We start from the raw sequence: 144,179 nt of genomic DNA, 5'->3' as shown, positions 1-144,179 counted from the left end.
AGGTCACCATCTTATCACATGGCTGTACAAAGCCATACGGGAATTGGCGGCCGCACTGCTCAACACACACCGCCAAAAATGTCGGAGTTCACGAGGGTGCGTCATGATGAAGAATGGGAAAATAGACTTGGAATTCCCAAAGAAGGTCTCCTGAAACTCATATTTCAAAAACATTCAGTTCTCCCTCCTACATCGGGCATATCTAACGTCAGCGCAGCTCCACCGCCACTTCCCAGAGTCACACTGTGCTTGCCCATGATGCCACACACATAATGTGTCACTTGTACACATGTTATAGTCCTGCTTGGCTCTTCAACATTACTGGGGTGCCATCCATGCTGCGCTGCAGGGAGTCACAGGTCGTCCAGACATTTTCACTTGGGAAGCCTGCTTGCTAGGCATTATTATTTTTTTTTTTTATAACTCTTTTTATTAAAGTTATGCGAGACATACAATTTGCGTACAGTTCCATCCAAACACATTACAGAGAGCACGAAAGGACAAATCATACAGTATAAGAAGGAGAGGAGGAGGAAGTTATGGTGAGGGGGGAATATCACTTCCGAGCTCCTCTGGCGGGGCACATATGTAACCACGGTATGAATTCCAGGGCGACCAGACCTTGGTCAACTTTCGGGGACATCCCCTAGCGGCATAGACCGTCTTCTCTCTGAGCATACACCAGTCAAGGTCGGCCTTCCAGTCTGCAACCCTTGGAGTTTGCATAGCTCCCCAGTGTTGAGCAATGTTCCTTTTGGCCACCATGCAACCCAATGTGACCCATTGTATCGCATGCGGGCCCAGATCTGTGGGTTCCCAGATGTTGAGGAGGCATCTAGGCGCTTCTGGGTGTATGTTAAGTTTGAGTACCTGGCTCATGATGTTGTGGATGTCTCGCCAGTAGGTCTGTATGTGATCGCAATGCCAGACAATATGGGTGAAAGTGCCCTGTTGCATGCATCCCCTTTTACAGTAACCATCGACTGAACTACCCATATGTTGCAGTTGGGGCCCCCGTGATATAAGCTCGGTGCAGAATTTTTAGCTGTACAAGTCGCAGACGCGCAGATATGGCGACAGTTTTAGGCGAGGAAACCGCAGCCTGCCAAGTCTCATCATCTAACTCTATGCCATCTTTTTCCCATTTCTCCAGCAGAAGCGTCAACGGGTCATCCATATTATTAATGAGTTTTCTATATGTTAGGAGATGGCTCTATCAGGCAGATATCCGTCTAGCAGTCTATCCTCCAGTGGTGCGTATTCAGGTGGAGGGGTGTCGCGGGGCAGTGCCGCCAAGAGTGCGTGGCGTATTTGCAAGTATCGGAAACGCTCTGTGTCCGCCATATCATATTGATGTTGAAGAGAGGCAAAAGGTTTGACCCCCCCTGCGTCCCACAGATCTCCGACACGCGATATGCCAATCAGGTCCCATTTATCAAATCCACGAGTGTTGCCCAAATATCCAAGTTTCTGTGAATCCCACAGGGGTGTGAAAAGGGTCAATTTGCTAGACCAGCCCATGGAGGCGGTCGCAGTGTGCCAAATGTGAACGGAGTGCTTGGTGGGGCCGGTGAGCGGGTACTTATTTGGCTTGGAGTAGATGGCCCTAGTAAAGGCGCCATTAGGAAGAAGGTGCCTATCCATATTAAACGCGGGGTCGTCGGGCCGCCCGTATGTGGAGTGGTTTATCAGTGTTAAATGTGAGGCCCAATAGTATTTCTTGATGTCAGGCAATCCTATCCCCTCATCGTACCAGTGAAGGGTGAGTTTCTTGAGAGCAATACGAGGCCTCCCGTTCCATAAAAGATCTCGCTGTAAACCCTCGATTTGCTGGAAGTAGGAATTGGGTAGTGGATCTGCGGCTTTCTGGAGGGCATAGAGAAAGCGTGGCAATGACATCATTTTAAAAAGGGCCGCTTTGCCTAATAGGGAGAGGGGCAGTGACTTCCAGTTCGCAATATCGCGTTTCAGCCGCTGTATCGGAGGAATGAGATTTCGGGTAAATCGGAGGGTTTTGTCTAGCAAGACAAAAAAAGCCAGATATTTGAATCCATCTGGGGCCACTGAAATGTGACAACCCCGGGGTATTGGAGGGGCCCCACCACTCAAGACGTAGGTAAGTGACTTCTGCCAGTTGACGGTGAAGCCAGAATATTTGCCAAAAATAGAGAGGATATCAAAGACAGCAATAAGTGATCTTTTGGGGGAGGCGAGGTACAGCAGTATGTCGTCCGCGTACAAGGAAATTCGGTCTTCCCAGTCCGTTGAACACCGCAGCCCGCGGATCATTACATCTCTACGAATCCAAGCCGCAAGGGGCTCAAGGGCTAAGGCAAATAGCAAAGGGGAGAGGGGGCACTCCTGACGTGTCCCTCGACTAAGCGTGAATAGATCCGACTTCCTGTTATTTACGACTACCTGTGCCATTGGTGAGGCGTATAGCAACCTTGTCCAGCCAATGAAACCCGGCCCGAACCCCAGCTTGCCCAGCACCGCAAATAGATAGGGAGACCACCACGGCGTCCTCGCGCAGGGTCGACGCCCTGCCCAGCACCCCGTGCAGCCTGCGGAGATTTAGCGCAGTGTTTCGCCGGGGCATAAATCCCGATTGGTCGGGGTGCACCAGGCTACTTATGACTTTGATTAGTCTATTGGCGAGTATCTTACCGAGAATCTTTGGCTCTGCGTTTAGCAACGAGATGGGCCTGTAGGAGGCACAGTCAGTCGTAGGTTTCCCCTCCTTATGGATCGCGACGATTGTCACAATTCTCTGATCCAAGGGGAGGGATCCCCGCTCGAGGCTGTCTTCGAACACTGCTTTCAGGTGGGTTGCCAATTTGTCTGGACGGAGCTTGTACAGCTCAATGGGGAGGCCATTAGGGCCGAGGGCCTTGCCCGGCTTGAGTGCTCTAATCGCGATTGCGATCTCTTCCGCTACAATAGAACTATCCATAAAGTCTCGGTCAGCATCTGATAGTACTGGCAGAGAAATGTCTCGCAATAATTCAGATGAGTCTGATTCGCAGTGCGGTACCCTGGAGCGGTATACTTCACGGTAGTGAGCTGCAAAGCAGTCGACTATTTCTTGAGAGTCTGTTATGACTGATCCCTCAGAGTCCCGTAGCTCAGGGACCAGCCTGCTTGTGCGCTCCTTTTTGTCCAGCCAGGCGATTAATTTCCCGGCCTTGTCGCCCCAGTCATAGATCCGCCCCAGTCTGGATTGCGCCAGTATCTTGGCACGATCAGTGACTAGGGCGCGGTACTCCTCCTGTCAGAGGCGAAGGGCATGTAGGACCTCCGGTGAAGGGTCAGACTCATGATTACTCTCGAGCCGGTATATGTCTTGTTTAATGTCAGCGATCTCCGCAGTTCTGTCGTTTTTGAACCCAGATATTAGGGAGAGGGCTTCACCCCTGATCACTGTTTTGAAGGCCTCCCACTACGTCTGCGGGGAGTCTACCGACGTCTCGTTATCGAGGAAATAGTTGTCAATGGCTTTGATAAGACCGGCTCGAGTCCCAGCGCACCTGAGGTGCCAGGAGTTGATTGGAGCGATACGTCCCACCGGGGTGTCGTCCAAGACCATGTGGACCCAGAGGGGAGAGTGGTCAGAGACGCCCCTAGCCAGGTGTCGTACTTCGTGTATGTTCATTATCTGCGGGGCATGGACAAGGATGTAGTCCAGCCGCTAGAGGGTGTTGTGAACGCCAGAGTGAAAAGTGTGCTGGATCTTGTCAGGGTGGTAAGCCCTCCAACAATCCTCGAGGCCCATTGCCTCTAGAAAACTAGAAAAGGAGCGAGCGGCGGGTGGCAGTGCGCGGGGGGGGGGTGCCTATCTAGCGTCCCTGAGACTACTGAATTGAAATCTCCATTGCTAGGCATTATTAAGCCCCGGAAGGTGCAAACGCGCTTTGCAGCCACAGCCCTACTGTTAGCCAAGCAGGCAATCACACTACACTGGCGAACACCAGCAGGCCCCCCAGTGAACGCATGGACTGGAGCAGCATGCAAATGGGGTGCTGCAGAGGAGGAAGCCCTTCGGTACGAGGAGGTGCGTCAGATGCGTTGATGCCTCATCTCCCCACATTCGGCTATGTTGCTCACGCACTTCCGCAAGCAACTGACAAAGATTCTGAGCCCTGCAGTTCTAGCACCCGCTGGAGGTACCAAGGTGGGCACCTTTCCCAGCAGAATTGACTAACCCCAGCCCTCCATGAGTGCTGCCCTGCCCAGGCCCCATTATTCTCACTAGTGTCCAACATCCAGAGATCCCATTGCCTAGCTACCTGTGCCTCGACCCGCGCTCCCTACTACCATCACACCACTAGAACCCCACCCATCCCCCCCTTACCATCCCTCCCAGAATTTGCTTCAAGTTAACAGTGTATTTTCATTCGTGGGTGGGATAACACAATGCAGCACTAACAACGGTGAACTTAAAGCTCATAGACTTGCTTCTTGTCACTGCCTGTTGTTTAATGTGAAGACCTGAATAACACGTTATGCCTGTAGCCTAAAACATCATGTTCCATGTAATGGCACTTTGCTGCATATGCTATCATTTGTATTGCTATTGTACCATTGAAAAACTCAATAAAAACATTTAACAAACAGCAGCTTAGCAGACTTTTGATATTGCCTATCGCTAGATTTACTCTCACAGTTTTCTCATAAGATCCATTTCCCTGCTCCATCCAGCAACGGCAGTAACTTTGTCTTTAGTAATTTTTTATCCATTCGAGCCATGGCACATCGATGGTCCTGGACAAGCCCTTCTGTAGTAGCACGTACATTCTTACTTTGGGTAGCTTAACTGGTTTATACCTAATATGGCGCTCCCATCTTCTTAGGCTCCGGCATGTAAGGGAGGTTCCCTTGGGATCTCCTCCTCCGTGTCGGATGCAATCTTCCACTATAGCCATGTCCTCTGATTTCAAGGATCCCTCCTCTGGCCATGGTCTATCGTACAGGTCTTTTCCCTCAGTCCAGTGGTCTAGCAGGTAGGAGAATGGCCACGCAAAGATCTCCCCTTACACAATCTCCCTTGGGTTTAGTTTATCTATCCCTTGCGTTCGGGTGGAGCAGTGTACGTCTTTGCAGCTGCTCTCCCTCGTACATGTGCAAAGGTGTCATCTCCTATGTCTTGGTTGGTTCAGCACCAGGCTACCTTGGTCTCCTATTTCCCAGTCAGACTATCTCCTACGATGAATATTTTGTAAGTCTCGGATACCAGCCACAAGCCTCTATTTTAATTCTACCTCTGGTTATTCCTCGATGAGTATCCTCTTCCTAAGGATGCTCTCTTCATGTGGTGGGCACACTGCTCTGTTTTATCACTGTGCTTCCTGGATGCAAGCTTTTTCTCTCTCTTCCTTGATGCACAAATGTGAATCCCTCCAGGCGGGGTCCCCTTACTTTGTCTGTAGCTAGGTTCAAGGTACCAATTAGCTCCTATCTGGCTCACCAAAATGTTTGAACATGAAACACTTTGGAAAAACAAGAGACAAGAGGTATTTGGCAAGCCAGACAGATACAGCCAGGAGAACTGTTACAGTCACAGGGTCTGAGGACTGTCTCAACTTATAGTCGATCTGACATGGGTTATAATACAATACATTGAGTGCGATAAAATAGTTCCAGCGATCCTTATTTGGTAAGGAATGTGAATCTCTGCCTTAGGAGCCATAAATTAATGTATTTGATGAGGAATCCAGGTGGAAACATGTGCTGATGTCCGGCATGAGTAGCGCGTGATCACTGCCTGTACTGTGTCCTGATTGGCTATGTATTTCAAACTTCATTAGGCATCTGACTTTATGGTGATTTGGGAACGTGCATACCCCTCCGGCCATGTGTGATTTATTGGGACCAATCTCCCTGGGCCATTGTGGTGTTGCTGTGCATATCTATGGGACTGATCTGGAGTTTCCTGTTCGCACGTTTGTCTGCCAGCTACATGCCACCCTATCAGTGACCTCGGGCATGGGTCTCAGCTGCTGCCTGACTATGTATTTCTGAATCGGGGTTGACGTGGATTTTACAACAGGCGAATTTGTCAATGAATATGCAATATTGCTTTTATATATTGTCACAGATCTCCCACAGGACACCGACCCAGAAGAACCAGATGAAAACCCGTTACCTCCTCATGCTATGCCCTTTCTTCTTTTACAGCCGTTTCATCCGTTCACGGCTTCCTCCGTGCAGAACGAATATATCAGCGGGCCATTTAAGGAGGAGGAATTCCTAGAATCCAAACCTGTCCCCAACCAACTGCATCCAATGACCAGCTGACGCGGAAGTCAAAGGCTGTAACCTCCCAGAGGCTGCGTGTTGTGAGAGGGCTCGAGAGGACGCCCATGATTTCACCGAAAGAGACTTGCAGTACGGAAGGGCTCTACGGCCAAGACCGGGAGTATGTTTCCTGCATAGAGGACGTCAAGGTGCAGCTCTCTGGATGGATCGCCCTGTTGCAGAGGATTACCATCGCCAGGGGGCCCTGGGTCCGACCTGCTGGGGGTCTCGCCCAACATCAGTGCTAGCTGCAGAAACTTGCTGCCACCTCATGCGCCAGATTCCCTGGGGAGAGTGAGGTGGCAAGAGGACTTGGGCCTTCCGGGCTCACGACGCAGGTAGACGGCTGGGCCGTGCTGTCTGTGGTCGGCCCTTGTCCTGAGTGGAGGCTGCCCTGAGCGGACCCTCCTGGCACACCGGAGACCCCAGGGAGCCATCAAAGGGCCGGACGTGTGCATCTACCGGGACCCAGGTGGGTGCGAAGATTGGAGACGTCGACACGGTGCCCCCATCCAGTCTCAGGGTGGGTGGCACGCCCCATTGATTTTCGCCCGTCCTTCTCCTGCGGATCCCCTCCCTATCTTCAACAGCGGCGGGGGTTGATCTGGAGCAGACTCTCTGGTTGCGTCTCTAGCCACTATGGGCAAGGATAAACCCGGTGCGGCAGCCCCCAAACAGCACACCATAGACCACTACACCACCGCCACCCCGACTAGAAAGGGAGCTGCAGAGGGCCTCTCCTTGGACACAGCGACGCTTTTGGAGGCTATTAATCAGTCACGAACCGCCCTTGAGGCCCAGTTCGAGTCAGTGGGCTTGGAAGTGTCGTTCCTCCGCCAAGATCTCCGAAAGGTGGTCGACCGCATCACTGAAGCAGAGACGAGGGTCTACACGGCAGAGGACACTGTTTCCTCCCTCCAGAAGAAGGGTAGAAAAACTGGCCATGGTCTCCCAAGAATTGGCGGCGCAGAAGGGCGAGCCCATGGCAACAGCATCCGCCTGGTGAGCTTCAGGTTGGCTCAAGGCGCTGCTACCTTCCGAAGACATCTCATCCTGCTTTGTGATCGTGAGGGGCCACCGTGCTCTGACTAAAAAGCCGCCACCAGGGGAGCGCCCGAGGCCCGTTATTACTCAGCTACTCAACTACGCCGACCGCAATGCCATCCTCCACTTTGCACGGACGCATAAAGACAAGATGACTTTTGAGTCCTATCCCATCTTGGTCTTCCCAGACTATAACTGGTTGGTCCAGCAGCAGCGTCAATCCTTCGTGGCAGCCAAGCGGCTACTGTGTGAGCTGAACTTATCCTATGCGCTACTGTTCCCGGCCCGCATAAAGGTGATCTACAACTCCAAAACATTCTTTTTCGATACCCCAGAGGAGGTGTTTGCATGGATGGACGAGCGACGCAACCACAAGCCGCATTCACCATTCACCACCCCATATAGACTCCGACTCTTCCCAAGGTTCATAGAGGAGCGGCAAACAGGGCAGAGACGCAACTCATCGGCGGAATCGATCCCGCTCCAATTGGCGTGCCCAGAACCGGACGGATACAGAGGACTGTGGTAGCCTTGGGGTCTTGGACATATTTTCCTCTGTTCTCTTCTCTAATTGGACAGGTCATTAGCAGTGGCCACATGTTGGGGTGTCTCTGTTCCTAAGGGCGGTGGCTGGTATTTCCCTGGAAGGTGTTGCACTTCACGCGCCCTCAACGTTTTGAGTTAAGATGGGTAATATTGGAAGGGTGGATCCATTAGGGGAACTGCCGGGGTCTTCATGTTTTGGGGCAAGGACGAGATTCCACCGTGACAGATACTCCATGTTCCAGGATGTATGGGGATGGGGGGCTGTGGGGAGGTTAGGGGGAGTTGTTTGTTGTTTGTTCGACAGTTCTTTCACTGTACACGCACCACTATATCCCATCATTTCCACATCATTCTTCGCACTACCCTTTAAAGAATAGACATGGCCCTCACGGCGGACGACTCCCTATTGGGGGAACTTAACATTGTTCCTGGAATGTGCGCGGTCTATTGAATAAGGTCAAACGGGGGCGGTACTTCATCTGGCAAAGCGTTACTCGGCCGATATTTTGCTATTACAGGAGACACATCTACTGGGCAATAAAGCTCCATGCCTCTCTCGCTATGGGTACCCCACGGTGTACCACTCAGGCTTTTCAAGGGTGGCGCGCGGTACGGCCGTACTTGTTTACCATAGAGTCCCACTCCAAATTACACAGAATTGGTTAGACCGAGGCGGCCGTTTCATGGTCATCTCTAGTACTCTGGCTGGGAACAGATCACAATTGGGAGTGTCTACGCCCTCCACCGCTCAGCCAGACTTTCATTGTAAGAATGACGCAGTTATGGGGGGATCTCACGGGTGGTCTGACGATCCTGGGTGGGGACTGGAATGACATCATGAATCACTCGGACAGGTGGCGAGCTCGACCTCTGGTCGCCCCCCCTCAGGTCAAAACTGAACATATTGACACATACATTGGATTGGGCAGACACATGGCAGGCCTTTCATCCCTTGGAGGCCGGGTTCACATACGCATCATCCGTTCACCCCACCCTTTCACGTCTAGACTATTTATTCCTCCCTCACAGTTTTATCCACAGGGTGTCGCATATCTTCATCCTGCCCCGCGGCCTGTCTGATCACTCACCGATCCAAGTCAGACTCCGTCTACAGACCCACGTGCCCCCTACAGATGGCACATGTCTCCCTGGCTGCTCAGAGGTGCAGAGTATCAGGAAATGCTGCATAGGGCAATTGCTGATTATTTTAGCTCCAATGCCGGGAACTCCCAGTCCCCGATCACCTTATGGGAAGCCTTTTAAGCCTACGATTCGAGGGGCTGATATAAGATATCATACGGGCAAACTGGCGCGATATGGCGCAGATACAAGAACTGGAAGATTGACAGGTCACTTTACAATCCTCTCTAGAGAGGGCTCCAACGCCGTTGCTCGCCGTAATTTACTACATGTTCAGCAGCAGCTGCACCAATTGCTCACTGATAGTGCTAAGGAGGCCTGGCTGGTGACCCAGTATAGTATTTATCAATGGGGTGACAAGTCTAGTCAGATGCTCCATAGGCTGTGCCAGGTTAGAGCCTCCCCGACGCAAGTTCCTCTCTTGAGGTCCCCTGATGGCGATATATGTACCTCCCCTGAGGAGGTGGTTCAGGCCTTTGCCAACTTCTATGCTGCTCTATACGATGACTGCGAGGTAATAGCCGAACCTCTCGTAGATGATTTTTTCTCAGATATCCCCCTAGACGCCTTTCGGACGAGCAGCGAGATGCCTTGGACAAGCCCATCTCCCTGGACGAGTTCCAGGCAGCCCTATCCAATACGCACTCAGGACGTGCACCGGGCCCAAATGGGTTCCTATGCGATTTCATGCACCCCCATATGGGGACCTTCCGCCCTCACCAACTTAAGGCGCTACACACAGCCTCGGAACAGGGTATTCTGCCACCAGACTAGCGACACGCCGAGATAGTCGTCTTCCTCAAGCTGGGCCGCCCTCCAGAGGATCCGGGTTCATACTGCCCCATATCCCTGCTAAATTACGAGCCTAAATTGCTAGGGAAAGTCCTGGCTGACCACCTTCCCACGTGTATCCGGGAGCTGGTGCAACCAGATCAATCTGGTTTTATGCCACAACGCTCCACCAGGCACAACATCAGACAGGCCCACAATGCTGTAGCAGAGGCAGACCATCTGGCGGATATTGACAAGGCGTTTCACTCGCTGAGCTGGACCTAACTTTTTTAACTTCTAGAGGCGGTTAACCTAGGGCCCCGTTATCGTGCCTATGTGAAATTGGTGTATACGGACCGCACGGCCACGGCCCGCGTGGCTGATTATCACTCTGCCCCCTTCCCCACCCACAGGGGAACTAGACAGGGATGCCCCCTTTCCCCGCTCTTATTCGTCTTAGCCATTGAGCCATTGGCAGTGTGGGTACGCCTTGAAGCGGTCTTCCGAGGGTTGGACTGGTCGCTCAGATAGGATCGCACTGTATGCTGATGATGCTTTATTCTTCATTTCCGGCCCTTGGGTCACTGGGCCGCGGGTGCTCCAGATTCTGCAGGTGTTAGGGACGACATTTGGACTATGTGCCAATTGGTCCAAATCCGTCTTGTTCCCCATATGCGGTGAGCAGAGGAGTAAAGCTTGGGCTTCACAGCTGATCGTCGCAGAGGAGGGTTTCAAGTACCTAGGTGTGTATATCACTAGATGTCCCAGCGAAGCGTGGTCGCGCAATATAGCTCCTTTGCTTCCAGTGGTGCGTGATGAAACGACTGTGTGGTCCCACCTCCCTCTAGCACTATATGGCCAGTCCGCCATTTTTAAAATGGTGTGCTTGCCACACTTGCTCTATAGGCTGCAGAACTATCCATATCCTATTCCCCCGTCGTGGTTTCTCCAAATAAATGCGCTCCTGAACAGGTTCCTCTGGGGGGGAGGGGCGGTCCAGGTGGCCCTGGCGATGGGTATTCAGTCCACATACTGTGGCGGGATTGCGGCGGCCGACGTTCGTACGTATTACTGGGCATCTCGGCTTTTTGCGATCAATGAATGGTGGTATAACTCTCAGGCTGACCCAGCCTATGCAGTGGAGAGGCTCTCCCTAGCGGAAAGCCCGCTACTTCATCTTCTATACAGTAATTCCTCCTTAGAGGCGCTCCCCCAGCCTGCTAAATGGTGATTCAGATTTGGAGACGAGTGTCCAGGTCTATGGGTTGGTGGGGCATGTTGACCAGCGCAACCCCCCTCTGGCAGGGTTCACAACTTCGGCCAGTTTCGACCCTTGCGGGGTTCCGTAGATGGGATCTCTACACTTGGAGATGTAATGCAGGGGTCCACGCTTAAATCCTTCCAGAGGCTGCAGGAGGAGTTGGACCTACACACATCTCAGTTCCACAGGTATCTACAGCTCCGCCATGCTCGGTTTCCCCTAATACAACACCTCCAGTCGTTACCCGAATTTCACCTAGTGGAGGGTAGACTGTTAATGGGTGATCTAGGGTCCCACAAAAATTTTCAAATTTATCAAACCCTCACTACACACTCCAAAACTACCATACATCGGACCCGGGTGGCGAGGGAGGCGTACTTACCGGCCCTGACAGATGATGATTGGACTGAGGCTCTGGCTAGCCCCAGGTACTCTGCTGTTTCCACTAGGTACTGGCTGATCCAGTTCAAGTATCGCCACAGGATTTATTACACTCGCCTCCGCCTCTGGAAGATGGGGCCATTCAGTCCCCCTTGTGCCTCTGCTGTAACTCTGATGAAGGGTCGTTCCTACATACCGTTTAGAGCTGCGGGGCACTTCTGTGCGGGCGTGCTGTCTTGCTTGGGGTGGGTACTGGCTTAGGACATCCCGGCAAACCCTACGCTGACACTTCTGCACAGAACGAGGACATTGGGGGGAATAGATACAAGAGACACCTCCTATTCTTGGGCCTCACTTTAGCCAAGCGGGACATTGCACAGCATTGGAAGGCTTCCTCTTCCCCCGGGGTTGTGGCATGGATAAAAGCTTTGGATAAATATATGTTGGCCGAAGTGACGGTGTTTCAGGCACGGGCTGCCCACAAAAACATGGGAAGAGCTGAGCCAGGTGGGATAAATACCGCGGTATTGACCTGTCTCTTCTTACACAACCAGCAAATCAGGACCCTCTTGAATGGCTAGTAGAGTTCGATCAGCCAGTTTGATGCATTAACTCGCCGTGGATGTGAAGGAAGACTCCTTTGTTGTACATATATTTTGCTTCTCAGGGGATGTATGGTGCAGGGTTGGGGGGAGGGGCGGGTTGTTCAGTCTGATGTTCCGCAGACCTCCTGGGGGAAAATGTTCAGTACCTACAGTCTATGAAATCTGTCATGTGCCTATATGATGCTTATTGGGTTCTGCCCACTTGGTGCTATGGAAAATCAATAAAATCTATTGTTTAAAAAAAACAGATAACCCAGACTTTATAGTCCTATTTAGAAACAGGCTTGGCGGTGAATCCCCTACCTCAAACCTGCTAACCCAAAACCCCTGGTCTTCCAACCGTAATTTCAGATTTGCTCAAGCTAATGACCCTACCCTCCAGTTTGCATGGAAACAGGCCAAGAAAAATAACTCTTGTCAATTGTATCCCTGTGTTCAGATACAGAATTACCTTCTTTATCGTATAGGGAAAAACTCTGCCTATCTGCACGGTCCTGTGCTGTTACTGTTCTTCGCCACGAGGGCATCCTGACCCATTTGACCGCCTCCTCGGCCACCCTGCTGTCCCTGTCTCCCCCCGCCGCCGCTGCCTCTCCATCTCGGCACGGGCGCTGAGAAGGGGGGACTACAACTCCCAGGGTCCTCTGCGGCAGGAGCCACCGCTGCTGATTCACGCACCTGGAGGCGCTTTAAAATCAAGGCCAACCCCGGGGGAGCGGGTGTGACTCTGCCTGTCTGCACGGTTCTGTGCTGTTACTGTTCTTCGCCACGAGGGCATCCTGACCCATTTGACCGCCTCCTCGGCCACCCTGCTGTCCCTGTCTACCCCCGCCGCCGCTGCCTCTCCATCTCGGCACGGGTGCTGAGAAGGGGGGACTACAACTCCCAGGGTCCTCTGCGGCAGGAGCCGCCGCTGCTGATTCACGCGCCCGGAGGCGCTTTAAAATCAAGGCCAACCCCGGGGGAGCGGGTGTGACTCTGCCTATCTGCACGGTCCTGTGCTGTTACTGTTCTTCACCACGAGGGCATCCTGACCCATTTGACCGCCTCCTCGGCCACCCTGCTGTCCCTGTCTCCCCCCGCCGCCGCTGCCTCTCCATCTCGGCACGGGCGCTGAGAAGGGGGGACTACAACTCCCAGGGTCCTCTGCGACAGGAGCCGCCGCTGCTGATTCGCGCGCCCGGAGGCGCTTTAAAATCAAGGCCAGCCCCGTGTTGCGGGACGTGCGCGGGCGTCGCCGGGCTAAGCCCGGGTAAAGGGCAGGCCGTCTGTGGCCGTCAGGGGCCAGAAGAGGCCGGGCCGTGCCACCCCCCATGGACTTGCAGTTTAATGCGTACCATTCCCTCAGGTGACTGTCATATACACACGGGCGGCTGCTACACCACATCTCTGTTTATTGATGTATCAGGGTGTGCCTAGAATTGCATAAGTATGAATAGACGTAAGGGTGCGGTGGGGACACTTGATGCATTCATGATTAGGGCAGAGAGCTTACTCACGCATGAGATTGAGCTAACTGAGCGGCAACTATCCATAGATTTACTAACGGCTCAAAGACGCTCTTCTTTGGAAGCTCTAACTCAGGGAGACATTTTACACCACCGGCTCCCTGTATCACCTACCCTTCCTCCTATGTCTGAGGCATCTTCTCCCCTATCCTCCTTATTAGTAATCCCGGACTCTCCCACTGTTACTATCCCAAGTGGACAAAAAGTTCGGACTCGAACTCGCAACTCAAAAATTTCTATTGAGTCTAAATCTAAGGAACCACCGGCCAAACGCAAAAGGGGCCCCAATCTTAAATCTAAATCCCACAACTGCTCTGAAGTTCTTAGTGCTGTTCCCCTAAAAATGCCAGCCGCTCCAACTACTGTGTCTGCTGGCACTCAAACCGATGATATAATTTGCTCCCCAAGCAATGATGACATTATGGCTGCCTTGGAGTCGGGCTTGAGAGCAATAGTTAACCACTCCAAGGTCTTATTTGATAAAAACTTCACCTCTGTACAGGAAAGACTAGCATGCATGGAGCAATTGTTAACTCGGGAGTCAGTTTCTGATTTTCCGGTTGATAACCGCAATCCTCCAGTTACAACCATTCATATGCAGGGGGAATCTGTTAACCTAGGTCATGGGACGGCTGACGCTAACGATAGGACCCAGTGTCCACCTAGTTGCCCACCGCAACATCACTCTGCGATTGTTCCCCCTCAAACATCGGACCCTGAAGCAAGACAATCCACCATAGATCCAACGCCGCCAAAGACTTTTCCTAAAACTGAGGCTCTGAATCTTCCCCCTGCTTCCTATCCTTATGTGATAGTTTTGGCTGGAGTTCCCTGCTTGACAGGTTCTAGGAAGGAGTCATGGGTGGACCTCCGAAATAAATGTGTGGATTGGCTGAGGAAACACAAAGGGTTCAATCCGGCCAGATTGCATGAAATCCTAATGGTGCGTAGAGTGGGATGGGTGGGTGAATCTGTTAAAAACATGTTAGACCCGGCCCTTGTAACATAGTCAGACCTGACCCCTGCACCTCACACCAGCCCCAAGCCCCTGGCCTGGCCAATCCTTCCCACCAGAACACACACACCCGACCCGGACTTCCCCCGTCCGTAGGCCTTCCTCCTTCGGCCACCCCGGGCCCGTGTGCTCACTTCATGCACCAAGATGGCCGCCCGGCCCCAGCGCGACCCTAGCCTACAGGCGCCACTCCGGCTGGAGGACATCGCGCTCCCCTTGGGATGAGAAAGGGAGGAGCAGTTTCCATCACACCTCTGCGCTTCCCTGGGAAGGTGGGTTTCGATCGACCCGCCGGCCTCCCCGAGGGCTGGCTCCACGCCTGCTGGGTGTCTGGGACTCCTCCCGACCCGGCCCTGAAAGGATCAAAGGACAATGGCAGGAAACCCCCAACAAGCGACCCCCAGGTGACAAGACCCCTGCCTGCACAGACTCCGGACATCAAAGAGGAGTCGCCCTATAACAAGGAGTGCCCTGGGACTGTCCGGAAGATTCGCCTTGGAAACACCTGAGCCCTGCTGAGTGACTCGCGGCTCCCTGAAAGATCGTAAGACCTCCGAACTTGTGCGTGAGCCCTGCTGAGTGACTCGCGGCTCCCTGAAGATCGTAAGACCTCCGAACTTGTGCTTGAGCCCTGCTGAGTGACTCGCGGCTCCCTGAAGATCGTAAGACCTCCGAACTTGTGCTTGAGCCCTGCTGAGTGACTCGCGGCTCCCTGAAGATCGTAAGACCTCCGAACTTGTGCTTGAGCCCTGCTGAGTGACTCGCGGCTCCCTGAAGATCGTAAGACCTCCGAACTTGTACTCGAGCCTGCTGAGTATCTCGCAGCGCCCCCAGACTCCCTTGGTCCCGCCGGACCCCACGACGACAAGCGTATCCCCCAGCTCGAGGATTGTGAGCTGTGCGCCGGATACACTCCTGCATTTGATCCATTCCCCCAAAGACTGTCCCGCTACCTCCTAACCCCCCTCCAGGACTTTGTGAGCCCGCGCTCTACTTGTATATATATTGCCTTGCCGATCATAAAGATCTTACCACTCCGATCTGATAAAGATTTGCTCTAAAGAACTCTCGGTGTGGTGTCTCTTTGTCGTGTGGTGCCGAGTGTACGATCCTAGATACGAGATTCCTCCCCTGAGGAGTCTCCCGCCAGTGCCCGGTTACGATACCTCGAGGGTTGGTCTCAGGACAGTCAGGGCCCCCTCCGGGCCCCTCTGAGGTCGCCTTCTAACATTGGTGGCAAGCGACGGGATTCGGGCCCATAATCTAGAGATCGTACCGTGAACGGCTGACGCACTACCGACAAAGATGGCAGAAGGAAACGCCGTGGTTCTCGTAGAAGACGACGCCAGTACCGTGTTCCAGGTGGAACAGCTGGAAGAGTACACTCACAGGGAACTAAAGCAATTCTGTAAGGAACTCAGAATCGCTACCACTGGTCTCAACACCAAAGAAGATATGCAAAAGGCACTGAAACCTTGGGTGGATTCGGGAGCCCCCCGCCCAGAAGGAGCGGTGGAGCCCCACGACGAAGCAGGACCCCCCCAAGGAGAACGCAGCAGCAACCAGGTGCGAGGCTTCGTACCAGACGGGGGCCTATCCCCGGAGGAACTCGCAGACAGAGAAAAAAGTCGCCATCACGAGCTCGAATTAGCCAAACTCAAAATTGAGGGCGAGTTGAAATTAGCCGAAAAAAAGCTAGCAGTAGAACAGTTGCGAGTGCAAGGAGAATTGGAAGAGAAGAAACTCCAACGAGAACACGAGGGAAGGAGACTTCAACTAGAACATGAACGCAGTTTGAAGGAAATAGAACTGAAAGCAAGAAGCGAAGAAGCGCGGCCCCCGGGGAACCGAGAGGCGGCCGCCCCGACGGAACAGAAGGTCCACATCCCCAAGGATGTGGTCAAGGAATATTACAAGAATGATGACATTCAGCAGTGGTTTCGGGCCTACGAGGTCGCCATGACCTCCCATCGGGTCCCGCAGAAGGATTGGGGGGCTGGGTTATGGGGACGGTTCCTGAGCGAAGGAAGAGACACCCTGCTCGACCTACCCACCTCCATGCAGACCTCATATGAACACATGAAAGCGGCCCTCCTCATAAGGTACGGCCTCACCCCGGAGATGTACCGCCAGCGGTTCCGGGACTGCCGGAAGATCCTGGGTACCACCTGGGTGGAATATGTGAATTGCTTCAGCCGTGCCTTTGATGGGTGGATCAAGGGCAGCAAGGAAACCACCCTGGAAGAACTAACTGACCTTATGTTATGGGAACACCTGGCTGCCAACTGCTTTGTGGAACTACGCCAGCATCTGCTCGACAGCAAGCTCACGGACCCGAGAAAGCTGGCTGTCGAGGCGGATCGCTGGACCAACACCCGGGTCTCCCGGGGTCCTGTAGGAGAGTACCCCCGAGCCAGTCAGGGATCACCCCGCCAGAGAGGGGGGGGAAACCAGGGAGGGCAGAGAGAGCCCCAGACCAGTCCCCCGCAGTCCCAACCTCCGCCTTTCCCGGCACCCCCACCAGCTGTATCCGGCCCCCCCCTGAGACGGGGGCACCGGGTAACCATCACTTGTTTCCGTTGCCAGAAGCCCGGGCATTACGCCAACGACCCTGAATGCCCCATGGCCCCACGCACCAACCAGGCAGCACCCCCCGCTAGACAGATAGCCAATGTAGCCCTGGGGGAGGAGGTTGAGGAGGCCGAGGAGTGGGAACCCGCCGCTATGGCCCTAGTGTCCTTAGGAGATGGAGAGATGGTCCCTGGGAGCCTCCTGCCCTCTAACACAAAGAAATATGGGCAGCTCGTCACGATCAATGGCCACCAAGTAGAAGCCCTCCGTGACACCGGGGCCAGCATCACCGGTGTCCTCAGCCATTTAGTCCACAAGGACCAGGTCCTCCCCAACGTATTTTGCCCTGTCATTTCAACCGATAACACAGAAAGCCTATGTAAGGTAGCCCTGGTGCCTTTCGAGTGGGGAGGGGTGGTCGGTAAACTGAAGGTCGCAGTGAGAACATCCCAGCCCGTCGACTGTCTCCTGGGGAACGACCTGGAAAGTTCCCCCTGGGGGCAAGTTGAGCGCAAGACCCACCTAGGGATGATGGGCCTCCCTGAGTGGGTGTGCGCCACCACTCGATCCATGGCGACTCGACTGACCCCCCTGAGGGACGTCGACGACGCCCCGACCCCTGAAGATGGGATGGTCCCGGCCGAGGGCCCCCACATCCCCCCACCAGAAGAGTCGCTCGCCAGTGACGAACCGCCGCCTTCCGACTCCACCCCAGACACCGAGTTAGGCGATCTGCCTGAATTAGCACAGTGGCGCCACGAAGGGGGCCCCTCCCGAGAGGAGTTCTGCCGAGAGCAGGCTACCTGTCCCTCCCTGGTCGGGCCCCGGCAACAGGCAGAGGCCCAGGCCGCAGGCGACCAGACGGGGACGCACCGGGTCTATTGGGAGAATGACCTTCTGTACAGCGAACAGAAGTCGGTGGAGCTAGGGTCCGGCCGAGTGCTGGTGGTACCACTACGCTTCCGAGACCTCCTCCTGGGCTTGGCCCACGACGTCCCCCTCGCAGGCCACTTGGGTCAGGACAAAACATACAGTCGCCTCGTGACTCACTTCTACTGGCCCAGAATGAAAGCGGATGTAGAAGCCCACTGCAAGTCCTGTCCCACGTGCCAGGCCAGTGGGAAGAGTGGAGGGAAGCGCAAGGCTCCCCTCCAGCCCTTCCCTGTCGTCAGTACCCCTTTTGAGCGGGTCGGGATCGACATTGTAGGACCTCTGGACCCCCCCACTTCACAGGGGCACCGGTTCATCCTCGTCCTGGTGGACCATGCCACTCGTTACCCTAAGGCCATCCCCCTGTGCACCGTCACGGCCCCCGTGGTGGGCCGGGCGCTGATGGGGATCTTCTCCCGCATGGGTTTTCCCCGCGAGGTCGTGAGCGATCGCGGTACCAACTTTATCTCCCGATACATGAGGTCCTTATGGCAACAGTGCGGGGTGTCGTACAAGTTCACCACCCCGTACCACCCCCAAGGAAACGGCCTGGTAGAGCGGTTTAACCGGACTCTGAAGGGGATGATCGCAGGCCTGGAAGAGCCCCTCCGGTGTAAGTGGGACATCCTGCTCCCCTGCCTCCTATTCGCATACCGAGAAGTTCCCCAGAAATCCTTGGGTTTCAGCCCCTTCGAGCTACTCTACGGGCACCCCGTCAGGGGGCCCCTCAGCCTGGTCAAAGAAGAGTGGGAGGCGGCACCCCGAGGCACCCCCCGAGACGTGTTCCGTTATGTCCTGACCCTCCGCAATCAGACTAGGAGGTTCCGGGAAATGGCAGAGGCCAATCTGGAGGCGAGTCAGGAGGAGATGAAGCGCTGGTACGACCAGAATGCCGCGCTAGTCGAGTTTCAGCCGGGCCAGCTGGTGTGGGTCATGGCCCCCGTGAAACCCAGCGCTCTCCAGGATAAATGGACCGGGCCCTTCAAAGTAGTTGAGCGAAAGAGCCCGGTCACGTACTTGGTAGACGTCCAGTCACCCCGGGACCCCCTCCGGGTCCTCCACGTGAACCGCCTCAAGCCCCACTTTGTGCGGACCGAGCTGAGCCTCCTACTGGCCACTGACGACGGGTCCGAAGAAGAGTCGGATCCTCTCCCTGATCTTCTATGCACCAAGGAGAAGGACGGCTCCGTAGAAGGAGTGAACCTCTCCCCGTCTCTCACTCCCCAGCAACGTGAGGATTGCCGCCAGCTCCTAGGGCAGTTTCCGGACCTTTTCTCCCTGGTCCCCAAGGTCACCGACTGGTGTGTCCATGATGTGGATACCGGGGACAGCCCACCAGTGAGACACCGAGCCTACCGAGTCCCCGATCAGGTCCGGTCCTGTATCCAAGCCGAAGTCTCAAAATGTTGACCCTAGGCGTGATCGAACCCTCAGACAGCCCCTGGGCCAGCCCCGTGGTCCTGGTCCCAAAAGCAGCCGCCCGGGGTCTCCCCGGAACTCCGCTTTTGCGTGGACTACCGGGGGCTCAATGAGGTCACCCGAGCCGATGCCCACCCCATTCCCCGAGCCGACGAGCTCATTGACCGGCTCGGAGCTGCACGGTTCCTCAGCACCTTCGATCTCACCTGCGGCTACTGGCAAATTGCGCTCACAGAGGGAGCCAAGGAGCGGTCCGCCTTCTCCACCCCGGATGGGCACTATCGCTTTCGCGTAATGCCCTTCGGGATGAAAAATGCCCCGGCCACCTTCCAGCGACTGGTAAATAGAGTCCTGGCCGGGCTGGAAAAATTCAGCGCTGCATATCTCGACGATATCGCAGTTTTTAGTTCCGAATGGAGCGAGCACCTCCAACACCTCCGGAGGGTGCTAACCGCCCTACGCCAGGCGGGCCTCACCGTGAAAGCCAGCAAATGCCAGATTGGGCAAGGTTCGGTAACCTACCTGGGGCACCAGGTCGGGAGCGGGCAGGTCGCCCCTCTACAGCCCAAAATCGACGCCATCCTAGCCTGGGAACCTCCCACTACCCAAACAGAGGTCCGAGCCTTTCTGGGCCTCACGGGCTACTATCGGAGATTCATCCGGAATTACGGCAGCCTGGTCGGTCCCCTCACGGGGCTCACGTCCAAGAAGCAGCCCAAGAAGGTACAGTGGTCCCCTGCCTGCCAGGAGGCGTTCAATGCCCTGAAAACGGCCATGTGTACGGCCCCCGTCCTCCAGGCCCCCGACTACTCCAAAGAGTTTGTGGTACAAACTGATGCCTCCGAGCATGGCATCGGGGCCGTCCTCTCCCAAGTAAATGACCAGGGTCTGGACCAGTCCGTGGCCTTCCTCAGCCGACGGCTGTTGCCCCGGGAACAGAGATGGAGTACCATCGAGCGCGAGGCGTTCGCAGTAGTCTGGGCCCTCAAGAAACTACGCCCTTACCTGTTCGGCACCCATTTCAGGGTCCAGACCGACCATCGCCCCTTGCGTTGGCTCATGCAGATGCGAGGAGAAAACCCCAAGCTTCTGCGGTGGTCAATCTCCCTCCAGGGGATGGATTTCACCGTGGAACATCGCCCTGGTACAGACCACGCCAACGCCGATGGCCTCTCCCGATTCTTCCGCCTCAGCGAAGAGAACCCCCAAGAAGATGGGTAGTTCTCTCCGGCTTTCAGCTGGGGGGGACGCGTGTTAGACTCGGCCCTCGTAACATAGTCAGACCTGACCCCTGCACCTCACACCAGCCCCAAGCCCCTGGCCTGGCCAATCCTTCCCACCAGAACACACACACCCGACCCGGACTTCCCCCGTCCGTAGGCCTTCCTCCTTCGGCCACCCCGGGCCCGCGTGCCCACTTCATGCACCAAGATGGCCGCCCGGCCCCAGCGCGACCCTAGCCTACAGGCGCCACTCCGGCTGGAGGACATCGCGCTCCCCTTGGGATGAGAAAGGGAGGAGCAGTTTCCATCACACCTCTGCACTTCCCTGGGAAGGTGGGTTTCGATCGACCCGCCGGCCTCCCCGAGGGCTGGCTCCACGCCTGCTGGGTGTCTGGGACTCCTCCCGACCCGGCCCTGAAAGGATCAAAGGACAATGGCAGGAAACCCCCAACAAGCGACCCCCAGGTGACAAGACCCCTGCCTGCACAGACTCCGGACATCAAAGAGGAGTCGCCCTATAACAAGGGGTGCCCTGGGACTGTCCGGCAGATTCGCCTTGGAAACACCTGAGCCCTGCTGAGTGACTCGCGGCTCCCTGAAAGATCGTAAGACCTCCGAACTTGTGCGTGAGCCCTGCTGAGTGACTCGCGGCTCCCTGAAGATCGTAAGACCTCCGAACTTGTGCTTGAGCCCTGCTGAGTGACTCGCGGCTCCCTGAAGATCGTAAGACCTCCGAACTTGTGCTTGAGCCCTGCTGAGTGACTCGCGGCTCCCTGAAGATTGTAAGACCTCCGAACTTGTGCTTGAGCCCTGCTGAGTGACTCGCGGCTCCCTGAAGATCGTAAGACCTCCGAACTTGTACTCGAGCCTGCTGAGTATCTCGCAGCGCCCCTAGACTCCCTTGGTCCCGCCGGACCCCACGACGACAAGCGTATCCCCCAGCTCGAGGATTGTGAGCTGTGCACCGGATACACTCCTGCATTTGATCCATTCCCCCAAAGACTGTCCCGCTACCTCCTAACCCCCCTCCAGGACTTTGTGAGCCCGCGCTCTACTTGTATATATATTGCCTTGCCGATCATAAAGATCTTACCACTCCGATCTGATAAAGATTTGCTCTAAAGAACTCTCGGTGTGGTGTCTCTTTGTCGTGTGGTGCCGAGTGTACGATCCTAGATACGAGATTCCTCCCCTGAGGAGTCTCCCGCCAGTGCCCGGTTACGATACCTCGAGGGTTGGTCTCAGGACAGTCAGGGCCCCCTCCGGGCCCCTCTGAGGTCGCCTTCTAACAAAACATTACAGGTGATTGTATTGTCATTAATTTTTGTAGACCCCACACTGTTCGGTCTCTAATGCAAACCCGTGAGTTATCGCTGGGTCTAAAGTCGAATATATGCATGTTCACTCATGGTTATTTTTATAAACCCACTATCAAAGCATGTGCGCCCACGCCCAAGGCCCTTCCTTTGGTTAATCGCTTCTCAGCTTTGTCAGATTTAGATGTTCCCGACTGACAACCAAGAGTGAGTGCTGATCCCCCTGCCCTGTCACAGATTGAGGCTACTCCTGCTCTTTCCCCAGTACCAGTATTTGTTATTCAAAATAGCCTAGGGAGAGTTGTGTCAAAAGCGGGCACCTTAAATGTCTTAAGTTGGAACGTAGCAGGCCTCCAACAAAGGCTACGCGATCCCGGGTGGCTCAGCTTAATTTAGAGTCACGACATAATCATGCTACAGGAGACATGGGCCACTACGGAACTATATGTTAACGGGTTCCATTGCTATAACACCCTGGCAACCAAATCTAGAATGGGCCGTCCTTCGGGAGGCTTATCTGCCTGGGTTAACATCTCCGTCGGAGGCACTACCAGGGTTATACTAACGAATAACCAGAATTTCCAGGCCATATTATTCAACCAGAAAATAAGTTTCTTCCTGGTTAACTTTTATAATAATGATTTTAGTTCATCGCCAAATATAAATTTTATAAACCTTTTTAACTTTATTACTACTTTGGAATCTAGGCACGACTTTGATGATACTAGCGGGCTTGTGTTGTGAGGTGATTTTAATGCCAGACTCAATGTGGCTTGTCCACCAATGGGCCTCGGCTCTGGGTGTCAAAGGGGAGTGGAATTGATTTCCTTTTTGATCTCACACAATCTTGAGAATGCCATGGACATAATGGCTAATTGTTTGTCAACAGTCCCCCTAGTACCCACATTCAGAGGCAGAGATTGTTCATCTATTATTGACTACATTTTTATTTCTCCTGGGTTGGCCGACCGCATTAGTGAGGCTACAGTAATTCCCATGCCTCAAGGGGATCACAACCCCATTAAGGTCTGCCTAAAAGCAATCCACCGCCCGGTATACAACAAGGAATGTGGAGCTAGGAACCTCTCCATATGCTCAAATAATCTTAGATTAAAATGGAGGGGCATTAATATTAAGGGGACTTTTCAGACACTGGTTAGAGATAACTTACTCCTCTTTCTCTCATGTTTGTCTGATCTAAATCCGAATCCCGAGGCAGTGGAGGATTTTGTAAAGATCTGCTCAGCTTTCCGAGCCCAACTCATGACTCCGCGGCGCATATGTTATGTTATGTTATGTTATACAGGTTTTTTGTATAGCGTGCGGCTACTCGAAAGAGTGTCCCGACGCTTTAAATTGCACGCTAATCACAAAACACAACAGGGAAAATGAACAGAAACAGAAAAAGAAGAGACCTGATAGGACCTGAAACTAAGAAGTGAAAAGCCAAGTTTTAAGCCCCTTCCTAAAGGCCAACAGGTTGGTGGTGCTGCGCAGGGACACAGGCAATTTATTCCACAGCTGAGGCGCTAAAAATTTAAAAGAGCGGCCACCGATGCGAGCTCTCTTCACGCGGGGCACTACCGCAAAAAACAAGGCTTCAGACCTAAGCGATCTGGCAGGACGATAAAAGGACAGCCTTTTCTGGAGATATTTTGCTCCAGATGTGTGCAAGGCTTTGTGTGCCAGGGTGAGAGATTTAAAAACTATCCGCTTCCGGACAGGAAGCCAGTGCAGAGCCTCCAAAAGGCCCGAGGCTCTGGCACGGCGAGATAGTCCAAAAATAGCACGCGCTGCCGAATTCTGAACAACCTGTAATCGTTGAAGCAGGTATTCTGGCAGGCCGAGATAGAGAACGTTGGAATAGTCTATTCTCGAGCCTATCATCGCCTGCCCCGTGATCTTCCTGTGTTCCTCCGATAACAAGGGAAGGAACTTGCGGAGCATCCGGAGTAAGCCAAAGCAGGTCCCTGTGAGACCGATTACCTGCGAGCGTAGTGTGAGGCCATTGTCGATCTTAATCCCAAGGTTTTTCGCTACCTGGGACGAACTTGCTGGTGGAAACATGTTCTCAGGCCACCACACTTTCCAATCCGGGTCCGAGCTGCACCCAAAGAAGAGGACCTCGGATTTATCCGAGTTGCACTTGAGGCTGTTATGATGGAACCACTGAAACACAGCCTCAAGACAACCCTGGATCCTACCTCCATCGAAGTCCGCACCCCTTTCACAGGTAAAGAGGAGCTGGGTGTCATCAGCGTAAGAAATGATCTGGGCCCCGAAAGACTCCGACAGGGCCGCCAGAGGGGTCATGAAGATATTAAATAGAGTTGGGCTCAGGACAGAGCCCTGAGGAACTCCGACACCCAAAGGCGACATCTCGGCGGAGCAAGCAGAAGCCCAGACCGATTGTCGACGGCCTGCTAGGAAAGATCGAAACCACTGGAGCACCGTCCCTCGAAGACCAATCTCTGAGAATCTAGCAAGCAGACCCTCATGAGGGACGGTGTCAAAGGCCGCCGACAGGTCTAACATCACCAGCATCGCTCTCCCACCCGAATCCAACACCTCCTTTATCGCCTCCGAGACTTCCAGGAGGGCTGTTTCGGTGCTAAGATTGGCGCGAAAACCCGACTGGGTAGGGTGCAGTAGGTCGTGGGCCTCCAAGTAATCGGCAAGCACCTTATGCACGTGCTTTTCAATGACCTTCGCCAAAGCCGGCAGAAGCGAGATAGGTCTATAATTCGCTAACACCTCCACATCCAGACCTGGCTTTTTAAGCAGGGGAATGATCATTGCCTGCTTCCAGGACTGGGGAACCACACCCTGTGCAAGAGAACAGTTCAACAGGGGGTTCACAAGTGGATTAATGACAGCCGCCATTTTAGCCAGGAATTTTGCGGGGCAGGCATCCCGAGGGGAACCTGACTTCAGTCCCACCAACAGGTCAAATGAAGCTGTCAGCGAGAGAGGAGGGAAAGCTGCCAAGGCCACACCGGCGTTCAGTCGGGTAGCAGCGGCATTCTCCGCCAGACCTGATACCTCAGGATCCAACACAAGGAAGGAGTCCTGGATCCGCTGGATCTTGGAGGTGAAAAAGTCCGCAATCGCCCTGACCCAGGACGCAGGAGGGGGGGTCTGGGCGGGCGCTGCGCGAGAGGCTGTAAACTCCCGCACAATGGCGAAAAGCTCCTTACAGGAGTTGGAAGCGGCTTCAATTTTTCTAGCAAAATAAGCCTTCTTCTCCGCGAGGATGTTCCGATGGTACACTTTCGCCAGAGACCTGTAGGCGAGTTTCGCCGTCGCGTCGTATTTCACGCGCCAAGCTCTTTCCGCTACCTTGCATTGCCGACGAGAGGCCGCCAATGCTTCCGTAAACCAAGGGGCAGAGGCACCTTTTCCGGGTTTGCGGAGGGATCTCCGAGGAGCAAGCTCATTGAGCCTCTCTGAGAGCCAGGCCTGCAAACGCTCCACATCCTCCTCTAAGTTCCTGGTTAAGGCACAGGGGTGATCAGCGCAGGACTGTGCCAACAATTCCGGAGTAATCCGGTGAAGTGGCCTGAATCCCCCTGAAGTCTGCCGGGGGACCCCGGCAGGCTTCCCAGCATCTGAGAGATAAAATCTCACCAGCCTGTGGTCAGACCAAAGCACCTGGGTGGGGGCCAACATCTCTATAGGGATCGTAGAGAAGGTCAAATCCAGGGTATGTCCCTTCTCATGGGTCGGCCCAACATGATAAGGAACCAGGCCCATAGGGGCTGTGACCTCCAACATTTTCATCGCATCGGGGTCCGTTTCCACGTCCATATGGACGTTGAAGTCCCCGGCGACAATGCAATGTTCTGATGTAAGTAACAAAGAAGAGGTCACCGACTGGAACTCTTCAAAAAAAGAGCCCAAGGGCCCTGGCGGCCGATAGACTAGAAGACCCTTCATCGATTGGTGTGGTGAAAGGACGATGGCAAAGGCAAGGGATTCGCAATCCTTGATCGCGACCGATGGAATGATGGTGCACGTGACCCTTTTGTTAACTATTAATGCCACACCACCTCCACGCCCCTTCGGCCTATCCTGCCTGAAGATGTTATACTCAGGCGGGATAGCAGTGACAATATCTGGGTTAGACGCCTCGCCGAGCCACGTCTCAGTGAGCATTAGGAACAGGGGTTTTTCTGACTCTAGCAAATCAAAAACATCCCGAGCGTGCCGGCCCAGAGATCGAGTGTTGAGCAGTAGGCCCAGATGTTTAGCGCAAACCGCCGCCTTCTGTGGCACATCGCCAAGATGTTTCTGCGGGCGCCAGCCACACTCCGGGCAGCAATGCTTGCCCTTGTGGCGAGCAGGAAAAACCGTCCGGCAGAAACCATTAGTGTACTGCCAAGACCGAAGTTCCGGACCCGAGTAGAGTAGCATGGTGCTCAAAAAGCAAGCTAACTCGAGCCGAATGGTCGCGTCCTGCCCGTCGCCTCAAACGCCTCAGGAACGCTGACGGGCGCAGACGGGCAGGACTCCGGCACGACTCAGGCTAAGCGAGGGCTACCACCTGCGCGTACCGCTGCGCGGAGAAGGCGACTTTAAATAGGCTCTCCCGTCACCCTATGCGCGCGAGACCGCTCCAAGATGGCGTCCGCCGCTGAGAATGATGCCCCAAGCCAAAATGGCACCCAAGATCGATCCCCGGATCCCAGACCCACCAAAGTGGTGGTGCTTAGAGGCGCTAGGAGCGCTTTTTTAAATGCAGTAAGGGGCCAGAGGGCACGCGCTACAAACAGGCAGCAGCTCGAGGTAATGCAATTAAAAGCAGGGGTAAGCGCAACAACAAAATACAAACCCAAGATACAAAACGGGACAGTAGTTAAAAACACAGCGCTAGTGCAGCGCGAGCTATGCAGAGTGGTAGATGGTCGGTGGTAGGTAGTGGTAGGTGGCATAGTCTCGGATGGCCCGAGATGGTTCGACCATGAGTGTTCTCTAGCCAACCGTGACTTGCGGCGTGTTTTATCTTCCTGCCCGAGGAACCAGACCGATGTGAAAAATGCAAGGATTCGATATAAACTGGCCATTACTAGAAGGAAGGAGGAGATCCTAGAAGAGCGTTGGGAGGTGTTAGCGCGAACCGCTGATTGCGGAAGGGGGGATATCTTCTGGGCCGCGGTCAAAGACTTGCAATGCTCAGGCCAGCTTCTGACCCCAATGGGCTGCACCATTTCTGGTGCAGCCTGGGTAGACCATTTTTCTACGATCTATGCCGCCCCGCACTCAGTAATAGCTATCCCAATATTTAACAACCCCCCGTGGGTAGAAATATCATTGTCGGAGGTGGAAGAAGCTATAACCCAGAGCGCGAGGAATAAGGCCCCAGGCCCGGACGGCCTTCCTATTGATATCACTAAATCTTACCCCAACCTGTGGGGCCCTCTTTTGTTGAATGTTTTTAAAAATTTAACACTTACCTCCCCACCATCATCTTGGTCATCGAGCACAATAGTGCCTATCTTCAAGAAGGGAGATCGGTCCCAACCATCCTGTTACAGGCCTATCTCCCTCATTGACAACACCCTAAAAATACTAGGCAGAGTGCTGTATAATAAAATTTTGATCTGGGCTCAGGATAATCATATCTTAGAGAGTTGCCAGCTGGGTTTTCGAAATAAGGTTGGTACGGCAGAGCAGTGTCTTAACCTCAACCTGATTTTGGGTAAATATACTGTAGCTCGTAAATCCCCAATTTACCTCGCCTTCATGGACCTATCCACTGCCTTCGACCTCGTTAACAGGTCGATGCTTTGGAGGGCCTTACTGCAATATGGCCTGGATGAATCTTTGCTTCATTTCCTGGCCTATTTGCACAGAGATCTGAAGGCCTGCATTAGGATTAGCCAAGGGGGCGAGGTGACTGACGCGGTAAGAGTGCAGAGAGGGGTCAGACAGGGCTGTGTCTTAGCCCCTCTTTTATTTATCATTTATATTAATGGGTTACACAAGTTTTTTGTTTCTCTAGCTTGTGATGTCCCCAAAATAAAGGGCAATTACCTCCCTGCTCTGCTATATGCAGATGATGCGGTCCTTATGGGCCGCACCCCTAATGCGTTACGCACCCTAGTGAATGGTTTCGTCGACCATATGGACTCTTTGGACTTAAAGACCAATTTCAAGAAATCTTTTGTCACGTCCTGTGGCCCGAAGAAACGTCACATTGGAAGCATTGTTGTGGGGACAGAGAGATTGGGGTCTACTAGCAGTTTCCTGTATTTGGGAGTGGTCTTTGCTGCGAACAACTCCTGGAGTGGGCATATTGCCCACTCCAGGGGTAGGTTCTCAAAGGCCATTAACTCTATCCTGAGCCTCCCCCGCCCTAAAAAGACAGGCGCGTTGGCTGCCACCCTAAAAATATATAAGGCCCAATGCGTTCCGGTTGCAATGTATGGAGCTGAGGTTTGGGGAACTGCCAGATGCCCACACATTCTTGCTGAGGAAAATAGATTTTGCAGGAAGCTCCTCTGTGCCCCCATCTCCTCTCCCCACTACATATGTCATAAAGAATTGGGGTTGCACTTTATAGGGGATTTTATTAGTGCTCGCCCTGCTCTTTTTTGGCTGGCTATTTGGAAAAACCCTGCCGCTAAATTGACTAGGGACATCATAGAGGATTGCTTATGTTGTGATAGAGGCATGGCCATCCCTTGGCTTTCTGGGGTGCTGAGCGTTCTTTGTAGTGTGAACTTTCAAAATGTCTTTTCTGATCCTACCACTACCCAGCCCCCACCCAAGTCTGTACTCAAACAAGCTCTCTATACGTTGTTTAATGATGAAAGGGTTGCGAGAGAGTCCATGAAACCTAGTGTTACTAGATACCTAGCTCGCAATCTTCAAACCTATCCCACACCCAGCTATTTAACCCCTTCGCTGCCAGGCCTTTTCCCCCTCCTGTGCCAGGCCTTTTTTTGGCTATTTGGGGTAGTGCGTGCTTAGGCCCCTGTAACTTTTTGACCGCATTAGGTAGCCACACCAAATTTGCGTCCTTTTCTTCCAACATCATGGGGATTCTAAAGGTACTCAGGGTTTGTGGATTCCCCTGGAGGGGTCACAGAAAAGAGCCAAAATACAGCAAAATTTTGTTTTTTTTTGGAAAAATGGGAAAAACGGGCTGCAAATGAAAGCATCAACATTGCCCATCTCAAATGTCGCATCACTACGTTTTGGGCCCTTGCCTGTCGTGGGTACTTGGGCCTCCCACACAAGGGAGGCACCATTTTTACCGGGAGACCCAGGGTAACGCTGGGAGGTGTGAAATTTGAGTGAGCCCGGTGATGCCACAACTTTCCCACACAAAAAAGTGTGAAAAAAGTGATTTTTCCAGCTAAAATTGAGGTTTGCAGGGGATTCTGGGTAAGGAAACGTTGGGGGATCCACGCAAGCCATACCTCCCTGGAAGCCCCCGGGTGTCTAGTTTTCAGAAATGTATGGGTTTGGTGGGTTTCCCTAGATGGCCGCCGTGCCCCGGGCCAAAAAGCCAAGAGACCCCCCTTGCAAAACCAGGTGGTTTTGAGATAGGCAATGTTGATGTCGCCTCACTACGTTTTGGGCCCTTACCTGTCGCGGGTACTTGGGCCTCCCACACAAGTGAGGCACCATTTTTACCGGGAGACCCAGGGGAACGCTGGGAGGTGTGAAATTTGAGTGAGCCCGGTGATGCCACAACTTTCCCACACAAAAAAGTGTGAAAAAGGTGATTTTTTCAGCTAAAATTGAGGTTTGCAGGGGATTCTGGGAAAGGAAACGTTGGGGGATCCACACAAGCCATACCTCCCTGGAAGCCCCCGGGTGTCTAGTTTACAGAAATGTATGGGTTTGGTAGGTTTCCCTAGATGGCCGCCGTGCTCCGGGCCAAAAAGCCAAGGGACCCCCATTGCAAAACCAGGTGGTTTTGAGATAGGCAATGTTGATGTCGCCTCACTACGTTTTGGGCCCTTGCCTGTCGCGGGTACTTGGGCCTCCCACACAAGTGAGGCACCATTTTTACCGGGAGACCCAGGGGAACGCTGGGAGGTGTGAAATTTGAGTGAGCCCGGTGATGCCACAACTTTCCCACACAAAAAAGTGTGAAAAAAGTGATTTTTTCAGCTAAAATTGAGGTTTGCAGGGGATTCTAGGTAAGGAAACGTTGGGGGATCCACGCAAGCCATACCTCCCTGGAAGCCCCCGGGTGTCTAGTTTTCAGAAATGTATGGGTTTGGTGGGTTTCCCTAGATGGCCGCCGTGCCCCGGGCCAAAAAGCCAAGAGAGCCCCCTTGCAAAACCAGGTGGTTTTGAGATAGGCAATGTTGATGTCGCCTCACTACGTTTTGGGCCCTTGCCTGTCGCGGGTACTTGGGCCTCCCACACAAGTGAGGCACCATTTTTACCGGGAGACCCAGGGGAACGCTGGGAGGTGTGAAATTTGAGTGAGCCCGGAGATGCCACAACTTTCCCACACAAAAAAGTGTGAAAAAAGTGATTTTTTCATCTAAAATTGAGGTTTGCAGGGGATTCTGGGTAAGGAAACGTTGGGGGATCCACGCAAGCCATACCTCCCTGGAAGCCCCCGGGTGTCTAGTTTTCAGAAATGTATGGGTTTGGTAGGTTTCCCTAGATGGCCGCCGTGCCCCGGGCCAAAAAGCCAAGAGACCCCCCTTGCAAAACCAGGTGGTTTTGAGATAGGCAATGTTGATGTCGCCTCACTACGTTTTGGGCCCTTGCCTGTCGCGGGTACTTGGGCCTCCCACACAAGTGAGGCACCATTTTTACCGGGAGACCCAGGGGAACGCTGGGAGGTGTGAAATTTGAGTGAGCCCGGTGATGCCACAACTTTCCCACACAAAAAAGTGTGAAAAAAGTGATTTTTCCAGCTAAAATTGGGGTTTGCAGGGGATTCTGGGTAAGGAAACGTTGGGGGATCCACGCAAGCCATACCTCCCTGGAAGCCCCCGGGTGTCTAGTTTTCAGAAATGTATGGGTTTGGTAGGTTTCCCTAGATGGCCGCCGTGCCCCGGGCCAAAAATCCAAGAGACCCCCCTTGCAAAACCAGGTGGTTTTGAGATAGGCAATGTTGATGTCGCCTCACTACGTTTTGGGCCCTTGCCTGTCGCGGGTACTTGGGCCTCCCACACAAGTGAGGCACCATTTTTACCGGGAGACCCAGGGGAACGCTGGGAGGTGTGAAATTTGAGTGAGCCCGGTGATGCCACAACTTTCCCACACAAAAAAGTGTGAAAAAGGTGATTTTTTCAGCTAAAATTGAGGTTTGCAGGGGATTCTGGGAAAGGAAACGTTGGGGGATCCACACAAGCCATACCTCCCTGGAAGCCCCCGGGTGTCTAGTTTACAGAAATGTATGGGTTTGGTAGGTTTCCCTAGATGGCCGCCGTGCACCGGGCCAAAAAGCCAAGGGACCCCCATTGCAAAACCAGGTGGTTTTGAGATAGGCAATGTTGATGTCGCCTCACTACGTTTTGGGCCCTTGCCTGTCGCGGGTACTTGGGCCTCCCACAAAAGTGAAGCACCATTTTTACCGGGAGACCCAGGGGAACGCTGGGAGGTGTGAAATTTGAGTGAGCCCGGTGATGCCACAACTTTCCCACACAAAAAAGTGTGAAAAAGGTGATTTTTTCAGCTAAAATTGAGGTTTGCAGGGGATTCTGGGAAAGGAAACGTTGGGGGATCCACACAAGCCATACCTCCCTGGAAGCCCCCGGGTGTCTAGTTTACAGAAATGTATGGGTTTGGTAGGTTTCCCTAGATGGCCGCCGTGCACCGGGCCAAAAAGCCAAGGGACCCCCATTGCAAAAACAGGTGGTTTTGAGATAGGCAATGTTGATGTCGCCTCACTACGTTTTGGGCCCTTGCCTGTCGCGGGTACTTGGGCCTCCCACACAAGTGAGGCACCATTTTTACCGGGAGACCCAGGGGAACGCTGGGAGGTGTGAAATTTGAGTGAGCCCGGTGATGCCACAACCTTCCCACACAAAAAAGTGTGAAAAAAGTGATTTTTTCAGCTAAAATTTAGGTTTGCAGGAGATTCTGGGTAAGGAAACGTTGGGGGATCCACGCAAGCCATACCTCCCTGGAAGCCCCCGGGTGTCTAGTTTTCAGAAATGTATGGGTTTGGTAGGTTTCCCTAGATGGCCGCCGTGCCCCGGGCCAAAAAGCCAAGAGACCCCCCTTGCAAAACCAGGTGGTTTTGAGATAGGCAATGTTGATGTCGCCTCACTTCGTTTTGGGCCCTTGCCTGTCGCGGGTACTTGGGCCTCCCACACAAGTGAGGCACCATTTTTACCGGGAGACCCAGGGGAACGCTGGGAGGTGTGAAATTTGAGTGAGCCCGGTGATGCCACAACTTTCCCACACAAAAAAGTGTGAAAAAAGTGATTTTTCCAGCTAAAATTGAGGTTTGCAGGGGATTCTGGGTAAGGAAACGTTGGGGGATCCACGCAAGCCATACCTCCCTGGAAGCCCCCGGGTGTCTAGTTTTCAGAAATGTATGGGTTTGGTAGGTTTCCCTAGATGGCCGCCGTGCCCCGGGCCAAAAAGCCAAGAGACCCACATTGCAAAACCAGGTGGTTTTGAGATAGGCAATGTTGATGTCGCCTCACTACGTTTGGGGCCCTTGCCTGTCGCGGGTACTTGGGCCTCCCACACAAGTGAGGCACCATTTTTACCAGGAGACCCAGGGGAACGCTGGGAGGTGTGAAATTTGAGTGAGCCCGGTGATGCCACAACTTTCCCACACAAAAAAGTGTGAAAAAAGTGATTTTTTTCAGCTAAAATTGAGGTTTGCAGGGGATTCTGGGTAAGGAAACGTTGGGGGATCCACGCAAGCCATACCTCCCTGGAAGCCCCCGGGTGTCTAGTTTTCAGAAATGTATGGGTTTGGTAGGTTTGCCTAGATGGCCGCCGAGCACAGGCCAAAAAGACAGTTGACCCCCTTGCAAAACCAGAACGTTTTGACATTGTTTCTACAACGTGAGAATTTCGGCACAATATTGCATGAACAATGTGACAGATATTGTGAGGTTTGCAGGACATTGAGGATAAAAAACTTTTTTGTAATGCACAAGAGAGACATCTCCATGAACTCCCATGGGTTTATGACAATATCTACAGTTGGTGGGTTATTTATACATGGAACATACACCTTGGCAGAGAAACTAAAAAGACCAAGAATCCTACACAGCCACCTATTCCTCAAACGCACACACATACTGGTTGGATTTGGCACGAGGGCGAGTGATGGTTCAGTATATTAAATTTTATCAACAAGAGATTTCACAAAAATGAAATGCACTGTCAATAATTCAATGGAGAAAAAACTGAACCAATGACTCGCAGCTCGTGAGCTGTAAAGCCACGGCAAGGCACCAACCGCTTTACAGGCCATTCACACATCTTTCATACGTGATACACACAAGACCATTCGCACCAACAGGCACAAAAACAACACATTACAAAATTCACAAAAGGGACAAGGTACACCCTGCTTCAGAAAGGCAAATATTACTGCACAGCCATCTAATCCTCAAGCACGCACACATACTGGTTGGATTTGGCACGAGGGTGAGTGATGGTTCAGATTATACAATTGTATTAGCAAGTGATTTCACAAAAATGAAATGCACTGTTAATAATTGAAAGGGCGAGAAACTGAACCATTGACTCACAGCTCGTGAGCTGTAAAGCCACGACAAGGCACCAACCTCTTTACAGGCCATTCATACACCTTTCATACGCGTGAGACATACAAAACCATTCACACCGCCAGCCGCGGGCCCATCACATAACAAAACTCACACCAGCACACAGCGCCATTCAAGGGCCCATCACTTTCACACACCCACATTCCTGACGCAGCAACTACACAAGCAGATGGATTGCGTGGAGTGGCACTCAGCTAGCAGTGTGTGTAGTGACCAGCAGCAAGTCACTACTCACACACAGCCAGCCGAGCGCCAGTCCACGCACACCGCTAGCCGAGCACCAGTCCACGCACACCGCTAGCTAAACACCAGTCCACGCACACCGCTAGCCAAGCGCCAGTCCAGGCACACCACCAGCCAAGCGCCAGTCCAGGCACACCACCAGCCAAGCGCCAGTCCAGGCACACCACCAGCCAAGCGCCAGTCCAGGCACACCGCCAGCCAAGCACCAGTTCAACCAACACCGCCAGCCAAGCACCAGTCCACACACACCGCCAGCCAAGCACCAGTCCACGCACACCGCCAGCCAAGCACCAGTCCACGCACACCGCCAGCCAAGCACCAGTCCACGCACACCGCCAGCCAAGCACCAGTCCACGCACACCGCCAGCCAAGCACCAGTCCACGCACACCACCAGCCAAGCACCAGTCCATGCACACCGCCAGCCAAGCACAACTCCACGTACACCGCCAAAGACATGCCAGTCCACACACACTGCCAACACATTTAGGATTTTTTTAGACAAAAATAGAAACACAAACAAATCACAAATAGATACAAATCTACAAACACAAAATCAGAAACTAAACACATTGCACTAACGGCAACCTTGAAATAGAATCACATTTTTCTAAGACTACAAACCAATCAGTTAACTTTACCACTCATGAATGCTCCCAAAAATTCTTTTGAGTATGGTACGCTCTAAAACAAGCAGGGACACACAGCCCAGGTTTAGATGGACAGTCGGGGCAATACATACGAATCTCCTTCCGCGTACCTCTTTGCCAACAGACTCTGCATCTCCTAGTGGGAAAATCTTTTGCCGGTGTGGGAGGGATGAAATCAGGAAAGTGGCGATCTTTCAATCGAACCACATCCTCCACCACTCCAAATCTAGGAACACTTGCCTGTTCCACAACAACAAGGCTAGCTATCACAGAGTGCTGAAACTGAAGAAATGTCAACTTTGACGCAGGAGAACACTCCTTGAACACAATAAAAGCATTGAACATTGCTAATTCGAAGAAATGGATGGCCAACTTCTTATACCAAACATAAGCCTTCCGAATAGCAGAGTAAGGTTCCAACCTCTGATCTACTCTGTCAACACCACCCATGTGCTTATTGTAGTCTAGAATGCACACAGGTTTGCGCACTTCAGCAACCTGACCCCAAACAGTCACAGGTGAAGTTCTCTCATCATGGATGGTAGTCAGCATGTACACATCCCTCCTGTCCACAAATTTTACAGCTAGAAGTTCATCACTACGCAAGAAACTGCACTGCCCCCTCTGAAGTTTTTTGCAAACAAGCTCTTTCGGATAAGCCTTACGGTTAGAGCGGATTGTGCCACATGCAAAAGTGTCCACTTTATACAATTCCTTAAATAATTGCACAGCAGTATAGAAGTTATCAAGGTACAAATGGTGGCCTCTGTTAAACAGTCTCCTAGCAAGATCCCACACAATTTTCTCTGCAACTCCAAAAGTGGACGGACAACCTGGGGGGTCAATAGCAGAATCTCTACCAGTGTACACAAGAAAATTAAAAACATATCCTGTCCTACTCTCAGACAACATATACAGCTTAATTCCATAGCGTGCCCTCTTGCTAGGGATGTACTGCCTAAAAACCAAACGGCCCTTGAACAAGACCAAAGACACATCAATAGATATTTCTTTCCCTGGAGTATAGATCTCAGAAAATCGATCCACTAAGTGATCAAGAACGGGCCGAATCTTAAAAAGACGGTCACAGTCAGGGTGATCTCGTGGCAACGCCATAGAATTATCAACAAAATGCAGCATACGTAGCAAAAGTAAATACCGATTACGAGTCATAACTGCAGGAAATATGGCAGTTGCCAACAAGGGGCTAGTAGACCAATATGAAGCCAAGGTTGGCTTCCTTACCACACCCATCAATAAAGTCAAACCCAGAAACTTCTTCATCTCTTCCAGATATGTGGGAGTCCACCGGGTAGCTCTAGACTGGGGCCTAAGTTTGTCGCTGTTGTTCCTCAAAAACTGTTCAGCATACAAATTCGTCTGCTCAACAATCTCACCCAAAAATACATCATCCATAAACAACTGAAAAAACTGTATAGGCAAAAAGTTTTCACAATTCACTGTACACCCTGCATCACCGCTAAAGGCTGGCAACACCGGCTGCACCATGTTTGGATCAACCCAAAGTCCAGCACTTCCAGTAGGAAGCCTAGCAGCCTCAGACTGCAATCCAGATGCCTCTTGCACCATCGGCACAGCAGTTTCCTCCTCTAAGACAGGCACTTCATCCGCACTGAGAGTTGCTTCATCCACACCAAGAGTACCTTCATCTGCACTGAGAGTACCTTCATCATCCGATGATTCCATGTTGAGAGAAAACTCACTGCCAGAATCTTCCCCTCCCTCCTCTCCCTCAGACGCACTGTCAGTCTCATAATCATGCTCAGAGGAAGATTCAAGAAGCATACCAACCACCTGTTGAGCAGTCATTCTACGGCTAGCCATATTGCTTACTAATAAAGGTAACTTGTCAAACAAGTCAACAACAACAAACTCTGTAAAATAAGTAAAAAACAAAAAGCACCTTTATCAAAAACTCAAATATACTCCAAAACAATACCACTCACTTGCCAGAGGCAGCTAAACTACTCACCACCACCAACTCTGTACAGACACAGTATGGATCAACAATATCCCACTAAAAAAGAAAGAGAAAAGCAATTACACATAAGACTATGCAAAACACATCACAAAGAATTTCATGCTCAAACCACTAACTAAATATGCCGCCATTATGACATCACTTACAAAAAAATTCATTCAGACATTATATTATTACTCATTTGGTGTAAATACAACAACAAAAAATTTCTTACCAACACAATGCAACTACACAAAACTGCAGAACAGCCACCGTCGAAAAGCTTTAGACTAGAATAAAAAGAAAAAAAACGTTATTGTAACATATGCATATAATGCTCTAGACCATCACGTACTGCGCAAAATGTATTGCTTGACCCTCCCACTTTCAAAAAGGAAAGATCAATGGCCCAATCCTTTACAAGCAACGCGGCGAGAATGTGGAACTGAGCCTCAGCTCCGGACCACCCCCTCCCACTTCCCAGTCCTTCAAAATTAACCTCAAAGTTCTCCTCCTGCAAAGACACTTCCAAACTTAATTCACACCCTCTCTATTGTGTGAAGGAAGTCTTTACATTATAGGAAATTCTGTTCTCCATGCCCGTAGAAGTGCCTACCCAGTGTGTTCCTGTGTTTTGCGTGTCTGCCATTTATTGCACTTTTATACCTCTACTTGTACTCTTTTGTAAGTTGACACCACTACAGTACACCTGCTTGTGCTAAGACATCAAGCCTTCTAAGGTCTAGTGGGGCCTTCTACGGTGTAGCATGGGAATGTGCTCCCTCAGTACAGTGGTGTGGTAGACTGGTCATGAATGCAGAACCCGGCTCCCCATTTCCAAATTCAACAGCTCCGGCAATAGGGCCACATCCCCACTGAACGCCATACTTGCCCACTGAGAGAAACTCGCACTGCCTTCAGCTATAACCTAATTGTGCCCGCTATAAACACTTGGATGTGGCTCAATTCAAATTATGCACTTGATAAGAGTAATACGCTGCCTAAAAAAACAAAAAACACTCCTAGGGAATGCAAAGCATGTGAAATGTAAGCAGAAACAACATGGTTACCTAAACGATCGCTCACTAACTATTCAGAAATCAGCGAGTGGTTTCACTGGAAAAGTTATGGACATGACTAGAGGGCCCTGAAGGGAACCGTTTCACTGTCCATTGCTTACATCCTTACAAAACATAAGCAGTATGGTAGACCACATCCATAAACACAGAACCATGGTGCACATTGTGTTTTCCAATTCACCCATCAACCAGGTATTGCAGTACCTCCAGAAATAGTACACTCTCCCACCCTGGAAACAACAATGCTGTTCAAAGGAAGACGAGAAAATGAAATTAGCAATACACTGGCAAACTCTGATGCTGGTGTACTTGGATGCAAATGAAATCAATCTGGCCACTTTGCAACCCCTCTGTCTTACTTTATTTCGCCCCCCCTGGGAACAACAATACTGTTCAAAGGAAGACAAGAAAACGAAAGAAGCACTTCACTGGCAAACTCTGATGCTGGTGTACTTGGATGCAAATAAAAACAATCTGGCCACTTAGCAACCCCTCTGTCTTACTTTATTTCGCCCCCCCTGGGAACAACAATACTGTTCAAAGGAAGACGAGAAAACGAAAGTAGAACTTCACTGGCAAACTCTGATGCTGGTGTACTTGGATGCAAATAAAATCAATCTGGCCACTTTGCAACCCCTCTGTCTTACTTTATTTCGCCCCCCCTGGGAACAACAATACTGTTCAAAGGAAGACAAGAAAACGAAAGAAGCACTTCACTGGCAAACTCTGATGCTGGTGTACTTGGATGCAAATAAAATCAATCTGGCCACTTTACAACCCCTCTGTCTTACTTTATTTCGCCCCCCCCCCCCTGGGAACAACAATGCTGTTCAAAGGAAGACGAGAAAACGAAAGTCGCACTGCACTGGCAAACTCTGATGCTGGTGTACTTGGATGCAAATAAAATCAATCTGGCCACTTTGCAACCCCTCTGTCTTACTTTATTTCGCACCCCCTGGGAACAACAATGCTGTTCAAAGTTAGACGAGTAAACGAAAGTAGCACTTCACTGGCAAACTCTGATGCTGGTGTACTTGGAAGCAAATAAAATCAATCTGGCCACTTTGCAACCCCTCTGTCTTACTTTATTTCGCCCCCCCTGGGAACAACAATGCTGTTCAAAGTTAGACGAGTAAACGAAAGTAGCACTTCACTGGCAAACTCTGATGCTGGTGTACTTGGAAGCAAATAAAATCAATCTGGCCACTTTGCAACCCCTCTGTCTCACTTTATTTCACCCCCCTGGGAACAACAATGCTCTTCAACGTTACACGAGTAAACTAAAGTAGCACTTCACTGGCAAACTCTGTGATGCTGGTGTATTTGCATACTAAAAAAAAAACAGGGCACTTTGCAACCCCTCTGACCTATTTTGTTTCACCCCCCACCCCCCTGCCAGCACCCACCGATCACAAGATGTAAAATAAATCAATCTGGCCACTTTGCAATCCCTCTGTCTAACTTTATTTTGCCCCCTGGGAAAAACAATGCTGTTCAAAAGAAGCCCAGAAAACGAATGTAGCACTACACTGGAAAACAAAATAATTCTGGTGTATTTGAATGCACATACAATCAATCTGGCCACTTTGCAACCCCTAATAATTACTTTATTTAGCCCCCCACCCCCATCCCACGCTAGCAGCACCCCTACGCTCGAAAACGACAAAGAAACGAAAACAAGCGTTTTTTTTTGTTGTAAATTGCACATAAAATCACCTGCGCTTGGACGATCCAAGCGCAGGAACAAAGCAGAGTGTTCCCAAAAACATTTCCAACCCCCCAACATTGTGCCCCCACCCTACCTACCCCACAGATGCACTAACACCCCCTCCCCAGCCCCAAAACTGACCTTTACTCTCCGACGCGCAGGAAGCAAATGGCTTCCAGCGCCTCGGAGAGCAAAGGGGAAGCCTCCGGTGACGTCAGCGCGGCTCCCAATGAGTCACTGGGAGCGAGGCCTTTTATTTCGTCTTCGGGCTGGTACTATTATATATGCTCTCAGTTTCCCGCTATGGAATTATAATGATCAAATTGCCGAGGCGTGCCCATGTGATTGCCGGAGCGATCAAACTATTTTACACTTTTTATTCTTTTGTAAATTTTATATCAAATATATTAAATGGTTTTTAACTCTGTATTTTAAAAAATCGAAACCAATTAGCCTGGACCTCGCATTTTCGATGATATTGACCCTGGATGATCATGAACTTGTTTTCCGTGTGGGCTCCATTTTAAAAACTGTGGTTCGTGCCCGTCTTAAATTACGCATGAATTGTTGTTTTTACTCTGTAAATATCCGCATATTGTATATTTGCAATGTTTACTGTATCTTGTGCTTTTATGGATTATTATTATCCGAATAAAGTTTTGAAACTTGAACTTGAATGGCTAGTAGAGTTCGACTCGCCAGTTTGATGCATTAACTCGCCGTGGATGTGAAGGAAGACTCCTTTGTTGTACATATATTTTGCTTCTCAGGGGATGTATGGTGCAGGGTTGGGGGGGAGGGGCGGGTTGTTCAGTCTGATGTTCCGCAGACCTCCTGGGGGAAAATGTTCAGTACCTACAGTCTATGAAATCTGTCATGTGCCTATATGATGCTTATTGGGTTCGGCCCACTTGGTGCTATGGAAAATCAATGAAATCTATTGTTAAAAAAAAAACTGATAACCCAGACTTTATAGTCCTATTTAGAAACGGGCTTGGCGGTGAATCCCCTACCTCAAACCTGCTAACCCAAAACCCCTGGTCTTCCAACCGTAACTTCAGATTTGCTCAAGCTAATGACCCTACCCTCCAGTTTGGATGGAAACAGGCCAAGAACAATAACTCTTGTCAATTGTATCCCTGTTTTCAGATACAGAATTACCTTCTTTATCGTATAGGGAAAAAGATCACTGCATCTCAGTTGGGTGTTCCAAAGAGTTTTCGGACCAGTCCTTTTCTTTGCCCATTCTCACCTTCTTGCAGGTCACAGCGGGACCGAGAAAACCTTACAGAACATCCTGAATTATTTTTCTGGCCAGGCATCATTGCTCACATAGTCAGGTATTGCCAGAAATGTGAAGTGTGCCAGAAGAAAAATACCTATAAACCCCCTGCTGTCCCTTTACAATCTCTTCCTATTATAGGAAAACCATTTGAAAGGGTGGGTATGAATCTTATAGGTCACCTTCCTAGGTCAAAGAAAGAGAATCAATATGCACTAGTTGTCGTGGACTATGCAACCAGATATCCCGATGCCTTTCCCCTAAGAGCCCATACTACAATAAAACATAGTAGAGAAACTGGTGCAGTTTTTCCCAGAGTGGGTTTTCCCAAGGAAATACTAACGGATCAAGGGATCCGCTTTTGTGTCACGCCTTATGAAACAGGTTTTCAAAACACTAAACATATCCCACATCAAAACCTATGTCTACCACCCACAAACCGATGGTCTGTGTGAAAGGTATAACTGAATCCTTAAGCTAACGCTGAAAAAGATGTTAGCCAGCAAAGGGAAAGAATGGTACTTACTCCTACCCCGCGTTCTATTTGTCATCCGAGGACAAGTACAGAGTAGCCTGGATTGTTCCTCTTTTAAATTGCTGTACGGGCGTCAGCCGAGAACGCTTCTAGAAATGACAAAAGAAACTTGGGAACAAGACAGGCCGGAACAAACACAAGACCTACTAGACTATACTAAGGGTCTGAGATCCTGGCTAGGAAAATTGATTGACCTAGCCTAGTCCAACTTAGAGAAGACCCAAAAGAAACAAAAGGCCTTTTACGAGAAGGGGAAGAAGTGGACACATCTCCAAGTCGGTGACTGGGTTTTAACACTCCTTCCCCCTTCTCTGACAAAAGGGAAAACCAAATGGAAGGGACCCTATAAACTAGTGGGGAAAATAGGGCAGACGTCCTATCTGGTACAAATAAAACCCAAAAAATCACCAAAAATATCACATTAACATATTAAAAAAACAGATAGGCCCCCTCCCTAAAACAACCAACCTTATCCAACCCACTCACCCTAGTGACCCCTCTACACTAGAGCACTTAGTAGTCAATGAAGACTTAACAGCCAAATAAGTGTCCGAACTATAGGAGGCTTTACGCCCTTTTTCTACCATCTTCTCAGATCTCCTGGGTAGAACATCTCTTGTAGAGCATATCATAATAACTTCCCCAGGAGAAGTGGTCAAACAACGACCTTACCGAATACCTGCTGCCAGAAGGAAGGCCATTGATGTTGAGATAGGCAACATGTTGAAAATGGGTGTCATATGCCCTTCTCAAAGTAACTGGTCTTCCCCAATAGTCGTAGTCCCAAAACCGGACAGTTTGATATGGTTTTGTATTGACTTCAGGGCTGTCAACTCCATTTCCAAATTCGACTCATATCCACTTCTCTGAATCTATGAGTTGATCGAAAAACTAGGGGAGGGACACTATATATCCACCAAAGACCTTACCAAAGGTTACTGGCAGGTTCCCCTTAGGAAAGAGGATCAAGAGAAAACCGCCTTCGCTACACCTAATGGTTTGTATGAGTTTACAGTACTCCCTTTGAGGTTACATGGGGCTCCTGCTACATTCAAGAGACTCATGGACAAAGTCCTTCATGATCACCAAAAGTACACCTCCGCATACTCAGATGATATTGTGATTTTCAGCCCCTCTTCGGAGGAGCATCTCGTACACTGTCAACGGGTTCTCAAAGCTCTTGAAATGGCTAGACTTCACATTAACGCAAGGAAGTCTAGAATAGCTTTTCAGAAAGTAAGATATTGTGGTTTTATTTTTTATTTGCAGGTTTTTATAGCGCTAGAATCGACTCCAGCTGGAGTATCTCTGCGCTGCTGACGGGATAGTCCTTTATCAAGAGTGGAAGATGCGGAAGTCACTAGATCGCATTTGTGAACAACAAGGTTTGAAGTTGTTTCCTAAACATCAGGTGTTCGGAGCAGGAACGAATAGCTACAGGGAGACAATTCCACAATTTAGGTCCCAACACTGATAGTGCCTTACTTCCGTGCCTGGCCTTCTTGGCACGCGGCACTACCAGTAAATGCCCATTACTGGATCTGAGCATTCTGGATGGAATATATGGAATAAATTTCTTTTCCAGATATAGTGGACCTTGTCTATTTAGGCTCTTGTGTATTAGGCAGCAAGTTTTAAATTTTATCCTTTGGCGGATAGAGAGCCAGTGCAGTTCTTCTAAAAGTGGCTTTGATGCTGTTCTAGGAGGCGCATTAAGAACAAGGCGAGCCGCAGTATTTTGTATTACCTGAAGTCTATTCAATACTCCCTCATTTACCGAGAGCAGGGATCTCCCTGGTTATCTCCTAGGGAAGGGTGTTATAGAACCCCAAGTAGAGGAGGTCAAAGTCATTTTAAACACCCCTTTCCCTTCCATTAAACGGGCAGTTAGAGCATTTCTAGGCTGACTGGGCTACTAACGCAGGGTCATACCAGGATACTCAGATATAGCAAGTCCCCTGACTGATCTCTTAAAAAAAGAGGTGACAAGCAAAGACATGGCAAAATCCCCCCCCGAAGCCAATAGGGCGTTCACAGAATTAAAGAAAGCCATAACTTCCAGTCCCATTTTGGTATCTCTGAATTTAAACAAGCCTTTAAACCTACAAATGGATGCATCTGACATGGGTCTGGGAACCGTTCTCTCCCAGCTCTCTGATGAAGGAGTTGAATTCCCCATTTTATTTATCAGTCAGAAGCTCTTTCCCATGGAACAGAAATACCCCATTATAGAGAAAGAATGCCTTGCAATCAAGTGGGCCGTAGAGAAGATGCGCTACTATCTGGAAGGGTTCTTCTTTACGCTTTATACAGACCATGCCCCCCTTCTCTCCAACCCTTTCGGTTTGAAGTCCGTCATCGAATAGGTACTGCTAATAAAAATGCCGATTTCCTTTCCCATGTTCCCCATTTCCTCGAATGGGAAAAGTCTGGTGGTGAGGTGTGTCACGGAGTCACGGATCTCCCACAGGACACTGACCCTGATGAAACAGACGAAGACCCGTTGCCTCCTCATGCTATGCCGTTTGTTATTTTACAGCAGTTTCATCCGTTCACAGCTTCCTCCGTGCAGAACAAATATATCAGCGGGCCCTTTAAGGAGGAAGATTTCCTAGAATACAAACCTGTCCCCAAGGACTACACATCAATGTCCTCCGACCAACTTCATCCAATGACCAGCTGACGCGGAAGTCAAAGGCCGGAGTCTCCGAGGGACTGTGCGTTGCGAGAGGACTTGAGAAGACGCCGACGATTTCACTGAAGGAGACTCGCAGTACGGAAGGGAATGCCAAGACCGGGAGGACGCTTCCTGTATAGAGGACGTCAAGACCGGAAGACCCAACCCAACTTCCGGACAGACTACAGTGTTAACCGTTGCCGCAGTGAGAAGAGACAAGACAAACCAAAAACCCCACGCAGAAGCCAGCCACGTGGCTCACACAAGTACGAGACCGTTTAAGAGGTTTAGGCGGGAGGCGGGCGTCTAACGCCACTTGAGTTACCTTGGGGTAAAATACCCGAGTCAAAGACTCTATGACACTGATGAAGGTTATTGTAAGGTGTAGACATCCCATCACCCTCTCCGTGTTCCACTCCAGCCGCCGAAAGGTCACTGACTCCGGTCCCACTATTTCTGCATTTGTTTCCTGAGGCACTGAACAACGAGCACTCCAAGGAGAGACCACGCGATGCCTGTCAAGAGACAGAATCAAGACTGGCGAATTTCTTTTCTGTATTCTTAGTGAAATGAACTCACTCCATATGGTGCAATAAACTAGCAAGAAGAGAAAGAATCTTTTCGAACTTTCTCCTTATTTTGAGCCAACTTCCTACATATATGAATGTATCGTAAGTCATATTCACATCGACTTTCCCAATATTAACAAGTGAAGGAGGACTGTTAATGCATCATGATGTGATATTCTTTAAAGAGGAGCATTTTCATCTCTTTCCTATCACAATTTGCAGCTCTGACAATTTCACATATGTCTATATTATTATTCATATTACAGCGCTTTCAGCTTTGAGAATGCCCACGCGGGACCAGCGTGCTGACAAATCGAGAACAAAGGGATTTTGGCATGATCAAGGAAATCTAACAGCCGATCCTGTGTCAAACATCAGATGTTCAATTGATGGAGAGCAAAGCGCAATATAAAGTGATATATATTTAGTAATAAGTAACCGTAACCTACAGAATTGCTGCAAATTAACTTTAATTAAAAAAACTGATAAAGAACTACATAACCACAATTGTGTGACTTGGATGCTTATTATTTCTCAATATAGCCCTTTTTTGTGATTCTGTTGCAGTTCCTACATCACCACCCCCATTAAAGAAGATAAAAGCCTGGGGCGTCTGGTCACAGAGGCTCATTTACATACAAAGAGGTCGGGGCACAAGTCCAATCACAAAGCACAACGGTAACCTTTTCAGCTGGGTAGTTTGCTTCCTGGAATCAGCCTGCTTTGTTCCCATACTTAGGTCAACAAAGGTAAATTTGTTTTGCACTAAAGTGTTCTTGACTTTCCTTTAGTAAAGTGTCTTGAGCAGTAAGGCCACGCTCGAAGGTAAAGCAAAACAGTGGAAGTCACACATTTCAATACAGTGTCTTATAAAGAGACAAGGGGTTACAGATTCAAACCAAGTTTAGATAAACAAGAATATTTAATAATTAAAAGAAGTAAATGAAAAGCAGATCCAAGATTTAATGATTCATAATTTGCAAAAACAACTGTTCTAAAAAAATAAAAGACGGTCCTAGTGATGTATTCAAAACTACAAAAAAGATAAATTAGTTTTTAAAAAAAAGCAAAAAACAGATCCACTGAAACACTGTTGAACACACATAGAAAAAGGTACTTGACCGCACAAGCTATGCTCGAGGGGGCCTGTTAAGCCTATTCTCCGGTGATGATTAACACTGGATTTTGATACAAGGTTTTTGGCAGAACCAGTCGGAGAAGGTGATGAGATGCACAGAACTGGCATGAAGTGCAACATAGCCACAAAGAAGAGTTGAGTCATCAAGTCAAACCGGAATCGACAGCCATCAATATGCATCAAACGTCAGGCAATTAAAACAGCTGTACAGTTTTTGGGGTTTCCAGGTTATGGAGATGGTTCAAGGTTGATGATCCAAACCAACGCAGAGACCATGGTGAGAGAACAAGCAGCGTACAAGAGCTCACGCTGACAGTACAAACAAAATAATTGTGACCGCCAAGGTATAACACAGCAGGTTCAAAGGTCGATCCACAATTTGACCCCTATCTCAATTATGCAAGTGGAAAGGTGGAATACCAATAAAGGCAAATCAAGGTGCAGGGATTTCAGATTTTGGTCTCTCTGTGCCTACACTGTAGCCATGCAGTGAGGAAAAACAACTGTTCATCGTATAAAAAGGTACATGAAGAATAAGACCTCAGAACCATTCAACAGCAAAGTACATTTCAATGCCAATGTGGTGGTAAACACAACAAAATCAGGTGAAAGGAAGAGGAGAAGAGAAACTATAAAAGCAAATCATGATAACATGTTTAAAAACAGGGAGAAATTACCTGATCCTACTACTTCAGTATCAAATCCCTGCTACAAGAGGCCCTCAGGAGGCGAGAGATGTACTAAGTCCAGGAAAATTACATCAAGATATTCGTTGCCGCTCCTCTGTCAAACAAACACATTGGACGAGTGCCCTGGTGTTCGTGCAGGATCCTCCCATTCCCTAATAACAGCCCAAGAAACCGCGTCCACTTTAGCTTTACTACAAAAATGAAACACTCCGGTTGAGATGGGCGCCTCGAGGGCTGTTCACAAAGGTTTCTTACACCTGTGAGTACTCTATACATGCAAGGATGCTCCTAGAGTAACTTTGCTACTTTGTGCTATTCACCAATATGAGCATAAAAATAATTAAAAATGTAGACCTGCGCATCTCTATGCCTTTTAACTGAGGTGGGGCAAAAATTTACAAATGCAACTTACTACAGCTAAAGTTGAGCAATAGAAAGTGCAGCCCCACACATAGCCAACCAATGATAATGCAAAACCCTCCCTTAGAAAATACTGGAGACAGAGACTTAAAAATAGAACCCAATAGGAAATAAAGATACATTAAAATTATTTATTTAGCCTGCATATAAATTCAAAAAATGTTTACAAAATAAAAAAATAATTACTTCATGATAGCATTTTAAACTTGTAATTTAAAAAATATTGTAACTATTAAGAAAATAAGTTCAAATAATTCTATTCATAACTTTTTCTAAACAGATATGTGTAAGGCAATTTAGATATTCTGAGTACATAACAAAAAAATACAACAATTTCATTTTCGGTGTGATTTTTTACAACAAGTCTTTAAAGAAATTTTCATTTAACACATTTAAAATTAATTAAATATTTAATTAAAGTACAAATTATAAGTGTTGTAGCATTTTTCATTTTGTTCTACATTTGAAGTACATCAAATTAATTTACATTGATATTAAACATAAAAATATTTCATTTTTTTCAAGTTTAATAAACTTTTCAAATGTATCCTATGTTTTTACAGAGATAGCGCCACCCAAGTTGAATATATTAAAAATTATATATTTTATTGAGCTTAAATTAAACGTTTTTCACCTAAAGTAACATTTGCATTATGTATTAAGAACTATTAGATGAGTTGTAGAGAGATAATGATAATATGTTTAATTATACTTTATGAAGATCAGAAGGGAAGGGGAACATGGTGGCAGGTTGACGCCGGTCGCAGGGAGCTCCAGGGATTCATCCTGCTTGTCTCACACATTGCACTATCTACTACAGCTGGAGACCTACCTACATTTCCCTCCTCTCGACCATTCTCCCACCAGATCCTCACCTCTTCCTGGCCCATCAAATCTTAGAAGCTGTTGTTAACTTAATTTTTCTGATTTATTCATCTGCATCCTCTTCCCTCCCTAAGATTGAGCATCTCATTATTCCACATAACCTTCAACTTGGCGAGGTATATAAACTTAACAGAGGCTCCCAGAGCTCTTCGCTCCTCCTTTTTCATGCCCGCATAAATCCTCACCCAATTGACAGATCTCCTGCTTTGCTTTTCATTTTAAAACTTTTAGATCTTTAGCTAGGACGCTTGATCAGTCGCAGCTGGACCATATGTATTCTGCTGTGTTGACATCCCTGAGTGCTGAGAATTTTTTATGATTTGGAGAGCCAAAGTTCCCTAAACAAGTAAGGGAGAAAAGTCCCTTTGGCAGCACTCAAGGGTTGGGTGCACTAAATGAAGTCTCCTGGGATCCACTGCTATACAGACTCAGCTCCCATGGGACTCCCCTAGGACTCCTGCGTGGTTGAGGGATGAACTCAGTCTCCCACTACAAAAGGTAAACTCTAGTACCTGGGCGGATCTGAAGTCGAGACACACCTTTATTGCATGGTTGGACCTCCAGTTGTTAATGGGAAATGATATCTCCAAGTATAAATATCTGCAGCTCTGTTCATGGTGGTCAGCAAAGAGACTAGCAAAAATAGAGCCCTGGGAACACAAAACCCTCTTAAATGAGGATAAATGGTGTAAAAAGGAAGTATCTTTGCGGTGCTGAGACATGGTGGTTTCAGGGGACAAAAGAATATAGCCTCACACCAGATATGGGAGAAAGACCTGTCACAGCTGGCTGTGGAAGATCTCTGGCAAGTTTCTAGGAATCTTCTTGACAAAACAGTAAAGACTGCGAAACCATCTTTTCACTCTCCACAGAGCCTATTGGACGCCCCAGAGATTGGCTACGTTCTCCAAGGTGGCCCCAGGTTGGAAGAGGTGCGGTATGACGGGAGCAGATGACAAGCATAAATTCATGGATTGCCCTAAACTGGAACGTTAATGGAATAAAGTAGGTGACTATGTGGAGGAACTCACGGGCTGTGAAGTCAAGGTAAGGCACTCTCTGATATCCTTTGGGGTAGACTTGACATTGAATAACCTCAAAGAGCACCAAAAGGACCTTTTGTTCTTATTTGCAAGAACAGAAATTTGCAAACCCTGAATTTCTCTGGTTCTGCCACCTGAACTAGAGTGGATTAAGTCAGCAAGGTGTGTGAGTCAACTTGACCTAGTGTGTCACAATAAAGAAGCCGGAAAGCATAGCTCTCCTTTAGTAAACTGGCAAGCGAGTCCTGTTAGTCCAATGATTGCACCATAACTTTTCTGAGTTGTGGTCGGGCCGTATTGTGTATAATACCATTCAGCAAGACAAGCAGTCGTATCTACAGTAAGGAGTATCTCAGTCCGTCGTCTAGGATAACTAGAGTTGGGAAGTGACTGACCGTGGAATGAGGACAAAAAAGATAAATTATAATTTTCTAAAAATGAATGTTATATTAGGGTTTAATTTAACAAAACATCTTAAAATAATAAAATGCTTTCATTTTAGTTATTTTTGCCATCAAATTACATTTATTTAGATTTTTAGTTTATAATATTTAATGTGACATTGTTTCCTATGGGATTTTATTTGACGTCTCTACCTCCAATATTATTTAAGGAGGGTGTTGCAGTTCCAACAGATAGCCCTGAGTGATTTTGGAGTTACTCCAGCTCGGAGCTGCATTACATTTAAGACTGTTTTAGGTGCATTGTGGCTGTAGTAACTTTAGAAGTGTGCTTATAAATTGAAATGGGCTTCCTCCTTTGTCGGCGAATCTTTAGCCCGTCCCTAAACTTCTGCCTTAGCCTCTCCCCTTCATTCATAAGTATTTCCCATTTTACAACCACATCCTTCTGTCCCTCCTACATTTACTACTAAAAGGTATGCTAACATGTGGAAACTGGGCATTTGAGGCAGACAACTCCAACCAGAAAAAGATGGGAGACGTGGAACGTCCGCACGTAGGTTTGTGAACCGCATTTTGTAGTGCTTTAGTCGTCCTATTGTAGTTGATGAATAGGCCTGATTATCGGTGAGACTCTCTTGGATGTATCTGGTGTGATTCTAAAGCTCGTGAGACTGTCCCCAGCAGATGGAAAGCAGGTTTCATTTGTAGCAAAAAGGAAATGGTAAGAGGTCACTCAAGTGGATCTTTGTAATACGAGGGCGTGTCCCCTCAGAACAGAGGTGTTTAGGACTATTTATGGTGGGGTCAAGAAAGGTTTGCATAGGCCCTGTCTGTAGTTGCGCAAAGACTAGAGAATGATGTGGCAGGATGTTGCTGAGATTAACTAACAGTTGTTCCATCACCTTTAATTTATCTCAATGATTAGCACTTGGTGGCACAGGCAGTAACAGACGTTGGGCCTATACAGACCTACAACAAAGGAAGCCTTTTCTTCAGCTCCCTGGTGAGGCTCATTGAGGCTGATGACAGTTTGACGTTACTTCCATTCCAGATCATAGGGGCGTGGCCTCAAAGTTCAGGGTCAACTCGTCCTTGTGGGTTGGAGCCATAGCTGATTAATACATAGGGAGCAAAAGACACAGGATGGAATGAGTCCACAAATAGTCATAAAGAAATAAGGCTAATTCAAGCATTTCGATCCCTCGCGGTATGCTTTTCTCAGTACACAGATTGTTGGACAATCAATGGATTGATGTCTTTGTGGCTGCTTCATGTGAATGTTCTGCTATAGTGAAACCTCCTCCCCAGGGTTGACACTGAGCACCTTTTACTCTCCCGCATTGTCTTTCTCATGTACATAGGTTGCATTTATAACTGAAGTTTTCATTACATTTAGAGCACTGTTAATTTTCTTTTTTGCTGTGGGTTCTCTTATGTTGAATCAAACTGAATCTCCAGCAGACACCTCCCTGGCATTTAGAGCAATTACAATGTTTTGTCTAGTGTGAGTTCTCTCATGTTGAGCAAGAGTAGATTTTTGGCTGAAGCTTTTCTGGCATTCAGTGCACTGATAAGGTCTTTCGCCAGTGTGGTTTCTCTGGTGTTGAATGAGATGGAACTTACAAACAAAGTTTTTTTGGCACCCTGAGCACTGATATGGTTTGTCCCCCGTGTGTGTTTTCTTATGTTGAGTGAGATTACTTTTCTGACTGAATCTTTTCTGGCATTCAGTGCACTGATAAGGCCTTTCACCAGTGTGAGTTCTTTCATGTTGAGCAAAACTAGATTTCCAGATGAAGGTTTTCTGGCATTCGGAGCACTGATACGGTTTGTCCCCAGTGTGTTTTTTCTTATGTTGAGTGAGATGAATTTTCTGACTGAATCTTTTCTGGCATTCGCTGCACTGATACGGTCTTTCACCAGTGTGAGTTCTCTCATGTTTAATGAGACTGGCCTTATAACTAAAAATGTTTGGGCACTTTGAGCACTGATAAGGTTTGTACCCAGTGTGTGCTATCTCATGCTTAGTGAGATTACCTTTATGACTGAAGCTTTTCTGGCATTCAGAGCACTGATAAGGTCTTTCTCCAGTGTGAGTTCTCTCATGTTGAGCAAGACTAGATTTCTGGCTGAAGCTTTTCTGGCATTCAGAGCACTGATAAGGTTTTTGCCCAGTGTGGATTCTCTCGTGTATAATGAGATTGACTTTACAACTAAAACGTTTTTGACACTCTGAGCACTGATAAGTTTTGTAGCCAGTGTGTGTTATCTTATGTCGAGTGAGATGACTTCTCTGACTGAAACTTTTCTGGCATTCAGTGCACTGATACGGTTTTAGCCCAGTGTGAATGAGCTCATGTTGAATGAGACAGGATTTCCGCCTGAAGCTTTTCTGGCACTCTGAGCATTGATAAGGATTTAGCCAAGTGTGGATTTTCTCATGAGAAATAAGACTGACCTTATAACTAAAGCTTTTTTGGCACTCCGAGCACTGATAAGGTTTGTACCCACGGTGAATCCTTTCATGTTGTGTGAGATTACTTTTCTGACTGAATCTTTTCTGGCATTCAGTGCACTGATACGGTCTTTCACCAGTGTGAGTTCTCTCATGTTTAATGAGACTGGCCTTACAACTAAAAATGTTTGGGCACTTTGAGCACTGATAAGGTTTGTACCCAGTGTGTGTTATCTCATGCTTAGTGAGATTACTTTTCTGACTGAAGCTTTTCTGGCATTCAGTGCACTGATAAGGTCTTTCTCCAGTGTGAGTTCTCTCATATTGAGCAAGACTAGATTTCTGGCTGAAGCTTTTCTGGCATTCAGAGCACTGATAAGGTTTTTGCCCAGTGTGGATTCTCTCGTGTGTAATGAGATTGACTTTACAACTAAAACGTTTTTGACACTCTGAGCACTGATAAGTTTTGTAGCCAGTGTGTGTTATCTTATGTCGAGTGAGGTGACTTCTCTGACTGAAACTTTTCTGGCATTCAGTGCACTGATACGGTTTTAGCCCAGTGTGAATGAGCTCATGTTGAATGAGACAGGATTTCCGCCTGAAGCTTTTCTGGCACTCTGAGCATTGATAAGGATTTAGCCCAGTGTGGATTTTTTCATGAGAAATAAGACTGACCTTATATCTAAAGCTTTTTTGGCACTCCGAGCACTGATAAGGTTTGTACCCACGGTGAATCCTTTCATGTTGTGTGAGATTTCCTTTTAGACTGAAGCTTTTCTGGCATTCAGTGCACTGATACGGTTTTAGCCCAGTGTGAATGTGCTCATGTTGGATGAGACAGGATTTCCACTTGAAGCTTTTCTGGCACTCCGAGCACTGATGAGGTTTGTGCCCAGTGTGGATTCTCACATGTTGAATGAGAGAGTATTTGTGAGTGAAGCATTTCTGGCATTCAGGACCCAGATACCGTTTTTGTCTAGTGTGAGTTCTCTCGTGTTTAGTGGGGTGGGATTGAGAACTAAAGCTGTTCTCACATCCATTACTCTTATTCGAGTTATGTGAATCTCCATGTTGCTCCTGGACACCGGCCATCTTAAGACTGAATCTGATTCCAGAGTCTGTACTTGTTTATGTTACACTCAGCATTAACTTCTAAAAAAAACTGCAGATGCTTTTATTAACATTTCTATTTAACTAATTATAGCTTTTATCTGGAGATTATTTCCGACTTTTAAAGGCAGCCTGTCTAACCTGTTTTATAAACTTTCACTGAGGAGCCCCTTGTATTTGGTGAGCTGGATTCATTTTCTCCAAGTTATGCCTGCGTGAGTTCTCTCAAGTTGAATTAACTCATTTTGTCACTCCAGTTTATCAGATTTGATTTAGGAGTTTTAAAGGTCTTTGGGGTTTAGTTTCTGCCGTTTAAGTATATTTGTTCATGCAAGTAATGACAGGTGATTAGGGCATGCCAGAGTGGCTTTATGAATTAGCAATACATAGCACTGTCCCCTTCTAAACTTTGTGCCAGTACATGCTTTGTAGCTCTTTGGCTAAGGCAGGTACATGATCGACTTTGGTGGTCCGGGACACTTTGAAACTACTCAGATCAACCCAAGAGACAGCGTTGGTGGGGATAATGTTTTGGTATTGGAAAGAATAATCCAGCGTCTTTGCTGAAATGAGAAAGAGCATTTACAATTAGTTTTTTCAAACAATGTATTCTCCCTAACAATCACTTGTGACGTAAACAAAAGCTCGCTTTTTTAAACTGCTGTTATTAGTCTTTCTGAAAATTCTGTCACATCACGGTCACGGATGCTGTTTTTTAGGAGGTGTTTGGGTCTCCAGGGCTTTTCTCATAAACCATCAGACAGAATTTACAACATTGATTATTCTCAAATGCACTGTGTGGGCATCGATTGTAGCCACTGTTCTTTGTTCAACCAATCTTGAAATGTTTCTTTTAAGTGAAAATATTTTTACAATTAGTAGATGCAGATTTTTAATTCACCTCTTAATTCCATTCATATTTCAGAGGCTCTTCAATCACAGTAACTGACTCTTCATAAACATTTATCGTAATTTTTCTTTAAATATTTGACAACTTTCACATTCAGCAGTTTCTTCCACTCCAAATTTATCATCATTCCTGGCACTTAGAATATGTTTTTCCTCTAGAGCTCGAGAATGTTTTAACTTTCCTTGAAATAATCCTTTTTATTGTGTTTCACAAAATTAAAACCTTCTTTTATCTATTCATGCTTCGGTCACCTGGAGAAATAGAGTTAGATATTGTAAATGAACACGAAGAACAAATATTTATGATTTTGTACTTTGCAGAAAGAAAGCATTTATAGAAGCAAGAAAGGAAATCAGTTTGAGTTGCATTTCTCATAGTGATGAAACAGATCTGGGACACAGTGTAGAAAGGGAGCTCGGAACCACTGGAACTCAAGGTTGTGAAAGCAAAACAAGTTAATATTTAAGACAGAATCACAAGTTAGACATATATTCTGACACAGATTATCAGACGCAGCCAACATATTTATAATACTTTTAATGAATTATCAGATGCTATTTATTCTACTGCACACTGGGAGTGTTCATTTATTATTTTTTTCCTGTGATCTAGGAAAGGGCATTTAATAGAACAAAGGAATTGCCCTATTTTAATCACTGCTTCAAATGCCACCATAGACTGAGGCCATGTCCAGTTAGCTCCGTGGAATTCACCATTTCAAATTGTGGGGATGATAAGGACTTACTTTGTGGCCTGGAACTCATCACACTCCTCCGACAGGGCCCAGGCACTGCAACACCTGACAAAGGAAAAACATCACAACATTAAAGGAAACCAAAATGGGCAAGAAAAGAAAAAACACAAAACAAACAGACGAATGAGAGAAAAAATAGACTATCTTCCACTCTCACCACAAGTACCCAACACAATCCCTGAAATGCCAAGACAGTAAAGGGCTGGATGGGAGGACATAAAGAGGTGGAAGTCAGATCCAGAGAGAAAAGACACAGAAAGAACAGACAGAGGGAGGATAGTATCACGTGGTGTAGAGGAAGAGACAAATGCACCAATTGTAAAGGAACTGCTGGGCAAAACAGGAGGCAAGTGCTCACAGCCCAGTGCATCCTGACCTGATAAGGAACCTGACCTGCACTAGGTGCCCAACATGTTCCATCAGGTTATTATTGGAAGTCTGATAGCAACAAGAATAGTGTATGGACGGAGTCAAATACTGAAGTTGGAGAGACATAAACCTAGATCGAGAGAGTGAAAAGAGAAAGAAGAAACAGGAAACTAGGAAACTTAGGGTGCTAGGAACACTACCTGACAGTTATTTGTTTCTTCCTCCAAGGGTGTCAGCCTCACCTCAAGCATTGCCTGATCATTCCAGAATACCTTGAAAGGAAGTAAAGAGAAGATTTTACATCAGACGACAATCGCACTTTATCCCATCTTATAAATTACTGTCCTGAAATAGCAAAACAAAATGAACTGTTGTTCTCTGAAAACCACTGTGAAGCAACTATTGTTATGAATATCCAGACCATGATCTATGATCCCACTGCTGGGAAAAGTCCCGGTGCATGTGGAGCGCACCCACAGTCTCAGAGAACAGACCCCAACAACTCAGACCCTTCTTCATAACTCCCATCTGTCCATTTACAGTTCATGAAACTTGCGAAGCAGAACAATCTGGTTCACAAACGGCATGCTAAAGTCCTTCTACATAATTCTGCCCACAGTCCATAAGTCGGTCAACCGCACTCTTAGATTTATACAAACCATGCTCCCTGAGAAACAGCAACTCAAGGTCAAGCTGATGTAGTGTGGGAATACTGAGAAATGGAAAAGCAACAAGGCATCAATGTGTTGGCGCTTTTTATTTATAAATTATCTAAAGGGATGATGTGGAGGGTCGGTGTCTTGTGAGCCCCAAAGGATGGCGACTCAAGAGCTGGAATTTGGACTCAAACCTTCGCAGGACAAAGCTTAGAACATTGGAATGTTGAGATCTCCATTGAACACAAGGAGCAGCAGCCTCTAAAACCAGATACAGGCCCGCTGCACTCAACATTAAAGTGTCTTCATACACGGCCTCTCTCTTTCCCCTGCCTCTCTGAAATATATGGATTGGGCAGAGAAAAGCAAAAGATAGTGCCTGTGCTGTCGGGCCCCAGGAGCCTTCCACCCTTCTTCTTCCCGTAGCTCGTAGTGTCACTGGTGCTTCAGAAGGAGAGAGGGATTACTGCTCAGCTCCTGCATCTCCCTGGATCACCTGAACGACGAAAAGCAGTTTAGCCGAGCCCAGGGAGAACAAGGTGTGGACTCCAGCCCCTTTCATAGCTACTGCTGTTAATGTTCAATAATTAACCACCGTGGCATTGCACGCAGCTCCTAACTGTTGAACATTCACATCAACAGCTGTCAAACGAAGGTTTGGAGTCGCAGGGGTATCTCATCCCCCTCGGTCTTGGTCCCCTTTGTTTTATTAATTAACACATTCTGCCCACCTTAATCAAGTGATGTAATGGACCTATAGTTCCCCTGCAGCAGGCTATACCAGCCATTAAAGGACCGCTCCCTAGTTAAAGGCCTTTGCCTTTGGAGCTGTAAGGCCATATTAAAGAATTAAAGATATAAAATATTTACAGTAGTCAGAAACATGGTTACTCTTTCAGAGAAATAATCATTATAGTATTTGCAAGAGGATCACATAAAGTATATCAATAGACAGACTAACACAACAACTGTCTGCTAAGAAATGGAAAAAGGTTCTTCTATAACATCAAATAGCAAATTGACAGAGTCTGCTTAGTTAAAATGAAAGAATAGTTCTTAAGTATAAAATTAGGGGTGGGGCGTAAACTCCACTCAGCCTGCAGATTTCACAGAGTTTTGCCTTTCCACGTGACAGAGTTTACTGGCACCCATCCTTACTTTTCAGATGATTTCAAGGCAAGGAGGCCCGCTGATGTGTCCAAAGCAAGGCGGTCCAGGTTGATGATACTTGCACCATATCTATTTTTGTGAATAGGACTTATTTATGCATTTGTTGCAGTGCACAGCTCCTCGGCCCCCAGCACAGGTACATGTGCCTCAAATGTTATCATTCCACCCAATACCAATCCAGTTCGTTATCAGAGTGGGAGTTTTCAGTGACAGATGGGCACAACAATGTAAACTCCTCGGCCAGAAGCGAAAGGGCTACTTCTCCAACGAGAGGGGATAGCCAGTGTGTGGGAGCCCCGTACCACTTGCTGCCCATCCCAGCCAACCAGAAAGTCCATTTGGGATCACATGCCTCAGAGTTCTCAGACAAAGAAGATTTCACCCCCATCCTCTTTCCTTGAGTCTACCGTCCGCCACCTTGCAATATCCCAACAAAGCCAAAGAAGGGGGCAGCTGGCACTTGAGTGGACTGTGAAGCTCCAGGGTATATGAGCAGGTCCCTTCTTTACCTCACTCGGTGTCTAGCTGGCGCTGTGCAGGCAGAATGCTGGGACTAAGACTGCCGCTGCTCGATGTAATTTTTGCTGTCAGATCTGTGCTGCTGCTTGGGTCATCTCCCTGCTGCGAGGAGTGGGAGCCCTAATCATCCCCAATCAATCTCTGGAGAGCTGGGCTTCTACGGAGATGGGGGTAGGGAGAGACACGTCCTGCACAGCCAAAGAGAAGTACTGGAGTGCTGTGGTAGTTATGGGCTTAGAGCTGGAGTTTGTTTCCATGTCACATATTGTGCTTTCTCCATTCTGTCCAGAACACAGTATATTTTGCGGGATGGCACTTTCATCTTGAGTGGGTAAGGCTTACAGTGGTTCGTGAACATGGGGTAAGAATTTTTATTTGGGGGTGAGCCTTTGTTGAGGTTTATTTTGTTTGACTCACATGGGGCTGTTGCTGTCAGTGCCCCTAAAGGGCCATTTGTTGAAACTGCTGGGCAGGGAAGTGTGAAAAAGATTGTTTGTTTGTAAATCGCACTGCCCCGCATGTTACTCTTTGAGGTTTTGCTACCAGTTCTTAAGGGTCAGTCTCTGCAAAGGTGAGGGGTGTTAGTCGAATAAATTGTGAGGTTGAGTCGATGGTATGCATGCTTCTGTTAAATTCTATGTAGAGTGCTATTTGAGCTCCTCCTCACGGTTACAGAACGTTTTCAGAATCCTGGAGCCCCCACTTTGGCACCAGCATATGTTCTTTGCAGAGGGACTAAACTTTCTTGCCCTTTGGAGCCATCAGAAAACGTTGGAGTCAAAATTGTGAGTTTTCAGAAGTTTCTAAAGGTTATTTTAAAAAAAGTTAAAGGGTTCCATAGCGATCCTTCCTGCAAGGAGACAGGCTACACTCCCTATGTTGACAATGTCTTGCGGTGCCTTAGCCCCTGAAATGGAAGGGGTTGGGGGCAGGATTGAATGATTAAAAGATCTAAAGATGTGCCCTTAACACATGGTGTCCCAGCGATTTCTACCCAGAACAGTGACGCGCCTACTGTGCGTAGGCTAAATGTGCAACCTTCGTACGTCTTTGGGCTTAGAGTTGGACTTACCGATGAGTGTACTCATACAGAAAAGAATCGGCCCTCTAATGTCCCCTTGCTCTCAACACCTCTTGGGAGAATGGGTGTGAGGCACCAGGATTCTACCACTTGCACTGACATCAGGTGTCCAGCTTTTGGTTCCTTTCGTCTGTTGTATGGTTATCAGGTAGGACACAGGGTGTTCCCTAATGGCCTCATTTTTGTCATGTTGTTCCCTAGCAGCTCTCTGCTTCCCACCGAAAGCAAGACTTATTATACAGGGAAAGGCAGGTTTTCCCCTCTGATTCATGCAGTATTTTATTCCAGCCATATCTTTATTGTGTTTAGGTGCTGGTCTGCAGCATGGTGTCCTTGCAGCTTCTGGCGTGTCAGGCAGCATGCAGACATGCAGTAAATCACAGGTAACAGACTATGGCAAGTGGACTGCTAGTTGGCCTTCTGTGTGAACCACGAAGCCCATGAGTCGGGGTAGGGGGCAACAACTCTTTGTTTCTTGGGTGGCACTGTGTCATAGTCAGGGTGGTTGAGTGGAACTCCCTGCAGAATCTCGCAGAGTTTTTGTAAATCTCACCGGAATCCCGTGGAGAAAAACTCAGTGAGTTTCGCCCACCACTATAAAAAATCTGTAAGAGGACTGGCATGAAGTCCACCTCTTGGAAAAGGGTACAAACATTCCAGCAAATATCCCAAAAACAGTACATTTTAGAAGTTTTCACATTATTGACAGGCTTCATGATGAGGCAATAATAACAACAACCAATTAAAGTTCATGAAAAGATAGCGACACAAATTGCAGTTATACAAAACAAACCTACAAAATTAATAATTAATTGTGACTAAAAGCAAGGGGATGACAATGGATATTGCATGGTCTACAATACAATATATCAACACAGGACAACAATATTACTTTTCTCAGGTGCTGTATTATCCTCAATTTCCCACTTCTTTTTTTAAATTCCCATGATTGCAAGGGCTCCCTAACACTCCTTTTAGAATGCCCTGCTCAATCATTTTATCAAGCAGAGGTAGACTTCCCTCCTCTACTTCTCTTGTAAGGTTGAACTGAGGTGTGTGTTGATACACTGCAGTAGGTTTCACTGTGGTTGCACTGAGGAGTGTGTGGATACACTGCAGTCGGTTTCACCGTGGTTGCACTGAGGAGTGTGTGGATACACTGCATTCGGTTTCACCAGGGTTGCACTGAGGAGTGTGCAGATACACTGCATTCAGTTTCACTGTGGTTGCACTGAGGAGTGTGTGGATACACTGCAGTCGGATTCACAGTGGTTGCACTGGAGAGTGTGTGGATACACTGCAGTTGGTTTGACCGTGGTTATACTGAGGAGTGTGTGGATACACTGCAGTCGGTTTCACAGTGGTTGCACTGGGGAGTGTGTGGATACAATGCATCCGGTTTCACCCTGGTTGCACAGAGGAGTGTGTGGACACACTGCGGTCGGTTTCACCGTGGTTACACTGAGGAGCGTGTGGATACACATAAGTCGGTTTCACCGTGGTTGCACTGAGGAGTGTGTGGATACACTGCAGTCGGTTTCACAGTGGTTGCACTGGGGAGTGTGTGGATACACTGCATCCGGTTTCACCCTGGTTGCAATGAGGAGTGTGTGGATACACTGCGGTCGGTTTCAACGTGGTTGCACTGAGGAGTGTGTGGATACACTGCGGTCGGTTTCATCATGGTTGCACTGAGGAGTGTGTGGATACACTGCGGTTGGTTTCACCGTGGTTGCACTGAGGAGTGTGTGGATACACTGCGGTCAGTTTCACCGTTGTTGCACTGAGGAGTGTGCGGATACACTGCGGTCAGTTTCACCGTGGTTGCACTGAGGAGTGTGTGGATACACTGCATTCGGTTTCACTGTGGTTGCACTGAGGAGTGTGTGGATACACTGCGGTTGGTTTCACCATGGTTGCACTGAGGAGTGTGTGGATACACTGCGGTCGGTTTCACCATGGTTGCACTGAGGAGTGTGTGGATACACTGCAGTCGGTTTCACAGTGGTTGCACTGAGGAGTGTGTGGATACACTGCGGTCGGTTTCACCATGGTTGCACTGAGGAGTGTGTGGATACACTGCGGTCGGTTTCACCATGGTTGCACTGAGGAGTGTGTGGATACACTGCGGTCGGTTTCACCGTGGTTGCACTGAGGAGTGTGTGGATACACTGCAGTCGGTTTCACAGTGGTTGCACTGAGGAGTGTGTGGATACACTGCAGTCAGTTTCATCGTGGTTGCACTGGGGAGTGTGTGGATACACTGCAGTCGGTTTCACCATGGTTGCACTGAGGAGTGTGTGGATACACTGCAGTCGGTTTCACCATGGTTGCACTGAGGAGTGTGTGGATACACTGCATTCAGTTTAACCGTGGTTGCACTGAGAAGTGCGTGGATACACTGCAGTCGGTTTCACTGTGGTTGCACTGAAGAATGTGCGGATTCACTACAGTCAATTTCACTGTGGTTGCACTGGCTCTGCACTGTCAACCAATCCAGTTTATTTTCCTGTAAAATTCCAGGCCTCTTACTTTACTGTGTAATTTTAATCTAGAGGTAAATCCTCTCTTGTAAAGACTGGGAACAAATGAACTCTTGACTTCTGTGATTGTAATATAGTCTCCATTTTGTGTCTGATTGACAACAACATCCGGTGTACAGTAAATTACACAATTCATGCAAAGAAGGTAACGCCCTGACAAAAACACTAGACTTGTCTCACTTAGTATAAATTTGTGGGCATTCATTATCGACCCAATTTGTACAGGAACATTTGCTGACAGCTCATTAGTCATCTGTAGGTCGAAGTGCCTACAACTTGTACTTCTTTTCCCAAGAGGAGTAGGTTGGGAGCTTCCGGCAGTCTGACTGTGAAACGAAGGAGCACCTTCACAGATTAAAAGTTCTGCTAGATGCTTCCACAAAAGGTTCACTCTGGTGTGCCTCTAGGACTGCACCAAGCATGCAATCCTTCGCCCATCTCAGGCACCGTCATTGTGTCTGATTCTGTTCAGTAGTAATTCCCAGTGTAGGTGTAAATTGAGCAAAATCATTATTAATAACTGAAGGAATTTTTTTAAATCTTAAATTTGTTGAGAATTCGGCATTCTATATTGCATTAGGCTGTGGGGTCTCGGGAATGAAGGCATGTTTCAATTTAACTGCCTTTGATTCTGCATGTTCGACACAGAGGCCAGTTAGGCTGGGGCCATTGTCTAAGACCCCCCACTCTGTGCCATCTGATTCATGTTCTGTGAATCACTCTGAAACCAACACTCCCAGTTACTGCAAATATGGCAGGGAGTGTTCCTTATTCTGCACATTATTAGTATTTGGGGTGAATACTCCTCATGCACTGCTAATTACCCCACATATTACATCACTTATGACATCATCTATCACATTTTTAATAATATCAGTGCAACATTTGTTGTAAAATTATTGATTAGAAAACTGTGCATGGTGGGGGCGAGAGTTATAGTTACCCTAGAGCACAAGTTATAGTTATTTGGCAATTTCCTAAGTTTAATGTCCCTGTAACCTTTGTTTTTTTTCAGTGAATTTCTACATTTTTAATGCTATTTTTGGGAGGGAGTTTTCTATAGCGTGAACTCGACCCGAAGGCATCAGAGCACTTTACATGAGCACCGGTTGCATTACAGATGGACACATTCACTCTGTTAAGCACAGAAGGATTAAGTGATTTGCCCAGAATCACAGGATGTTGAGTGCCCTTCATGAGACTTGAACCCGGTTCCCCAGCTTCCAGGTCGACAGCTCTAGCTGTTAAGCCACATCCGCATCCTAACTATAATCTCCCTGTAACCTTTGTATTTTTTAGTGAATAAATGTATATGAATATCCAAACAATGTGATTCAATCTCGGCTCGCATAGCAGCGGGTGCAGGCGTGGGGCTTAACCAAAGCCCAAATTCTATTTTGTAAACAAAAATACACAGCACTCGGTAAATCCTACCAATCTATAAGATCTGGGTGCTTGTTGGACAACATAAACTAAGGGCCTGGTGTCAAGACTGATTTCACACAACCCCACAGGATATGTTGGCCTATGTACCAGCTAGCTCACAGTGCTGCCATAACCCCCTAACCATACCGGGAAATGAATGGTTTCTGGCAACCACTGAACATGACAACCCTGACCCCTCACGGATCGTGGAAACAGTACAGTACCTTTCGCTCAGTCACTCAAGCTCACTTATTTTCAGAGAGGTATACAGAATACACAGTGGGGTGGTTCAATATATTTATTGAGCCAATATTATTCTTGTATAAAATGCATGTGCTGCGATAATCAGGAGACAGAAGCAAATGAAAGTGATTACGAGCACCAAAAGAGTGGACAGTAGATACATTTCTACTATGGTGTTAAAACATTAAATATGTGCAGGCATATTAAAAGACAGTAATCAAGTGGACTCCTACGATGCGAACGCTACTCTAAGTGCTTTTAGAGTGTGTGTAGGTGTGTAGCCAAGAATCCTGCCTAGGAACGATTCGACCCCATTACCTAATGGAAGAGAATGAAGGACCCTGTCTTGGTCACAAGTTGGACACCCCTCACGGAATGTCAGACCGCTGTGTGGTGAAGTCTCAGCATGCAGGGACCCTCGAAGTCAGCGGAAGTGCCGCCTCTGCTAATCTATCAAGTGCTTGGTCCCAGGACCTCACTCTCCCCGGCAGCTCCGTGGTGCTCTGCTTCGCCTTGAAGCCAGCCAACACCTCCGCACAGGGTTCGAGGCCACCCTCGATCCCGTTTTTGGTCTAAGTTGTTTTTTTCCCGCAAACTGTGTTCTCTGAGCGTCTTTTTCTCGCTGTTATCTGCCTGCTTATTGTTATTGTGTTATGTACAGTATTGTGCTCGTCTTTGCTCTCTAACTTGTTCAGCTGTGTCCCTGTCTCCCCCAACGTTTGCCCTCCGCCACTGACCCTCCCCTTCCGCCCTGCTCCCGCCTCACTGCTGCTCGTCCCTCCCCCCCCCCCTACAAATGCCGGCCGCTACGTGGTCGCGCATTGGGCGGGCCGCCGGCATGCCGTAGGCGTGCAAAGGCAAGCCCGTCTGCGCCCATCCGTGCCAGGCCCACGCCCAGCACCAGACCCCCTGGCTTCCACGAGCTCTACAGGACCCAACGCTGCTATGACGCAAAGACACTCCACACACTCAACGCCGGCCGAAATCCCACATGCTTCCAAGCCACCTCAAAGCTCACCCACGGACCCTTCACCTGCTGGAAATGCAACTACATGAGCCAGCGCACACCAGCACGTCCTGCCCACCCCAACAACGCAGACCACAACCATCTCAGCTGCATACTACTCAACACCCGCTCAGTCCACAAGCACGCCGTCGAACTCTGGGACCTGCTCGACTCCTCCGCCCTGGACGTTGCCTTCCTGACGGAGACCTGGATGAACACCTCATCGACTCCGGACACAGCCATAGCTATCCCGGACGCCTACAAGATTACATGCAGGGACAGGAACAACAACAAACCTGGAGGAGGAAACGCCATCGTCCACAGGAACACCAGCAGAATCTCAACCAGCACCAAAGACGCCCTCAGCATGGCCGAACACCTACACTTCCAGATCCACGTCAATCGCAACACCACCCTCAGAGGAACCCTCGTCTACAGACCCCCGGGACCCTGACTACAGTTCAGCGAATCCATCGCCGACCTCATCAGCACTCACGCCCTCGCCTGCAGACTACATCATCCTCGGAGACCTGAATTTCAACCTCGAGAACGCCAATGACAACTCCACAACACTGATTGACAACCTCGCCAACCTCGGACTCAAACAGCTCGTCACGACACCCACCAACTCCGCTGGACACACACTCGACCCCATCTTCTCCGCCAGCAACCACGTCACCTTCAGCCACAGCACCGAACTCCACAGGACCGACCACCATTGCATCCACTTCTCCTTCAAGAAATGCACCGCACACAACCAACCGCTACGCATCCCACACCACAACTGGAAAAAAAGTCACCGAAGACCAGCTCATGACCACACTCACCCGAGACCCACCACAGGAGCTCACCGAGACAGACCCAGCAGCCCACAACTTCAGACAATGGATCGACGACTGCACCAACACCCTCGCCCCGATCAGGAAACCCTCCAACAGGTGCACCAACACGAGAGCCATCTGGTTCAACGCCAACCTCCAGAATTCTAAGCACACCTGCAGAAGACTTGAGAAGCAATGGCGCAATGACCAGACACCAAACAACCACGCAGCCCTCATGAACACAAACACCACCAACTCATCCGATCCGCCAAAAGAACCTCCTTCAAGGAACGCATCGACAACAACGCACACAACAGCAAAGAGCTCTTCAACATTGTGAAAGAACTCGCCACCCCCAGCTCCAGCTCAAATGACGTACCGCCGTCGCAAGAACTCTGTGACTCCCTGGCTACCTTCTTCCACCGCAAGACTGCAGACATCCACAGTAGCTTCAACACCCAGACGCCAACGACAGACGCTGACACCCCGACTCAACACCCACCAAACACATCGACCTTCTGCTCTCCTGGAACAACGTCAACAACAAAGACACCATCAAAATCATGAACACCATCCACTCCGGTTCACCGTTCGACCCATGCCCCCACCACATCTTCAACAAGGCTAGCTCCATCATCGCACCCCAACTCAGGAAGATCATCAACAGCTCCTTCGAGACCGCCACCTTCCCGGAGAGCTGGAAACATGCCGAGATCAACGCCCTCCTCAAGAAACCCAAGGCAGGCCCAAAGGACCTCAAGAACTTCTGATCCATCTTCCTACTCCTGTTCCCGGCAAAAATCATTGAGAAGACAGCCAACAGACAACTGACCCACTTCCTGGAGGAGAACAATGTCCTGGACTCCTCCCAATCCGGCTTCTGCAGCAACCACAGCACCGAAACTGCCCTTATCCCCCCACTGACAACAAAAGGGCCATACTGGGCAAGGGCAAAACCGTGGCCCTCATCCTCCTGGACCTCTCGGCCGCCTTCGACACCGTTTGCCACCACACCCTGTGCACACGTCTCCACGATGCAGGGATCCGAGGCAAAACCCTGGACTGGGTTACCTCCTTCCTCGCCGGCAGAACCCAGAGAGTCCGCCTTCCCCGTTCCGATCCGAAGCCACCACGATCACCTGCGGCGTACCCCAAGGATCATCCCTCAGCCCGATCCTGTTTAACATCTACATGGCACCGCTCGCCAACATCGTCCGAGCACACCACCTCAACATCGTCTCATACGCCGACGACACCCAGCTGATCCTCTCCCTCACCAAGGACCCGGCCACCGCCAAATCCAACCTCCACGAAGGAATGAAGGCCGTCGCAGATTGGATGAAGACCAGCCGACTGAAACTGAACTCAGACAAGATGGAGGTCCTCATCCTCGGCTCCACCCCCTCTGCATGGGATGACTCCTGGTGGCCGACCACGCTAGTAGTTGCCCCGACACCCATGAACCACGCACGCAATCTGGAATTCATCCTGGACTCAACGCTCTCTATGACCAAGCAAGTCAACGCTGTTTCCTCCTCCTGCTTCAACACCCTCTGCATGCTCTGCAAGATCTTCAGATGGATCCCCACCGAGACCAGAAGAACAGTCACCCAAGCACTCGTCAGCAGCAGGCTGGACTATGGCAACGCCCTCTACGTAGGAACAATGGCTACACTCCAGAAGAGACACGTGGAGAAGTGTGGCTCAATGGTTAGAGCGGCAGATCCTGATGCAGAGTTCTGGCCCGGGACCAGAGTTCAATTCCCCGCCTCGGCGGGTCTTGGATTCAACTTCCTCGGACCTGATAATTCTTGCCTCGGTGCCTATTCTAATCATGGGTCCCATGCTGCAACTCTGGGCAATAGCTTGCTTAATCTCCACAATGGCCCCAGTAGCGCTGGGATGCCTGGCTTCACCATGGGGGTGCCCAGGAGTGGAAATTTCACAGGGAAAGGCCAGGAAGGGTTCCACAGCGGTATGAGTAAAAGCACCAGGATACCCCCGTTGGGGGTGGCAGTGCACTATACAAGTACAAACACATTTACACCAACGCAAACAAACTGCCTCCCCACGCCTCATTCTCGGACTCCCTCGCCACAGCCACATCACCACCCACCTAAGAGATCTGCATTGGCTCCCGGTCAACAAGACGATCACCTTCAAACTCCTTACCCACGCCCACAAAGCACTCCACAACGCCGGTCCAGCATACCTTAACGAACGACTGTCCTTCTACACCCCGAACTGCCTGCTTCGCTCCGCCGACTTCGCTCTCGCCACCATCCCACGCATCCGCCGAGCGACCACAGGTGGAAAATCCTTCTCCTGCCTCGTCAAAGAGACATGAAACACCCTCCCCGCCCACCTGTGCCGGACCCAGGACGTGCTGACCTTCAGGAGACTCCTCAAGACCTGGCTGTTCAACCAGTAGCTGCCTCCCCTTCCTCCCCAATTAGCGCCTTGAGACCCTCAGGGGTGAGTAGTGCGCTCTACAAATGTCTGATTGATTGATTGATTGATCAAAGCTGTTGATCTTTCATAGTAGAAAGTGGTCTTATGATGTGTTTATCGATTAGTGATGTTATGGATTGTGGATAGCCCTATCACCCTTGGATGAAGACAACAATGACATTTGTACATGGTGTGGCTAGATCTTCTACGCCATGTACAGGGGATTATGATAATGTTGTCAGAAGCCTTATGCATAATGAGTTTGGATTTGAAGCAACATTGTCAGGTACCTAACTGTGCAAAAGATCACCGCTGAAAAAGTTATTATGAAAAAGGCAGGCCTATGTTAGCAATAAGATGCTTCGCTGCACGGGCCTGACTAGGGGATATAACAGTATGAGTGGTTCTCTGACTCAGAGTAGATGTATCTGTGACTGTATGAGTATGTGAGAGGGTGTGCGAGTGGCTGTATGGATATGTGACTGAATCTACGAGTATCTGTATGGGTGTGTGAGTGGTTTTCTGGGTATTTGAGAGGCTGTGAGAGTGGCTGTACAGGTGAGTAAGTGGTTGTGTGAGTGTGTAAGTTGGGGAAATTCGATTTTCGATCTCGATCGTATTCAGCAACCATTTTGTGTTCCGCCGCCATTTTGTGTTGCCCTCAATCAGGCAGCAGGGCGAACAAAGTTTTTCTGCTGGTCCTACTGCAGCATGTCAAATAACCTTCTGCCGCTGTTTACGAAACCGGTGTCAGGGACTGGCCGAGTCCACTAATCCTCATCTAGTTTGACTAATCCCTGTCTCGACTATCTGTTGGTTTGCACCATTCTTTCCTGACTTTATCTTATCTTCTGGCCTTCGCTATTCTCTCCTTGTATTCTCTCATTTCACAACTGTCCTTCGAGGCATACAAATGTGTCCCGCCACCTGCAAGCCAGATTGCAGATACAAACACTGATTAACTTGCAGGGTGGGGTGACAAACAGTTGGAAGAGGGGCTTATTTGGGTTACTTGATATCTTGTTTTCAAACTCTTCTCATTGGTTATATCTTGTTTTCAAACGTTTCTCATTGGGTAACCGTGTATGCATTGGGAGTGTTCTTCGTTAATCTTATACTATCTATGTGCTATAAAAGATTGTGCGCCACGGATTGAAGGGGCAGTCTCCTGAGAACATACTGTGTGTACTTCTGGGACAACTGTGCTTAGCTGCAGCTAATAAACCTGATCTTCTACGCCCAACAGAGTGTCCTGTGTCTCTGTTCAACAAGGCAGGTGAACTCAGGAGATTAAGGCGTACCCTGCGCCGCCAGGCCCATAAGGCCGTGGTTCTTTAACTGGCGCCCAACGTAGGGCGGCTTCAGAGGTAGCGGTTCTGCCCGAGGGTCGTGAGGAGCCCCGCAAGAACATTCCGGAGGAATCGCGAACCACGTCAAGCGACCCCTGTATGTCGAAGTGGTCCAAAGGTCTTTTGGTTGGAACTCCCACTTATGAGCTTTATTCGAAACATGGTGTGGGCCCCATTGCCTTTAATGAGGCATGGATCCGATACACAAAGAACGATGGTGTTCTACAGTGGCCACAGAATGGCAGTTTTGAGCCTGATATATTAGATAATTTAGAGGCAATTTTGTTTAAAAGAAAAGCCCGGCCGGCAATGTTTGACTCTTTCCGCCTGGCGTAAGGAAGCCAAACAGAGAGATATTAAGCAAGCAAAACGAGATAGGAAAGCACAGGGTATGACGATTATACAGGCTGCCCAGCAGTTTAAAGATTATGAGATTGATCATGAAATGGAAATTTCAGAGAGACAGCATCGTATGGCGATAGATAAATGCTATCCGGTGTTGCCTACTTCCCCTCCTGATAAAAGTAAGGATCTGGAAGAAGATCCCTTGATGTCTCACCTATTGAGATTGCCTCCGCCCTATGTACAAGGTGCTAATGCACCCCCGTTATTACAGCCTGTTCAGCCGATAGTTACGCCTCCGCCTGCTCCGGTTCTTCCGCATTTGCCCCTTCCGGTGTTGCCGCCTCTACCTCCTTTGCCACCGACTTCTCTGCCTTCGTCCTCTGGACTACAATCTCCTTTGCCTTCTGCTCCCCCTATAATTACCAGTTCCTCTTCTGTTAGTCCGCCTAATACATTGTCCCCTATCCTTATGTCCAAATCTCCATCTGTACGTAAACGACTGACAGACACTGTCTCTGGTTTCTTGTCCCCTTTCTTTGAGGCTTTAAATGTGCCTCCAGCGTTTTCTCGAAGACAGTCTCGTAGTCAACTTCCAGATTCTGACGAACGGGTGGCGTTGGACTCTCTCGCTCGCAAATGGATCGAGAAGGGTTCCCAGTATAGTGTGCCCGATATTATGTCCACCTTTTGTCAGTGGAATGCGTCCACACAGAGATATGTTTTCAATGTTATGTGTGACACTCTCAGAATGGGAGGACATGGATTTGGGTTCAGTTCCCCAGGGTTTGTTAGATGTTCAGGCAAATTTCGATAAGGGACTCATTGTGGGTTCTAAGGTTGAGGACGCCGTAAGGACACTTGTTACTTTTAGATCCCTATTTTCCTCACAGACTTTTCATGATTCAGATCCTTCTGTTAGGCTGACATTGAAAAATGATCCAATGAGAGAGGTTCCTCCAATATGGAAAGAAGCGGTTGCGGCAGCAGCTGGTGTTCAAGCTGTTCCCGCTCACTTCCAGCGTATATGGGTACATGTTCCCTGGACGAGATCTGATGTTTTGGCTCTTAAACAGTCTCTACCGGATCCCCGTAAAAACCCTGCTGGTTATTATAAAGAGTTGTCCCAGACTGTTGATGCTTGTATTATGAATTTGGCTGATATCGACATGTTAATGGGAAATGTAGTCCCACAAGCATTATGGGCTCGGATTCGTAGAGAGGATCACGCTCAAGAATTGGGTGGTACTTGGGCAGCTATAATTGCAGCAGACGCAGCCCAAGTGGGTGGCGCTAAGCCTGAAGTGTTGGTTTCAGAACTCCCTGGTAGGATTATTACTTTAATGAAAACAATCATGCCCGCCTTGCGAGTTAATTGGGATAAACTAGCTGCGTGTAAACAGAAGAAAGATGAGAGTGTCTCTGATTTCTTCTCTCGTTTTGAGGAGACATTTATCGATCACAGTGGTCAGGATATGACTACGGAGGGTGGACAGCGATTATTTGTAGATAAATTCGTATTTAATTTGCTTCCAGAGTTGTCACATAAGTTGAAAGATTCCGAGAGTTCATGGGCTGTTTCTTCCTCTTCCCAGATATTGGCTACTGCTCAATATTACGAGAATAGGGACAAGGAAGAAAAAGAAAAGCAGGAGAAAAAGACTAAAGAATTGAAAACGAAGGTTCTTCTGCAGCAGGCTTATCCTCCTCGTTATGCTCTGCGCCAGTTTCAACAGCCTCCCCAGTTTCAGAGGGTGTTTCAAAAGCCTGAGCCTTTTATTCCGCGACCTTTGTTAGGCTTTAATCAATGTGCCTATTGCAGGGAGGAAGGTCATTTTAATAATGGCTGCCCGGTTTTATTACAGCGTAATGAAGGACTATCTGCTCCACGAGGCCGTGGTGGCCTCCAGTCAGCAAACAGGGGTAGAGGTCGAGGTGTTGCCTCAGGAACAGCGTGCCCTTCCCCCTCCAAATTTTACGAACTACTTTGATCAGCAAAATACTCAGTCTACACAGTACTACAATGATGACTGCTATGTTGAAGGTGAGAATGAAGGTCTTCACGCTAACTAGGACAGCCATAGACAAAGTGAGGGAGTTGTATCGATTCCAGTAGATCAGAATGGGCCTTATGTTAATGTCACTACAATGGGTGTTTCAGAGCCATTTCTTTTAGATACTGGGGCGATGAGAAGGTTTATCATTCATTCTAAACTCCCTGGGGCACCTTTGTCTGGCTTAACGAATTCATAATCCGTTCTCTTGCCCTTTGCCTATTTCAATTGGCCCTTATGATCTGGAAGCTCCGCTTCTTTTGACGAATGGGTGCGGCGAGAATCTATTGGGTTTAGACTTATTGAAAAGAATGCATGCAACGATATATTGTTCTCCTTCTGGTGTACATCTTACTTTGGGCCAGAAACTGACTTCCTCAATGTATCTGTCTAAAGATCAATTTCCACCTGAATTGCTCTCTCTCCCTGAAACGCTTTGGGCTACGGGTCTAAATGATGTTGGTTGTCTTGAGATCCCACCTTATGTTGTTATTCTCAAGCCCAATGTTAAATTGCCACGCATTCCTCAACACAGAATTTCCAATGAAGGTGAAAAAGCGCTTTTGGATATCATTTATGATTTGGTTCAGAAGGGTGCGATTGAGGAAATGAGAGGAAATATATGCAATAGTCCTATTCTTCCTGTTCTTAAACGCACCGATCCTTACAAACCTCCTGTGTATCGTTTTGTGATTGATCTTCGGGAGGTTAACAAAATTGTTGTACCTCAATTTCCTGTTGTCCCAGATATCACTGCCCTGTTAACTATGATACCTGCCTCAGCGGCTTGGTTTTCTGTTATTGATCTGAAAAATGCTTTCTTCAGTATTCCTATTGCCGCAGAGAGTAGGGATATTTTTGGCTTCTCTCTAGGAGGCCGAAGTTTCCGGTTCAAACGCGCACCCCAATGCTATTGCGAGAGCCCCTCCATTCATAGTCAAGCTCTGAAATGTCAGCTTGATACTTTTCCTTTGCCGCCAGGTGCTACTCTTATCCAGTATATGGACGATTTGTTAATTGCTGCTGATTCAGAGGATATCTGCAAGAATGTGACTGTTGCACTGTTGCGTCACTTGTCTGATCTTAATCATAAGGTTTCACCTTCTAAACTACAATATGTCTGCCAAGAAGTTACCTATTTGGGTAATCTCCTATCAAAGGAGGGAAGGCGATTAACCCCAGAACGTATCAAAGCAATTGCGCAAATGTCTGTGCCATCCACACAAAAAGAGGTGCGTGCTTTTCTGGGTATTACTTCTTATTGTAGGCAGTGGATTCCGAATTTTTCCTTGTAGGCCAAACCTTTGTTGGCACTCACTTTGAAAGACACACCCCAACCCCTTCCTTGGACTGACGAATGTCAGAAGAGTTTTTCTGATTTACGTACTGCTCTGTGCTCTGCTCCTGTGTTGGGTACTCCAGTTATTATGGGCAAAAATACAATCCCAACCAAAGGCCCTGCAAAGCATTATGGGATGAGATTAGCAGTGGGCAGTGAATATTATAGTATCTAATATCAAAAAAATTCTACAAAGAGCTGCAGTTCAACTCGCCGTTACTAGATCTCCCTCATGAGTCAAATGCAAAAGCATTGAAACCCTTTCATGAAGCTGCAGTTCAGCTCTTTGTAGAATTTATAGTATTAGCTCTCAGCTCAGGGTTTCAGTGCTTTTGCATTTGACTCCTTGAAAAGACGAGTTGAACTGCAGCTCTTTGTAGAATTATTTTGATATTGGATACTATAATATTCACTGCCCACTGCTAATCTCGTCCCATAATGCTTTGCAGGGCCTTTGGTTGGGATTGTATTTTTGCCCATAATAACTGTGCTTGGGTTGCTCCTAAGAGGATGGGACCATCGCTAAATCGTTCAGCAAGATGTGCTCTTTGTTTTCAAGGCATCTGCTTGGTTCTCTCCCTAGGTTAGGGAGGATCCCAAAATCATCACCTCTCTCACTGCTTGCTAAACTTTTATTTTCACTTTTGTGAAATGACTATATGCATTTTAGCATATAAAGAAAGAGATACTTGTAATTTTACCAAAAATATATGAAGTCTCTGTTCACGGAGCGAAGATGCGGAATTCACAGAATTTTTGTTCGTGGAGTTCTGCGTAGTAGTACTTCGCCAACTATGCCTACCCTTAGATCCGAGGATCCTTGTGAGTTAAAATTTAAATCTTTTTGCACAATTTCTTGCCCATAAGGGGTCCAACACAGACCTTTCCATCAGTCCATTGGGGTCAGGATACCTCTACTCTGATCCCTTATACACTATTTCTACTTTATTTCCATCCCCCGCCCCCGGAACCATGCCCCGATTCACGAAATGGCACGAAATGGCAGCTGCAACTTTTCACTCAGGTTGGATCTATTTCTCTAGATATAAATAATCCTTGTTTCTTTCAAAGCTCCAAAACTACAGAACAGATTTACACCACATTAAAACATGCATTGGCAAATCCAATAGGTCCCAGCAATGCCCATGCTTTGAGCTATTGGCGTTGTGAATTTGAATGCCACAATTAGAAGAAAGGCGCACATAGTGCAAAAAAATAGCGCTGTTACACAGGCCCAAGGTATAATAATGGGGTGCAATTGTTGGACACGCACGTTGTTTTACACAGAGCTGCATTAAAAATTATTAAAACCATGATATTTATAGACATGCTCGTCATTTTAGAAACAAAACATTTATGTCCACCAATGGGCACGTGTATGACTTAAGTCAAACGAAAGAATTCCATTGGATATTCTAATATCTAAAAAAATCTTAGCACACCAAATAATCAACAGTAATAAAGAAGAAAAGAAAATAGAAAGATACTAAGGTATTTTGCCTAAGCAATGAACTGAGCAACAAGTCACCAATGTAAATCAATACAAAATGTATTACCACAATTCATTTGTTGTACATACAGTCAATGAAACATAAATACAGTCAATTTATACAAGAATTTTTTTTTAAAAACAAATAAAAGCTACATAATTCATGCATATGTTGATGTGCTCAGTAAAAATGCAGAGAAGTCTTAAGAAAATATGTTAAAAACAATTCTTGAGAGAAAAGAAGATTAGACACTATATTAAGTCATTGTAAAGAACACATTCGTCTAGGAAAAATTATTTATTGGAGCTTGATACTTGTTCCTCCTGTAGTATCTAATGAACCAAGTCAAACAACGAATTGTGTATATAATTGCGTCGAAGTGTTACAATGGTATTAATAGATTTAGACCATCTTTATCAAGACATTTATATTATTCTCTCGATGTAATAATTCCTGTGTATAAAAAACATAAGTCAAAAATCCATAATCTATATTATTAAAACAAATTAAAAACACTGCCAATGTTATCTTATCTATATCACTCACAATTCATCATTGGTAAAGTATGCAGTACATTGATAGGGCTGGAGCAAAAGGAGATTTTAAGATAAGAGAGAAGAGAAAGATACAACATGCTCATACAAAAGTCTAGTATTAAAAACCCTCAGGCAAACAGGCATACCAATTCTAAATAGCCTGCTTATATTATTGATGACTTTATACTCTCCTCTATTTGAATGGCTCCTTCATTCTGTTACTGAAATGAGCCTCTATTTTTACTCTTAACAAGCTTTATAGAAATAAGCAGCTAAGGCAGTTTTGCCAGTATTACATCAATATATTAATTTACTTGATATAATATCAGGTAAGCCTGTCGAGTTATTTAAGGCTTAAAGCATAAAATGTATCTTTGCTGGCTATTATGATTCAGGTACTTCTAGACCAACAGCTAAGAAGATGGACTGATATGAACATTTATTTTGTATCTGTTATAGATTCAGATTCAAATTCTAATTGACTCCAAGGGAGAACAAGTTTATTCATCCTACCTTATATTGTGTCCGCTTATGTATAGAATACCACCATATGTCCAACAGCTATAGTTAAGCAATGGAAATGCCCCACTCAAACTGATCGTGTTGTTGTGTCTATGCTGACCAAGGAGGAAAAACGAAAGGAAATTTATAAGTTAATCCATCCCTCCTTTTATCCATTTAAATAGGTGGTATCCCCTTATAATTGTTGAGAAACACCTACCAAAAACATGCATGTCCGGCTGCATTTAGGATATCAAAGCAACGTTGTTCGGATATTTATAATATTCCCGCCTTAACCTTATATCATTGGGCACATAACTTCCAATGTCTATATGTAATTGTTAGGTTTCAGTTTGCGCCATTCATAAATTAGGCCTATATAAAGAAGGGGTAAACAAAAGAAAAACACGAGGAAATCCTCATTAGTTAAAGACTCTGGAAGTGTAGAATGTTTTAAAGAAAGCCTACTTGCGATTTTCCCTCTCTTACGTTGTATGCCTTTCGAAAAACTATATCACGTCCTCGAGGAACTCCTCTGAGTAGCCAGCCTTCTTTCCAAATGCGAGGATGGACTGCCTCTTTATATATGTTGCTTAATTAAGACCTAGTTGTCTAAATTAGAGCTAATTAGTAAGAGGGCATACCCATAATGCTATAGGTAAACACATTTTATTACGTTCTGTGCTGACGTTACTGGCTTCAACCCGGAAGTATAACCTGTTTGGTCTCTGGAAGCGATATGCTGCCAACAAAGACCCGGAAGTACACTGCTGCCATTGGTAAGAACCGGCCGAGTGGATCGTCAGGTTAAAACACCACTCGTAATGTTATCACTGAGTTGAATGTCACATTAAGTCACTGTGAATGAAATATAATTTAAGGCTGTTGTTTGTAACTATTATTTTTTGTTTATTGTTTAATATTGAATGTCTAATTTAATTACAGGCCAACTTAATAGGTACATTCGATTGAAGAGCAACAGTTCGTTTTAAGATAATATGCGCTAAATCTTCACAGGGAGTTGACTCGTGAATCAATAAAAGGAGAGAATTGTTTGCATGAAACAAGTCCTATTGATTTGGGATATGTGACAAGATTATGAACAAAGAAATTCTCAAAATTCTTTTACATGGCATAACAAATTATCTTCCATTGCCATAAGGACAATTTCTCTCATGGGCGGAATATTCACGGAACTTAACTGGCCTACTATCTAAATCCCACAAAAATGAGAGTATTAGATATAATCTTCCCAGTACACAGTCCTATTAGCAAGGGGTGCTAGAATGAATGTCATTTAAATATCAGACAATAAATTTCATCCATTCTTCTCTAGAGTTCAATCCTTTTTTAATTGTATTTAAAAAGCACATAAACCACTGCTCTCTCATTTTTCTTTTAAAATCAATATCACCGCCTCTTCTGTCTATTATAACTTTTTCTAGAATGAACCATTGAAATTACGTATGGTCGTGATTGGCCACCAAAAAATGTTCGGTCAAAGGTGCATTTTCTTTCTTGTTTCTTAATGCTGATCTATGTTCTGTTTATCTTGTTCTTAATTCACGACTCGTTTCCCCTACATAGCCCAGTCTGCATGGGCAAATAAGGAGGTATATCAAGTTTTTACTTCGACAGTTCTTAAAGGTGGTGGGCTTAAGTGTTTTACCATTGAAATCTAACTTCTTGGACTCAATACATTGAGGGCGTATAGTACATGTGCCACATTTGTAGTTGCCTGTTACTTTATTATTATCCAGTGTCATCTGATGACTTTCGTTAGAGTTTCTATAGGTCTTCACTAGAAGGTTCCGCAGATTTTTATTACATCTAAAGGAGAAAAGAGGTTTTTGAATGGGGTCAGTAAATCCATCATTTAGAACTTTCCAATTTCTATTGATAACATTTTTTTATTTTATTACTAGTATCAGAAAATTGACTGACGAAAACTATTCTATCTTTGTTGGCCTGTTTCTTTTCTTCAGACATATCCCATAAATGATCTCGATCATAGAAGCGAGCCCTTTTAAAAGAATGTTTGATAGGCTTTTTGGGATATCTTCTCTCTCTAAATTTTTTCTTTGTGTTTTCTGAGTGATGATAGAAATCCGCTAATGTCGTACAATTACGGCGAAGTCTCAAAAACTCACCAAAGAGAATGTTGTCCTTCTGAGACTTAGGATGATTACTTCCATAGTGAAGGAATGTATTCTTATCAGTGGGTTTAGTATAAAGTTCTACTTGCAATATTCCCTCTACATTCTTCACGCAGATGTCTAAAAAGTTTATACTAGTGTCGCTCCATTGGGCTGTAAACTTCAGATTCGGATCATCTAAATTAAGCCATTCAAGAAACTCGCCAAGACTACTGTCTTCACCATTCCATAAAAAGATGATGTCATCTATGAAGCGGAGCCAGCATGTCACATTTTCATAAAAAGGTGCCAGCTCATTATAAATATGTTTCTCCTCAAAATTATTTACATATAAACAGGCCAGACTTGGGGCACAAGTTGCCACCATGCTGGTACCCTTAATCTGTTGGAACAACTCGCCTCTAAAAAGGAAAACATTATTCTTAAGCACCATAGAGACACATGAGAGAATAAAATCTTTATTTCCCCCATTAAGTTCTTCATTGTCTAAGATGGTTGAGATAACTCTAATAGTATCATCTTGAGGTATATTAGTATATAAAGCTTCAATATCGAGGTTGACTAGAAGCTGCATCACCCAGTTGAAGCTCTGACCTTCCAGTATTGAGATTGCATGAGCAGAATCTCTAACAAAAGATTTCTGCTTCTGAACTAATGGTCTCAAGAAAAAGTCAGCATATTTACTTAAAGGTTCAAGAATTGATCCTATACTGCTCACTATAGGTTGCATCGGTGGGTCACTCACATCTTTATGTATCTTGGGCAACCCATATATCGCAGGAGTGACAGTATTGCTATTGAGCATGAATTTATATTCATTTTCACAAATATAGTCTTCTCTTATTCCTTCTTCTAAAAGTTGGTGTACTTCCCTTTTTAAATCCTCAAGTTTAGACATGTTGATTTGTTTATAATGTCATTGAGAAGCTTCCTCATTCTATTGTCGTAATCTGATGGATCCATAATCACTACTCCTCCGCCCTTGTCTGCTGGTTTAATCGTAATTAAGTGATCTTCTTGTAAAGCTTTCAGGGCTTTTCTATGTTCTACTGAGAACTTATTATTGTGATGCGATTCTGAGGTTAATATTTGTTTGACCTCTATATTTTTATTAACCTGGCCCAGAGTGGGAGTAAAGGTCGATTTTGGTCTGAAGCCAGAAATATTTGGTCCAGGTTCATATGTTTTATTTTCAAAGAAGTTATTTAACCTGATTTTCCTAAAAAATGATCTAAGATCTTTCTCTAACTCAAATTTGTTGACCGGAGAAGTTGTAGCAAAACTAAAACCTCTGCGTAATACTTCCTTTTCTGATGTAGTCAGGCATTTATGAGGCAAATTAATAATGGGAAGTTCTTCCCTTACTACCTCCAGTGTCTCTGGTTTATGGTTTTGAGATAATCCTGGGGTTGGTAGTTCCTTGTTTGTTCCTCTCTGCCAAAATTCCTGCGGTTCCTTTGTCCTCTTCTCTGTTGGCATGGGCCTAAAAAAGATTCACCCTCAATGTTTTGTATTGCTCTTATGGGTTGTTCACTTATTGGTTCATCTTCCCCACTACTGGAACCTGAAGTCTCAGAAAAAGTAACCCTTTTATTGCCCCCCCACGGGAGTAAATAGGTCTTTGGTATTGAGGTTTCTCCCATCCTTGATCCCTATGTGAAGTATAATAATCTTTCTCTAAATAGGGATATACTCGTTCTTGACTGAAGTTTTCTATATCTTTTTTTTAGTTTATTTGTCTTTTTATTGATCAAGTATTCCCTATATCCCTGTGTTTTTTGTTCTAATTCTTACCGCTTTTTTTAGCATCTTCTACAACTGAATTTTCTTTCAATAACATTTCTAATTCTTCAATCTGCTTTTTTTCTAAAATAATGATCTCTTGTGCTGTTTCAAATATTAACATTAGCCAGTCTCTACTGCACCTATTGGCTATTAGAGTCCAAACTTCTAAAAATGTTATGGCTTACACTTAAAGCAATACGTCCCTTACAAGCGTCCTGCGTGACGCTCTGATCCAAATAATACAATGGGAAACACTTTTTCAGGCAGCGGGAATCCAAATTAAAACACGCTTGTCACTCGAGAATACAGTCGAATAAAATAACCCAACCACAGAACGAGTAAATGAAATGAGGTAAACCGTTGTAACATCAATGAGAAACCCGCACACATACAAAACTACCCTTTATTTTCTGACTCGCCTGCCTCTCAGAATGTACGATGTTTGTCAAGGGATCTTATCTCTTTGTGCGAGAGACATTTAGTATGCAATTCCACTAGCTCCGATGCTGCATACTATAAGCTAGATTCATAGGCTGGGGGATGGGTGGGAACCTGCTGATTTAATTTTGTCACGATCAGCTAATGTGAAGCGTAGCCTCACTTCAGCCAAAATAAATGCGCACCTTAAAACATAGATCGGATTGTCGTGTAGTTCCTACAAATCTATAAAGGATCTGCACGTTTAGGCAACATAAACTAAGGTATTGGTGTCCAGACTGATTCCAGACACCCCAAGGATACGTTAGTCTGCAGACCAGCTATCTCACAGTGCCACTATGAGCCCCTCCTACCAAGGAGCAAATAGTTCCTTGCAATTATTGAATATAAAAACCCTGATTACTCAGGAATTGTGGCAACAGTACAGTACTTTTCGCTCAGTCACTCATGATCACTTGTCAGAAAGATATACATAATAAAATATGGGGACTTTTCAATAAGCATTTATTGAATCAGTGTCATGCTAGAATAAAATGCGTGTGCTGCAACAACCATAAGACAGTAACAGATGTATACGGTTATAAGCACCAATAAAGTAAATAGAAGGTGAAATTCTACCATAGTGCTAAAACAATGAATATATGCAGGCATATAGATACATAACTATAATAATGCGTACTCCTAAGAGGCAAACCTAACTAGATGTACCTAAGGGTACCTAGCATGTATGTGGGTGTATAGCCAAGAATCCCTCAGGAAAGAGCCAACCTTATTACCTGATGTGAGAGAGCAAAGGACCCCGTCTTGGTCTCTAATTGGACACCCCTTGAGAGATGTCAGAGATGTGCTGGAGTGTCTGCGGGCAGGGACTTCAGCTTCTCCTGTCCGCATGTCAACATGGAAGTTTCTTCTCCTATGGCTGCCTAGCAGAGATATGGTGCTTATATACCCAAACGGTACCCTCAGGGGTTCTACCTAGATGTGTCATGGTACTATGGGCATGTCGGCCAAGGATGACAATAGTGGTGACCCTTATACAGAGTTATTATGCAGAAGATGGTAATCCTGCTGTGATACTGAGAATCCTCATGCATAAAAACGAGGCTAGTTTTCGGAGAAAACCACACAACATTTATGCAGCACCTAACTAAGTAAAGGGTAAACACCAGTACCGTTATGTAGAACAATGGTAAGACAAATGTAGGTAAAAGGTCGTGCAACTACCTAGGCCTATATTGGGGTATATTGGGGTTCATAACAGGATCTGTTGGCGGCAGCAATAGAAGAAAAAAATATTCATGTAGATACGCCTCCAGAGCTTCCAATCCGGGAGATGTCATCGATTCCCAACTAAGGAAACAACAGTGGTGGAAGAAAAGCACAAGTGACAAAGACAATTAATCTATTTCGTGCAAATAGTTTATTTACCATACTCAGAGAAGAACATGATGTGTGATCATTTTTATTGACAATCGTGTTAAAATAATAAAGGATTGTTGAAGGGATTCTGCTCTGGAACAGAACGATGCTTGGGACCATTGAACATCAGCATGTAGAGACTGAGTCACCAAACCACCTCAGTATCATGTAATCATCTATATGATAGGACATGTGCACATAAACAACAGCTGCATTCTTGTGTTATATCTAGGTGCTAGTGCCTGGCCAGAAAGAATAACATGGGGCAATATTGTTTGGCCTTGTTGGTTGCATGCAGACTAAATCCCAGGAAAAGAACAGAATGCAAAAACATTTGCAGGTGCTGCATGAAAGTACAAGCAAGCATGTTTATATAGTAACGTGTGCAAAGGAAAATGAGGCCTATAAAGTTAGGCTAACATAGGGAAAAATAAAGTGTCCCATGCAGGAAAGACTTGAGAGGAAGAGAGGCTAGTTTTCACTTCCAGGGGTGAAAAAATATTTTCACATGCACTTGGAAAATATGACAAGTTGTTTCTGAAAACCGAAGTGTTCAACAAAGCAAATTTGTGCTGTTGTGGGTTGAAAACGCATTACTAAGCTGAGTCCTGCACATCTCCAAGCAACAGCCACATGGCGTGAGGGAGGGGATGAGGTCACGGAACAAGTGCCCTCTGAATACAGCATCTGACATTTGATCTCAGTGTTTGAATGCTCAGCAAATGTGAAGAGATAAGAACAAGCTTTACAGGCCTGTTCACAGAAACTGAATCGAGTAAGTGAAAACAGGACTGATCATGTAAACTGCAGTTCAACAAAGTTAAAAAGCAGTTCCTAAAACAATGCTAAAATTAAACAAGTGGATTGATATAGTGATTGCCCCATGCTCTGGGGGAGGGCTAAGCACAGGAAAAGGCATGACGCATGCATGCCATGGACAAATGGGGAGAAAGACAAGGAGGAGAGCCATGATGGAGCCAGCAAATGGGAAGCCTCTGGGCGAAGAGATAGCACAAGCTTTCTGGACCAAGATCTAGATTTCTGGAAACTGCATGGGGACCGCTCGAAATTTGGGATCCCTCCTTGCATGCATGAGTCGCTGCCACTATTGTACTTTTACAGCAAAGTTATCGGTGGCATGGTTTGCATCAGCAAACTCGCCGTTATGTCCTATGTTGTGACATTTGTCAACAGATTAAGTCTTCTACTGTGTCCCGTCCACCTGAAACACAGCTCTATCTTTCAAATCAGCCGTTTGGCTGTATTTATTTTGACCATTACAGTCCCCTTGTTTCCGATAATGCATGTTACTTGATGACATCCATGGGGGTGCAGGTGCAACTTTCATCTCCATATAGGCCTGAGGGCAATTCTGATGTAGAGGCAATGAACTGTGACTTAAAGCAGTCTTTAATGGCAAAGGTATTAGGTACGGGACGTGGCTGGTTGACTCATCTTTATGGGGGTCAACGTGCACTTAACAACCTCCCTAAAAGATTTCTGGGTGGGAGGAGCCCACATAAAATGCTCTTTGGCTTCGAGATGTATGTTCCAGACCTTGAAGGTCTAAACATTATGGCCGCAGCCGCACCCTTTGACAAAGATAATCACTGTACTGTCTTGCAGAATCTACAAAAATGTGGTGACTCTCTGGCGAATGCACATTTGCCTTCGACTCTCTCATCGGATGCAGCCGTTCTGATTCCTGTCTCTGGCTGGCTTCCTAAAGTTAGTGATCTGGTTCATGAAAAGGTGGCAATCAAGAAAGAATTTGGTCCATCTTACTGTGCTCCTGTTCCAGGGCTTGGTCTTCAGGGTACCCAAACTGTCATTCTACCTCCTCTTTCAGGATTCAAAGACAATTGTTTTGTTTCCATTCAACAGGTGAAGTTACACCATATGGCCGATTCTAAATAATATGCCTAGAAGTGTCCCACTACAGAATGTCGTTTTGCAGCAGTTAAACACCATCATCCCTGCTTCTCTCCGGCCACCAGAGGGAAACGTCGGGTCTTCAGTTGACCTGGTACCGGTTACATCTACTTCACATTCCACAATTGAAATAGTTTATTCTGATCCACCCCTCAAGACCCCTTCAGTTGTTCCGAGCTTCAAGTTCTTATCCAGACTCACAGCCTCCTCTATTCCAACTGAGTTCTTCAGGCTACTATATTGATCAAGATAAATTAACTTTCCACAGTTTTGCATCGTCCTCAGTTTTGCATCCCCACCAGTGTTGATTTGTGTTTTCATCTCCTGCTTAAAACGCACTTATCTGGTTCCACAGTGGATTTATATCTGGATAGTACTCTCCATGGTATTTCTGTTCATATGGATTGGATTCGTGACAGTTTTTTACCTTTCAATTAATGGCCATTACCCCCCAGAATGCTCTGTTACGAAACTGGTAGACAGGCTGTTGGCTCCACATTCATCCTTGCATAAAATGAAATGAGACTAGTCCCTTGTCAACATTTCAGCAGTCCCAGTCACTGATGGAATTGTATCAGATAAAATAATATTTGATGTGTTTGGTCCAACGGAGACCCTTCAGATACCCTATGTATTCAGGGTTTCCATGGGTGATGTTATAGTGCAAAGCTTGCAATCGGATGATTGGGACGTTGATAGTATAAATTTGATTTTTTTAGAATTAGAATATTACACCGTTTTTGAATCTGAAGATTTATTTTGGAATTCTGCTAACTATGCCGAGTTGTTCTGTTATCAACATTATAGACATCATTTTCTGCATAGAGCAAATGGACAGCGTCCCCAATATAACTAAACTCAATTGGAGCATTGCCCAACTCCGCCTCAGGTTAGCTCCGAAACACACAAGATGAAATATACATATTTCACGAGTTATGATGCTTCTGACCCAAGATCATACTATTTTAAATTGGTTCCCGCTACTTAAAAAAGTATATGTTTTTTTAAACTAAGTTACTATATACCGCCTTGACAACCTAGTCCTGAAAGTCTACAATTATTGGAAGGATAATATTGACTTGAAATCGATTTGGGGCACTAAGTCCTGGCAAGTCCAAGGTACAGAATCTCTATTTCATGCATGTCTGATTCCCAGGCAAATTATTTTTCTGAACGATACTGTCCGGCAAACAACTTTTCTGGGATTGGCAACAACTAAATACTTGAATACTCCCAATATTCCATCCCTAGCCCCCTTTCTGGTTGGCAGTCTTACACAAAATAAACTGAAGACCAAATAAATGTTACAATACAAAACAGTACCTTTAATTCTTCAATCATGGCTTCGGGTGAGTGGTTATTATGGCCAATAGACACAAATGTTTGTCAGTCTTGTTTTTTAAACAGAAAATCTGAATTCAAATTAAATAGACCTGGTCCCCGATATTCACAAGCCATACACTCTAACACTGTAACAGCATATTCTGTGTGTAAATTGTATCAACAGCAGTTAAAACATTACACTTTATCTGCAGTGAAACAACATCTTTCTCTCAAGTCTGAAAAATTGGATCTATCTGATTCCCTTTTGGGTCCAAAATCACCATGCTCTAAATGATTTATTTATGCTGCTTACAATGAACTTTGGAAGTTGTTGCAACTGGAGGCTGAAGTACGTTTACGTCAAATTGACAGAGATAATTTAGATATTGCTGTGGTGGACAATATTAATACATTGTCATCTCGTATTTATACTTTCCATAATATTGTATCATCTGTAATTGATGTTGTGCAAAATTGTATCATGGTCAGAATCAACTTAGATCAGTTATGCAATTTAGCTGGACATTACAAACACTTAAGAAAGGTCGCGTTGGAGGAGGAGCCTAGCGCGCACCCAAGATGGCCGCGTAGGTGCGAGGCTCCCGAGGACCTCAGCGACCTCCTGCATAAATCCTGACCGAATCCTGTCCTAGATGAGGGGACAGTGTTTGTGAACCCGAGTTGAGGTGACGCCCGTTTTCCGTTTTCAATTCGGACCTCGGACACCGGCGGGAGCACCGATTAAGGTTTGCGGCCTTCTCCACGCCGGCCCCCCGTACTGGAGTTGTGGGGCGATCCGGCGACAAAGTGAATAACAGCGGCGGGCAAGGCTGGGCGACTCGCGCACCCCGCACTTTCAATTTCGCTTTTGCGCCCTCCTTGCTGCCAGGCGAGGTAGGGTCGCGAAGCGGTGTGCGGTGGTGTGGCCTCATTGGGGTGCCCTGCCGGCCCGCCGGCTGCGGTCCGTCCTGCGGAGCGGTGGTCGCCCCCCCCGGAGCCCTTGAACGGGATTGTCTACCCCCTCTTTGAGGAGATTGGCTCGATTTGGGACCGCGACCATGGCCACAAAACAAGATGGCGACCGGGCTAAGGTGAAGTCGACCCGTCGTGGCGCGGCCCATCAATCCAACAGTATGGACCGCTACACCCTCCAGAAGGGATCTCCAGAGGCGCTGCGTAGATCCCCTACGGGCCCGACTGACGCTCCTGCTCTGCCCACGGACCTGACCCTCCGAGACGTCATGGGCGCCATCGCCGAGATGAAGGCCTCGGTGGACCAGCGCTTTGACACTCTGGCGCAGAAGATCGACTCGGTCCTCGTGGATGTGGGCCTCGTGAGAGCCGATCTCTCCAAAACAAATGACCGGGTCGATTCTTTGGCCCACTCTACCTCGGGCCTCACATCCGACGTGGCGGCCCTCCAACAGGAGGTGCGCAGGCTTGGCCAGGCGAGCGCCCTGATGCATCGTCGACTGGAGGATTCCGAGGGTCGGGCCCGGAGGAATAATGTCCGCATTATCGGGGTGCCGGAGGGACGCGAGGCAGAGGCAGCGGATCTGTTTGTGGAGGACTTGGTCCTCACCCATCTCCAGCCTCGGGGGCTGAGTAAATTCTTTGCAGTGGAACGTGCCCACAGGGTCCCCGGGGGTAGGCCCAAGGCCGGAGCCCCTCCGAGGCCTCTCATCGCCCGGATTTTCAATTTTCGGGACAGGGACGCTATCCTGCAGACCTCCAGGCTACAAGGGCCGGTCAGACTTGACAATATGGATATCAATTTCTATCCTGACTTTACTCCGGCGGTCCAAAAGCAGCGACTGAGTTTTCTCGGTGTCAAACGTCGCCTACGGGACCTGAATCTCAAATATGCGATGCTTTTTCCGGCTAAGCTGAGGGTGGAGGTGGATGGCCGCACGCGCTTTTTTGATCGTCCCGAGGCGGCCGGGGACTGGCTGGACACTCTGCCCGGAGATCGGGGCCGGGGGGGTGGGGGGGGAGCGGTTGGTGGGGAGGGCCCGCCGGATCAGGACTGAGGGACTAATGGTAGGCCTTGCTCTGGACTGTGTTATTGTCACCAGTGACTGTTAGGGTAAGTTCCCCTCCCGTGGAGGTCGTGTGGGGTCTCTTGGGGGATCTCCCTCCTCCTCTGGGGGACTAGTTAGTTTTCTTTCCATGGGGCGACAGGCACACTGCACTTTGGGGGGGCTGTTTGGGCTCATGCAGGGGTGCAGGGTGGGGGGAGTTCTGTTGGGATGGGTGGGTTGGGGTGGGGTGTGGTTCGTTTTTACCGCAAGGCAAACCCTTTATTGTATTGGATTTTTTGAGATGCTCTCGGGGGGACAAATGATGGCTTCTGTATGTGATGGGGGGTAGGGACTTGACTTTGTTGTCCTGGAACGTTAACGGACTGGGTGATAGGATTAAGCGGGGTGTGGTCCTGCAATATCTGAAACGGATTTCGCCTGATGTGGTCTTTTTGCAGGAGACACACCTCATTGGTAACTCCTATTGTGCCATGAACCGACGTGGTTATCGTTTGGTGGCCCACTCGGGCTTCACATCGGGCTCACGCGGGGTGGGCATTATGGTCAAGACCTCGCTCCCGCTAGAAATAGACGAGGTGCGCCATGATGAGAGGGGACGCTACACTGTCTTGGTGGGGAGAATGGAGGGCAAGGTAGTCGTCTTTGTCTCAGTGTACGTCCCACCGGGGTTACAGTCCACCACCTTTGCGGACCTGGGACGCCTCCTGCTTGACCTTCCGGGGGGGCTTCTGGTGGTTGGGGGGACTTCAATGCGGTGGCTTCTGGGACTCTGGATCGCTATCCCCCTAGGGACCTCCCCCGGGCACAAGCGTGGCTGTCTGGCCTTTTGGACACGCTGGGATTGGTGGACTGTTGGCGTCTAAAGCATCCCGATCGGCTGCAGTACACCTTCCACTCCGGGGCCCATGGTAGCCTTTCGCGGCTTGATTATGTCCTTGTCCCTGCGGCCTATGCCGGGAGAGTGGGGGAGGTGCGCCATCTGGCGCGGGGTATTTCAGATCATTCCCCACTCCTGTTGCACTTTGATGTCTTCCCGAGGGGGGAGGGCAGGGTAGCTCCAATCAATGCCTGGTACCTGCGCGACCCCACTATTCGTGCTGATTTGATTAAATCCTTGCAACGGTATTTTGAGGAGAATGTGGGGTCTGTCCCGTCTGCCATTTCCCTGTGGGAGGCTTTCAAGACTGTGCTTAGAGGGGAGGCCCTCTCCTTTATCTCCCATGCCCGGAGGCGCGCACAGGAGGAGGTGACCCGGGTGGAGGCCGAAATCACTGAACTGGAGGGTGATCTGGGGAGTGGGGTGACTGACGCTGCGCTGCACGTTCTACACCTTAAGCAGGCGGCCTATAGGTCCCTCGTCACGGAGGCGGCCAGGGGCCTCAGCAGAGAGCAACAGGGGCGATTGTATGATGTGGGCGATAAGGCTGGTAAGTTGATTGCGTGGTTGGATAAGAAGGAGAGAGCTAGTCGTGTGGTCCCGCTGATTGAAAGAATGGATGGTGTACGTGTCACTGAGCCGGAAGGCATTGTCTCTTGCTTCGCGGATTATTTCCGCGAGGTATATTCCCCGGTTTCTCCCTGCCCGGAGGAGGATTCCCATGCCCTGCTGCGTGACATCGCGCTGCCCTCCCTCTCAATGGAGGACAGGGAGTTGATGGATGCCGCCCCCACCTCGGACGAAATTGCCCTCGCCATCCGCTCGGTCGCTTCTGGCAAGGCCATGGGCCCGAACGGCATTCCTATCGAGTTGTATAAATTGCGACCGGACGTACTGGCACCCCACCTCCGCGCTATGTTCCTTGCGGCTCACTCGCGGGGCTCCCTCCCGCCGGACCAGCGTCTGGCTACCATCGTGGTTATCCACAAGGAGGGCAGACCGCGGGACCGGGTTACATCCTACCGGCCTATCTCGCTCTTAAACGCGGAGCCTAAAATCCTCGCCAAGGTGCTCGCTAACCGGCTGGTCGGCGTGGTGGGCGATTTGGTCCACCAAGACCAGTCCGGCTTCATTCCCCATCGCAATACGGCCCTTAATCTGCGGCGCTTGCACGGGGTGCTCGCGCGTGTTCCGTTCGTGCGGGAGCCGGCCGTCTTGGCGTCCCTGGACGCCACCATGGCGTTCGACACGCTCGAATGGCCCTACATCTGGGCGATGTTGGCGAAATTTGGATTTGGCCCGGGATTCATCAGTTGGGTCAAATTGTTGTACTCGGACCCATTGGCACAGGTGGTGGTGAATGGTCGAGTCTCGGCCCCATTCGTGCTGGGACGGGGCACGCGACAGGGTTGTCCCCTGTCGCCGCTCCTTTTTGCATTGGCCCTGGAACCCCTGGCGGAGTGGCTGCGGTGGCACCCTTCTATCCGAGGTCTCCGTTGGACCCCCGAGTATGAGGACCGCGTGTCCCTCTACGCTGACGATATCCTTTTGTACTTAGCCTCCCCGCGCAAATCACTGATTGTCCTGGTCGATGTTCTGCGCTCCTTTGGCCGTAATTCAGGCCTTGTTATCAACTGGGCTAAATCCTGTGTCTATGTGCTTTCCGGGGAGGCTCCTGTCCTCCCTCGGGGCTGTCCGATCCAGATTGCCTCGCAGGGATTTCGATACCTGGGGGTCTATATTACGCTGGACCCGGTGGCCCGCTACGAGCGCAACTTGCTTCCCCCCCTCCAGCGCTTGAAGGAGGACGTCGCGCGCTGGCGGCGCTTGCCGCTCTCGCCGCTCGGCCGGGCGGCATTGTTCAAGATGATGTCATTGCCGCGCTTTTTGTACGCTCTTCAGAACACTATGGACTTGGTCCCGGCGCGCTACTTCCGTGAGGTGGAAAGCTTACAGCGCCATCTGTTTTGGGACGGGCGGCCGCGTATAGCCCTGGCAAAATTGACGCTCCCGTGGTACGACGGAGGGATTGCCCTCCCGGATATTAAGCGGTATTACTGGGCCTCCCAATTAGCTGCAATTAATCACGGCTTCTATGGGCCCGCCCTAAACCCGGTATTTGAAATGGACAAAATGCTCCTGCCCGGTGGCGACTACAATCGAGCGCTCTACTCCAGCGTGCCCGATTCCCGCTTGACGGGACCCACGCGTGTCATGGTGCGAGTATGGCACGCGGCTAATGCAGCTATGGGATGGAAGGACCGTTTGACCCGGGCGTCACCGTTGTATGCGTCGGAGAGGCTTGGCTCCTTGTGGACCTCGAAGGGCTTCGAGAGGTGGGACATGATAGGCATCAGTACAGTGGGAGATCTCTGGACGAGGGGAGGATTCAAGACATTCGAGACGCTGCAGGCGGAGTTTCAGCTGCAGGGCAGTGAATACTTTCGCTACCTGCAGGTCCGTCACGCACTGGGTTCCGTCTTCCCAGACGTGGCCTCCATCCCGGAGTCCTCCCCCCTGGAGGATAGAGTGCTAGATGGCCACGTTCCGGACAGCACGATCTCCCTCATTTATAAGAAATTGATAAATGAACGCTCGGGCTTACTGACTGGCCTCCGCGAGGCTTGGGTTGCCGATGGGCTGGAGTTGGACGACGAGGACTGGATTTCCGCGGTGGCCTCCCGAAGGAGGTGGCCATCCCGGCTCGCCTTCGCTTCGTCCAGCTTAAGATACTCCACCGGGTGTATATGACGGGGCCTAGGCTTCAGCGTATGGGCTATGCCGAGGATGGATTGTGTAAGCGTGGGTGTGGTGCTTTGGCGACTTTTTTACACATTCTGTGGGAATGTCCGAGGGTGGAGCGATTCTGGCGTGGTGTGCATGAGGTCCTGCGAGCGGTTACGCACGTCGCGCTGTTGCCTGAAGCGAGGAGATGCCTGCTGAATGTGTGGGAACCGACTGATTACTCGGTTCCGCAGACGCGATGGGTGACTCTGGGATATATGATAGCTAAACGTGACATTGCTCAGCTGTGGGGATCTCAGAGACCCCCGGCGGTGTCGGCTTGGAAAGAACATATGGATTGGTGCATGTTCCGAGAAAAGGTGGTATATGTGGCGCGGGGTAAGCCTGGGGCATGGGTGAAGATATGGGGCCCCTGGAACGCTTACCGCGGGGGTATTTGCGAGCCGCCGTTGTTGCCTCCCGCTTCACCAGCTCCATCCCCATAGTTGACCCCCTCCCTCAGCCCTGGGCACATGGTTCTCCCAGTCCCGGATCAGTTTCCCTCCCCCTCTCTGGATTTCTTTGGATGGTTGGGGTTCCCCACTTGAGGAGCACATGTCGTCATTTTCGATCGTGGGTTGCCTTGCGGGTGTGGTTTTATGTTGTTGTGTTGTATAAAACGAAACCGTATTGTGGGTTCAGAGTTATGTGGCCCACGTGGTTGATACCTCCTGCTTTATTGTCTATGCAAAGCCAAGTGCCTTATTGTATGTATGTCATTTGCTTTTGTCACTTTAGCGGCCGGCCGGAAGGTTGTAGGCCCATACTTGTATATATTTGAGATTGCAATAAACGGTTTCAAAAAAAAAAAAAAAAAAAAAAAAAAAAGAAAGGTCGCGTTCCTTGGCATTATCTTAACAGTACCGCTTTGTTCTTACCCTTTTATTGACACAAACACAGCAATCAACGGCAATGAAAGACACTAGTTACACTATGTTTCGCATAAAGAAGCTTGAACAACTCCCCTTCACTGTAGCGGCAACGCCATCAGCAGTGTTGTTAACAAACGGGGTTATCTCATTGCACATCTCAACCTTTCAGTTCACTGCCTGCATGAAACTCTTCCCTATAGGTAGATACGAAGCCCTTGGGAGCAGCTACATACATAAGTTATGGTCCTTGCCCTTTACCTGTCGTTGTCAACATGCTGAAAGAGAAGTCTTTCTTACAGGACAGGAGTGTGACTCGTGTGTCAGTCATTCCCTTGGATGTCAACATGTTAAAATTCACGGCACCTGTAATGTTTCGACCCTGCTCCCCTGGACAGGCCTCACCTCCTTTGCACCCCGGGACAGGCCTCAACTTCTCTGCAGCCACCTGGACAGGCCTCACCTTCTCTGCACCCCCTGGACAGGCCTCACCTCTTCTGCACTCCCTTCCCCACCTTGACAGGCCTCACCCCCCTGCAGCCCGGGACAGGCCTCACCTCCTCTGCACTCACCTGGACAGGCCTCTCCTCCTCTGCACCCCTGGACAGGCCTCTCCTCTGTACCCCTGGACAGGCCTCACCTCCTCTGCACCCGTGGACAGGCCTCTCCTCCTCTGCACCCCCTGGACAGACCTCACCTCTTCTGCACCCACCTGGGCAGGCCTCACCTCCTCTGCACCCCTGGACAGGCCTCTCCTCCTCTGCACCCCCTCCCCCCCTTGACATGCCTCACCTCCCCTGCAGCCCCGGGACAGGCCTTACCTCCTCTGCACCCTCACGGACAGGCCCCACCTCCTCTGCACCCCTGGACAGGCCTCACCTCCTCTGCACCCAGCTGGACAGTCCTCACCTCCTCTGCACCCCTTGACAGGCCTCTCCTCCTCTGCACCCCTGGACAGGCCTCACCTCCTCTGCACTCCTGGACAGGCCTCACCTCCTCTGCCCCCTGGACAGGCCACCCCGACTCTGCCCCCTGCACAGGCCTCTCCTCCTCTGTACCCCTGGACAGGCCTCACCTCATCTGCACCCCTGGACAGGCCTCTCTTCCTCTGCACCCCTGGACAGGCCTCTCCTCCTCTGCACCCCTGGACAGGCCTCACCTCCTCTGCACCCCTGGAAAAGCCTAACCTGCTCTGCCTCCCTGTCAGGCTGTCAGCAGCGCAAGATAAACGGGCAGGCCACTAACCTTTTCGTAACAGCCAGCGGGGACGACAGCCAGTAGAGAGGCCTCCCTATTCGCCAAGATATTACCTCCCACCGAATAGGATGCACTCGTATGGACGGCAGCACCCCGGGGAACAGGGAAGGGAGTAGCCGATCAGGAAATGCTGCGGTTTCGTGGGGCTGGTCTTGTAACCTAGCATCTTTCTTCTATGAGTGGACTGCAGAAGGACAAAGATAGGGACATGTGTAAATACCATACATGGCAAACAACTAGACACAGGCATGAATATACATGTATATATATATAAGGACCACTCACAAGGAACATTAAGGTGGTTGTCAAGGATGTAAAGGATTCCCACTCCCTTCGAATGGTTTCTCAGCGCCAATTGCCAGGAAAACGTAATTGTCATGGACCCCCAAGAGGTAAGTGCTGAATCGGCAGTTGAGGCACCTGGCTGTTAACACCACAGCCTGTGTGTAGGTCGTTAATCCCTGCGCAGATTAGCCAGTCATTACCACTGTGGCAAGGAGTCCTAATCACCTAAGAAGGGTCGCGAGAGGAAGGATAAACGAGAGCGACCTAGCGCTAATACACGCTGCTGAGCGATAAATCCGTGAGCGTTCTGATGTGTGTTGCAATTCATGCACTTCGCGCTCCTTACCTGCGTCCCTTGCAAGGGTCCGCTCCGATATCGCAGGAAGGCTAGGTTTCAGATCCCCAGAGCTCTGTGGGTAGGATTCCGCACCCCGAGTCGGGAAGGAAACCGTCCGCCCTCGGAATGTTGTAGCAACGCCTCCCGCCTCTCCAGCAGGAAGGAAAGCGTCCGCGCACGGCGGAAGCGTTGAGCTCAACTTGGCAGTTAATCCAGTCCTTAGCGGGAAGGAAAGCGTCTGCGGAACTGGAGGACGAGGTAATGTGGCCTAGAAAGCGGAAAAGAAGCGTCTGCTACCGGCCCGGATCGTAGTCGGATTGTCAAGCACTCACCTTCTGTGGAGGCGGTGCTTATATGGAGGCAGGGTACTTCCTGTTCCCGCGTCTGCATTGGCTGGGCCTCGTGGTCTTATGGGAGTTGGAGTGCAGCAGGCTTTTGCACCACTCTCGTCTGCGCCCATGTGCACAAAAGGACTTATAGGGGGGCTCACAGGTTCTCCTACCTGACTACGCCTTGAGGGCAACGGCTTCATTTCTACCAGCGCCGTGAGGGGAACGGCTTCACTTTCACCAGCTCCAGCGCCGTGAGGGAAACGGCATCCTGCTCCCTCCCCTGCACGCCTCACATCGCGCCGTGAGGGCAACGGCTGCAGCTGGGGACTACATCACCCAGCTGCCACAGGGACTGGCGCACCAGTGACGACATCAACGCGCCCAGAGGCGCCTTAAGTGAAGGGAGCGCCGAACGCTCCTGGGGCTCACAGGTTCTCCTACCTGACCACGCCGTGATGGCAACGGCTTCATTTCTACCAGAGCCGTGAGGGAAACGGCTTCACTTTCACCAGCTCCAGCGCCGTGAGGGGAACGGCATCCTGCTCCCTCCCCTGCACGCCTCACATCGCGCCGTGAGGGCAACGGCTGCATCTGGGGACTACATCGCCCAGCCGCCACAGGGACCGGCGCACCAGTGACGACATCGACGTGCCCAGAGGCGCCTTGTTGGACAGGCCTCACAGACGGCTCGCGCCCTCCCCGCTCGACAAGGCCAGGACTCCGGGCCACCTGGCATAACCCTGCGACAAGCACCTGTACCCTGTCCCCCGACGGACCCTCTGCCCTCGGACCCCTACTCATCACGGGGTCCGGCCCCACCGGCTTTCCCGGCCGGGTCAAGCCGCCATCTTGGACCCTGTACCACGCGGCCGCCTGGCCTCCCCTCGACCCTAACCCCGGGCCTGGCCGGCCCCGACATCCCGGCACCACTATCCACCCAGGAGGTGAGCGGACCACTTGGCAGGTCAATGGGAGACCGAAGTGTCAAGGGCTCTCCCCCGCCAGGTGCCGATCGCTCCCAGCTCCCCCAGGCACTGGCTCCACCCCCTGCTGGGTGTCTGGACACCTTCATCCCGGACCCTCCGACCTCCAAGTGCGAGGGTCCGGACATCAAAGGGCACCAGCCCTATAACTGAGGCAGCTCCGGAGCAGGAAGGCAGTTGTATCCTGGAGTCGAGAGACACCGAGTGAACTCAACCCTGACGGTCTACTGGCGCTGCCGTAGCCCGCTCTTGTGAACCATCGTCCTGCCTGCTGGCGCTGCCGCGGCCTTCTGCAACAGTCATCTTCCTGGGACCTGCTGGCGCTGCCGCGGCCCGTTGTACCGACCATCCTCACCGGGACCTGCTGGCGCTGCCGCGGACCGTTCATCCTCCAGGGACCTGCTGGCGCTGCCGCGGCCCGTTGTATCGACCATCCGCACCGGGACCTGCTGGCGCTGCCGCGGCCCATACCACCTAACCACCAAGCTCGAGGATTGTGAGCTCATCACCATCTCATCCGAATTACCTGATTGGTAAATAGACTGTCCCGCTACCCCCTTCCCTACCTTACGAGACTCTAATCGAGGGGACCCCTGAGTCCAGACCTCCTTGTACCATTTTACCGTACCTTAAATAAGTGCCTATAAAGATCACTGAACCTTATCCGTGTGTGGTATTTGTCTGTGGGGGGGAAGTTACTTGTCTGTACGATCGCTGGAGACGGCTCTCCCCGGAGACCTCTCCTCCTGACCCCGGCCGACCCTCCCGGGCCGTCTACCTTTTCTAACATTGGTGGCCAGCGGCGGGATCCGAATCAACGCGTAATCGTACAGAGAGTAGCTCACCCCACGACAAAGCACGATGTCGACCAAAGATAGCAGCTCCACCGAGAAGTTCCAAATGGAGAAACTAGAGGAGTACAACCACCGCGAACTGAGACAATTTTGCATAGAACTTGGCATTGCTACCACTGGCCTGAGTACCAAGGATGACCTAAAGCACGCCCTTGAGTCGTGGACAGAAACGGGGGTCGCAAGACCCTCCGACCAAAGCAGCGTCACACCAGACCAAAACAGCGTTACACCAGAGGGGAACGCCACGACTCCCGAGGAGCGGGGAACGGGCCTCTCACCGGAGGAGATACGAGAAAGAGACAGAGTCAGACTGCACGAATTAGAGATGGCACGACTCAAGATGGATGGGGAGCTCAAGTTAGCTGAACAGAAACTCAACCTCGAGGATATGCGGATTCGAGAGGAGCGAGAAGAAAAACAGAGACAGAGAGAGCTGGAAGAGAAAAAGATAACGCTCGAGCACGAGCGCCAATTGGCAGAGATAGAACTGCGCAAACAGCATAAGGACTTGGGGGTGCCTGAAAGACCACACACCCCGGGACCAACTGAGAAAAAAGTTCACATCCCCAAGGATGTGGTCCGCGAGTATGTCCGAGAAGACGACATACAACAATGGTTTAAGGCCTATGAGATCGCAATGACCTCCCACCGGATCGACCGGAGTGATTGGGGAGCCGGACTTTGGGGGAGATTTATCAACGAGGGTCGCGATGCCCTGCTGCAGCTCCCCGATCACCAAATGTCGTCCTACGACCACATGAAGGCTGCCCTCCTCACCCGCTACGGCCTCACGCCCGAGATGTACCGCCAGAGGTTCAGGGATTGCACCCGGATCCCAGGTACCACTTGGGTGGAATACGTGAACTATTTCAGCCGGGCCTTCGAGGGTTGGATCAAGGGAAGTCAGGTCACCACCTACGAACAGCTCTTCAACCTCATGGTATGGGAACACCTGTCAAACAACTGCTTCGTCGAGCTCCGGCAGCACCTACTCGACAGTAAGCTGACTGACCCCCGGCAGCTCGCCGCCGAAGCTGACCGGTGGGAGAGCACCCGAGTGGGCCGGAAAGGGCCACACGACCAGAACAGAAGCAACCAAGGCCAGCACCGTCCTCGGGGAGGAGGAGGAGGCCAGGGGCGGGGGAGAGACGCCTTACCAGCAACAACCGTGGCCAGCACCCCGCCGCCGGCCGGCCGGGGCAACCCCCCGTTGCGGCCTGGGTACCGAGCCAACGTCACGTGCCACAGATGCCAGCGACTAGGCCACTACGCCAACGATCCGAACTGCCCGCTGAACCAAACGCCCAAGCCCCGCCAGGTAGCTGCCGCTGCCCTGGGGGAGGAGCAGTCGTTGGAGGGTCCCGAGGAGTGTGAGCCAGACCAGCAAGGGTGGGAACCGGCCGCCATGGTCCTGGCATGCTTAGGGGGAAGAGACATGGTTCCGCGGGCTCCCCTACCCGCCAACACCAGGAAATACGGTCAGTGGGTGACCATTAATGGACAGAGAGCTGAGGCCTTGCGCGACACCGGCGCCAGCGTGACGGCCGTCCGCTGTCACCTGGTGAAGCCCGAGCAGATCTTGCCGAACATTCTCTGCCCCGTCCGCTCGGCAGATAACTCTGAAAGCATGTGCAAGATGGCCTGCGTCCCGTTTGAATGGGGAGGGGTCTCCGGCCTACTGAAAGTGACGGTCCGGGACGATGCCCCCGTGGACTGCCTCCTGGGGAATGACCTCGAGAGTTCCCCGTGGGCCACCGTCGAGAGAAGAGAGCACTTGGGGATGCTGGGCCTCCCGGACTGGGCCTGCATAACCACCCGATCCATGGCCGGCCGGGCAGCCCCCCGATCAGAAGAAACCGAATGGCCGGCACCTCCGCCCCCGGTTGCCCCCGTAGAGGACAACGGCGAGGCCGACCTCCCAGACCAGGCCCCCGAAGAAAACGCGCAACCCCAGGACCTTCCGGGTCTGGCTCAGTGGCGGCGAGAAGGGGGGCCCACCCAAGAACAGTTCCGCCAGGAGCAAAAGACCTGTCCCTCCCTCGAGGGACTTCGCCAACAAGCCAGCACCCAAGCCGCCGGGGACACCACCGGAACCCACTGGGTCTACTGGGATAACGACCTGCTCTACAGCGAGCAAAGAATCGCCGAGCTGGGGGCCAGTCGAGTTCTGGTGGTACCGCTCCGCTTCCGAGACTTTCTACTCAACCTAGCCCACGATGTCCCCCTGGCTGGGCACCTGGGCCAAGATAAAACGTACAGTCGACTGGTGACCCACTTTTTCTGGCCAAAAATGAGGAATGACGTCCTGAACCACTGCCGATCGTGCCCCACATGCCAAGCAAGCGGGAAGAGTGGCCGGAAGCTTAAGGCTCCTCTACAACCCTTCCCGGTGGTCACCACCCCGTTCGAGAGGGTGGGGATAGACATTGTTGGCCCGCTGGACCCTCGCACGGCACAAGGACACAGGTTCATCTTGGTACTAGTGGACCATGCCACCCGCTATCCCGAGGCGGTGCCCCTACGGACCGTGACCGCTCCAGTGGTTGGCCGGGCCCTGATGGGGATCTTCTCCCGGGTAGGCTTCCCCCGAGAAGTCGTCAGCGACCGAGGTACGAACTTCATATCGAAGTACATGAAGTCCCTCTGGCAACAATGCGGGGTCACATACAGATTCACGACCCCCTATCACCCCCAAGGAAACGGACTAGTGGAGCGGTTCAACCGCACTCTCAAAGGGATGATTGGGGGATTGGAAGAGCCTCTCCGTCGCCAGTGGGATGTACTGCTCCCGTGCCTCCTCTTCGCCTACCGAGAAGTACCCCAGAAGTCCCTCGGCTTTAGCCCCTTTGAACTCCTATACGGACACCCTGTGCGAGGGCCCCTCAGCCTCGTGAAGGAGGGCTGGGAGTTGGCCCCCCTAACGACCCCTCCAGACGTCTTCAAATACCTCCTGGCCTTACGAAACCAGACCCGGCGCTTCAGGGAGATGGCCAAGGCGAACCTCGAGGCCAGCCAGGAAGACATGAAGAGGTGGTATGACCACAATGCCTCCTCCGTGGAATTCGAGCCGGGGCAGCAAGTATGGGTAATGTCCCCCACCGAACCGTGTGCCCTGCAAGATAAGTGGACGGGGCCCTTCAAAGTGGTCGAGCGCAAAAGCCCCGTCACTTATCTCATCGACCTGGGGACCTCCCGGAACCCCCTTCGGGTCCTCCACACCAACCGGCTCAAACCGCACTTTGTGCGCTCCGAACTAAGCCTCTTGATGGCTACGGACAGTGGCACAGAAGAAGACTCCGAGCCCCTCCCGGATCTCCTGAAGACTCAAGAGAAGGACGGGTCCGTGGATGGGGTCCGGCTCTCTGACGCCCTCACTACGGAGCAACGACAGGACTGCCGGGACCTCCTGCTGCAGTTCGCTGCCCTGTTCTCCCTCACCCCCGGGGTCACCCCCTGGTGTTTGCACGACGTAGACACCGGGGACAGTCCCCCTGTCCGGCACCGGGCCTACCGCGTACCAGATCGGGTACGGGCCTGCATACAGGAGGAAGTGGCCAAGATGCTCACGATCGGGGTCATCGAGCCCTCGGACAGTCCCTGGGCCAGTCCGGTCGTACTAGTCCCCAAAGCCGCTGCCCCCGGCACCGCACCTGAACTGAGATTCTGCGTCGACTACCGGGGCTTGAACGCTGTCACCCGGACCGACGCTCATCCCATCCCCCGAGCAGACGAGCTGATCGACCGGCTGGGGGCCGCCCGCTACCTTAGTATCTTCGACCTAACGGCGGGCTACTGGCAAATCGGCCTCACACCCAGGGCTCAGGAACGGTCGGCCTTCTCCACCCCCGATGGCCACTATCAATTTAAGGTCATGCCCTTTGGCATGAAGAATGCCCCCGCCACGTTCCAACGCCTTGTGAACCAGGTCTTGGCGGGGCTTGAAGAATTCAGCGCTGCCTACCTGGACGATATCGCTGTGTACAGCCGCCACTGGTCCGACCACCTCCGTCACCTCCAAGAGGTCCTACAAGCCCTCCAGCGGGCCGGCCTCACCATTAAGGCCGGCAAGTGCCAGATTGGCCAAGGGTCTGTGACCTACCTTGGGCACCAAGTGGGGAGCGGGCTGGTGGCCCCCCTACAACTTAAGATTGCTGCCATCCAGTCCTGGCAGCCCCCCGTCACCCAGACCGAGGTCCGAGCCTTCTTGGGGCTCACCGGCTACTACCGGCGGTTCGTGAAGGACTACGGCAGCATCGTGGGGCCCCTCACGGGTCTCACATCCAAGAACCAGCCAAAGCGGGTCAATTGGACTCCTGACTGTCAAGCGGCCTTCGAGGAGCTGAAGGCCGCCCTGTGCACCGCCCCGGTGCTCCAGGCCCCCGATTACAGTCGGGAGTTTGTGGTGCAGACCGACGCCTCCGACCACGGCATCGGAGCCGTCCTCTCTCAGTTGAACCCCGAAGGTCAGGACCAGCCGGTGGCCTTCATCAGTCGACGTCTCCTGGCCCGAGAACAGCGTTGGAGCACCATCGAGAGGGAAGCCTTCGCAGTGGTGTGGGCCCTCAAAAAGCTCCGGCCCTATCTCTTCGGTACCCACTTCCGGGTACAGACCGACCATCGACCCCTGCAATGGCTGATGCAGATGCGGGGGGAGAACCCAAAACTCTTGCGCTGGTCCATTTCCCTGCAGGGAATGGACTTCACTGTGGAGCACCGACCGGGCCGAGACCACGCCAACGCGGATGGCCTGTCCCGCTTTTTCCGCCTCGACGAAGAGAGTCCCCAAGGGGATGGGTGACTCTCCCCGCCTTCAGCTGGGGGGGACGCATGTTGGACAGGCCTCACAGACGGCTCGCGCCCTCCCCGCTCGACAAGGCCAGGACTCCGGGCCACCTGGCATAACCCCGCGACAAGCACCTGTACCCTGTCCCCCGACGGACCCTCTGCCCTCGGACCCCTACTCATCACGGGGTCCGGCCCCACCGGCTTTCCCGGCCGGGTCAAGCCGCCATCTTGGACCCTGTACCACGCGGCCGCCTGGCCTCCCCTCGACCCTAACCCCGGGCCTGGCCGGCCCCGACATCCCGGCACCACTATCCACCCAGGAGGTGAGCGGACCACTTGGCAGGTCAATGGGAGACCGAAGTGTCAAGGGCTCTCCCCCGCCAGGTGCCGATCGCTCCCAGCTCCCCCAGGCACTGGCTCCACCCCCTGCTGGGTGTCTGGACACCTTCATCCCGGACCCTCCGACCTCCAAGTGCGAGGGTCCGGACATCAAAGGGCACCAGCCCTATAACTGAGGCAGCTCCGGAGCAGGAAGGCAGTTGTATCCTGGAGTCGAGAGACACCGAGTGAACTCAACCCTGACGGTCTACTGGCGCTGCCGTAGCCCGCTCTTGTGAACCATCGTCCTGCCTGCTGGCGCTGCCGCGGCCTTCTGCAACAGTCATCTTCCTGGGACCTGCTGGCGCTGCCGCGGCCCGTTGTACCGACCATCCTCACCGGGACCTGCTGGCGCTGCCGCGGCCCTCTGCAACCTTCATCTTCCTGGGACCTGCTGGCGCTGCCGCGGCCCGTTGTACCGACCATCCTCACCGGGACCTGCTGGCGCTGCCGCGGCCCTCTGCAACCTTCATCTTCCTGGGACCTGCTGGCGCTGCCGCGGCCCGTTGTAACGACCATCCTCACCGGGACCTGCTGGCGCTGCCGCGGACCGTTCATCCTCCAGGGACCTGCTGGCGCTGCCGCGGCCCGTTGTATCGACCATCCGCACCGGGACCTGCTGGCGCTGCCGCGGCCCATACCACCTAACCACCAAGCTCGAGGATTGTGAGCTCATCACCATCTCATCCGAATTACCTGATTGGTAAATAGACTGTTCCGCTACCCCCTTCCCTACCTTACGAGACTCTAATCGAGGGGACCCCTGAGTCCAGACCTCCTTGTACCATTTTACCGTACCTTAAATAAGTGCCTATAAAGATCACTGAACCTTATCCGTGTGTGGTATTTGTCTGTGGGGGGGAAGTTACTTGTCTGTACGATCGCTGGAGACGGCTCTCCCCGGAGACCTCTCCTCCTGACCCCGGCCGACCCTCCCGGGCCGTCTACCTTTTCTAACACGCCTTAAGTGAAGGGAACGCCTCCCGCCTCGCGGGACGCGCGCGGGCCGCACCGGGCTAAGCCCGGGCAAAGGGCGGGCCGTCTGTGGCCGTCCGAGGCCGGACGAGGCAGGGCTGGGCCACCCCTTTAACATCCAGAAGAGGCTGCAGAGAGCTCACCAAGGTACAGTTTTGTTGTTAAAAAAAGAGGCGATTGTGGCCCCCTATTACCTCGCAGTTAACATTCGATAATTGGGCCCCCTGGATTCTTCTTGTAAGGGACCACCCAGCTTCAAGTTACGCAGTGACACTGACATTATAGTGTATCAGTAGAATGGCTGCAAAAGTACAAACTCGATCTGCCAAATTGAACAGCAAGGGCCATTTAAACTTAAGTCAAACGAGCAACTCAAAAGGAACTCCCCCCCAAGTACCAGCGCAGCAGACCGCAATTGATAGAATGTTGCTCAAGGCTATCAGCGAAGTTTCAAACGAAATTGAGCGTACTGAAAGACGGCTCTCACTAACCCCTCAATTGAGCCAATTTTCGTCCCCTGACACCAATATGCCAATGACCATTCATGATTTGCCTCTGGAGGCCCCGCTGACAATTATTACCCCTGTACAGACAACTCCCATTAGGGGCACAGATGTAAACAGTAAAGGGGTTAAGATACGAGCTGCCAAGAAAAAGGGGAACAGTAAGAGGCAACCTGGGTATAAAAAGGCCAGAAACCGTCTGGTCTCTAACCACCCAGGTGTTGTAGCCGCAGAAGATAGTAGGGACCAAGTATTGGACACACAGGTACCCCCTGGGTGGGTGTCCCATATTATCAGTGGCCTACAGTCATATTTTGAGCAACTTATCAATGCTCAGACGAAATTAATCCTGAGTAGGTTGGATAAAGTTGTCTCTCTAGTGAAGCAAAGGGGGGGAGGAGTAGGCAATACTCTCTTACCACTATCGACCAATAATTTGGTCACAGAGTCAATGAGTACAAACCCATTGACTGCACAAATAACTAAAACCACAGAAGAAGAGCAGCCTAACAAAAATACGCCCACCACCCCATTAGATAATTCCGTAGCAGGGCCCTCTAATGTTAACATAAGACCATCATTATTGCCAATCCCGAACCACTCACATAGTGATAGAACATACACAGGCCCTCCTTCGAACATAGCCTCTGCAAACTTGGCGCTACCGCACAATTTGTTGGGCCCACCCCAACCTAGAGAAACACCTTCTATTAAACCCGTCAATAATGGGTCTTGCATAAATTTACCCCCAGAGGTGGCCCCATATGTCATCATACTCACGGGGGTCCCAGAGTTAAAACCTGGTTATACAGAATTGCATGACGAGCTTAAAAACAAAGTCACGCATTGGCTGAACAAGAACAGGCCATTGCCGAGGGACGCACAGGGGGAAATTTTGCATGTAAGAAGGGTAAGGTGGCTGGGGAACAGGCAAAAGAATGCAGTAGGCGACTGTGTGGTGGTATATTTTAGGGACTATAGAATAGTCGATCACATACTAAGTTGGGGCCCGGCTGTTCACAGTAGCAATATTAGTTCTTTACCTTTGGGGTCCTTCTATGTTAATGGAAGAAGCACACTGTTTGGAAACTGGGCCCATCAAGACACAGACGAGCGTTCTTGGGGTGGCAAGGATTCCTATGGAACAAAGTCATATGCTCTACCGGGGAGCCAAGGTAGATTAGCCCTGAGGAACAGGTTTGATCCCCTTATGTCCCTGGAGGAGTTGGACTGACTGCACGGGGCGAAAGATCATGTTGAGCAAACTCTCGTAGAACTGAATACTGCTCAAATTACCTCCACAACTATGGCCCCTTGTCACCCTAAGACGAGTAAAATCTGCAATCATTACCCAATTGGGGGGAGGATCCCAGATAAAACTATTGTAACTGAATGCACAACAGGAAATATGTTGGGTAGCTCTGCATGCTTACAGGAGGACAAGATTACTGAGGTAATAGCCCATGTGTCCCCACAAATACAGCACCCACAAGCTGTTCAGACTATGCTAGCGATCAATATAGATGTAAGCACTGGAGTATCTGACCACACTACCTATAATAACCTTGGCCCAAAAGGGAGACAATCACAAGAGGGGATTGAAATGGTCTCATGGAATATAGCTGGGTTGTCCTCCAAATTTCATAATCCGGAGTGGAGGCAATATATCACCAGATTTCATGTAATTTGTTTGCAGGAAACTTGGGTGGTGGACCACAATCTCTTTCACTTAGCAGGGTACAAGTGTTTCTCTGTTCCCGCACAGAAATTGGCCCCGGGAAGAGAAACGGGAGGGCTAATTATTTATGTGGATCTGCAGCTAGAAGGAGTGTGGACCGATTTAAATTGGAACTCAGCTAACACGCAAGCTATTGGGTTTCACGCAAGCAGGCTAAATGTCATCTTGATTAATGTATATAATGCCATAGCAGGGTGTGGGAAGGGGCGAATAATATATGACCTAGATAATTGCCTGACTCGGGAGTTGGATCCAATGAAGACAGCTATGGCCCCGTGTGTGGTTTTGGTGGGAGACCTAAACTGTCACCTGTGCCCTAAATTAAGATCGCTGGAGGGTGTTTGGTCTGGTTGCACATTGGCAAAAGGGCCGCATTTTGAGCACACTCTGGAATGGCTGGGGTTAGAGAGGGTCCTGAAAAACCACGCGTTAAAGCACACATTAGAGCTGGTGGGTTTCAAAGATGGCTGTGAGGTCACTCCAACATTTAAGGGAAGAGGGTATTGCTCCATTATAAATTACATAGCTGTCTCTCATCTATTCCGGGATTGGATAAATGAGGCAGACATTGAATGGAGCATATTCAGTGACCATAACCCATTAGTATTGAAGATTAAGAATTGGTCTTCCCGTAACGCAAAGAAAAGGGTCAAGGCAACTAGCACAGTGAGGGCAACCGATCAAGGGAGACGCCTCAGATGGGCAAAAGTGGATGGGGATGCATTCTATAGATCCTTAACGGAGAAAGGCAAAGAGATGATTGGGGTGTGCTTAGATCCCTCAATGGAGGGACCTGTTGTGGTTAAATCTTTTGAGTCCATGGCATATCTCATAGATGGTCTATTAAAATCAACCTCGAAAGTGGAAGTCAAATCCTCCCCCAGATGGTTTAACAAAAACTGCTCCCGGGCCCACAAAGAGTTAAAAGAATGTCTAAAAATAGTCCCAAGAGACAAGATGCGTATTGCACAGTGCAGGATCGCATACAAAAAAGCAATCAAACAAAGGAAACTGGCACTCCAATTACAGGCATGGGAAGATCTACGGGACGCAACAGATAGAAGAGATTCAAGTGCATTCTGGAAAATAATAAACAAACCTTGTTTCCAGGATACTGCTGCCCCAGTAATTGGTACAACCATCCTCCCGGAGCAATGGTCTGACCACTTTGAATTACTGTATAATTATTCAATTGAGAACTCTAGGGGTGATGGGAGACTCTGCCCATGGGTGACTAAAATCGAATTCACATTGGAGGAAATGGTAGTGGGCATCCAAGGGTTGACACAAAATAAAGCCCCAGGCCCGGACAGAAATCCCCCAGATCTCTACTTAAGTAGGGTTGATCTTTGGGCCCCAATCCTAACAAGGGTAATAAATACAGCGATTGCAACGGGTATGCCACGATCCTGGTCCGAGGCTATAATAGTCCCAATTTTCAAAAAAGGAAAAAAGGATGATCCACAGTGTTACCGACCCATATCTCTAATTGACGTGACGGCCAAAGTCCTGGGGCGAGTAGTTTTAAATCGCCTATTAGACTGGGCGGAAGAACACCAAATAATTACGGACTTGCAATATGGGTTCAGGACCGGAAAATCAACTACAGACCAGTGCCTGAATCTTTATTTATTAGTGGCTAAATACACCCTTGCAAGTGATCAGGCTGTATACCTGGGGTTCATGGATCTCTCAGCAGCTTTCGATCATGTTGTTGGACAGGCCACACAGAGGGCTTGCTTCCCCCCCGCACGACAGGGCCCGAGCTCCGGCCCACCAGGCATACCCCCGTGACAAGCACCTGTACTCCGTCTCCCGACGGACCCTCTGCCCTCGGACCCCTACTCATCACGGGGCCCAGCCCCACCGGCTTCCCCGGCCGGGTCAAGCCGCCATCTTGGGCCCTGCACCACACGGCCGCGTGGCCTCACCTCGACCCTAACCCCGGGCCTGGCCGGCCCGACATCCCGGCACCACCATCCACCCAGGAGGTGAGCGGACCACTTGGCAGGTCAATGGGAGAACGAAGCGTCAAGAGCTCTTCCCCCGCCAGGTGCCGATCGCCTCCAGCTCCCCCAGGCGCTGGCTCCACCCCCTGCTGGGTGTCTGGACACCTTCATCCCGGACCCTCCGACCTCCAAGTGCGAGGGTCCGGACATCAAAGGGCACCAGCCCTATAACTAAGGCAGCTCCGGAGCAGGAAGGCAGTTGTATCCTGGAGTCGAGAGACACCGAGTGAACTCAACCCTGACGGTCTACTGGCGCTGCCGTAGCCCGCTCTTGTGAACCATCGTCCTGCCTGCTGGCGCTGCCGCGGCCTTCTGCAACCTTCATCTTCCTGGGACCTGCTGGCGCTGCCGCGGCCCGTTGTAACGACCATCTTCCCGGGACCTGCTGGCGCTGCCGCGGCCCGTTGTAACGACCATCTTCCCGGGACCTGCTGGCGCTGCCGCGGCCCGTTGTAACGACCATCTTCCGGGGACCTGCTGGCGCTGCCGCGGCCCGTTGTAACGACCATCCTCACCGGGACCTGCTGGCGCTGCCGCGGACCGTACATCTTCCGGGGACCTGCTGGCGCTGCCGCGGCCCGTTGTATCAACCATCCTTACCGGGACCTGCTGGCGCTGCCGCGGACCGTACTGCCTAAACACCAAGCTCGAGGATTGTGAGCTCGTCATCATCTCATCTGAACTACCTGATTGGTAAATAGACTGACCCGCTACCCCCTTCCCTACCTTACGAGACTCTAATCGAGGGGACCCCTGCGTCCAGACCTCCTTGTACCATTCTACCGTATCATAACTAAGTACCTATAAAGAACACTGAACCTTATCCGTGTGTGATCTCTGTCTGTGGGGGGGGAAGTTACTTGTCTGTACGATCGCTGGAGACGGCTCTCCCCGGAGACCTCTCCCCCTGACCCCGGCCGGCCCTCCCGGTCCGTCTACCTTTTCTAACATTGGTGGCCAGCGGCGCGATCCGAATCAACGCGTAATCGTACAGAGAGTAGCTCACCCCACGACAAAAACACGATGTCGACCAAAGAGAGCAGCTCCACCGAGAAATTCCAAATGGAGAAATTAGAAGAATACAGCCACCGCGAACTGAGACAATTTTGCATGGAACTTGGCATTGCTACCACCGGCCTGAGTACCAAGGATGATCTAAAGCGCGCTCTGGAGTCATGGACAGAAACGGGGGTCACAGGACCCTCCGACCAAAGCAGCGTCACACCAGACCAAACCAGCATCACACCAGAGGGGAACGCCACGGCTCCCGAGGAGCGGGGAACGGGCCTCCCGCAAGAGGAGATCCGAGAAAGAGACAGAGTCAGATTACACGAGTTGGAGATGGCACGACTCAAGATGGATGGGGAACTCAAGTTGGCTGAACAGAAACTTAACCTCGAGCAGATGCGGCTTCGAGAGGAACGAGAAGAAAAGCAGAGACAAAGAGAGCTGGAAGAGAAAAAAATAACGCTCGAGCACGAGCGCCGACTAGCGGAAATAGAACTGCGCAAACAGAATAAGGAACTGGGGGTGCCTGAGCGACCACACACCACGGGGCCAAGTGAGAAAAAAGTTCACATCCCCAAGGATGTTGTCCGCGAATATGTCCGAGAAGACGACATACAACAGTGGTTTAAAGCCTATGAGATCGCAATGACCTCCCACCGAATCGACCGGAGTGATTGGGGAGCCGGACTTTGGGGGAGGTTTATCAACGAGGGTCGCGATGCCCTGCTGCAGCTCCCCGATCACCAGATGTCGTCCTACGACCACATGAAGGCTGCCCTCCTCACCCGCTACGGCCTCACGCCCGAGATGTACCGCCAGAGGTTCAGAGATTGCACCAGGATCCCAGGTACAACTTGGGTAGAATACGTGAACTATTTCAGCCGGGCATTCGAAGGGTGAATCAAGGGAAGTCAGGTCGCCACTTACGAACAACTCTTCAACCTTATGGTGTGGGAGCACCTGTCAAACAACTGTTTCGTCGAGCTCCGGCAGCACCTACTCGACAGTAAGCTGACCGACCCCCGGCAGCTCGCCGCCGAAGCTGACCGGTGGGAAAGCACCCGAGTGGGCCGGAGAGGGCCCCACGATCAGAACAGAGGCAACCAAGGCCAGCACCGTCCTCGGGGAGGAGGAGGGAGCCAGGGGCGAGGGAGAGACGCCCTACCAACAACACCCGTGGCCAGCACCCCGCCTCCGGCCGGCCGGGGCAACCCCCCGTTGCGGCCTGGGTACCGAGCCAACGTCACGTGCCACCGGTGCCAGCGACTAGGCCACTACGCCAATGACCCGAACTGCCCGCTAAATCAAACACCCAAGCCCCGCCAGGTAGCGGCCGCTGCCCTAGGGGAAGAGCAATCATCGGAGGGACCCGAAGAGTACGAGCCGGCCCAGCAAGGGTGGGAACCGGCCGCCATGGTCCTGGCATGCCTAGGGGGAAGAGACATGGTTCCGCGGGCTCCCCTACCCGCCAACACCCGAAAATACGGTCAGTGGGTGACCATTAATGGACAGAGAGCCGAGGCCTTGCGTGACACCGGCGCCAGCGTGACGGCCGTCCGCTGTCACCTGGTGAAGCCCGAGCAGATCCTGCCGAACATTCTCTGCCCCGTCCGCTCGGCAGATAACTCTGAGAGTATGTGTAAAATGGCCTGCGTCCCGTTTGAATGGGGAGGGGTCTCCGGCCTACTGAAGGTGACGGTCCGGGACGATGCCCCCGTGGACTGCCTCCTGGGGAATGACCTCGAGAGTTCCCCGTGGGCCACCGTCGAGAGAAGAGAGCACTTGGGGATGCTGGGCCTCCCGGACTGGGCCTGCATAACCACCCGATCCATGGCCGCCCGGGCCACCCCCCGATCAGAAGAAACCGAATGGCCAGCACCTCCGCCCCCGGTTGCCCCCGGCGAGGGCAACGGCGAGTCCGATCTCCCGGACCCGACTATCGAAGCAGACGCACAACACCAGGACCTTCCGGATCTGGCTCAGTGGCGTCAAGAGGGGGGGCCCACCCAAGAACAGTTCCGCCAGGAACAAAAGACCTGTCCCTCCCTCGAGGGACTCCGCCAACAAGCCGATACCCAAAACGCAGGGGACACCCCCGGAACCCACTGGGTCTACTGGGACAACGACCTGCTCTATAGCGAGCAAAGAATCGCCGAGCTGGGGGCCGGTCGAGTTCTGGTGGTACCGCTCCGCTTCCGAGACTTTCTGCTCAACCTGGCCCACGATGTCCCCCTGGCTGGACACCTGGGCCAGGACAAAACATACAGTCGCCTGGTGACCCACTTTTTCTGGCCGAAAATGAGGAATGACGTCCTGAACCACTGCCGATCTTGCCCCACGTGCCAAGCCAGCGGGAAGAGTGGTCGGAAGCTGAAGGCCCCTCTGCAACCCTTCCCTGTGGTCACCACCCCGTTCGAGAGGGTGGGGATAGACATTGTGGGGCCTCTGGACCCCCGCACGGCACAAGGACACAGGTTCATCTTGGTACTAGTGGACCATGCCACCCGCTACCCCGAGGCGGTGCCCCTACGGACAGTGACAGCTCCGGTGGTTGGCCGGGCCCTGATGGGGATCTTCTCCAGGGTAGGCTTCCCCCGAGAAGTCGTCAGCGACCGAGGTACGAATTTCATATCTAAATACATGAAGTCCCTCTGGCAACAATGCGGGGTCACCTACAGATTCACGACCCCCTATCACCCCCAAGGGAACGGACTAGTGGAGCGTTTTAACCGCACTCTCAAGGGGATGATTGGGGGATTGGAAGAGCCTCTCCGTCGCCAGTGGGATGTGCTGCTCCCGTGCCTCCTCTTCGCCTACCGAGAAGTCCCCCAGAAGTCCCTCGGCTTTAGCCCTTTCGAACTCCTGTACGGGCACCCTGTGCGAGGGCCCCTCAGCCTAGTCAAGGAAGGTTGGGAGATGGCCCCCTTAACGACCCCTCCCGACGTCTTCAAATACATCCTGGCCCTACGAAACCAGACCCGGCGCTTCAGGGAGATGGCCAAGGCGAACCTCGAGGCCAGTCAGGAGGACATGAAGAGGTGGTATGATCACAATGCCTCCTCCGTTGAATTCGAGCCTGGGCAGCAAGTATGGGTGATGTCCCCCACCGAACCATGTGCCCTGCAAGACAAGTGGACGGGGCCCTTCAAAGTGGTCGAGCGTAAAAGCCCCGTCACTTACCTCATCGACATGGGGACCACCCGGAACCCCCTGCGGGTCCTCCACACCAACCGGCTCAAACCACACTTTGTGCGCTCCGAACTAAGCCTCCTGATGGCGACCGACAGTGGTACAGAAGAAGACTCCGAGCCCCTCCCGGATCTCTTGAAGACTCAGGAGAAGGACGGCTCCGTGGATGGGGTCCGGCTCTCCGACGCCCTCACTTCGGAGCAACGCCAGGACTGCCAGGACCTCCTGCTGCAGTTCGCTGCCCTGTTCTCCCTCACCCCCGGGGTCACTCCTTGGTGTTTGCACGACGTAGACACCGGGGACAGTCCCCCGGTCCGGCACCGGGCCTACCGCGTACCAGATCGGGTACGGGCCTGCATACAGGAGGAAGTGGCCAAGATGCTCACGATCGGGGTCATCGAGCCCTCGGACAGTCCCTGGGCCAGTCCGGTTGTATTAGTTCCCAAGGCCGCTGCCCCCGGCACCGCCCCTGAACTGAGATTCTGCGTCGACTACCGGGGCTTGAACGCTGTCACCCGGACCGACGCTCATCCCATCCCCCGAGCAGACGAGCTGATCGACCGGCTGGGGGCCGCCCGCTACCTTAGTATCTTCGACCTAACGGCGGGCTACTGGCAGATCGGCCTCACACCCAGGGCTCAGGAGTGGTCAGCCTTCTCCACCCCCGATGGCCACTATCAATTTAAGGTCATGCCCTTTGGCATGAAGAATGCCCCCGCCACATTCCAACGTCTTGTGAACCAGGTCTTGGCAGGGCTCGAAGAATTCAGCGCTGCCTACCTGGACGATATCGCTGTATACAGCCGCCACTGGTCCGACCACCTCCGTCACCTCCAAGAGGTCCTCCAAGCCCTCCAGCGGGCCGGCCTCACCATTAAAGCCGGCAAGTGCCAAATTGGCCAAGGGTCGGTGACCTACCTTGGGCACCAAGTGGGAAGCGGGCTGGTGGCCCCACTACAACTTAAGATTGCTGCCATCCAGTCCTGGCAGCCCCCCGTCACCCAGACCGAGGTCCGAGCCTTCTTGGGGCTCACCGGATACTACCGGCGGTTCGTAAAGGACTACGGCAGCATCGTGGGGCCCCTCACGGGACTCACATCCAAGAATCAACCGAAGCGGGTCCACTGGACTCCTGATTGGCAAGCGGCCTTCGAGGAGCTGAAGGCCGCCCTGTGCACCGCCCCGGTGCTCCAGGCCCCCGATTACAGTCGGGAATTTGTGGTGCAGACCGACGCCTCCGACCACGGCATCGGGGCCGTCCTCTCTCAGCTGCACTCCGAAGGTCATGACCAGCCGGTGGCCTTCATCAGTCGACGTCTCCTGGCCCGAGAACAGCGTTGGAGCACAATCGAGAGGGAGGCCTTTGCAGTAGTGTGGGCCCTCAAAAAGCTCCGACCCTATCTCTTCGGTACCCACTTCCGGGTACAAACCGACCATCGACCCCTGCAATGGCTGATGCAGATGCGGGGGGAGAACCCAAAACTCTTGCGCTGGTCCATTTCCCTGCAGGGAATGGACTTCACTGTGGAGCACCGGCCAGGCCAAGACCACGCCAACGCGGATGGCCTGTCCCGCTTTTTCCGCCTCGACGAAGAGAGTCCCCAAGGAGATGGGTGACTCTCCCCGCCTTCAGCTGGGGGGGACGCATGTTGGACAGGCCACACAGAGGGCTTGCTTCCCCCCCGCACGACAGGGCCCGAGCTCCGGCCCACCAGGCATACCCCCGTGACAAGCACCTGTACTCCGTCTCCCGACGGACCCTCTGCCCTCGGACCCCTACTCATCACGGGGCCCAGCCCCACCGGCTTCCCCGGCCGGGTCAAGCCGCCATCTTGGGCCCTGCACCACGCGGCCGCGTGGCCTCACCTCGACCCTAACCCCGGGCCTGGCCGGCCCGACATCCCGGCACCACCATCCACCCAGGAGGTGAGCGGACCACTTGGCAGGTCAATGGGAGAACGAAGCGTCAAGAGCTCTTCCCCCGCAAGGTGCCGATCGCCTCCAGCTCCCCCAGCCGCTGGCTCCACCCCCTGCTGGGTGTCTGGACACCTTCATCCCGGACCCTCCGACCTCCAAGTGCGAGGGTCCGGACATCAAAGGGCACCAGCCCTATAACTAAGGCAGCTCCGGAGCAGGAAGGCAGTTGTATCCTGGAGTCGAGAGACACCGAGTGAACTCAACCCTGACGGTCTACTGGCGCTGCCGTAGCCCGCTCTTGTGAACCATCGTCCTGCCTGCTGGCGCTGCCGCGGCCTTCTGCAACCTTCATCTTCCTGGGACCTGCTGGCGCTGCCGCGGCCCGTTGTAACGACCATCTTCCCGGGACCTGCTGGCGCTGCCGCGGCCCGTTGTAACGACCATCTTCCCGGGACCTGCTGGCGCTGCCGCGGCCCGTTGTAACGACCATCTTCCGGGGACCTGCTGGCGCTGCCGCGGCCCGTTGTAACGACCATCCTCACCGGGACCTGCTGGCGCTGCCGCGGACCGTACATCTTCCGGGGACCTGCTGGCGCTGCCGCGGCCCGTTGTATCAACCATCCTTACCGGGACCTGCTGGCGCTGCCGCGGACCGTACTGCCTAAACACCAAGCTCGAGGATTGTGAGCTCGTCATCATCTCATCTGAACTACCTGATTGGTAAATAGACTGACCCGCTACCCCCTTCCCTACCTTACGAGACTCTAATCGAGGGGACCCCTGCGTCCAGACCTCCTTGTACCATTCTACCGTATCATAACTAAGTACCTATAAAGAACACTGAACCTTATCCGTGTGTGATCTCTGTCTGTGGGGGGGGAAGTTACTTGTCTGTACGATCGCTGGAGACGGCTCTCCCCGGAGACCTCTCCCCCTGACCCCGGCCGGCCCTCCCGGTCCGTCTACCTTTTCTAACACATGTCAATAGGGAAAAGCTCTGGGATCTGATGATCAGACTAGGGGTAGATCAGGGCCTAGTTGACATCTTAAGAGCACTCCACTGGAACAACTCTGCTAAAGTGCGTTTTAATCTGGAGGGTGATACTACGGCACCCTTCCCTTGCACCAGCGGGGTGAGACAGGGATGCATTCTGGCCCCGTTCCTGTTCTCATTGTACATAAATGAGTTAGAACAGGCATTATGTAAACTGAATGTAGATACCCCTAGAGTGGGCTCCAGACCGGACCCCGTGTTGTATGCTGACGATGCAGTACTTTTAGCCCGCACACCCAAAGGTCTTCAGAGTTTGTTAGATGGGTTCGTCAGCTTTATGGCCAGTTTAGATCTATCGGCCAACCTAACTAAGTCCTATGTACTGCTGGCTGGATCTAAACCTTGTAAAAAGTTCTTATATAAAATAAGCACATACAAAATGGAACAGGTTAAGACCTTTTCCTATCTGGGTTTACTTTTTGATGGGCTTCTAAATTTTAAACTTTTAATTGAAGAGCGGAGCTCAAAATTAGTGGCATCCACAGGGGCCATAATGAGCTACGGGCGTAGGCTGGGCAGGTGGTCTCCAGAACATATACAGCTCAATCTGCTGCCCCAAAGTAATGTATGGGGCTGAAGTTTGGGGTTTTGCATGTACCCAACAAATACAGATTGAGGAGAACAAATTCCTGAGAAAGATCCTCCAAACTTCACAAAGTACACCGGCCCACATTACTCATGCTGAATTGGGAAGGGTACACATGGAGGATCTGATTAAGGTTAGACCTCTCATGGCTTGGCTAAGAATTTGGTCCAATATGGAGGCAGGTCTGAGCAGACAAATAATTAGAGACTGTATGGACAGAGATAAGGGAATGTGCATTCCATGGCTGAATTATGTAAGGACTGCTCTGGAGGGATTAGGTTGTAAGGACCTTTTTTTTAACCCAACAACAATAATCCCCGAGGACAAACTTAGAATTAAAAGAATTTTTTACGCAAAACAGACTGCACGTAGAGCGGCTCTTGAAGAAAGCAAACCCACAGTTCGTGCCTACAGCACGGTAAAGACAGTAGAAGGTATGGAACCGTACCTCGCTCTTATGCAAAATGCACAGGATAGGTTTTTAATCACTCGATTTAGGCTCAACCTTTTACATCACTTGTTGGCTGATCCACTTGGTTTTACTGTTACAGTTGAGCAGACGGGTACCTGCGGCTGCGACAATAGGTCTCCGCAGGCACCCAGACGTAGCTTTTTACTAAGGATTTTAAAACAAATGAAGTTTATTCACGCCAAGGTTGCTCTTTTATACTTACAAAGGTCTGAGAACCCACTGACATTGGCTTGTACCATGAATTTTATCAAAGTTGCAATAAGACTTAGGAACACTAGGGGGCAATATTGAATGAATTGATGATAAATGTACTTTGCGAAGCCCAATGTAATTGAAATGCACTGAAATGATGTTTTTTAAATGTATTACTGTACTTTTATGATATTTTTTAAATATCGAATAAAGGATTTGAAATGAAATGACTTATAGGGGTGAGAGCAGACCGGGGCATGCGTGTAGTAATGGAGAATCGCTACACTCCCCCTGGACAGACCTCACCTCCTCTGCACCTCTGGACAGGTCTCAACTCCTCCGCCTCCCCCTGGACAGGCCTCAATTCCTCTGCACCTCCCTGGACAGGCCTCACATCCTCTGCACCCATGGACAGGCCCTGGACAGGTCCCTCCTCCTCTCCACCCCTGGACAGGCCTCTCGGTGCTTCTCACAGGAGCTCTCGGTGAAGGACTCTCATTAAAGAAAGAGGAGCCCAGAGTTCATTCCACCCCATACAGCGCCTCTGACTCCCCCCGAGCTTCAGGCGCTATGCACAGACCCCACAGAGAGACACTGCTCCCCTCGACAGGCCTCACCTCCTCTGCACCCCTGGACAGGCCTCACCTCCTCTGCACCCACCTGGACAGGCCTCCCCTCCTCTGCACCACTGGACAGGCCTCTCCTCCTCTGCACCCCTGGACAGGCCTCTCCTCCTCTGCACCCCCTAGAGAAGCCTAACCTCCTCTGCAACCCTGAACAGGCCTCAACTCCTCTGCACCCACCTGCACAGGCCTCTCCTCCTCTGCACCCCTACACAGGCCTCACCTCCTCTGCACCCCTGGCCAGGCCTCACCTCCTCTGCACCCCTGGACAGGCCTCACCTCCTCTGCACCCACCTGGACAGGCCTCACCTCCTCTGCACCCCCTGTCCAGGACTCACCTCCTCTACTCCCCCTACCCCTCCTTGAGCAGCCTCACCTCCCCTGGAGCCCAGGTCAGCCCTCACCTCCTCTGCACCCCCCCTCCCCCCAGACAGGCCTCACCTCCTCTGCACCCACCTGGACAGGCCTCTCCTCCACTGTCCCCCTGGACAGCCCTCTCCTCCTCTGCCCCCTGGACAGGCCTCACCTCCTGTGCACCCACCTGGACAGGCCTCCCCTCCTCTGCACCCACCTGGACAGGCCTCACCTCCTCTGAACCCCTGGACAGGTCTCACCTCCTCTGCACCCACCTGGACAGACCTCACCTCCTCTGCAACCCTGGACAGGCCTCCCCTCCTCTGCACCCCTGGACAGGCCTCTCCTCCTCTGCACCCCTGGACAGGCCTCTCCTCCTCTGCACCCCCTAGAGAAGCCTAACCTCCTCTGCAACCCTGGACAGGCCTCAACTCCTCTGCACCCACCTGGACAGGCCTCACCTCCTCTGCACCCCTGCACAGGCCTCTCCTCCTCTGCACCCCTACACAGGCCTCACCTCCTCTGCACCCCTGGCCAGGCCTCACCTCCTCTGCACCCCTGGACTCTGCACCCCTGAACAGGCCTCTCTTCCTCTGCACCCCTGGACGGGACTCTCCTCCTCTGCACCCCTGGACAGGCCTCAGCTCCTCTGTACCCTTGGACAGGCCTCTCCTTCTCTGCACCCCTGGACAGGCCTCACCTCCTCTGCTCCCCTGGACAGGCCTCTCCTCCTCTGCACCCCTGGACAGGCCTCATCTCCTCTGCACCCCTGGACAGGCCTCTTCTCCTCTGCACCCCTGGACAGGCCTCTCTTCCTCACCCCCGGAGAGGCCTCACCTCCTCTGCACCCCTGGACAGGCCTCACCTCCACTGCATCCCTGGACAGGCCTCACCTCCTCTGCACCCCTGGACAGGCCTCACCTCCTCTGCGCCCCCTGGAGATGCCTCACCTCCTCTGCAACCATGGACAGGCCTCACCTCCTCTGCAACCATGGACAGGCCTCACCTCCTCTGCACCCCTGGCCAGGCATCTCCTCCTCTGCACCCCTGGACTCTGCACCCCTGGACAGGCCTCACCTCCTCTGCTCCCCTGGACAGGCCTCTCCTCCTCTGCACCCCTGGACAGGCCTCATATCCTCTGCAACCATGGACAGGCCTCACCTCCTCTGCACCCCTGGCCAGGCATCTCCTCCTCTGCACCCCTGGACTCTGCACCCCTGGACAGACCTCTCTTCCTCTGCACCCCTGGACTCTGCACCCCTGGACAGGCCTCTTCTCCTCTGCACCCCTGGACAGTCCTCTCTTCCTCTGCACCCCTGTATAGTCCTCTCTTCCTCTGCACCCCTGTATAGGCCTCTCCTCCTCTGCACCCCTGGACAGGCCTCTCCTCATCTGCACCCCTGGACAGGCCTCAGCTCCTCTGCACCCCTGGACGGGCCTCACCTCCTCTGCACCCCCGGATATGCCTCATCTTCTCTGCACTCCTGAACAGGCCTCGACACCTCTGCACCCCTGGAGAGGCCTCACCTCCTCTGCACCCCTGGACAGGCCTCTCCTCCTCTGCACCCCTGGACAGACCTCTCTTCCTCTGCACCCCTGGACAGGCCTCTCCTCCTCTGCACCCCTGGACAGGCCTCACCTCCTCGGCACCCCTGGACAAACCTCACCTCCTACGCACCCCTGGACAGGCCTCTCCTCCTCGGCACCCCTGGACAAACCTCACCTCCTACGCACCCCTGGACAGGCCTCACCTCCTCTGCTCCCCTGGACAGGCCTCACCTCCTCTGCACCCCTGGACAGGCCTCACCTCCTCTGCACTCCAGGACAGGTCAAGCCTCCTCTGCACCCCTGGACAGGCCTCGCCTCCTCTGCACCCCTGGACAAGCCTCATCTCCTCTACACCCCCTGGAGATGCCTCACCTCCTCTGCAACCATGGACAGGCATCACCTCCTCTGCACCCCTGGCCAGGCATCTCCTCCTCTGCACCCCTGGACTCTGCACCCCTGGACAGGCCTCTCCTCCTCTGCATCCCTGGACAGACCTCTCTTCCTCTGCACCCCTGGACAGGCCTCTCTTCCTCTGCACCCCTGTATAGGCCTCTCCTCCTCTGCACCCCTGGACAGTCCTCTCTTCCTCTGCACCCCTGGACAGGCCTCTCCTCATCTGCACCCCTGGACGGGCCTCAGCTCCTCTGCACCCCTGGACAGGCCTCACCTCCTCAGCACCCCTGGACAAACCTCACCTCCTACGCACCCCAGGACAGGCCTAACCTCCTCTGCACCCCTGGACAGGCCTCACATCCTCTGCACTCCTGGACAGGTCAAGCCTCCTCTGCACCCCTGGACAGGCCTCGCCTCCTCTGCACCCCTGGACAGGCCTCATCTCCTCTGCACCCCTAGATAGGCCCCACCTCCTCTGCACCCCTGGGCAGGCCTCGCCTCCTCTGAACCCCTGGACAGACCTCGCCTCCTCTGAACCCCTGGACAGGCCTCGCCTCCTCTGCTCCCCTGGACAGGTCTCACCTGCTCTGCACCCCGGACAGGCCTCTCCTCCTCTGCACCCCTGGACAGGCCTCTCCTCCTCTGCACCCCTGGACAGGCCTCTTGGTGCTTCTCACAGGAGCTCTCGGTGAAGGATTCTCATTAAGGACAGAGGAGCCCAGAGTTCATTCCACCCCATACAGCGCCTCTTACTCCGCCCTGAGCCTCAGAGCGATATGCACAGGCCCCAAAGAGAGACACTGCACCCCTGGACAGGTCTCACCTCCTCTTCACCCCTGGACAGGCATCTCCTCCTCTGCACCCCTCTGGACAGGCCTCACCTCCTCTGCACCCCTGGACAGGCCTCACCTCCTCTGCACCCCTGGACAGGCCTCACCTCCTCTGCACTCCTGGACAGGCCTCATCTCCTCTGCACCCCTGCAAAGGCCTCGCCTTCTCTGCACCGCTGGGCAGGCCTCACCTCCTCTGCACCCCTGGACAGGCCTCACCTCCACTGCATCCCTGGACAGGCCTCACCTCCTGTGCACCCCTGGACAGGCCTCACCTCCTCTGCTCCACTGGACAGGCCTCTCCTCCTCTGCACCCCCTGGAGATGCCTCACCTCCTCTGCAACCCTGGACAGGCCTCCCCTCCTCTGCACCCCTGGCCAGGCATCTCCTCCTCTGCACCCCTGGACAGGCCTCTCCTCCTCTGAACCCCTGGACAGACCTCTCTTCCTCTGCACCCCTGGACTCTGTACCCCTGGACAGGCCTCTCCTCCTCTGCACCCCTGGACAGGCCTCTCTTCCTCTGCACCCCTGGACAGGCCTCTCCCCCTCTGCACCACTGGACAGGCCTCTCTTCCTCTGCACCCCTGGACAGGCCTCTCCTCATCTGCTCCCCTGGACAGGCCTCTGCTCCTCTGGACAGGCCTCACCTCCTCTGCCCCCTGGACAGGCCTCTCTTCCTCTGCACCCCTGGACAGGCCTCACCTCCTCTGCACCCCTGTGACAGGCCTCCCCTACTCTGCCCCCTGCACAGGCCTCTCCTCTGCACCCCTGGACAGGCCTCTCATCCTCTGCACCCCTGGACAGACCTCTCTTCCTCTGCACCCCTGGACAGGCCTCTCCTCCTCTGCACCCCTGGACTGGCCTCACCTCCTCGGCACCCCTGGACAAACCTCACCTCCTACGCAACCCTGGACAGGCCTCACCTCCTCTGCCCCCCTGGACAGACCTCACCTCCTCTGCTCCCCTGGACAGGCCTCACCTCCTCTGCACCCCTGGACAGGCCTCACCTCCTCTGCACTTCTGGACAGGTCAAGCCTCCTCTGCACCCCTGGACAGGCCTCGCCTCCTCTGCACCCCTGGACAGGCCTCATCTCCTCTGCACCCCTGGATAGGCCTCACCTCCTCTGCACCCCTGGGCAGGCCTCGCCTCCTCTGAACCCCTGGACAGGCCTCGCCTCTTCTGCCCCCCTGGACAGGTCTCGCCTCCTCTGCACCCCTGGACAGGCCTCACCTCCTCTGCACCCCTGGACAGGTCTCACCTGCTCTGCAACCCTGGACAGGCCTCTCGGTGCTTCTCACAGGAGCTCTCGGTGAAGGATTATCATTAAGGACAGAGTAGCCCAGAGTTCATCCCACCCCATATGGCGCCTCTTACTCCGCCCTGAGCCTCGGAGCGCTATGCACAGGCCCCGAAGAGAGACACTGCACCCCTGGACAGGTCTCACCTCCTCTGCACCCCTGGACAGGCCTCACTTCCTCTGCACCCCTGTGACAGGCCTCCCCTACTCTGCCCCCTGCACAGGCCTCACCTCCTCTGCTACCCTGGAGAGGCCTCACCTCCTCTGCACCCCTGGACAGGCCTCTCCTCCTCTGCACCCCTGGACAGACCTCTCTTCCTCTGCACCCCTGGACAGGCCTCTCCTCCTCTGCACCCCTGGACAGGCCTCACCTCCTCGGCACCCCTGGACAAACTTTACCTCCTACGCAACCCTGGACAGGCCTCACCTCCTCTGCCCCCCTGGACAGACCTCACCTCCTCTGCTCCCCTGGAGAGGCCTCACCTCCTCTGCACTCCTGGACAGGTCAAGCCTCCTCTGCACCCCTGGACAGGCCTCGCCTCCTCTGCACCCCTGGATAGGCCCCCCCTCCTCTGCACCCCTGGGCAGGCCTCGCCTCCTCTGAACCCCTGGACAGGCCTCGCCTCTTCTGCCCCCCTGGACAGGCCTCGCCTCCTCTGCTCCCCTGGACAGGCCTCACCTCCTCTGCACCCCAGGACAGGGCTCACCTCCTCTGCACCCCTGGGCAGGCATCTTTGTGCGCTCAGAACTCAGCCTCCTGATGGCTACGGACAGTGGGGCAGAGGAAGACTCCGAACCCCTTCCGGATCTTCTGAAGACTCAGGAGAATGACGGCTCCGTGGACGGGGTCCGGCTATCTGACGCCCTCACTTCGGAGCAACGCCAGGGCTGCCGAAACCTCCTGCTGCGGTTCGCTACACTGTTCTCCCTCACCCCCGGGGTCACCCCTTGGTGTTTGCACGACGTGGACACCGGGGACAGCCCCCCTGTCCGACACCGGGCCTACCGCGTACCAGATCGGGTACGGGCCTGCATACAGGAGGAAGTGGCCAAGATGCTCACAATCGGGGTCATCGAGCCCTCGGACAGTCCCTGGGCCAGTCCGGTGGTATTGGTTCCCAAAGCCGCTGCCCCCGGCACCGCACCTGAACTGAGATTCTGCGTCGACTACCGGGGCTTGAACGCTGTCACCCGGACCGACGCTCATCCGATTCCCCGAGCAGACGAGCTGATCGACCGGCTGGGGGCCGCCCGCTACCTTAGTATCTTCGACCTAACAGCGGGCTACTGGCAGATCGGCCTCACACCCAGGGCTCAGGAACGGTCAGCCTTCTCTACCCCCGATGGCCACTACCAATTCAAGGTCATGCCCTTCGGCATGAAAAATGCCCCCGCCACGTTTCAACGCCTCGTGAACCAGGTCTTGGCGGGGCTCGAAGAGTTCAGCGCTGCCTATCTGGACGATATCGCTGTAAACAGCCGCCACTGGCCCGACCACCTCCGTCACCTCCACGAGGTCCTACAGGCCCTCCAGCGGGCCGGCCTCACAATTAAGGCCGGCAAGTGCCAAATTGGCCAAGGGTCTGTGACCTACCTTGGGCACCAAGTGGGAAGCGGGCTGGTGGCCCCGCTACAACTTAAGATTGCTGCCATCCAGTCCTGGCAGCCCCCCGTCACCCAGACCGAGGTCCGAGCCTTCTTGGGGCTCACCGGCTACTACCGGCGGTTCGTGAAAGACTATGGCAGCATCGTGGGGCCCCTCACGGGTCTCACGTCCAAGAACCAGCCGAAGCGGATTAACTGGACCCCCGATTGTCAAGCGGCCTTCGAGAAACTGAAGGCCGCCCTGTGCACCGCCCCTGTGCTCCAGGCCCCCGATTACAGTCGGGAATTCGTAGTACAGACCGACGCCTCCGACCACGGCATCGGAGCCGTCCTTTCTCAGTTAAACCACGAGGGTCATGACCAGCCGGTGGCCTTCATCAGTCGACGTCTCCTGGCCCGAGAACAGCGCTGGAGCACCATTGAGAGGGAGGCCTTCGCAGTGGTGTGGGCCCTCAAAAAGCTCCGGCCTTATCTCTTCGGTACCCACTTCCGGGTACAAACCGACCATCGACCCCTGCAGTGGCTGATGCAGATGCGGGGAGAGAACCCAAAACTCTTGCGCTGGTCCATTTCCCTGCAGGGAATGGACTTCACTGTGGAGCACCGGCCAGGCCAAGACCACGCCAACGCGGATGGCCTGTCCCGCTTTTTCCGCCTCGACGAAGAGAGTCCCCAAGATGATGGGTGACTCTCCCCGCCTTCAGCTGGGGGGGACGCATGTTGGACAGGCCACACAAAGGGCTTGCTCCCTCCCCGCACGACAGGGCCCGAGCTCCGGCCCGCCAGGCATAACCCACGAAAAGCACCTGTACCCCGTCTCCCGACGGATCTTCTGCCCTCGGACCTCTACTCATCACGGGGCCCAGCCCCACCGGCTCCCCCGGCCGGTTCAAGCCGCCATCTTGGGCCCTGCACCACGAGGCCGCGTGGCCTCGCCCCGACCCTAACCCCGGGCCTGACCGGCCCCGACATCCCGGCACCACCATCCACCCGGGAGGTGAGCGGACCACTTGGCAGGTCAATGGGAGGACGAAGTGTCAAGAGCTCTTCCCCCGCCAGGTGCCGATCGCCTCCAGCTCCCCCAGGCGCTGGCTCCACCCCCTGCTGGGTGTCTGGACACCTTCATCCCGGGCCCTCCGACCTCCAAGTGCGAGGGTCCGGACATCAAAGAGCGCCTGCCCTATAACTGGGGCAGCTCCGGAGCAGGAAGGCAGTTGTATCCTGGAGTCGAGAGACACCGAGAGAACTCAGCCTTGACGGACTACTGGCGCTGCCGTAGCCCGCTCTTGTGAACCATCGTCCTGCCTGCTGGCGCTGCCGCGGCCTTCTACAACATCCATCCTCGTCGGGACCTGCTGGCGCTGCCGCGGCCCGTTGTAACGACCATCCTCACCGGGACCTGCTGGCGCTGCCGCGGCCTTCTACAACATCCATCCTCGTCGGGACCTGCTGGCGCTGCCGCGGCCCGTTGTAACGACCATCCTCACCGGGACCTGCTGGCGCTGCCGCGGACCGTACATCGACCATCTCCATCGGGACCTGCTGGCGCTGCCGCGGCCCGTGCCAACTAAGCTCGAGGATTGTGAGCTAATCATCATCTCATCCAAACTACCTGACTGGTAGACAGACTGTCCCGCTACCCCTTACCCTGCTTTGAGAGACTTGAATCGAGGGGACCCCTGAGTCCAGACCTCCTTGTACCATTCAACCGTACCCTAAGAAGTGCTTATAAAGAACCCTGAACCTTATCCGTGTGTGGTATCCGTCTGTGGGGGGGGGGAAAGTTACTTGTCTGTACGATCGCTGGAGACGGCTCTCCCCGGAGACCTCTCCTCCTGACCCCGGCCGACCCTCCCGGTCCGTCTATCCTTTCTAACACATCTCCTCCTCTGCTCCCCTGGACAGGCCTCACCTCCTACGCACCCCTGGACAGGCTTCACCTCCTCTGCACCCCTGGAAAGGCCTCGCCTCCTCTGCACCCCTGGGCAGGCCTCGCCTTCTGTGAACCCCTGGACAGGCCTCGCCTCCTCTGCCCCCCTGGACAGGCCTCACCTCCTCCGCCCCCTGGACAGGCCTCACCTCCTCTGCACGCCTAGACAGACCTCTCCTCCTCTGCACCCCTGGACAGGCCTCACCTCCTCTGCACCCCTGGACAGGCCTCTCCTCCTGTGCACCCCTGGACAGGCCTCTCCTCCTGTGCACCCCTGGACAGGCCTCACCTCCTCTGGACCCCTGGACAGGCCTCTCGGTACTTCTCACTGGAGCTCTCGGTGTAGGATTCTCATTAAGGACAGAGGAGCCCAGAGTTCACTCCACCCCATCCAGCGCCTCTGACTCCGCCCTGAGCCTCGGGGCGCTATGCACATGCCCAGAAGAGAGACACTGCTCCCCTGGACCTGCCCAGAGGCCCCGGATGCAGCTGTGGCTCGGACCGGAGGCGCTTTAATACCAGGGTCTGCGCAGCATTGTTAAAACCCTCAGTTTAAAGCTCACTCCAGATACTAAGCGCTACACACTTGACAAGTGTCACTCAGAGTGATGGAAGTGACAGAAATGTCCTGATTCAACCCAGGTCCGTGATCCGGTGATGTCGCTGCAGCCGCTTCAATTAATTATCCATCTCCAAAGAAGTGACCTTTGACCCAGGAAAAGCCTTCTCCTGGAGTTGGCAGATCTCTGCCCGTGTCCTGTGCGGGTGACACTGCACCCCACTACTGTCTGTACCTCTAGGGGTGTTAGTTATTCTGTGTGTATCTCTTCTTGTGAATAACTTGTGATAATAAATGTTTAATACGAGGCGCCTTGACTCCCCCCGGCCTCGTTCACGCTTATAAACATCATGAAATACATACAGAATAACCCCCCCCCCCCCCCTGGGGGGACTGCTGCTGCCTCTCCCTGGAGACCCATATACTACATTTGGAGGGGCCCCTCTGCTCCCCTTTGTGGGAGGGGCCATAGGAGGGCCTCCTCTGCTTCTCCTTATCGGAGGGGCCCTAGCAGGGGCCCTTCTGTTTCCCCTTGTGGGAGGGGCCCCCTCCTTGTAGGGGCCCCTCTGCCGCTCGTTTTCGGAGGGCCGCCCTGGTTCTGTTTGTGGGAGGGACCCCTCTGCTACTCCTTTGAGAACAAGCACTTACAATGCAACGGTCTCGGCATTGGTAAAGTTAGAGCTATTGGCATTGCTCATGACAATGTCGTTTCTTTAAATGTTTTAAAAACAAAAACATAAACAAAAATAATGTCATGAGCAATGCCAATAGCTCTAACTTTAACAATGCCGAGACCATTGCATTGTAAATGCTTGTTTCATACTTTGTGCTAATAGCTCAAGGCAAGCAGAAACGGAGGCAGAGGGCTGCCACTAAATATCTTTAGGAGACTAACGAGGCCGAGGAAAGACGTGATGAAGTCACAAACTAGGGGCGGAATTAAGCCGATGATGCAAGGGGCGGACCTAACAAAAAATTAAAATACGAAATGCCGAGTCGGTGCTCTGTCTCTCTGTCTCCGAGTCCTTGTCTTTTTTTTTTGCAGTTTTATATAAAGCGAACTCGACGCGATGGTATAGGAGCGCTTTACACGAGCAAAAGTTACATTACACGAGAACACATTTTTGTTAGGCTCGGGGAGAATAAGTGATTTGCCCAGAATCACGGGATGTTGAGCCGACGCTTAGGTTTCTCACGCGTGTCCTTCAGTTCGGCATGTCTACTCACACAAACCTATTAAGAATTCACTGTTCAATGACACCAGCTTTGACAGAACTACCTCGAGAAGGGGTGGGGGAGCCGAATTTTATTCGTGTAATTTTACGTGCCCAGGTGGAGGAAAGAGCGAGGCTAACACAGCTCAGCCGCCTTTGTCTGTATTGATTATTCTCCAGCCTGGATCGGGCGCACACAGGAGACAGGCGCCCTCCCGGTGCACCCCCTGCTGCCCTAGACATGTCCTTAAAAGCCGCCTCGAGGACAGCCACTGACTGGGGTTCGGAATTGAGCAGCGCGCGCACATTCCATCAGTGCATCCGTACTGAAGTCATAGCGAAATGTTCACGCACACTCTGCCCAGTACTTCAAGATATATTCATTTCTGCTCCCGTCCCATAACTCGAATTGGAGCCAGACGCGGTTGGGGGCAGTTGCAGACAACGGACACACTCTCCTCTACTCGGAGATGGGAACCTCACACAAATATTGAGCACAGCTACTGATGGAATACGTCTTCCTAACAAGGATTGGGCCCCCCCCGTCGATTGACTGTATGACCTGGAATTATCGTCATACATAAATGACTGTTAACTATACAGTGTTCAGCCGTGAACAAGTCGCATGTACAATAATACTAGAGGCGACGAAACACGTGTTGGCTTGGGAACCACTGTGAAGACTGCAAACTTACTATGAGAACTTGAATATTAAATTGAAGAAAGAAACGGAGATTCACTTATTGTGTTACATGTTCTAATTAACGCATTAATTTTTGTAAACTTTATTTCTGCGTGTGCTTGGGTACCTTTGTTGTTGACTTTTGTGGCTCTGATCACAATCCTTTTGGGAGGCTAGTGGTTCTCCCCTACCCTTGAGCACCGCCACTGATTCAGGACGTCACTAATATCAGGTGTACTCGCTACAAGCGCCTAGTCTCTATTGAAAATACCACTGCCTAGTCTGAAACTGCTCCCGTCCCATAAACTACGCTTAGATTGAAGCAGCAGTAATGTTAACTGCATGGTCTGATCTTGTTAGTTTTAATCTTTTCGCAAACACTCAGCGTGAGGCTACTAGCAGCAGCGTCTGACTGACTGCACGTCACTGGAAGCACGCGTGCACACTTTAAACGCTCCGTGCATTTCTGAGAAGCATTCAGCCATCAGTTCCAGTGCATTCCGGAAAGATGGACTTGAGGGGCAGCAACGCCGACTCACTGCTTGTTGTTGCTTCGCGCACTGCGAGCCGCAGGCGACTGGGCTGATTTTTAGTTTCCCTTTCAAAGCCTCCCAGAGAAGCTTCCTTCCCTTAAAGGAACAGTAACCGCACACATCGTTCACAGAAGACAATTCAGAAAATCAACACATTTGTTCGGGTCCCCTCTGCAATTTACAACAGTTTAATAGACGTTCTTATGCGGCATAGAAAATGCAAAAACATAACTGCTTGATAACATTATCAGGATCTGGGTGGTTTTGCTTGCCAAGTATTTGTGTTTATTATTTCAAAGATCTAACATAAAATCTCGATAGAAGAATGCCGGAGGACGAATGAGCTAACAAGCACACCACCGCTTTTCTCCGAGGCGAAGCAGAAATGCCTCGGAAAAACGCAGTGGCGTTTTCGGATTCGGGGGCGTGTTTTGCTTTTATCTCCTCTTGCCATTGGCTGGAGGAGATAATTAGACTTTCTGAAAAAAACACGCCGATCCGAAAAGGACGGGGCCTAATCGGAGTGACTGACCTCTTCTCCAATGGCTGGCCAGCATTCAAGAGGCCATCCAATGGAGAACAGGGGAGAAGAGGGGCGGGTTCAAGCCCCTCTTCTCCAAGTCATTAAATCTCCGACTTCCGGTTCTGCCTTCAGCAGACCGGCGTCCTCGACCTAAAAAGACAGGGAGGAGAAAAGGGGAGGAAGAGGAAAGAGGTCAGAGAGGGAGGGGGAGGTAGAGAGAAAGCAATTGGAGAGGGAGGAGAGAATGGGAGAGGGAGAGGAAAGAGTGAGAGGTAGAAAGTAATAAGAGGGGGGAGAAGGGGAAAGAGATTGGTGGATGGATAGAGAGGGAGAGAAAGAGGGGGAGGAAGAGAGAAAGCGATCAGAGAGGGAGGAGAGAAGGGGAGTGAAAGATGGATGGATGGACAGAAAGAGAGATAGAGGGATGAGGGGGAGAAAGAGTGAAAGGGAGTGAGGAGGGGAGTGAGAGATGGATGAATGGATGGATGGATGGAAAGAGAGACAGAGGGATGAGGGGGAGAAAGAGTGAAAGGGAGTGAGGAGGGGCGAAGAGAGAAAGCGGTCAGAGTGGGGGGAGAGATGGGGAGAGAGATGAATGGATGGATGCATGGATGGTGGATGCATGGATGGTGGATGGATGGTGGATGGATGGTGGATTGATGGATGGGTGTATGTATGATGGATGAATCGTGGATGGATGGTGGATGGATGGATGATCAATGGATGGATGGATGGATGGATAGATGGATGGATGGTGGATGGATGGAAGGATGGTGGATGGATGTAAAGGGAGAAAGAGAGAGAAGGGAATTTTACATGAAGCTTAGCAGGCGAGACGACAGGGTGGTTTAGGACCTCGCAGTCAAGGGGGGCCCCTGTGATACACTCCTTGACCTCGAGGCCGCTGTGGCCTCTTCTGATAGTGAGAGCATGCCGGATGATGGAAATGATGGTCCGCAGGCGGCCGGGGGAGGAGGGCTCCAGTTAGGGGCGTGGCTCGTATGGAGTGCCGCTGTGCAGAGGGCGACTGTCTTCTGATTGGGCTCTCAGAAACTGTGGACTGGATGATTGGCTCTTGATGTACCTCCCCTGTAATATTCCTGCTATTTTACATGTCTTATAGACTAACAAATGCTGCAGGTTTGTATGATATAAAACTGAAAAATAAAGGTTTAAAAAAACATACCGCCTCCGAGAGGTAGGACATTGGGTGCTGCACCAACGGAGAAGTGTCTTCCCAGTAAGTGTACAGAACTGTCATGCTGTGGTGTTTTTGTCTACAGCACCTGACCCCAGAAACCAGCCCTCTTGAGGTAATATCATGGTGGCCGCAATCCTGCGGAGGCTTTCGCGTGCGACGTCTGCGACTTTCTGCCGGAGCGACCCGGAAGTAACTATTCTGGTTCCTGTCAAGAGGATCCCTTGCTTAGTGTCTCATTTCTCTTCCTGTGTGTTTTTGAAAGCCAGTGCGTCTCCTCTGTGGACTCCTTCGGGGTGGTCACTCTTGGGGTACGAGCTCCAAAGGTAAAGTTTAACCAAAAGTCCAACTTAGACCAAAAGTCTAACTTTACTACTTTCCGTCATTCACAAAGGGACTTACGAGTAGTATCTTTACGCCTGTAGGGGTTCCACACTCGGGGTAGCACCTCCGCACTCGGACGGAAGGTCGTCACTTGGGGCGGGAAATGTGTCATTACATACTCTGCAGATAATCAATGCCACCCGCAACCCACGCACTGCAAACCACATAAAAGCGGCACACATCCAAGACTCTGTTTTTTCAAACACATTCTTGACCTGGCTGCCTTGCTTCTTCGTGCCCTCTGTCAAGTGCCGGTACGTTGAGTGTGAGGAGGAAGAAAACCTTCACAGAGAAGAAGACAGAAGGCAGCCCTATGTCAGCAGTTGGCTAAGGCCGTCAGTGCATTGGGGGAGGATGTCCAGTTTCAAATAGAAGTGGCAGGATGAGAGGAGACAGGTGAAGGAGAGGTTCACCAGGATAGAGGTGGCCAGAGCGCTCCCTGGTGGGCAAACCGCAACCCATCTCTGTCTCGCTCCACTTGACAAGGACGTACTCTCCACCATGCACCCCCAAGGCTGCATGTGCTGCCTGTGACTGACCGCCTTGTTACAGTCTCAGTTTGTTGGAAAGTAGGTTATTGGTCGGGGCAAATGTGGGTCTGCCACTGGCAATAAGGCCACTAACACATCATAGGACTCAGCATAGGTCTTAGAAAATTATTCCTATGCTCAACCCTTGGTAACAAGGCTGCGAGCAGACAGGCTTAACTTCAAAGACAGGTATGTAAAGCATTTAAAAACACCATTTCAGTAAATAATTAAGACACAACACAAAATAAAAACCCGACACCAATTTATAAAAATAGGTAATATTTTTTATCTTTTAAATGACACCAAAACGAAAACAAATCCACTGTAGGGAACCTGAGATATGAATTTTTAAAGATTAGTCACTTTCTTGGGCTTAGAAACCAACAGTGGCCCTTTTAGTCATTTCATTTTCTCTGACAGGGACACACCTTTAGAAACTGTTCTGGAGAATATCTCACCACTGTGTTGTGCCGCCTTCTCCAGCAGGCGGGTCCAGTTAGAACTCATTCCTGAAGTTCTGCTTGCGGGTCCCAAAGTATCCAACGCACAGTCCAAGGTTCTAGAATCTCCAAGAGGGTCCTTGAAAGTGTGAAACTTCAATTCCGCAATCCACTTGAACAAAACCCTTACAAATCCCCTGGTACTCCAGGCTGGGAATTCTTTGTGGGGCTGTCCAGGTGAGCTCTGTTAACCTGTAGCTTGCAGGGAGTTCCACTCTTGAGTCCTTTGGCAGCAAGGTAATCCACAGGGCTGCAGTTTCACTTGGTGCAGTCTTCTGAGGTCAGGCCTTAGAGTTCCTTGCACAGCAAAATCTTTTCAGTAGGGCACTTCTTGCTTCATTCAGTTTCAAGCAGCAGATCTGGAGGGCTCTGCCCCTCTCAGATACTTATTCAAAATTCTCTGGGTCAAGCACCAGGTCACTTCTGACCAATGAGAGCAGGGCAACTCCTCATAGTTATGACCACATCCTGTAGAGCAGGGGTCTTCAAACTGTGGGGCGCGACCTCCAGGGGGGCCGTGGAGTGATGCAAAGGGGGTCGCGCCTTCCCAGTCACACTTCTGCACAGGCGCAAGGGCTTCAGCCCCCCCCCCCTCTGTCTTCCCCCGTCCTGTGTCTCAGCCCGGGCTGCTGCAGTGAAACTCGAGCTGCTGGGGGGCTCAGCTGGGCAGTGTCTGGAGTCTTATCTCCGGCACGCCCGAGTTTTTCACAGGTCTTTAAAGACCATTTGCATTTTTACATGCCTTTGGAAACTGGTTACAGAGGCTTAGGTTTTATTCCTGGTTCCATTACCCCCCGGGTCCCCACTCAGCCTATTCCTTACACTTGTATTTTACATTTCCTGCTGTAGTGTGAGAATGCATTTCATGGAAAGGAATAATAAGTAGGGTTGCCAAAAGAAAAATGCCTGCTGTGTTTTGTTTAAAGAGCCTGCAAAGATCTCCTCTTGGCACTAAATAGACTTAGAAATAAAAAAGTATGTATGCATTCGTTATGTGACTTTTCTGTCTTTGTTCTCTTTAATTATCAGTCATGGATCATTGAGGCAGCCCTAGAACACAATTAAAAGTGCTTTCTATTTATATTTGCTGTTCGAAGTATGCACAGATAAGTACTGAAAATACAGCTTTAGGTGACTGCTTTTTTTTGTACCGACTGGGCCATCAAAATAATCTGCTGGAATTTCAAGACACTGCAATTTGTTCACTGGATACTGAGCAGAATGGAATACCACTCACTGGCCCCAGGCAACATCAGCGTGGTTCCTCTGGGCTTTTTTTTATAAGCCTGGCGTCCAGGGAAAAAGGGTCCCAACTAAAGATTCTGGCTATAAATACTCCGTACAAACATACAATCGCTACGAATCCCGACCTTCCTTAGAAGAAGTAGATTGACGCAGTAGTTCGGATAAGCTAGGGGGTAACTTGGTTCAAGACCTTGGGGAGGCGCCACATGCCAAGAATAATGAAACTTGCCTGGCGGAGCCTGTAAATAATTTTACGCGAAACGGTACTCACAATGTGATCTGGGCAAAAAGAAGCTGTAAGGCTTGTACTACGCCTTCCCTCCCTGTTATAACTGACAGATCCAGTCCTGATCTTATGACCCCCAAAAACCCTTTTGAGAATAATAATATGACCCCGGGTTTGGGGTCTATACCTGCTTCACAAATTCATTCGCCTTTACTGATACCTTTAACAACTTTGGGATCTGGTTGCGGGGTGAATAACTTAAGAACTAGTTCCGAGGGACTTCAAATTGCTTACTGGAACATCGCAGGTTTAAAATCGAAGTTGTTAAATGACATATGGTTAGATTTCACTCGGAATTTTGACATTTTTTGTTTACAGGAAACCTGGTTAGTGGAGACTGTTCACCTGGCAGGATACAGAACCTTTTTCACTCCAGCAGTTCCGTCTCCCTGTGGTAGAGCAAAGGGAGGCCTTTGTATTTACATTTCAAACCTGATGAACTATGATAAATGTAATTTTTTGGACGGCCCCCATTACCAAGTTATTGGTCTAACCTGTGACTCATCTACAAAGCTGATTATAGTCAATTGTTATAACAATGTCCCTCAGCTACTGTTCGCAAGTATCCTGAAGTCTTTAACAGATAGATTAGTGTGGCTTCAGGATTCAACGGACAAGGATGTAGTTATATTGTGGGGGGGAGATTTTAATTGCTCACTATGTGAACATATAGGTAAAGGGATATGTGGCTTAACGCACGACAATAATGATGAAGATTGCCTTCCGCATTTTGCACATACTACCCAAGGGGATCTTTTTAATGACATATTATTAACACATGATATGGGCTTCTGCAATATGTTAACAACTCCTATGATAGCTTTTTCCCCAACTTTTAATGGTCGTGGTGCCTCCTCTGTAATAGATTTTATCTTGCTGCATGACAGGCACTCCTCTAGGGTAATGAATTTCTACACACACGGTCTAGTTTTAAGCGATCATGTTCCACTAAGCATAAGCCTGATGACGCAATGTCAAACCATTAGAAAGAGGGGTAGAAACATTAACGATATCGACAACATCAAACTCAGTAGGCAGAATGGATACGCGCTAAGTTGGGAGCGTGTGAATCATGAAGAACTCTTGAGTAAAATAGTCGGAGATTGCTATAGCAATATTGTGCACTGCTTAAACGAACAGGGTGATCATAGAGGCATTGTGAAGAATTTTGCAATAATTGCAGCAACCATTAAGAAGGCCCTCTTTGTTGAAACTAATAGAAGCAAACCTATGAAGTCAGGATGGTTTGACCATTCGTGCACTCAAGCGTATTCAAAGCTGAAGCACGCGCTCCATGCCGAAATTAAAAATCCATTTGACATTAGTAAAGCCAGGAGGGAGTATAAATTAGCATTGAAAAATAGGAAAAATGAGTTAAAAAGGATAATGTGGTTAGCACTGCATGAGGCAGCTTTGTTGAATGATTCGGCAGCTTTTTGGAAGGCCGTTCATGCTCCTTTTTTAATTAATACGGACAGAGCTAACATAGAGGTTGCAATTCCTGAACATGACTGGATTAGTCATTATACAAATCTCTATAATTGCCCAACCGTTGCCTCGGACGCTTTAGGGTCACCGGCAACTGAGCCGCTACCCCAGGGACTAGAATCTCAAAAGCATCTGGTTTTCGACCTTCAGGAAGTAAATGAGGCTATATTAGCTAGTCAAGGGGATAAGGCACCAGGCCCGGATGGCAATCTCGAGCTATGGGGACCACTTTTAACTTTACTTTTTAATGCATCTAGTGTGTATAGTCTTCCTCCAACCTGGTTAGTTTCTATTTTAGTTCCCATTTTTAAGAAAGGAGATAGCGCTAACCCGGAATGTTACCGTCAGAAACTGGGTAGGAGGCCCCCGTCTGAGCTGTTAAAAATGTATAACGCAAAATGTGTTTCTGTTGCTACTTACGGAGCTGGTGTTTGGGGGATTGTTGACGTTATCTCTTTGCAGACAGTGGAAAATAAATTTTTAAGGTTTTTACTGGCTGTCCCAGATTCCATCTCAACTTACATATGTCACGTAGAACTAGGAATCGGTTACCTGGTAGATACTATTAAAATACAACCGATACTTGAATGGCATAGGATTTGGTCCTCGGAAAATTTGGCCTTGAATCGCATTATTATTATTGACCTTTTGAAGCTGGAAGGGGTGTCAAGGATTAGATGGCTTGCATATAGTAAATCCTTTTTCTGTAATTTTGACCACCGCGAGTTTTTTGATGACCCTACCACTTTATACCTGATTGTGAGAAAGGACTTGAAAAAATTGTGCTTGGACTATTTAAATGATCGCAGACTGGCAACAGAACTGAAGAAAACTTCTGTTCAGGCACATCAGTTGATTTCTACCCACTTAACAATTCAACCGTACATAACTGTCGTTGGTAATTTTGATAGGTTCTTGATAGTCCGCTTCCGTTTGGGAATCATTCATAGGTTATTAAGGTTTCCTGAACGGAACGATTGGTCCAAATTTCTATGTAATTGTCCATGTGATGATGTATCGATCCAATCTACACTACATGTTATATTTTTATGTAAATTTTACACCATTCCTAGGAAAAGATGGATCCTGCCAGTATTGAAATCTTATGGACTTAGGCACTGTCGACCTGCACTTATAGCCTTGCAAACGTTAGACTCAATCCATGTCGTAGCTTCTGTTAATGCTTTTTTAAAATCCGTTTTTAAATCAAGGAATCAACTTTTAATGTAGTTTTGTTTACTGTCTTCCTATGTATTGCGTATTATTGCTTTTATGATTAATTATTTTAATCGAATAAAGCTGAATTGAATTGAATTGAATGGAGAGACAAGGTGAATGAGAAGTGCAGATGGGGACGGGAGGTGACAGGGCCAGAGAGGCCATGAGATAAATGTGAGAGACTGTTAGAGATGAGGGCAGTGAAAAGACAGAATGGCAAGAGGTGATTAAAGGTGAAGTGAGAGGTTGAATGGGGAGAGTTCAGAAGTTGTAAAAAGGAGTGAAAGAAAATGGCCTGCAAAGTGAGAGAGGGATCCGGGGTTAGGAGAGGAGAGAGGGATGGAAGGGAGGGGGTGAGAGGAAAGCTGCATGGGTAAACTGTTTAACTGCACAAAACCGCCAGGGTTTTAAGGGACCCCTGCTTCTCCCGGTCAGGGCCAGGTGAGCTTCTAATGTGGCAGCACGTATTGCTGCAGAGTGGAAGGCCCTTCACAAAGGTTGACTTGAAATCTTTCTGATGATAATTGCTGTATTTTGGCTATAAATGGGTACTGATTGGGTGAAATCTTTCCTCGGTGTTACTGTGTGTAAAAAATGTCAAAATAATGAAGCAATGCTATCCCAAAATACGTGGCATCACATAACCTCATTTACATTTTCATCCCACACAATTTAGTCAACAGGTTTAGAAATATTTGTCAGGAGGGGGTCCTTACGCCACAAAATGTTCACAGGGGGGCCTCGGCATCCAAAAGTTTGAAGAACTCTGCTGCAGAGTGTGGCATTAGTTTGTCCCAGAGTGCATCATTCTTCCAAATCCATAATGGCTGATTTTCCAGCAAGGAGGTAAGAGCTGGCTAAACACACCCCCTGGGATGGCTAATTTCCATGGACTCTCCCCCTACCATCTGCACATACCTTCCTTAAGCCTAGCCCTGACTCTGGGTCAAGAGTGTCAGAGCGAAACTAAAACCCAGGCCTCCCCTCTGCCTTTGAAGAGCATAGTTTACGACTCCACCTCCTGGCCTGGCATTCCGATAGACCAGCACACTGCCCTCCCAGCAGAGTGGCTCTTTATCACCTCTTCAAAGCAGCCTGGCTAATCCACTTAACTCTGACCAATCAGGGCAGACCACTGGAAGGCTGAATTTGGAGTCACAAACAAGAAAGTCTTATAACTTATTGTATGTACACTTTAGGAGAAATTCAACAATATAATATTGTTGGATTTACTACTACCATTCTGGGAAGTCTTTGAATGGTCCGGCTAGTCCTCTCCTATCAATATTTATTAATCAATAACTTCCTACTATGTTAACCTATGGGCCATGGGGTTTGCAATGGGGAAAATGACTCGGGCCAGTTTTCTAGCACCAGGGCTTATAAAAACATATTTTATAATTATTTCCCTGATTTCTGCAGGACCCCCACCCCCTGTGCAACTAAGGGAGACTTTAGGGGTTCTGAATCTGCAGAAATATTGCAGATCCTCCTTACCCAGTTCTTCTAGTATCAAAGTCGAATTTGAGCAGTACTTTCATACAATGTGGGGAGTGAAATGTAAAATTTCACTTTACCCAGGCATATAAAAACTCATTTTATAAGGGCGTACCTTATAGATAACTGACCCCCCACCCCTGGGATACCGAGGGGTGACCCTGGGGGCCCCTAATATGCAAAAACATTGTAGGTTTTTAATTTTTAAGTGCCCCTACCCCCAAAGTCGAGTTTGGGCACAATTTAAGGTTTAAAAGCAGTCCTGGCAACCAGTGCTGCTTTTAAACTGACCTCAGGCTTCAGCACCGCACACATGCTGGTGCAGAAAACCTGCTGGCCTCTAAACTGCCATGCCCCAGGATACTGGGGACTTCTAGGTAGTTTCAATCCCCTGCCCTATTATATACTAGGGGCTTATGGGGTAGGTCATGCCAATTACAGGGGTACCCCATCATACCATAGTGTACGCTAGTGTATGTTGGGTGTCTTAACTGTATTCTAATGTGTTTCTTTTAGCTTGTCACTGGCCCTGGGCCTGGTTAAACAGAGCCCAGGGTCAGTCAGTTACCACCAGTTCCAGTCAGCAAAAAGTTGGGGGGTGACCAGGGCACAGGAAGACTTTGCAACATAGCCCCCCCAAACGAAAGGTGATGGGTTACTAACCTACACCCTGGTAGACCTCATCAGCTAAGTGGAAAACCCTGGAAAGTCCATCTGCATTGGCATGGGTAAACCCTAGGTCTGTGTTCCACTGTAAAGTCCATTCCCTGTAGGGAAATGGACCACCTTAACAGCTTGGGATTCTCCCCTCTCATCTGCATGAGCCACCTGAGAGGCCTATGGTCAGTTTGAACACGAAAGTGAGTCCCAAACAAATATGGACTCAACTTTTTCAGTGACCACACCACAGCAAAAGCCTCTCTTTCAATGGCACTCCACCTCTGCTCTCTGGGAGGAAGCCTCCTACTAATAAAGGCAACTAGCTGATCAAGGCCCCCTTCATTTAACTGTGACAAAACTGCCCCAATCCCTTGCTCTGAAGCATCTGTCTAAACTACTAAGTCTTTTGTGTAGTCAGGGGCCAGTAACACTGGTGCTGAACACATCGCAGCTTTCAGAGTGTCACAAGCCTTCTGACACTCTGGGGTCCAAATCACCTTTTTGGGCCTCTTTTTAGAAGTCACTTCTGTTAGGGGCCCCACAATGGTCCCATAATTTTGAACACACCTTCTATAGTACCCTGTCAGTTCAAGGAATGCCCTGACCTGAGTCTGGGTAACAGGATCTGTCCAATCCAAAATAGTTTGGGTTTTCGCTTGGAGAGGCTGAACATGGCCCCCATCTACCAGGTGGCCCACGTACACCACAGAACTCTGCCCTGTTTGGCACTTGCTTGCCTTGATAGTCAGGCCTGCCTGCTGCACGGCCTGAAGCACTTCCCTTAGGTGGCTTAAGTGATCCGCCAGGTAGAACTGTTTACAGCTATATAATTCCAGGTAAGCTGCACTGAACTGTTCCAACCCAGACAAGACCCTGTTCACCAACCTATGGAAGGTGGCAGGTGCATTCTTTAATCCAAAGGGCATTACCTTGAACTGATAATGTCCTTCTGGTGTGGAGAATGCTGACCTCTCCTTTGCTCCATCAGTGAGGGCAATCTGCCAGTAACCTGAAGTCAAATCAAATGTACTCAGGTACTTAGCAGCCCCTAACCTATCAATGAGCTCATCAGCTCTAGGTATAGGGTGAGCGTCAGTCTTTGTGACTGCATTCAAACCTCTGTAGTCCACACAGAACCTTAACTCCTTGGGTCCCCCCTGAGGATTAGGTTTAGGTACCAGCACCACTGGACTGGCCCATGGACTCTCAGACGGTTCAATTACCCCCAGTTCCAGCATCTTAGCAACCTCAGCTTTAATGCTGGCTCTGACATGGTCAGAGAACCTGTACAGTTTATTTTTGACAGGTAGGCTGTCACCAGTGTCAATGTGGTGCACACACCACTCAGTGATGCCTGGGGTCAAAGAGAACAGGCCAGCAAACTGCTCCAGCACCTGCTTACAGTCTCTGTGCTGCTGGTCTGTCAATTTGGGAGAGAGTACAACTCCCTCCACTGACCCATCTTGCACATTAGTGGAGAGGAGGTCGGGCACAGGCTCAGTTTCCTCCTCCACACCCTCATCAGTCACCAGTAACAACGTCATGTCTGCCCTGTCATGGTGGGGTTTCAAACTATTCACATGCAGGACCCGGTGAGTGTTCCTGGGGGTGCCAAGGTCAACCAAATAGGTAACCTCACCCTTCTTTTCTAAGATTGGATAGGGCCCACTCCACCTGTCATGGAGGGCCCTGGGAGCCACAGGCTCCAGCACCCACACCAACTGTCCTGGAGTATACTCAGGCATAGAAGCCTTTTGATCATACCAGTGCTTCATGAGCTCCTGGCTGGCCTCCAGTTTTCTGTTTGCCTTGTACATGTACTCTGCCATTCTAGATCTCAGGCCTAGCACGTAAACAAGCACATTGTCCTTAGCTTCTTTAAGAGGCTTCTCTAACGACTCTCCTAGCAGGCTCAATGGCCCCCTCACAGGGTGTCCAAACACCAGCTCAAAAGGACTGAAACCAACCCCTTTCTGTGGCACCTCCCTGTAGGCAAACAGTAAGCATGGGAGGAGAACATCCCATCTCCTCCTGAGTTTCTCTGACAACCCATTTATCATGCCCTTCAGGGTTTTGTTGAATCACTCAACAAGACCATTGGGTGATGGAGGTGGTGAACTTGTAGTTGACACCCCACTCATCCCACATAGCAGTCAGATAGCTGGACAGGAAGTTTGTGCCCCTATCTGACACCACCTCTTTTGGAAAGCCCACTCTGGTGAACACACCAAGCAGTGCTCTAGCCACAGCAGGAGCATCAATGGTTCTAAGAGGTATGGCTTCAGGGTACCTAGTGGCATGGCCAACTACCACTAAGATATACCTATTGCCTGATGCAGTAGGTGAGTCCAGGGGACCAACAATGTCCATCCCAACCCTTTCAAAAGGAACCCCAACCACTGGCAGTGGTATTAGGTAGGGGAGCCTTTGTCTTGCCCCCTGCCTTGCCACTGGCCTGACAGGCGACACAGGACCTTTTCAGACATATGGGGCCAGTAGAAATTGTTCACCAACCAGTTCCATGTCTTTGTCTGTCCCAAATGTCCTGCCAAGGGGATATCATGACTCAAAGTCAGGATGAACTCTCTGTACTCCTGGGGCACCACCAACCTCCTGGTGGCCCCTCCTTGAGGTTTCTGGCCTCAGTATAAAGCAGTCCATCTTCCCAGTAGAGTTTGTGACACCCCCTGTCATCCCCCTCCTCTTGCTTAGAAGCAATCCGCCTCAAGCTATCAAGGGTGGTACAGTCACGCTGTCCCTGACTGAACTCCTCTCTGGAGGGTCCTCCTGCTCCTGTCAGTTCTGCCAAATCTGCCAGCTCTGGCAGGGATGGAGTCCCTCCCTCAGAGGCCAGAGCCTCCCCATCAGGGTTATATTATTCCTGCACCTCTGGAGTTCCCTGGGCTGGCTCACCAGGCCCAGTGCCATTGTCCTTGGATGCTTGGCCCCTTTGTTCCAGGATCCAAGTGTCCAGCCCCTCCCTTCTGGCTAGTCTGTGACCTAGTCACAGCACATACCCACTCAGGGAGCTCCAGTATTTTCAGATGGAGTCCTCTCTCCACCTCTGACCACACAGAGGCTTCAAGATCATTGCCCAGTAAACACTGGACTGGGAGCACCTTCGACACAGCTACCTTCATAGGGCCTGTCACGCCTCCCCATTCCAAATCCACCACAGCCATAGGATGGCGTTTGGTAGTGCTGTCTGCATATGTCACCTGGTGAACATCACCAGGTAACATCCTCTCTGGAGGCACCAGTTCATCCAGGACCATAGTTACATGAGCCCCAGTGTCTCTGATAGCCTCAACCTCAGCCCCATTCGCTTTAGGCCTCTGCCTGCACTTGTCCATGTTTGGAGGTAAGGCAGCAAGGGTTGCAATATTCACCCCACCCAGGGACACTAAGGTTGCTTCCACCACCGGACTACCCCACTCTGGGGCACCACTCTCCACGCTACACTGACACTGGCAATCCCTGTGGATGGCCCCTTAGGGGGGAGCTTCTTGGTGCAGACAGCATCTCCCTGTTTGTGCCCTGGCTGGTTACAGTCAAAGCACTTACCCACCTTAGAGGGATGAAAGAACCTACCAGGCTTTCCCTAAAACCCCCTCCCTTTGAATTTGGGTTGACTCGGGCCCCCCCCCCTCCTTGTGCAGGTTTTTGTGGGTCTTTGGAGGACTCCTTAGGTTTTTGACCTTCATTTCCCTGGTGTGAGAAGTTGGCCTGGCATATGCTGGTCACTAGTGATAGTGGCCACCTTGCACCAGTCCAATTCGACTCTTATGGTAGATAGGTTTAAGACAACCTTTAAAGAAAGCTATCCTAGTGGTAGCTGTGGAGAGCAGCCTTCAGGCTAAGTCTTGAAGGAGTGTTAAGCTTATTGTTTTACCATAGATAACCTCTTGAATGACCAAATGAAAGAGTATTCCACACAGGTATATATATAAAATATATGTATTTATTCTAAACAGAATCCCACAGTCTCTTTATGAGGCTAAGGCAAAGTTACAAATCAAACAAGCATTGATAGATACAAAGAAATAGCACTGTTAACATTGGGCCCCAGGGGGGGGGACCAAACCATATACTAAAATAGTAATATAAGAACCACGAAAATTCTACAGACAATGCCTAGGGCATTTAGGATCGCTGGCCCCTTTAGAATCCACCCCAGGTTATGAGGAAGGGGACCCACGGGAGGCGCTTGCAGTGGAAATAGCTGCTATCGGGATCTCTATTATAGCCTATAGAGAATGTCGCGGGTGGAAATAAACAGTTTTAACATACTTCTAGCAGGAGTTCAAAGTTAAAACTTTGGAGTTAAGCTTTTGAGGAGCCCACTACCAGGAGAGTACCGAGGTACCACTGTTACCTGCCCCAGGGAAGCCAGGTGCATAGGTCGATTTCGATGTCGGGTCGCGGGCTGATTTTCAATGGGAAAATAGTCAAAAGTTCTGCTAGTCAAAAGCGTCGATGATTCCGTGAAGATCAAAGATGTGAAGATTGTAGAGAAGAACCTGAAAGCAGAGGGGACAGAGTCTGGGTCACGGCAAAGTGACCAGGAGGCTCAAAGCAAAGAGCCCTTCGATGTCGGGTGCTTCAGGTGGAAGGTGGTGTAGCTTGGATCTGCAGCCACGGGCTCCGGGAGGCTTTAAGGAAAGCCAGCTTCTGAAGGGCGACTGTCCCACATTGGATGAGGGTCGCTGCGGTGTTAGTGTCCGGATTGGATCCACTAAGCCTTGGCAACCGCAACCCATGCAAGATGAACAAATCTGCTACGGTGCAGACCCACGAGGTCTGTGAGAGGTCTCTTTTGGGGAGACTGTAGAGCAGGCCTGGAGCAACCAGGGGAACTCTTGATTGTCGAGATAGACCTCCGCTAGGGCCCGCAAGTTGAGAGACAAGGGACCGCGGGAGGCGGCAATTTGGAGTGCATAAAAGGGCACCCACGGGCCACCGGAGGGGGCTAGGGCGCTGGTCTTTGGCAAAATTGCTGTAGAGTGGTTGGCTCGGAAACGGGCCAAAGCACAACTTCCCCACTGGTCAGGGTCGTGTGCTATGCAAGAGTTGGCCGGTGTCCTGGGGTATTGGGGATCTCAGCACCCACGCAGTCCACGGTGCCCAAACTCGTTGAGCACACTCACTGGCCTCTGGGATGCGCTGGAAACCCACCTCAAGGGTGCTGGAAGACGTCGAAGTCCGCAGGAGCAGCGAGGTTCCAACTGGGTCACTTGCAGTGTTTCAGGTGCCTGCCAAGCAGGGGGATAACTCCTTTATCCCAAGGGAGATTTCTTCAGTCAGCTGGGCAGCAGCTCGTCGAAGGTCAAGTCTGTGAAGTCCAAGATTAATCTGAGGCTCTGGGGCCACGTTTTCACCTTTATCCCCAAGATTAGGGGAGAGTCCAGAGTAGTGTCCACAAATGAGTGGTGAGGCGGGAAAGGGTGGCTACACCCTCTCCCCTTTGTGTGTTTCCCGCCTGGGCAAGGGGCAGGATGCCCCTGAACCGGTTCCAAGCGGTGTATGCAGAATGCAGGCGCTGGAGCTGCCTACGTGCTCTGAAAGGACATTTGGTGCACCCACCCTGTTCCAATCCACATATCCTGTCTGGGAAGGTGCTGGCACCTCCCTGCCACAGGAGCCCTATTGTCCAGCTGCCGAGGCTGGGATTTTCCCCATCAACAGGCAGCCAGAGTTGTGTGGGTGGCCGGTAGCATCCATTTTGTACTACGTGTGCACTTTTAAATTGGTGTCTAAATTCTGCCGCTTTTCCCATATCGCCCCTCTAGCAGGGGGGAATCGTGCCCTCATGCCCATGGCTGGACTGGGGGTATGATTCCTACATGTTTGACACCAAACACGATATGGTTCTGTGTAGCCATTCTCAAGTTATTGCGTTATCGCGATTGACTTATAATGCGGTTAAGAGTATATGGTATGGCTACACTACAAACAACCCAGCAATGCGTTTACGAAGATTGCAGAGGGGCCCTACTCAGGTAGGGGTCCCCCCTCACACATACCTCAGCACCCTGCCTTGTAGGATTACCAAGGCCTGCCATAGGGGTGACCTATGAGAGTACATGTGTTGTAATGTGGTGGGATATAGGGTACCTATATCCCTGTAAGGGGTGCTAGCACCACCTTACCCAGACTACAGTAGTGGTCTGGTGGTGTCATTTTGTATGGCTGTCCCAGGGTGGCACAATAAATGCTGCAGCCCTGGTAGGCCTACTGAGGGACCCATGCCCTGGGTACCTAGGGTACCATCTACAAGGGACTGCCAGGGTATCCTCAGCATCCAATTGGTTTGTACCTAGGGTACACACATTAGTTTTTAGGGAGAAAGCAGATAGGCTGGGGTCCTGGATAGCAGGATCCCAGCCAGACTAGTCAAAAACCACTCAAATACCAGGCAAAAAGTTGGGGGATACCATATAGTCAGATTCCACCTTCCTACATAACCGCCCCCGCCCCCCCCAAACGAAAGGAGATAAGGCTAACCTTGTCCAGATAAGCCTTTATTTCCTGAGTGGCCATATAAGGAAGAACCTGCACTAGCATGGTTGCTCCCTGTCTCATGGTCCACTTGGGAAATCCTACCCCAAGGGGTTTTTGAGTTTCTCCAAAGTCTAGGGAAATTACCTGTATTGGGTTTTGGTGCAGAAGCAGGCTGGTGGGGTGGCTGAGTCTGGAAGTGAGGCCCTATTTGGGGTGGTCTCAACCTCCTCAGGTCACTGGTCACCATGGAAGCCTGTCTGCCCATGACTGAGTCATATCTGGCCCTAAGGATCAACCTCTGGCTGCCTACAGCTGGGGGTTGGAACCCTTTGGTTGGAATAATGGAGGGCACTGGAAGGTTTGGGGCAACTATGCCCCAGGTTTCCCTGGGCCCAACAACATCCATTTGAGGGGTACCTGTACCTAGGGGTAAGGGGATCCCTCAGTTTGTAGAGGAATATTCACCTGGCTAGAACTATTCTGCTGGGTGTCCCTAATCTGCTGATGAGGGGGTTCCTCTGGACAGGGGCCCATTAAGGGTCCACTGACCTCCCAGACCTCTGCAGCCCTGGGCTGACTGAGGCAGAGAGGGGCAGGATACCTGCTCCAGACTGGGTACCACCTTGGAAGGATCCCCTGCCATCAGAGAGGTGACCAGGCCAGGCCTGTCCACTTCTGGGGCAGTTACTTCACAAGCGGGCAGGATCAGTTCCTTGAGAAACTTTACCCTTACCTTTAGTCTGGTGGGGGGAGGACTGTTCCTCACCCCCTATGCTCTCTGTTTGGGTGGAGTGATCCATAGTTTCAGGCTTCACTCCCTTTAATTTCTCCTGGGGTGGAGGTGAGGCCCTCAGGGTCTCATCCACTCTCTCAGGGATGCCTAACATTTTTAAATGGGCCTTGTGATCAATCTCAGCCCAGGCTGAGATTTCCAGATCATTCCCCAGTAGACAATCTACAGGCAAGTTTGGGGACACTGCCACTCTCTTTGGGCCAGTGACCCCTCCCCAGCTGAGATTTACCACTGCCATGGGATGGTCTGTCCTAATTCCATCAATATTGGTCACCTGGTAGCTAAACCCAGGTAAAAGCTGTTCTAGGGGCACTAGTCTCTGGGTCACCATGGTGACACTAGCCCCTGTGTCCTTGTAGGCCACAGCCTTCTGACCATTGATCATAGGCTCTTGTCTGTACCTGCCCAGGATACTGGGACTCATGGTAAAGTTGGCAAACCCCATGCCACCATCACAGACTAGAGTTGCTTGTGTAGGGGACCTGGTTAGGCCAGAGTCCACCTGAGTTCCCCAAGAAAGCCCAACTAAGTTTTTGGGTGCACTCCCAGCACCTGGGGGATTACTACTAGTAGCAACAGGAGGTGTTGGAGCTGCAATGGGAGGAACATTTTCTTTATTGCCATTCCTTGGACAGCTGGAGTCAGTTTTCTAGTGGCCAGGTTGCTTGCACACATGGCAATATGGTTTCTTGTTAGAAGAGGAAGGATTTTGGGACCCACCCCCAGAACTGGGTTTTTGGGGCCCTTCAGAGGACTTTTCTGTTTTATTATCCCCACCTTTCTCTTTGGGCTTAGTGGAATCTTTCTTCTGGTCACCGCCTTGGTTCTTGGGCCTGATCCTGGTTCTGACCCATTTGTCTGCCTTCTTTCCCAATTCTTGGGGAGAGGTCAGATCAGAGTCCACCAGGTGCTGGTGTAAGAGTTGGTTTTGACAATTATTAAGAATCTGCTCCCTCATGATGAGATTGTACAATCCTTGATAATCTTTTACTTTACTGCCATTTAACCAGCCTTCCAGTGCCTTGGTAGCACAATCCACAAAGTCTACCCAATCTTGATCCTGTGCTTTCTGGGTGAACTTAAGTCTGTATTGATCAGTGGTTAAGCCAAACCCATCTATTAAAGCATCTCTCAAGATATAATAATCATCTGCATCCTCTTCTCTTACAGAGAGGAGCTTGTCTCTACCTTTGTCTGCAAAGGAGAGCCACAAGATTGCTGCCCACTTCTCTACTGGGACCCTCTGAACTTTACAGGCCCTCTCAAGTGCAGTTATCCGTTTGTGGATATCATCCCCTGACTGATAGGGGGGCACAATCTTATGGAGGTTCCTATTGTCAGGAGCTTTCTCTCTAACTCTAGGGATATCACTGCCACCAGGAGTCTCTAGACCCCACTTTCTTGAAGCTTTCTGAAGCTCCAGGGCTTCCCTGTCCAATGCTAACTGTTCTCTCTTAAGCTGTAACTTAGCCTGCTCAAATTTGATCAGTCTGCATTTCCTCTCGTGGGAGGATTCTCTTCTCTGAGAAGAGGCAGAGGTCCCTTTGGATCTCACAGAATGGTTGGACCCCTCTGAGGGGGATCTGTTCCTTCTGTTTGGATCCACCATTCTCCTCTTAGGGATGGAGAGAGTGCCTCTTGGGCCATCATCTCCATGTTGTGAATGGTCTTGGTCATCCAGGTCAAGTTCCTCTTCCTCTTCCTGGTCCTCATCAGATTCCACTCTGGGAGTGTCCTCTTCAGAGGGATGCCCACCCAACCTGTCTACCCCATCAGACCCTAAAGTCTGCTTAAAGTCTGCTATGAGCAGGATTTCCCTGAGACGTTGAGTGTTGGCACCTTTGTTTGTCTTAAGTTGCCTAGAGGTGCACATCTTCCTAAGCTCAGCAAAGGAGAGATGATCATATTTGTCGACTGGGACCCTATGGGGTCCTTCCAGAGCCTTATGGGCACCTGAATGCAAAGACATTTCTAGTGTAGTGGTACTGCTGTATCTACCTACACTAGGTGTGGCCTACTGAACCCTCTCTTGAGTTGTAGTCAAGGTGTGCTAAACCCTCTACACACAACTCCTAAGTTCAGTAGAACTTATTGAATTCTAAGCTTGAATTGTATATGTACCTTTGGTACCTAGTGGTTTTCACTTTAGAAATTCAATTTATTATCTGGTAAAACAATGGCAAGCTTGAATCCAACCGCTGCACACCAATGTGAGAAGTTGGCCTGGCATATGCTGGTCACTAGTTATAGTGGCCACCTTGCACCAGTCCAATTCGACTCTTATGGTGATAGGTTTAAAAGACAACCTTTAAAGAAAGCTATCCTAGTGGTAGCTGTGGAGAGCAGCCTTCAGGCTAAGTCTTGAAGGAGTGTTAAGCTTATTGTTTTACCATAGATAACCTCTTGAATGACCAAATGAAAGAGTAGTCCACACAGGTATATATATAAAATATATGTATTTATTCTAAACAGAATTCCACAGTCTCTTTATGAGGCTAAGGCAAAGTTACAAATCAAACAAGCATTGATAGATACAAATAAATAGCCCTGTTAACATTGGGCCCCAGGGGGGGACCAAACCATGTTCTAAAATAGTGGTATAAGAACCACGACAATTCTACAGACAATGCCTAGGGCATTTAGGATCGCTGGCCCCTTTAGGATCCACCCCAGATTATGAGGAAGGGGACCCACGGGAGGCGCGTGCAGTGGAAATAGCTGCTATCGGGATCTTTATTATAGCCTATGGAGAATGTCGCGGTTGGAAATAAACAGTTTTAAAATACTTCTAGCAGGAGTTCAAAGTTAAAACTTTAGAGTTAAGCTTTTGAGGAGCCCACTACCACGAGAGTACCGAGGTACCACTGTTACCTGCCCCAGGGAAGCCGGGTGCATAGGTCGATTTCAATGTCGGGTCGCGGGCTGATTTTCAATGGGAAAATAGTCAAAAGTTCTGCTAGCCAAAAGCGTCGATGATTCCGTGAAGATCAAAGATGTGAAGATTGTAGAGAAGAACCTGAAAGCAGAGGGGACAGAGTCTGGGTCACGGCAAAGAGACCAGGAGGCTCAAAGCAAAGAGCCCTTCGATGTCGGGTGCTCAGGTGGAAGGTCGTGTAGCTTGGATCTG

The 144,179-nt window shown here is 50.6% G+C and overlaps 1 protein-coding gene across 3 annotated transcripts; it reads right to left on the bottom strand.

Annotated features, from left to right (window-relative positions):
* Nucleotides 1-47,072: 47,072 nt before the first annotated feature.
* On the bottom strand, nt 47,073-121,650 carry LOC146839247 (uncharacterized). Of its 3 annotated transcripts, none has more exons than XR_014981050.1 (4): nt 121,531-121,650; nt 54,856-54,927; nt 54,278-54,331; nt 47,073-50,168 (listed from the first exon to the last, which is right to left on the bottom strand). XR_014981050.1 is itself a non-coding variant. In XM_085651292.1 (4 exons), the coding sequence occupies exon 4, from the start codon at nt 52,602-52,604 to the stop codon at nt 50,499-50,501; it is 2,106 nt and encodes a 701-aa protein (XP_085507418.1). In that variant the 5' UTR covers nt 52,605-53,185; nt 54,278-54,331; nt 54,856-54,927; nt 121,531-121,650; the 3' UTR covers nt 47,073-50,498. The 3 variants fall into 3 exon arrangements, 1 of the variants encoding a protein (XP_085507418.1); XM_085651292.1 differs by having other exon boundaries at nt 47,073-53,185; XR_014981049.1 differs by lacking the exon at nt 47,073-50,168 and adding an exon at nt 53,206-53,783.
* Nucleotides 121,651-144,179: the final 22,529 nt, after the last annotated feature.

The sequence above is a fragment of the Triturus cristatus genome, chromosome 4_1 (genome assembly GCF_964204655.1).
Source record: "Triturus cristatus chromosome 4_1, aTriCri1.1, whole genome shotgun sequence".
NCBI classification, from domain to species: domain Eukaryota; kingdom Metazoa; phylum Chordata; class Amphibia; order Caudata; family Salamandridae; genus Triturus; species Triturus cristatus.
The sequence above is the reverse complement of the archived record's forward strand: the minus strand, read 5'-3'. Positions and strand labels throughout refer to the sequence as shown.

Excerpts from the sequence above, each read along its gene's own strand:
- LOC146839247 (XM_085651292.1), bottom strand. The coding sequence starts at position 52,604 with ATGGCCGGTGTCCAGGAGCAACATGGAGATTCACATAACTCGAATAAG.